This window comes from Paroedura picta, chromosome 1, assembly GCF_049243985.1.
Source record: "Paroedura picta isolate Pp20150507F chromosome 1, Ppicta_v3.0, whole genome shotgun sequence".
Taxonomy (NCBI): Eukaryota; Metazoa; Chordata; class Lepidosauria; order Squamata; family Gekkonidae; genus Paroedura; species Paroedura picta.
Genome location: NC_135369.1, coordinates 38,798,639 through 38,942,817, shown reverse-complemented (window position 1 = coordinate 38,942,817; position 144,179 = coordinate 38,798,639).

Genomic DNA, 144,179 nt, shown 5'->3' with positions numbered 1-144,179 from the left:
TAAATTTGCAGACAATACTAAACTGGGAGGGGTAGCAAAAACAACAGAAGACAGAATCAAAATACAGGATGATTTTGATAGGCTCGAGAATGGGTCTAAACTAAATAAAATGAAATTCAATAGGGACAAACGTAAAGTTCTGCATTTAGGTAGAAAAAACCATTTACACCAATATGGTATGGGAGAGACTTGTCTTGGCAGTAGTATGTGCAAAAAGGATCAAGGAGTCTTAGTAGACCATACATTGAACATGAGTCAGCAGTGTGACTAGGTGGCTAAAAAGGCAAATGGGATTTTGGGCTGTATCAAACGGAGAATCGTGTCGAGATCATGGGAGGTGATGGTACTGCTTTACTTTGCTCTGGTTTGGCCTCACTTGGAGTACTGTGTTCAGTTTTGGGCATCCCAATTGAAGAGGGATGTAGACAAACTGGACCATGTCCAGAGGAGGGCAACAAAGATGATGAGGGGTTTGGAGACCAAGAATTATGAAGAAAGATTGGGGGAGCTTGGTCTGTTTAGCCTGGAGAAGAGACAACTGAGAGGGGATCTGATAACCATCTTCAAGTATTTAAAAGGCTGCCATATAGAGGATGGAGCAAAGTTGTTCTCCATTGCCTTGGAGGGACAGATCAGAACCAATAGGAGGAAATTAATTCAAAAGAAATGCCGTCTAAACATCTGGAAGAAGTTCTTGACAGTTAGAGCAATTTCTCAGTGGAACAGGCTTTCTTGGGAGGTGGTGGGTTCTCCATCTTTGGAGATTTTTAAACAGAGGCTGGATAGTCATCTGATAGAGAGGCTGATTCTGTGAAGGCTTAAGGGGGTAGCAGGTTACAGTGGATGAGCGATAGGGTTATGAGTGTTCTGCATAGTGCAGGGAGTTGGACTAGATGATCCAGGAGGTACCTTCCAACTCTATTATTCGAGAAATTGAGAAATTATCTGATTGGATGAAATAGTGGCTTTCTAAGTCCACTACCAACCAGTCAGGTAGAGGTTATGTGGAGACACAACCAGTGATTTCCTTTGCAGGCAGAATAGTCTGTTGCATCTTTTCATAGAGGATAGCTGAATGATCCTATTATTGGATGCATAGAAATATACCCTTCCCCAACTGAAGCTAACTGGAATAAAGGGAAGTCAGACATTATACATAGTACACTCAGAGGGTGGGTAGTTTCTGGTCTTGGGAGTCTTCACATTCTTTTAACAGATCCTTTTCTCATGTTGCATGAACAGTTTTCTCACATTATACTGATGTTAACAAGGACAGTTTTAGAACAATAGTACAGAACTCACACATAAGCCCGTTGTAACATGCACCTTTTTGGGATAAAAAATTATAATCTTTTATCAGACAGGATGTAATTGTCATTGACTGCTTCTGATGTATAAACCATTCAAAGGGATGCATTAGAAGCATGCCAGGTGATGATTCCGTGTGACTACTTAGTCAGATGATCTACATTTTAATATGCTCCATAGAATGCAGTCCCTTCATTCATGATTCTTGAAAGGCACTTCCTTTCTGTGCTGTCATTGCCACCTTGTAAACAAGGCCTTTCAGTGTGACTCTCAGTGTTGCTCTTCAGTATCATTAATATTTCACTAGAACACATCAAATCTTAAAAGTGTGCTTGAAACGTCTCCTTGCAACACGAATAAACACAAAACTTCTATAGGGTACGATCGACATCAAAAATTTGGTCTGTTAATGACCTGTCATTTGGAATACATATATTCATTAATGTTAGAGCATTAAACATATGCAGCATCATAAACCTTGCAAACTTTCAACGTATCTACCAAAGTTGATTTTCTGTATGAAAGTGGATCAGTTCTGTTCTCCCAGACCCATTATGCACAGTGATGGCTGTGCTGGGCCACTGCCATGCCACTTCTTGTGTACCAACAGGGTAATATTTCCCCTGTCAGACATGGCCCACCCTGCATTTCGGCATGTACACACATCAGCTAGGGCAGAAAGGTTCTACCGTGTTTCTCTGTGATAATGGGGGGCATTGCAGGTGGTTACTTCCACAAGGGTGGGATTGCATGATGACACAATACCACCCTTGTGGAAAGTTTTTAAAAACTCCTTGTTTGGCTCTGTGGTGCTACAAGGCCAAACAGGGCATTTTCTATCTCTGCTGGGACACTGTGTGCATGGGCCTGGCCTAGCTTGGTCATTCTGGCCCGTGCATAATGGGTCTAGATAATCTTGGGCTGCTCACCCTCTCTCTCAGCTTCAGCTTCCTCTCTGTGTTATTGTGAAGATAAAAGAGAGGTGTGGAGAGCAATACATGCTGCCCTGAGCTCCTTGTGTCTGTGTGCAAAGTGCCATCAAGTCACAGAAAATTGTTGGTGACTTCAGCAAGGAGCTTTCTAGGCCAGTAAGAAGCGGAGGTGGTTTGCCATTGTCTTCCTTTGTAGAGTCTTCTGTGGTGGTCTCCCTTCCAAGTGCTGACCCTACTTAGCTTCCAAGTGCTGACCCTACTTAGCTTCCAGGATCTGGCAAGATTGGGCTATACCATGCCATTTTCTCTTCTCCTGAACTCCTTAGGATAAAGAAGTTTTAAAATAACAGAGGGCAACTTAGGTAAGGGTTTTAGGAATTCTCATCATCCAAATCTGTCCCCAGACTTTGAAGTTCTAAATTAACCTTGTGGTTTCCAGACTGGAATCAATACATGAGCAATTCTTCATTGTTCTCTTTCCTAGATTCATATTTTGTGTAGAGCTTTGTGTCTGCAGGTACTTTAGATGATTTTAAAAATCTTTGTCTCCATCTATGTTACCCATTCACTTGGATGCCTTGATAAAGCACTGCCAAGAGCAATCTTGATTTAACTGTGTGGGGGGTTGTGTGGGTTTGGAGTTTTACCAGTTTGCAGGTGCACACAAGCACATAAGTGCAGAACCACTTCAAAACAATCTAAATGCAATCATTTAATAGTGCGGCTTTTTGTGCCCTGCAACAGACAAGGCATGCAGCACCAATCTTATGGCCATTTTAGACTGAAATTAAATCTCCAGGTATGTCAAAAATTTGTACAGGATTGATACAAACTATGCTAGCTGCACGAGAAGTTACAGAAACTCCATGAACCATATTGAGAAATAAATCACTTACAATACAGAGATGTTTTCTGTTTAACAACACACTGCATTATAACTATTCGGGGTGAATCGGCTGCAAGTGCTCTAAAAGGCAACGTGAAATGCATTTTACAATCCTGTAATAAAATAACTATCTTGGTCCTGTATGAAGCTAACTGGTCGGACTGAAAAATGGAACCAATTATTCCAGTCTGTCCTGTAATCTTTATCTTGGCAGGGATATTCTTTACTTCAGCCTTGACTCTGGCTGGATACTTTATGTTTCAGATGCCCTTAAAATCACAACCAACAAGACATGGAATGACCTCAATCACAGAACCCACTTCAATTGCTAGGGGAGGGATTCATGAACGACCTTGCATGGACAGGCTGTTGCGTTCCATTTATGAGCTAACCAATTCATATTTGTTTGGGAGGAAGCCAAAAAGGTTGCATTACTATTACCTGTGTGTATGTGCATGTGAAACTTGAGGCTAATCTATAGTTAGCTTTTCTGTTTGCCAGTTATACTCTCTGCTCAAAAAAAGCCAAATATTGGTGTGTATTTGTATGTGATATTATCGGATTAGCAGGTTCATATTGGAGACCTTTACTGCAAGTCTTGCTATATGTTATTTTGAAATTTACTTTGAACAGAATGCCATGTGAGTTAATAAACCAAACAATCTGGCTGAGGGGGAAATATCCAGTCTCGGACCCCTTTTAATGGTACTTTCTTGCTTTCTCTCCCAATTTCTCTACCATACTTGAAATAACTAAAATAGAAGACACACAAAAAACGTGCCATTTTATCTACAGTAATTTAAAACCTATAGTACACTTAAGGCCAAAAATGTTGACAAGATAGGTAAGATTTAATTATTCCTTAAATAGTGTACAATAGAAGAACCACAGTTCAGCCAAAGGGAAAGCCTCTTGGATTTCGATGGGAATATTATGCAAGTGCGTTGGACAGCGGAAACTGTGAATTCTGTTTTTAATGTGCTTTGTCTCCTTGGGAAAGGATGGGAGATTCCACCCTGTTTGTAGTGTCCATTCTCTGCTTCCAGGGGACCTTAGGGTGTTATTTGTTTCAGCATTCATTTGAGTGCAAAAAGATACTGTTTAAAAAATTCTTTAACCAGTACCACCCTACTGATAAATGCAGCAAAAGAGAAGGTGATGTCAATGAAATTAATAGTATTATAAAATAACTGATCATGCATAGGGATGCTTGAACTTTTCTGGGTTCAGATAACCTGCTAATAACCTAGTAATCACCAGTGTGAGAAATAAATTCCATGAGTGTCAAGATACTTAGACATCATAGTCCTATTGCAAACTGCATTGGTCAGGCAACCACAGGAATACAACATGCAGTTCTGGAGGCCTCACTTCAAAATGGAAATGGACATAATGCAAATATATCACAGATTTATCAGTGATCAGAATGACTAATCATTAAGCCATTCTTCGGAGTCTGCTAAGTGAATGCACTTCAACAAGCATACATGCCTGGCTTTCATGCATATGCAACCTGATGATAAAATATTATCTGCAACAAAATTTAAACCTATCATTAATTAATTTCAAAATGAATTACTTTAGAAGTACAACCTACCTTTGGCTGTTTCCACTGATTATTTTTTGAATACAGTGGCCAATATATATAGCATGACATGGTTTTGCAAAGGAGCGCTTAAAATTATAATTCCCATAAAACAAGGAATGGGTCAAGACAAACGAAGTGACTGGGCCCAATATGATCTATGCAGAAAAAGGTTGCAGTCCTTGTTTCTGAGTGTAATATCACTGAAAAAAGGGATCCTACATCTAAGTGGACTTTCTTGAGGGTAGGCTGAGAGGCGAATACAAATCTGGTAGGTTTTAGCTCCCTTTTCCTGTCATGTTCCCTGATGGAGGAGGACTCCTTGGGTCTGGCAGTGGCCATTAATGACTCACTATTTATATAGATTGTCCAGGCCTGGTAGTGGTGGCCTTTGTAAGACTCATCTGGGCCATGCAGCAGCCACTGCTCTTCTTCTAAACCTTGCTAAACCACAAAAGGAACAAAACCCAACCTTAACAGGTAGGAACTTGTGAGTTCCTTCTTCTAAACCTGCCATCCTTCTAAAAGATGAGGTCAACCAACTAGTTGTTATGTCCCATGTCTTCAAACCCTTGTATCAATCACCCCATTCCTACTTATTGCTTTGGTAGGAAAACATTTACTGTGCTTTGTCAGTGTTTCAAAGGAGTTTGGACTGTCTGCCACAACAACAACAAATATCCTATGACTGGATCACCATATTTCTCACTCCAGTTTCTGAGTCTCACTTTTCTTTTTCTCATCAATTCTGGCTTGACACGTTGCCTGACCTACTCTAAACAAATATACATTGATTAGAGATACACACCCCTCTTTCTTTTAAATGTCTATTTTGTTTTCATATGTTGTTGGAAAGCTTATTGGTTTGATCATTTTGGTTGTTCATATTCCTAGTTCATTAACTTCTTTTTGTAGCATTTTTATGTCAAGCTCACACCTTGAATAAATCTGTGTTGGTCTTAAAGGTGCTAGGTAAAGGTAAAGGTATCCCCTGTGCAAGCACCGAGTCATGTCTGACCTTTGGGGTGACGCCCTCCAGCGTTTTCATGGCAGACTCAATACAGGGTGGTTTGCCAGTGCCTTCCCCAGTTATTACCATTTACCCCCCCCCCCCCCAGCAAGCTAGGTACTCATTTTACTGACCTCGGAAGGATGGAAGGCTGAGTCAACCTTGAGCCGGCTGCTGGGATTGAACTCCCAGCCTCATGGGCAGACAGCTTCAGAGGAGCATGTCTGCTGCCTTACCACTCTGCGCCACAAGAGGCTCATCTTAAAGGTGCTATTGGACTCTATTTTTGTTGTGCTACATCAGACCAACATGGCTACCACTTGAATCTAAGGTTTAGTGTGTTTCCCTTTCAATTGGGAAGGATGTTCTCTACCCAAAAAAGAGCACCTTCCTCCCCTCTTCCCAGTCACAGAGATGCCACAGTTCATTTCCATCACCAAAACTGTCATAGCATCTCTTGCCCCCCCTCCACTTCTCATTCATTACAGGAGGGGCAATATTTTTTTGATTCTTCTAACCCAATGTTGTCCAACCAAGCAAATCCTATTGGTTCACTGACTCTACAGGAACAGCATTTTGGAGACACTGTGAGCTAGAGAGGGAGTGCTTCCCTGGATGGACTGTCTTGTGGGATCAAACCCAATGAGATTTTCTTTTTGCTTTTCAAAGACAATGCAATCAATGGTGTAACACTCAGGGCACTGTCCTCACACTGAAAAATTTCATTTGCCTTCATTTGTATTCTCACCAGCACCATATTGTCATTACTAAGAAGCAATCCTATTGTTAAATTTAAAAACTGGAGCTGAAATTAAATCATTCAGCACTATAAACAGTTGAAAGGAAAAGGTTACACTTTTGAGAGTCTTTCAGGAAATATTTTGGGCTTCTTAAAAGCCCACTTTTCTTGCTGAAAATGTTTGCCCCCAAACCTTAGGCTCAGTAGTATTAAAAACACCCTATGAATAATTGCACTGTAAAATCCATGTTCATGTATTAAACACCACAATGTTTCAGCATATGAACACCTACGTCTAGCTAATTATAGATGTGTTAAACTATAGCTCTATGGTGTGTATTGGAATAATTGCAAGCAACATGCTCTCATCAGATTCTTCAGTGGATTCAGCATCATCCCATGGAGCTTTAAGGTGCCTAGAAATTCTGGCTGCCCTATATATTAACTCAGCATGAACATGGGGCAGGGAGGAGTCCATAAATTAAAACACGAGAAAATCCAGATGCTGGATGAGAACAGATATCTACTTTTTAAAACATGCAGTGGCAGCCCATCTCTTAGGAATGTATGCATCCCCAAAGAATACTTAGTCTTAAGAAGAATAACTGCACAAATCTTCCAGTAGCTGCTTTTCAGCAGTCAATGGCCTGCTGGTTTAATTAATATTTTCACTACCCCCAAGACAGTCTGCCGGCACAACAATAGATTAGAACAGCAGCAAAGCCCAGCCTCTGAATAATGAGATATACCCATGTGGCAGGGAAAGGGAAGGTAATGAAAATGTTAAAACTTCTTAATCCTCTGTGTGTGTGTGCTTTTTTTTTTTAAGATAATCATTTTTGAATACTCAGGCAGAGTAATTAATTGCTAGGATCACATGTGAAAAATCTAGGTGATGTTGGCATTTCTTCTCTTTTTTTCCTTTTATTTTTCAGTAATGGCTGTGGACATTTGACATTCATGTATGTGATCCATCCTTCTCCCTCTTTAATTGTGAACAAAGAGGAAGAAGGGGGCAAGAGAAGATGGTGTGCTCAAGTCCTTAAAGAACGGAGCTCTCAGAAAACCATCTCAGTTATCTGAAACCTCACACTGCGTCCCCTGACCATCAAAGGTGAAGAGGAATACCAGTCACACTGAGGATACGTTCTCTGAAGAGGTTCTTTTTCTAGGGAATAACTACCCACCTTGTACCAAATCTGATGATTCTTTGGTTTTAAGTTAAACATTCTATCATATTTTTCTGTTTATATTTTTCTGTACCAAAATTGGACTATTTTAACTGCAAGTTTCTGTTGCCATCTCAGTTAACTCACACTCACTCACTCACTCACTCACATGTTTATTTATTTGTATATTTATATACCACCGCTCTCAATTTGTCTCTTGGCAATTTATAATAAGACAATAAAAACACAATTAAAATATCCCTTAATATATTAGCAAGATGGCAATTGATAAAGATTCCAATCTTCCCCACCCCTTCAGCATTTGGATTAAATAAACTCTCTCACTGGGAGCAAGGATCCTAACATGTTATGTTAACACATTAACATCTAACAGCCCTATGGTTGGGCTGCAACCAAACTAAATGACCACAGATTGACTTAATGAAGGAAAGTGGTATTGCATCAGTAGAACCAATGAAATGACAACAGGGTAATCAAAATGGGGGCCTTTGAATTGAAGAAGCAAGCTTGCAAAATCCTCAGTCTACTGCTGAAGGCCACTGCCATGGTCCCAGTGTGATCTCAATCAGAGTTACACCCTTCTAAGCCCATTGAGTTCACTAGGAAGGGTGAAATGTAGAGCTGCCTTGCAACACATTGATCCATCAGAGAAGTTACCTTCTTAAATCTAAATTTCTAATCCTCTGAAACCAACGCACAAGAATTATTGATGGGGCAGGGGCAAGTTACAACTTTTTTTCTTATTTGTCATCTTTCATTGTGCTGTGAGTCACATTAAATTATTGAGAGTCAATGACATTATCATGCTCGCAATTGTGCTAGACCACCATCTGTTCAGTTTTACAGCCTTTGAAGAAAATGAAGCAGCATATCTCATCAGAATGGAGTGCAGTGGGTATTTGCTAGGCAGGGATTCATGGAAATATCTAATTTCTGAGTTAATAAAAGTATCATAATTTTCTTAACACTGAGGAGTCAGGTTCTGCTTTGCTTTTTATCATGCAAACCACATGCTTTTTAATAACTTTGTTGTAAGCCTGCATATGCATGAAAAGAGACAATCAACACCTTCTGTTGGAATCTCTGTGTGGGGAAGTTGTACCCCTTTTATAGAGAAACATGTTTTAAATTCCCCAAGAAAAACCATAAGAATCTTTCTGTTTTGAATTTTAGGAAATTATCAAACATCAGGCCTTTTGTTTGATACTTAAATCTCTGTGCTATTTTTAATGTGGTTTTATAATTCTATTTATATGAATGCAGAGCAAACAGCTGGGCAGGGAGAAGGAGAAAGTATAAGCTTGGGAGCTACTGGTGAGTGTTTCTTTCTTACAGTATATGAAGGCAGTGTGTGAAGGTATATAGGTTGCAGGAGAGTGCGGGCTGTTTGAGTGTTGTTATTTTTTCTGTTCCTTGCCTGAGTGGTGGGGGACTGCAGCTAATCGGAATAGCTGATTTGCATTAGTTGGCCATTTTGCCTAAGGCTGACTGCTAGCTCCACCCTCTGCTGGGTGGGCCCTTGTGCTATAAAAGGCTCTTGCTCTGAAGAGCTAAAGGGCTCTTGGTTTACGGATCAAGCCAGGGACTCTGTAAGTGTTACAGAGTTTTCAGAAGGGGTCTGGCTCTTCCTGCAATGGATTGAAGTGGTGCAGCTGGCTGTGACATGCACTGTCTGTGGCATGTTTGTATTTTTACCTCAGGGTAGCTTTAAATATACATGCACCAAGTGCCAGTTAGTAGCGCTCCTGGAGGAGAAGGTATGGAAGCTAGAAGAATGCCTGTCTGCACTTTATTCTATAAAGGAGGGTGAAGAGTTCTTGGAAGGAACTCATGGGGACATGGTAGAGCCATGTCCAAGAATAAGGACATGGTAGAGCCATTGCAGTGACAAGAGAGTGACATTGTAACTGGTGATTAAGAGAGGGTGGAACTGCTCAATTCCTACTTCTCCTCAGTCTTGTCTTCTGATGGGAATAATGTTCAGTATGGCAAAATCATTTCACCTGATGAGGAATGGAAGTTGTGGCCTAGGATCACTGTAGGGGTAGTCCATAAACACCTAGTTTCTTTAAATTAAACTAAATCCTGTGGCCCAGATGAATTGCATCCAAGGATACTAAAAGAACTTGCAGATGTAATCTCTGAGCCTCTTTCCATTATTATTATTTTTGACAATTCTTGGAGAACAGGTAATATGCCAGAAGATTGGAGGCAGGCAAATGTCCTCATCTTCAAGAATGGGAAAAAAGAGGATCCAGGTAACTAACGAACCATCAGTTTGATGTCTATAGCTGGCAAAATTTTAGAACAAATAATCAAACAGTCAATCCTTGAGCAGCTAGAGTGGATAGTTGTAATTACTAAGAGTCACCATGGCTTTCTCAAGAACAAGTCATGTCAGACTAACCTTAGATCTTTTTTTTCTTCTTTTTTGAGAAATTTACTACCTTGCTAGATCAGGGGAATGCTGTGAACATTGTTTACCTTGATCTCAGTAAGGCTTTTGATAAGGTTTCACATAATATTCTTATTGACAAGGTGGTAAAGTGTAGTACTGTTAGCTAGATTGAGAACTGGTTGACAGATCGCACCCAAAGAGTGATTGTAAATATTTTGGCATCGTCTTGGAGAGGAGTGACAAGTGGAGGGGATCTGCCCTGGGCCCTGTGTTTTTAAACATATTTATAAATGATTTGGATGAAAGAACAGAGGGGATACTTATTAAATTTGCAGATGACACTAAACTGGGAGGGGTAGCAAACACACCAAAAGACAGAGTCAGAATACAAGATGATCTTGAAAGGCTAGAAAACTGGGATAAAATGAATTTCAATAGTGATAAATGTAAAGTTCTTCATTTAGGTAGGGAAAGTCTCACTATAGGATGGGTGAGATTTGTCTTGGCAGTAGCATGTCTGAAAAGGATCTGCAGGCCTTAGTAGACCAGACATTGAACATGAGTCAGCAGTGTGACGAAAGCTAAAAAAGCAAATGGGATTTTAGGCTGTATTAGAAGAATTATAGTGTCCAGATCATGTGAAGAAATGTTACTTCTTTACTCCACTCTGGTAAGATCTCACTTGGAGTACAGTGTTCAATTTTGGGCACCACAACTGAAGAAAGATGTAGAGAAACTGGAGCATGTCCAAAGGAGGGCTACTAAAGTGGTGAGGGATTTGGAGACCAAGTCGTATGAGGAAAGTTTTAGGGAGCTTGGTCTGTTTAGCCTGGAGAGGAGACAGCTAAAAGGTGATATGATAACCATCTTCAAATACTTGAAGGATGATCATATAGAAGATAGAGCAGAGTTGTTTTATATTGACCCAGAGTGTTGGACCAGAACCAATGGGTATACATTAATTCAAAATAATTTTCGGCTAAATATCTGGAAGAAGTTCCTGACAGTTAGAGTGGTTCCTCAGTGGAACAGGCTTCCTCAGGAGGTAGTGGGCTTTTCTTCTTTGGAAGGTTTTAAGCAGAGGCTTGATAGTCATCTGACAGAAATGCTGATTTTATAAAAGGCAGATTGTGAGTGGGTGGGCAGGAAGGGATGTGCCAGTGTTTGTCTCTTGTGCCCCTTCCTTGCATATCCAAGGAAATGCTGATTGCTACTGTGGGATGTTTGGTGATTTCTCTCCAGGCCAGACTGGATTCTGGAGATTTTTTGAGGGGGAGGGAACCACTTGGGCATGAAATTGGTGTCACTGTGGGTGGGCATGTAGTTGTGAGTTCCTGCATTGAGCAGGGGGTTGGAATACATGACTCCGGAGATACTTTCCATGATTCTATGATTAGTGCAAAATGGTCCATCATGGTTTATGCCTCATTTTGGAACAGGAGAGGTTGCAGCATATGATCACAATTATTTTTTAAGATAACCAGTGAGGCATATTGGTATGTTGGACTATGGTTAATACATTTTTTTTAATTTAGATCTTTATTATTACACTTTTCCTCCTCATCACTGTGAGGAGGAGAAAATTTAGAAGACTTGCTCCTTGCCAAATGATCCCCTCTCTGGGAATTTAGATCAGGGGAGGTATTTGTAATAATTATAATGCTTTTATTTTTCAACTCTGTATGTTGCTTTGATTGTTGTCACCCACCCTCAGGGATATGAAAGGATGGGATATATATACATATTGGAGAGGGAACAGAAATTTTGGGTAAAAATCAGAATATGTGCAATTCTTGCTGTTCTCTCAAATCTAAACTTATGTTACTTCTTTAACAACATAAAACATGTCATTTTAACTTAGCATATACAATTGCAATATTTGACATATTTATGGAATTTAAAAGTTATAAGTGACAGCTTTGTACGAGCAAAATTGCAAATGTTCCCTATGCTTGAGAGAAAACTGCAAGATGGTGCACTACCTAGACATCTGTAACTTAATTTTTCCTATCTGCAAAGTAACAAATACCATAAAACGTATGTTATATGTGGTACATAAAAAAAATATGTTATTAAATCACAGTGACTGAACGATGAGTTCAGTTTTATGTTGATCTTCTCCATCCCCCTCCAACAAGGCAGGGTAAGAAGCTTCTTGATATCAATTTTGTGGAAATGTCAACCACATGGGAAAAATCAAGTCAAAAGGATAACTGAAGGCATACAACAGCTGAGAAGCAGTGAAAGCCCTGCATGCTCTCCTCATGAGGATTTGGTGTCTTTTGAGGTGTAGAAATGCATCTTGGATTTAAGAGTTGCATTGGTTACAGCATGCCCACCTTTAAAAACATTTCAATCATTATTTTTTTAAAAAGAATGATAATCCATAAGGGATGTGCCCAAATTCTCACTCAACTCTGAAACTCATCAGATAATGTGTGGCCAAGCACTTTCTATTTCAGTATTCCAGAGCCAGAAGACAACATGATGGGAAAAATCTCACTTCTATGGCCTGTTGTTGACATTCCATAGGAACTGGCTGGCCACTTTTTGATACAGGATGCTAGACTAGGGTGGACCATTAGTCTGATCCAGCAAGGCTCTTCTTATGTTCTTATGTATGAGTTGATAGGAGGAGAAAGTTCAAGAAGGGACTGAGTGGATGAATGCCACCTTGAGTTCCTTAGAAGAAGGGCCAGATAAAATGCAAAAATAGTTATTTAAGCATTTGGGCACATCATCTAAGTATAATATGTTTTTTTTCAGAAGAAGAAGAAGAGTTGGTTCTTATATGCCTCTTTTCTCTACCCGAAGGAGTCTCAAAGCGGCTTACAGTCGCCTTCCCTTTCCTCTCCCCACAACAGACACCCTGTGAGGTGGGTGAGGCTGAAAGAGACCTGATATCACTGCTTGGTCAGAACAGCTTTATCAGTGTTGTGGCGAGCCCAAGATCACCCACCTGGCTGCATGTGTGGGAGTGCAGAATCATACCTGACTCGCCACATTAGAAGTCAGCACTCTCTAACCACTACACCAAACTGGCTCTCACCAAACTGGATCTTCCCAAAACCAGTTATATTTTTCTTCCAATTGCTGCCCCTAGTCCCCATTTGCTTCTCCAGGTGGAAGCACTTGCAGTTAAAATATTACATTGTTATGACAGTGGACATATTACTGTTGGTCTATGGCACCACTAAGTTAAGAATGGACAGTTCTCATGGAAGGCGCCTTAAAAGAAGCCCAGCAGTTGTGTGTGGGGAGTATACCGTAGGATCTAAGCCATTGTATGTGGCAAGGCAGCCAAGTGCATGACATTTTTAGTCATCAGAGCTAGTAGCTACTGATAGACCTCTCCTCCTTGAACCAGTCTAATCCCCCCTGTACCTGTGGCCATTGCTAAATCTTCTAGCAGAAAATTTAAGCACTTGCTGTGTAAAGCAGCATTTCCTTTTCTTCTAGTTGGTAAGTTCCAGTAACCCCTGCATAGCCCTGACCTGGACAGCCAAGGCTAGCCTCACTGAATCTCAGAAGCTAAGCAGGGTTAGCCCTGGTTAGTATTAAGAAGGGAGAGCACCAAGGAAGTCCAGCGTCTCTATGCAGCGGCAGGCAATGGCAAGCCACCTCCAAATATCTCTTGCTTCAGGAACCCTAGGCAAAAAATAAAAACAATTCCTTTATATTCTTATCGATGAGCATCAGGGGTCTGAAACTTTATCAGCAGCTACCAATTCACCAGGGATCACATTATGGAAGGTAGCCAGTTGGGGGTCCACTTTATTCTTTAAAGTGAATAATTTTGGCTTCTCAGACTAAGAAAGTTGCCGTTCAGGTCTGGACAGACCTATTCAGCTGCAATTGTTTCCAGGTCCTAGAAAATGTGTCTAAGCGTTGTTGATTCCTGTAACTGTAAATAAAGTCTCTCTCTTCCCAGCACAGAAATGCCCCAAAGCCCAAGGAACTCTTCCATTTGGATTCCATTAGTTTCTGCAACAAAGGAGCCAGCAAATTTCTTGGCAGCAAAATTGACCAGAAGCGGTTAGACCTCCAACCACTAACAACTCCTGGGAAGCGTAAGTATAAGCTGTAGGCAAAGCTTTTGTGCATGGTGAGAAGGCAGTTAAAAATGCATGCTTGTGTTTCTGCCAAATGAGCACCACCCCTGTTTATGTGCAACATAACCCAAGGCACTAGAGTAGAAGATGGGTCATTCTGCCTCCCGATCACAGTCAGATTTCATTGCTAAACTTGTGGCTTAAAAGAATAAAATAATTTTATTGCAAGGAGAAACAACTTTGCATAGTAAGAAATACGAGCTGCACCATAGGAATACATCAGAGCAGCAACCGAAGGTTTCAGCCACAGTATCTTTCAGATAGATATTAGCGTATCCTTCCCACAAGGATCGTCGTTTTCATTGTATTGGTAAATGGAGTTCTTCTTTGTTCTCCCTGTACACAGGTAGAAAATGCACACAAATCAGAGGACGTTACTGAATGTAATTCTTACTTTGGGATGAGCCACCAAATCGATGGATTGTCTCCATTTCCTTCGAGTCCTTTTTGTTGTTGTTGCAAATATCTGTATACATCAGAATACATCTGCCAGAGGGGAAAAAACAAAAGTTATCATCCAGATTCTGTTGCTTAAGGCTTGGCAAGAAATAATGTGTTAAAGGTTTTCTTTATAATGAGCCGTTCAAATAATTTCTCTGCATTCATGTTGCATAACAGTGCAGGGAACTTCTACATTAAGAGGCAATAAACCTCTGAATCTCAGAGCCAGAAGGCAACATCAGGGGAAGGCCTCAGTCTCTATGCCCTGTTGTTGGACTTCCAAAGGAATTTGCTGTCTACTGTGTGGGACAGGATGCTGGACTAGATAGATCACTTGTCTGATCCAGCAGGACTTTTATCCAAGTTGGTATGTTGGTGTAGTGATTAAAAGCTGCAGCCTCTGGTCTGGTAAGTCAGGTTTGATTCCCCACTCCTCCACATGCAGCCAGCTGGGTGGCCTGGGCTAGTCATAGTCCCATGAGAGCTGTTTTCACAGGGTGGTTTTGTCAGAGCTCTTGTAGACCAGGGGTAGTCAAACTGCGACCCTCCAGATGTCCATGGACTACAATTCCCAGGAGCCCCTGCCAGCGAATGCTGGCAGGGGCTTCTGGGAATTGTAGTCCATGGACATCTGGAGGGCCGCAGTTTGACTACCCCTGTTGTAGACCATTTCTGAATTAACAATATTGCTCACATTTGCATTTTTAAAGAGCCAACCTTTCCATCAGTTTCCACATTAAAATCTGCCCTTCCAGGGGCAGACGAAAATTGTTCTCTCACTTACCATGTGGTTAAGAAATTCCCAGTTACAGCAATTTCATTTTTTTGAGGCTGAATCGAATTCAGAGCTGCCCGATAAATGCTTGCATTCAGTTTTTTTCCCCCATGACCGCCATTCTGAGTCATTTGTGCATGCCCCTTTCCTTGTCTCCATCTGCCTCCCCCTTCCCTCCCTCATCCCTAAAAGCTGTCTTTTTTTTAAAGGGGGGAGGGGGTGATCACATTATGACTCTGTTACTAACAATAAAAAAATAGCACCAGTCTTCCTTGTCACGCTGCTTCAGCAATGTGATATCCTTTTTTATGGGGGGGGGGGGAATTGGAAAAGAGGAAGGGAGCAAAGTATCATGGGAGACTGCCTTCTTCCAGCTCTCAATGCGGAAATCATATGACAAATTTCAGCCTGGGAAACGAGGGGGGAAAAGCCCAAATGTGGAAAGCCCAAATTATGCCTGTTCTCAGGCAACTGCATTGGCTCCAGGTTGAATTCTGGATCAGGTTCAAGGTTCTCGTTTTAACCTTTAGGACCATTTGTGGCTTGGGCTACATATATCTGAGGGACCGACTAGCTGACTATGCCCCCTCTGTAATGCTCTGCACTCCACCAATTCAAACCAGTTGGTGATCCCTGGCCCTTGAGATATATGTTTAGCCTCAACTAGGGCCAGGGCATTTTCAGTGCTGGCCCCAGCTTGGTGGAATGAGCTCCCAGAAGAGCTCCCTTCAGGAGCTTACACAGTTCCAAAGGTCTTGCAAAACAGAACTCTTCCACCAGGTATTTGGTTGGGGCTGGTGCCCTCCTACAAGAGTCCTTCCTCTGGAATATGAATAGTTCCACAAATAAACAGCCATACACCATCATATAAAGGAATCAAAATGCACTTTATGGTTTTAACTGTTTTAGTGGTTTGGGATATGATGTTTTATGATGGGAGGGGCAATCATATAAATTCAAACATAAATCACTAAATAAACAAACAAATCCAAAGTGAGGCTAAAACAAGGTATGTCTTAAATGCAGAATTGGTCTGAGCCTCAGTTAGCTCACAGGGTTTCTATTGTGAGGAGAGGAAGCAAAGGTAATAGTAAACCACTTTGAGACTCCTTTGGGTAGTGAAAACCTGGGTATAAAAATCAACTCTTCTTCTAAATTAAAGTCAACTATTTTCCATCTAAGAGGATCTCTTGCAGTTCACATACACAACATACATCAATGCAAAAAGCAGACACTGAATCAAGGCTGCTTTTTAATCCTCTTTTTAAAGAAGATCCACCTGTTGAATTTTTGCCTGTCAGAGTATTTTCTTGGGGGGGTGGCAATAATCTTACCCCCAAGCACCACTGCGGACAGGTGTTGGCACGGTGTTTCTGAATTTCTAGATGGGTTTGGATTTTTGGGGGAGGGAGAAGAGTCCTGCATGGAATTTCTTCCATACATCAACTGTAAGAATCCACTTATAAACCACATATTTGACTGACCTTGCACTTTTGTCCAAACCACTGATTGTTGAAAAGCTTTAAGGATAATTTGCTTAAATCAAGGCGCCCTTAATTATGGACCGTTGATTAATTGCCACATCGCTCTCTCTTCCTTGAAACATATTAATCCTAATAGAGATGCCCAAGTCTCTAAAGCCCTGACAAATATCCACCATTGGATACGTTGCAAATACCTTAGTAATGTCTCTGGCAATGTAACATTCTGAGATGCATTGTTTCCATCGGATCTTACTGCTTAATTTTGTGTAATTGTTCCTGACTGGGCTAACGGTATCTGTGACAAATGAAATGTAGCGCAGACAGATACTCAGGGATACATAGTGCATGGCTTGCAGAAACAGAGAGCATCAATACAAAATGAGCAAGATGGAGACCTGAGGTTGGAACTTAAGGGAATAATGCAGACCTGCTGTCCATGTTGTTGAAAAGCAATTGGAAAGTAAATAAAATGCTGGGAATCCTTTTCTCATACAGCAGGTTTCTTTCTTTGTACTGAGTGCATTTCAAACCAAGGAAGTCAATACCTTAGGAAGATGACTTTTCCCAATGTGGTGATGTTTTGTTTTCTAAACATATCTAGGGAATGTGTTTTCTCTCCCAAATATCCATCTAATATTCTATCACCGACCTTGAGTGATATCTGCTACTCCACAGGAAGTAAGCAGACTGTCAGAGGGGCAGCAAATGGAAGGTCATTTGCCATTTGCAGGCCAGCAGTATTAATGGTATGGCCAATGATGGATGTCTCAGAAAATTCATAACCAAGCTGGAGTACAAACTCATCTTTGGGCAACTGGTTTTAATGACATTTCAAGGTGGAGAGGAAGACTGGTTCAAGTGGATGCAAGAAACTGTGTAGTTCCTTATGATATCGCATTACAACTAAAAACAAACAAACACGTTTTACCAGATAGCCTGCATTATTACATTGCATTAGTGTATTTATATATTAGAAGACCCCAAGTAGTTGTAATGCATGTGTATGTGTGTGTGTGTGTGTTTGTCATTTATCCATGTGTCAATATGTTTTGGATTTGTACAACAGTGCATGACTAATGTTGATGTTTTAATATTTTATATGTGCTTGTGAATTATAATACATATTTGCATTTTAATGTATAATATATTCTTCTGCTGTGCTACAACCTGACATACAGCAATAAATGAGGTGATGAACCGTTGAAGTGATCCTCATTGAAATGATCCTCGTGGGGAAATTGGATTCTAGTTTATAACAGGTGAACAGAAATGGGCCATACCTACAAATAGCAGGCTTATGCAGTTGTTTACAGATTGTGGAAGTGAATCTACTTTGTTGTTTAAATGATCTCATGTATATGAGAGAAGCTGACAGTAAATCAGAGTTCCATACATTGGGGAGGTCATGTAGATATTAAAAAGTATACTAACTTATTTTTTTCTCTGTAACTGTATAGCACTATCTATATTCCCAGAAAGCAAAATGCTTGTTGTGGGCAATGTGCATTAGGAAGGAGAGATGAAGGAACTAATGTTCATCATTCTGGAAACTGAATTTCTGGTGAATAACAGTAAATTTAATTTTGAAGCATGATCTGAGTGGCCCTCTAACTTTTCACATGCCTGACAATGTGATTCAAGAGGCAGCTGTAATAAGCAAACTGGAATTTGCAATAAGTTGATGTTTTGCTTCACTATACCCAAGTGACCAATGGCATAAAGTGCCAAAAGATTCTGTGTCCTGGTTTGCTTAATTCCATAAGGGCAACACATATACCACATTTATGACAGCTGTAAGAATCAACATGAAACCCTTAGAGAAGGGGAGCCAAGGCACAATGGTAGAGCATCCATTTGGCATGTTGATGGTCCTAGGTTTAGTTATGGCATCTCAAGTCAAAAGGATCTGGCAGTAGGTGATGTGAAAGGCCACTGCCTGAGACTCTGGAGAGCAGCTGCCAGTCTAAAATGTTGAAAAGGCAAGGAAGAAGACCCTGAAGGAGGCAACAAGAAGACAATTAGGTAGGATAGTGAGGCCAGCACCTTCTCTGCCTGTTGTATCATTCCTTGTCTGTCTCCAGATGCTTAGGGCAATTTCACCCTTCTTCTTGGAAGAGCCACATTCAGTCTTCCTCTCTCTCTCAACTAGAGATGCAATTAGCAACCTATCTCTGATCACTTCCACACTAGAGGAAACCCCTGCATAGGTGCTCCTAAACTTCTGAATGCCAGAATTTCTGCACAAAAACCTGCCTCTCCAGGAGTAGATTTGATTTCCCTGCTCCCTTTCTTTGCATTTCCAGATTTCTACCTTACAACAAAGTTATTTTTAAGTCGGATTGTAACTGAGGAATTCCAGAAATCGGATTTGCTTTTCTGCTGTACCACCATTTTGTGTAATCATCTAAATATGTTGACCTACCTATTTCCCTCTCTCAAATTTCTCCCTGTGATATCCAGCATTTTTTTAAAAAGTATGTTGATTGTGTTACAATGCAATTTTAACCACTGTAGTGTTACAATGCAATTTTAACCACTGTAGTATTGTTCATGTGTGTTGAGAGAACAGGCTGTATAATCAACACAAATTTAAATACCTTTTGTATTTTTGGACTGCTTAGGAGGATCTGTAATGTTGATTCTTTAAAAAAACACGAAGATGTGGTTTTTTGATCCACTTGTGCATTTCTGGCGCATCTGATACATTGCTAAGCTGCTCACATACAAGTTCCCCCCTATTGATACAACTTGTTGTGTGGGGATGAATCTTCACAAGGGTGGAATCCCACAGCAGAAGCAGGCAGTGGAGTAGGGATGGCAAGTTGAAAAGCCTCCATGCTGTTTTGATCTGTGGGGAGAGACAGTGGCAGATCTCTCTGGTGCCTCCCATGCATTTCTGAGCAGCTTACCTGTGAGCTCCCCAAAGTTGAGGTGGTGAAGGTTGCTGGGCGAGCTGCTCAGAAATCCATCAGTTGCACCAGAGAGATGTGCTGCACCTCCTGCCATAGATCAAATCAAAAACTTTAGGGTCTTTAAAAGGTAGACATTGTCAAAAGCAGACAAAACTCACAACAAGGCTTCTATAGAAAGAAAGCTTTAATTGGAAGTAGATCTGAACACTTAAACATCTGAAGTCAAGACTGTTCGATATCGGGGAAGCAAGCAGTTATCAATACAATTCTCCCGCCGAAACCAGACCCGTTCCCAAGGATGTCATCCTCCACTCAGGTGCCATCCTGGGCTTCCTGCCAAAGTGTCTCTGTTGGCGTGGCCTTGGTCAGCTCGGCGCCTCAAACTGCAGATAAGATGTTTACAGGGGCACTGGTAACAAAGTATCACAGCAGGGAGAAACATGCAGTGTGAAAAGCGAGGGGGGAATCAAAGGAAGGAGAGAGGATCAAAGGAATACTACAGAGCCATAAGCATAATGGTTACATGGGTTACATGGGAACAGCAGCAGAAGGTACACACACACAAAGATGGAGTCTCTCAGGTTCAGTGGATTCAAACATGGCAGAGAGCAGGGGACTGATCCTGACAGACATTACATACCCCTCCCCCTTTAATAAGATGAACCATTTTTCCACTTTCAGGACTTGCAGATCTATGCTGCCTTTTCAGACAATCCTTTTTACCATTGATATAAAATTCTGTTACAATTGCCCACATTTCAACCATTTCAGGAACAGGGGGATAGTTAGTGGAGGCCCAGCTAAAAAAGTGACAGAAATGACAAAAATGGTAGTGTGGCACAGAGGGAATTGAAATGGCAGCAGTAGGGTAATTAAGACATTGTAAGTATTCAGGAATGCTAATATGCATGTGCCCGCTCAAGGAAAGCATGATGGGAGGCAGCACTCTTTTCCAAAGCAAATATGGAACTTGTGCTGCAGGTTACATCCTGTATTTTGGGCCCTACTGCAGAAAGCCTGGAGCTGAACTGAAGCATCCCATGGGAATTCAAAATGAAATGGAAAAGAGGTATGTCTGTACTGAGGAAATGGTCTCTGTCTCTCCTCTTTGCTATCAAGTTATGTTAGTGCCGAAATAAATCTTTACTACTCTTTATCTAGCCAGCTCCGTTTAGCATGTAGCCTGAGGGAGATCTCACAGTTCTCTCAGAGCTCTCTTACTAACCTCAAAGGTGTCTGTTGTGAGGAGAGGAGGGGGTGGCAATTGTAAAGCACTGTGAGACACGTTTGGGTAGTAAAAAGCAGAGTACCAAAAAACAGCTCCTAATCAGATTGTGTTAATCACTTTGCCAACAGAAAATACTAATCTTGATCATCCGATTCAGTATAAGGCAGTGTCCTGTGTTCACGAGAGATGTTCATATAAATTTCATGCACACAAGTTATCAGTCAAACCTTCATATCAGAGAGACTTCTTCCATGCCCCTGTTTGTCCAGTGTACTTCATGCTGTGGATCAGAAACATCTATAATAAGGCTAGACATGCATGGAATATACAGGATGAAACTTTAGTTTAAAATTCCCAGTCCATTGATATATTCTGCAGATATAGACTTCAAAAACATAGTTATGTTTCAATAAAAATCCCTTCAAGCCTTTGTCTAATGCAGCCTTTCTTGGCTTTTTAACCATTGAGAAACCACTGAAACATTCTTCAAGCTTCAAGAAACCCCAGAAGTGGCATGATTGTGCAGAATATGGTTGGGAAGCATAGCCCTCCAGGCCCATCATGGTCATATATGGTCATATCACCCAATAAGAGTTTAACGATTGTAAGAAATATATTAAAAAATAATTAACTCCCACTAATTTGGGAAACCCTTGCAGAGCTGTCAAGAAACCCCAGGGTTCCAGGAAATCACAGCCCTGACTTACTGGGGCTGCAGGTTGGCACTGTGGAGGAGCAGGTGGCAAAAAGGACATGCCTGGGTGATGCACGTGTGGGTGCATCCGAGCAGCACAACGTGAAAGCCTCATCCTGTCAGGGTGAGATGGAGAACTGTGGGCCTATTAAGAGCACCATGTGTGCTGCTCAGCCTCTTTTGCCTAGACTCACCACCAGGACAGCATCCCACCCAACCATCCCCCTTTTTGTTATGTCAGGGAGCACGTTTAATATATAAAGTTGCATTGTTTATTGCTAAATTTGTCATAGCTTGCAGGGGCTCAGAGGATGGAGCCTGTTTTGTGGGGAAGTCTGGTCTACATACACGACTTCCCAGGTATGGGGCCTCCTTAAACAGGCAGCAGGGTGAGGAGCTGATCCAGCTGGGGAGGCTTTGGGCTCGCACTGCCTGGTGGCCCAGGGAGGACTAAGGAAGGTATGTGCCTCCTCTTGGTACCCCAGGTGGACTCTCCCTGGTGGGAGAACCCAGTGGAGAAGGGGTCCTTGTTACCAGCTTGGAACAAGGGGAAACCCCTTGGGGCCACTGGGGATCAGGGTTATCAGGGACTTCTGACATATGGACTAGGCTCCTTCCTCTGCAGTGCCAACTTTTGCATTTGGTTAATAAAGCTGTGACCTATGGTTAAGCCTTACAACAGTTCTGTGAGTCATTTGTGGAGCCGATAATGCCCTCCTTCCAGTCACCCCTGGTGAGAAAGTCTGGTCTACTGCCTAATGTTTCTGCTGTTTTTCCAGCAACATAGTCATTATTTTTATCTGTAGTCTTAAAGAAGAAAAGAGAAAAAGGTCCAGACATGTCTGAGTTTGTGTTTTGCTCTTACTTTCAGTGCATCCTGAATTTTTAGTAGTCTTAAGATAAAATATCTATAAGCTCTTTTGCATTAGTGTTTGAATATTATTTTGGGAGGATTAGAAAAGAGGAAATGATGCAGGCCATGAATCAATGCTTATTATAGACCATTTCTGCATGAGGTATATGTTCCTGGACAGCCTTTGAATGCTGGTGGCTTTTAGAGCCCCCTCTTGTATCCTGTCACTTGATCCTGAGACTGTCCAGTAGCTGGGTCGAGATTTAGCCATTTAGCCAACCATAACTCATGATTTCGGGAATTGCCAATGCTGGATTTACCACACTAAATCCCATGTTCCATTGATGAGCAACCAGTGAGCAACCAGGGATAAGACTGTATGGATGGGAAACATACAATACTTTTGGCAGCCACCCTCCCCTCTCCATTTCCTGCTCTGAGTATTATTTTTTTTAATGGTGTGGTCCATGTTGCATCATGACTGCAAACCTACATTGTCAAAGGTGAAATAAAATCTTCTTTAAAGGGTCCATGGTCTTTTATGGATCTGGCAGACAAAACACAACCCCTTTTCTGTTTTCTGGAGATGGGAAATGCGCTGGGAAAGAGAGTGGGTGGGTGGGTGATCAGGCTGCCTTCTCCTGATCACACAGGGGTCTGAACACTCTGTTTTAAAGCAAACCAATAACACAAAATGACTTTTTGGGCTCCAGGGACCATGTTCAACATCTCAGAAATCCATCCAGACAGAAATAAACTGCAAAAGAACATGAATACCAATAAAAGGAGGGGGGATGCTGTATTGTTCTGGCGATCACCAGAGCAACAGGGCAGTGTTGATTTTTGTTAAAAATGCATCTTTATTGTGGCATTACCGCAGAGCAATTTGAAAGTGCCTTTAAAAAAAAATTAACTTCGGGCTAGGGGAGGGGGATTTTCAGTCCACAAGAGAACTTCTGTGCTTTGATTGGTGGCTTGCTGTGCTTGACAAGCCAAGGAGCGGAAAGAGAAATTTGTTTTGCTTTCCCTTGCAGCCTTTTCAAGAGGCAAAAAGTTGCAATGGGGCAGAGGGAAAACATGGGAGAGGTCTCCCCATGAGGAGGGCTTCAAACGCAAGATTAACCATCCTGCATTTGCAAGCAGGAAGCCACTTGCGTTTTATGCCTCTGTTTGGAAATGGTCTTACAGTTTACAGATCACACAATAAATGATCTGGCATGATGTGGCAAATTTTTCAAAACCATAGTTCACGTCACATTTTCAATAATTTGTCAATGGTCTAATCTCTTATTTTATTTTGAATCCCAAGACTTGTGAATTTCAGCAGTGTCTAATAAAGCTGTAGAGCCTCTTGTGGCGCAGAGTGGTAAGGCAGCAGACATGCAGCCTGAAAGCTCATCCCATGGGGTTGGGAGTTCGATCCTAGCAGTCGGCTCAAGGTTGACTCAGCCTTCCATCCTTCCGAGGTCGGTAAAATGAGTACCCAGCTTGCTGGGGGGTAAATGGTAATGACTGGGGAAGGCACTGGCAAACCTTGAGTCTGCCAAGAAAACGCTAGAGGGCGTCACCCCAAGGGTCAGACATGACTCAGTGCTTGCACAGGGGATACCTTTATCTTTTTTTAAAAATAAAACTGTACATTCTCTTTCCTTCTTTGAACACTTTTCTTCTTATTTCCCATTTGTTCTCAGCTTTTCTGTCACTTGAATTTCCTAGGCAATTTCCTTTAATTTACTTAGCACACTTTACTCCATCCTTCCTGCAAGGAATTCCAAGAACCATATGTGGTTCTCTGCTTCCTTCTATTTCATCTTCACAATAATTCCATGAGATCTGCTACACTGAAAGAGAGATTGACCCAAGGTCACCCAGCAAATTTCACAGAGAGATTTGAACGAGGTCTACCACATCCTACTCTAACACTCATAACTATAAAAGGTGCTATGTCCAAAGTAGGGATGGGCCCATACCGGAAAAATGTGATTTGCATTGATTTGTGGTTTGTAGCTGAGCCACATGACAAACTGAATTGAATCAGTAGGTTGATTTACGCCACTCAGCTTTTTCTCGGGCTGTGTTGTACACTCCATTTGAACTACCTTTATTCTTTAAAGGGATTGCACAAGACAGTCCCAGACAGTTGAGGGGCAGGTAGGAGGCTACTCCCCTTGGCTCAGATGATTTTTTGGCTTTTGAGGGGAACAGAAAGCAGGAGTTTAAAGAGACTCTATCCATGAACTGCCATGAATAACCACAAACTGCTTTAAAAGTTTGTGGAGGTTCATGATAGAAGACTCACCATGAACTTTGTCTCATAAATCATGGACAGGGCAAAATTCATGACAAATTTTGCTCCATGGTTCAGTTTGCATAATCTGAGTTTGCATAATTTCACTTTGAATCTTTCTAGATGTGTGCTTTCAAACATGCTTTGCAGAACCCAAAACACTATAATATGCAGTCCATATATTTTGTTGAAGCTGACCTTCCAACTAGGGCAGACATGAAGCTTCTTAACAGCCCTTAAATCATTTGCTAGCAAATTAAACAAAATATAAAATATATTCTGAAGGGGGTTGTCAGCCTCCAGGTGGGGCCTGGAAATTCCCCCTTTTACTGTTGGTCTCCAGATGACAAGAGCAAATGGATGCTTTGTAGGGTGAGCCCTATAGCATTGTACCTTGCTGATCTCCCTCTCCTCCTCAAACCTACCCCTTCCCAAAGTCCATGTCCCTAATTCTCCCTCTCCCCATTTCCCAGTCTAGAGCTCGCAACCCTAATTCAGGATGTAACAGCAAACATGCAAAATTTTCCCCATTGAACTGTTTATCTCCCAAATGATAACAATGAACCCAACTTTTACAACTATCAGCATCCTTGCTCAGTCATATTTATCAGGGTGTTGTAAGGGGAGGCTTCTAGATGTTCCATGCCACCTGGTCTCAACCAAATGCTCCGTCAGTGGAAGAGCTCCATCTTGCAGGCCCTGTGGAATGTTATGAGTTAAATGCCTATGTCTCTTCTGGGAAATCATTCCACCATATGGGGGCCAGGACTGCAAAGGCCTTGGTCCTGGTCAAGGCTAAGAGAGCTTGTATTGGCCCAGGGACCTGTTGGAACTGCCAGGGCATAGTGTTCTTTGGGGGATGTATTCAGAGAGGTGGTCCCTCAAGTACACCAGGTCAAGACCACAAATGGCCTTAAAGGTCAAAAACCTAATCTGGAACTCCACTAGAAGCCAATGCAGCTGCCTGAGCAGAGTGTGTATATGAGCCATCCGCAGTGTTATGGTGAGGACTCTGGCAGCTGAGTTTTGGACTAGCTGCAGCTTCTAGAGTAGGGATATCTAGTTTGGAGGTGATTGTTGCATGGATGACTGAGCCTAAGTGATCCAGGGACTGGTAGAGTGCTAATAGCTTAACCCGGCACAGTTGGAAAAAAACCTGCTGACCTACTCTAGTGACTTGAGCCTCCATGGAAAGGGAGACATCAAATATCACTCCCTGATTTCTGGCTGTCTATGCAGCAATAAGCTGCATGCAATTCAGGATGGGCAGGCTTGCTTCCTCAACTGGTCCAGCCATAGGACCTCCATCAGCTCCAGGCAACTCTGCTTTAACCATTCAGCCACAGCTTTCAAACATCTGGTGAGTTGTTGGGGGGAGGGGTGTTCAGCCGGTCACTCATCAGGAGGTAGTGCTGAGACTCATCAGCATATTGGTGATATCCAAGCCCATGCCTTCAGATCAGCTGGGCAAGAGGGCATATGAAGATGTTAAATAATGTCAGGGGAAGGACTGCCTATTGTGGGACTCCACATTGGAGCATCCAACAATGGGATTGGTCCTCCCTGACTGCAACCATCTGTCCTCATCCCTTGAGAAAGGAGACAAGCCATTGTAGTGCTGTCTCCCATATCCATTGTCAATGAGACGGTGAGCTAAAAGCATTAAACACTGCCATGAGTTCTAACATCACTAGCAATGCTGAGTGCCTCCAATCCAGCTGCCTCCAAAGATTAGAGCAACCAACACCATCTCCATCCCATGGTCAGTTCAGAAACCAGACTGAAATGGGTCCTGGATATGTATTTTTATTTGTCGTTGGTTCTGCAGTCCAAATCACAGGCAGCCATACAATGTAGCATTGAACCAGTGACTCACATGCTGTGCATGAAATTTATCCAGTTGCACACACAGGCACTGTTTTTGATCATTAATGCATCTTATTACAATGTTTTTGACTGTGCAACCTATTTGGGACAGCTCTCTGTCACAGTAGCTGCTCATGGTTCCTTAGACCTCTTTCAGTTTTGTAAGTATTAAATATATGATTTTTTTTGTGCTTCTGATTACTAAATCAGCATAATGTGCTGCATTTCCATTGGGCTGCCATGCAACTATTGTCATAGAATCATAGAGTTGGAAGGGGCCATACAGGCCATCTAGTCCAACCCCCTGCTCAACGCAGGATCAGCCCTAAGCATCCTAAAGCAAATGATGACTCTCCCCCACATAACATTCAGAAATGCCAGTTCTCATTATACATGCAAAGAACTAAATGCAGCCATGTCTTGGTATTGACAAAGGGCACTTGGCTGTTAAACTTTAAAGCTAGGTAGGACGAGCTATGGACTTTGTTTTTTGGTTTGCATTTCTGTGGTGGGCTGATGGGCTGAGATGATGAAAAGATGTCTTTAAACTATAGGATGCTTTAGGATGCTTAGGGCTGATCCTGCGTAGAGCAGGGGGTTGGACTAGATGGCCTGTATGGCCCCTTCCAACTCTATGATTCTATGATGATTCTATGATGATTCTATACTTTTGCTATCATTTTTGTGTGTAAAGACAGGTTTTAAAAAAACATACAAATCAAATAGATAACACATTCCACTTGAAGCTGGAAAGGCCTGGAACCATGGCCTAAGAGACCCTCCCACACTTTTAATTAATTAAATTTAATTTTCCTGGCAGCCCAGGGCGGATATCAACAAGATTTCATACAATATTAAGATATAAATAACATAGAAAAAGTACATTATAACATTTAAAATTTAAAAACAAGAAATCACAGTCCCCACTAGGCATGCACACAAAAATAAAATCCAGACCATTTCGGATTTGACCTGAACTAATTTGGGCCAAACCCAAAGAACATGAAGTACCCAAAGCACACGTCACTTTTCTGGATTTGGTGGGGTTATTGTAGTGCATATGCTCTCCTTTCCAGGCAGTGGAAGTATCTCCACTGCCTGAGAAGGAGGGAAGAGAACACCCACCAAACAGCAGACCTGTCATTGTCTGCTGTTTGGTGCAACATTCCATAAAAATGCCTCTCTATACCTTTGCAGGCAGCACTGGTTGCAAAGATATAGGGAATCATTTAAAGAGCACCCTGCATAATAGCTGATATTGACAGGCATGACACTCTTTAAATGCCTTCCAAAGACTTCACAGACAACCTTGTCTGCAAAGTCTTTGGAAAGCATATAAAGAGCACTTTGCCCGTTGCTATCAGCTGTTATGCAGGGTGTTCCTTAAATGATTTCCTAATGCCTTTGCAGGCAGCACTTCCTGCAAAGGCATAGAGACGTCATTTAAGGAGCTCCCCGCATAACAGCTGATAGTGGCAGGTTCACTGGCTACTTCCTTTAAGTTTAAACCATTCCCCGGTTTGGGAGGGATTTATTGGGAGTAAGCAGCACACCTGTCAATATCAGTTGTTCAGCATGCTGCTTTCACTTTAAATGCTCCCCCAACCTTTACAGGGTTGGAGGAGCATTTAAAGTTAGTGTGCCAAACAGTTGATGATGACAGGTGCACCACTCATTTGAAATCCCTCTCCAAGGTGTGTCTGTCATTATCAGCTGTTTGGCAGGCACTCTACCACTGCCTTCTTGGGTGCTGCCTGAGAAAGCAGGGAGAGCACTTAAGCAGACCGAATTGTGGCTGAGTCACCAAATCATGATTCTACCACTACTGTTTGGGACCATTTACATTCATGGGATGGACAGTTCGACTTGGATAGTTCTGAATATTGACAAAATCAGCATTCATTCAGGTACTTTTCAGCTTATCCAAACCAAATTGCCCATGCCTAGTTACCACCTCTTCACAAGGAGTTATCCTAACTAAGCTGAAGCGGTTGTATGACATTTTTGGAGATTCTGTCTGTCTATTTTTATTGATGGACAGGGAGGTCTGCATGTCTTAATGTTATTTCTCTACAACCGTAGGCCTGGCAGAATACCTCCTCCTCTGCAAACCGTAGGCCTGGCAGAATACCTCCTCCTCTGCAAACCGTAGGCCTGGCAGAATAGCTCCTCCTTTGCAAACCGTAGGCCTGGCAGAATAGCTCCTCCTCTGCAAACCGTAGGCCTGGCAGAATAGCTCCTCCTTTGCAAACCGTAGGCCTGGCAGAATACCTCCTCCTCTGCAAACCGTAGGCCTGGCAGAATACCTCCTCCTCTGCAAACCGTAGGCCTGGCAGAATAGCTCCTCCTTTGCAAACCGTAGGCCTGGCAGAATAGCTCCTCCTCTGCAAACCGTAGGCCTGGCAGAATAGCTCCTCCTCTGCAAATGTGATTAAGGTCCTGCAAGGCCCTGATATCATTAGGTAGAGTGTTCCACCAAGCCAGGGCTAAAAAGGGCTACAAAAGGCCCTGACCCTGGTTGAGGTCACTTTATAGATCCATGAACAAGAAGGGAAAACCTCAACTATAAGGTATAGCTGGTAAAAGTGATTCCTCCACGCTTTCCCTCTTTGCTCCATGCCTCCTTCTATTCTTCTCTGTCTATCCAACCGATCTGATAAAAAAAAATTCTGAGAGTTACCTTCTTTTGTTCTTTAAATCCTGTTTAATGAGGAAGAGCCATGTGGCTTGTCAATTCCCAAAGCTGAGTATTTTACTGTTAATTAAGTGTTCTAAATTGGACCTCAAATATTTTCTCTGTTTTCCTGATACCACCAGAGAATTGTAATGGAAGGCAATATGTTCTGAGCATATATCACTATGATGAATGTTCCTGATTGTTCAGGAAGAAAAAGTAGTACATTCCCATACAATGCAGCCAATTTTAAATAATGTGTGACCTATCCATGATGACATAATCCAAGGAAACTTCAAGAGTGTAAGAAGATGGCAATAGCAGGTGTCGGGCATGATGAGTGCCACCAACTCCATTGTTAAGCCACTGAAATGTGAACAGATCATCAGTGTGACTGTAGGATAAATTATACTTTCAAATGTTTCCATTCATTTATGGATTATGGCTTTAAAACAAATTTAAAATGATACATTTCTCTTGATTTCTTATTGACATGGAAAATGAGGTCCTTTCCCAATACATCTGGAGGCCCAGGCTATTATCAAGTCGTAGGATGCCCGATATATTAGTAAGGCTATTCAGAATCAAGAAAGAAAAAACACGGTATTGTGGGGAATTAAGCAAACATCACTTGGAAAGGAACCCCTAATTTATAGTAAACATCAGAGAAAAACACCCACTCTCATTCATTTTTAAAACTGTCTTAGCAGGAAGGGTTCTGAGGTAAAATGCAGTGAGTCAGTGAAGCAGCTGGGGATGTTGATCTGAGTGAAATGGCATATTGAAGCTAATGGACCTCATTTGAACTTTGCTTTGTTTCCTCATTAACACATTCCCCCGTGAACCTGTCCAACACAGAGAAAGTATCTTCTGAGGTGGAAAAAATGCATTCTTTCTTGGACAAAGAAATAAAAAGAAATTGTAGACCTGCTTGTAACTCAAATCAGTTTTTAGTTACTGCTTTGGATACCACTCTCAATTAATAACACACACAAGTCAGTGTGTTCACTATACAGATTCTGGCACACTAAAATAGCATCCAATTATTCATTTGCTGTGGTTAAGAATCAGACAGCTTTATGCTTTACAAAGCAAGGATGTTTACCATAGGTGATCAGTGATAGAAATCAGCTCAAAGTCAGAAATCACTAAGAATTAGGAACACTTCCAAAAATTCTTCTCATCTGAATTTCTCCCAAGTTTTGTCAGTGCCAAATTAGCAAGTCTATCTTCCAAAGTGGAACTTGTGTGTAAGGAATCTTCCATTATGCTGCTTTGCTTCTCAGATTTTGTACAAAACACTGTGCATGTGGATTTTGCCACAGCTTTCACTTGATTTGCATCTCCCCACCTCCAGCATGGTCCTCAGCATTATACAAAAATAATCTTGATTTAACCACAGTGCAATCACCTCAAGATTGCTTCTGGGCGGGTATTTCATGAAGGTGCATATGCACATTTAGCAGGGAACAAAGATGGAACGAACTGAAAGGTGCAGCAACTCAGGATTTAATTTTAGCCTTCTAGTTTCTTCTGATAAAAGTACAGTACTTACAGTGTGCAGTGCTCTGGCTTGGAAAATACCAGGAAATTTTTTTTAGGGGGGGGGGCTGGGGTGAGTGGGATTAGGGGAGAGGAGGGATCTCAGCAGAGTAAATGTCATTTTATAAAGTAGCCATTTTCTGCACAGGAAATAATCTCCAGACCCCATCTGGAGGTTGACCAATCTAATCTACACTGACATGATCTCGGCCCAAATACCAGAGAGGCCATGGCTCCATAGCAGAGCATCTGTTTGGTATGAAGAAGGTTCCAGATTCAATCCACAGCATCTACAGTTAGAACAGTGGAAGACCTCTGAAGTGGAAGATCTCTGCCTGAGATCCTGGAAAGCTGCTGCCAGTTTGAGTAGGTCATACTTACCTTGATGGACCAATGGTTTGATTATATATAAGGCAGCTTCATGAGTATTCATGTGTGTCCCTCTTGTGTGACTCCCCAGGTGTCTGAACTGCTCTGTTAAATTGGCAGGAGGACACACAAAGGTGGCCACCCAACAAATATGAAATTCAGTATGTGTGTGTGTGTTTAACATGTGATTGTTCATTTCAACCACATGATATCATCACACCCTGATGTTATGGCAATCTGGGCAAAAATTACTTCTATCGTAGAGTTGCTCAGAATATCACCTGGACATTGCCACATACCAGTGTATCACCTGGACATTGCATTTCCTGCATACACTAGGAATGACATCACCATGTCACTGTTGACCTAGTCAGAGCCTTCCTCTCTCTCCTGGTAAGTCTCCCACTGGCCAGCTTACTGGCACAAAGGGGATCCCCACCTCCAATGGGGGGCTGGGGGGTGGAAATCCTAGTATGCACATAAGTGGTATTATTCATGATCAACAAGTTTGAGATGCTTGGACAGAGGTTCAATAGCTAGTTGAACATTCAGCTCCTGTGACTGTGCTCTGTGATCACATCACAATCTAAACTGGTGAGTGCTGGAGTATCTCAGCTTTCAACTGCACTACTTCTAAATGTGAATTATGAAGAATATCTAAAGGTATGGTACCTTAAAATGCTAAAATATTTTGATCAACTGCAGTTTGTATGCTAGGAACATAGAGTGGACTGTATTACTACAAATCCACATGAGCCTAAAAAGGTGGGGAAATGATGGAAAGAATATGGGAGGATTGGATGTATTTCATCTTTACCCTCCTTCATTTACACGATTCTAGGAACTGAGGCTAATCTTCTAGAAATCAAAATACTATTCAGAGAGGAAGCATTTTTATTTTTTTTGCAGATAGAACACCTTCTTGTAGGCATTTATAGTTTTTCATATCTTGGATTTTTAATTTACTGACTAGTGGCTACTGACAAGAGAAGCCATCTCATTCTCCTTGTGATTACTTTAAAGAAAACATGAGAGCTTTCTGCCTCCCTACCCTCCACCTTGGTTGTTAAGACCGCATTCTGAAGATTCCAGACAATGAGTGATTATTGTTATAAATAGGAGTATATTAAAAGAGGAGGGCCATATTTTGATCAACTGTAGTTTGTATGCTAGGCAACATAGAGAGTGGACTATATCACTACAAATCCACATGAGCCTAAAAAGGTGGGAACACGCAGTAATGGGTTTAAACTACAAGTACAACGATACAGGCTAGATATCAGGAAAAAATTTTTCACAGTCAGAGTAGTTCAGCAGTGGAATAGGCTGCCTAAGGAGGTGGTGAGCTCCCCCTCACTGGCAGTCTTCAAGCAAAGGTTGGATACACACTTTTCTTGGATGCTTTAGGATGCTTAGGGCTGATCCTGCATTGAGCAGGGGGTTGGACTAGATGGCCTGTATGGCCCCTTCCAACTCTATGATTCTATGATTCTATGTTTACAGTCCCTTTCTTTTGCATCTCAGAGTGTTTCTCCCTTCCAATATTATTCAAAACATGTTCAGGAAGTATTTTCTGCAGATATGATTTGTTTTCACTTGGTGATTCCTGACTAGCTATCACCATTGCCCCCAGCTTTGTTTTCTTTCAGTGATAACAGCATGTAATTAAATCTGTCATGGTATGATCACATGGTCAGTAGCAGTATGCTGGACTAGATGGACCATTGGGTTCATCTAGCAGGAAACTTTTTATGTTGGTGATTGTTAGATTTCTTGATACATTGAGTGACAAGACAGTGATGACTTCTCACCAGATGTTTTCTCTGACTTCTCCTTTCCCTTCCCATCCATCCAGCATACCCCAGGTCCTGCTCAACAAAATGGGTGATGAGGTGATAACCAGGATGGAAAAGGAAAGTTTAGAAGCAGCCCTGAGTAACTTGAGCCTTCTTGCTCGGGAGCCTGAAAAAGTCTGTTTCTGTAGCCTAGAATACAAGGTGGCAATCCTGTACTTTACTATCACCGCAGTACACATTACTACAACTATTACAATTATGGTGACTACATTTACTAGGTAAACCCATATCTGAGTCTTAAGTGAGGAAATGGGAACATTTTAAGATACTTTTTTATTGGTAACAGTAATCACAGGAGAGACTCTAAAAATTTACTGACCTGCTCCTTCAGATGTAAAAGTTTAATCAACTTGCTAAGGTCTGGATTCCCAAATGCACAATAAAATGGCAAACTGTGGGGAATAGATCCTGGGAAGTCTAAACAGAAACAGCATTAGGGAGTTGAGCTTTTAGAAAGAGTCTTGTCAGAAATTTCCAGCGGTTACCTCATGGTAAATAATTTAAGCAGATGCTCTCAGCTAAAAGTGCATAGTGACAGATTAGGAGAAAAAAATGAATTTTTAACAATGTCACTAAACTATATAACAACAAACTTGAGAGTCATCCAGTTTTCCAATAGGAAATGCAAACAACATGCCATCTAAAAATATTAGGTGGAGACAGAAAAACATGAATTAATTAAGACACATCTTCTATTTCCCAGTGCTCAGACTCAGATGGTTCAAAGACTGAGTCACAGGAAAGGGAACAAACTGTTTCCATTTATTATTAGCCCTTCCTTATTGTCTGAGGGTTTGGAGTTGTTCCTAATTCTGGTCCTTTTTTACTTCTTGTTGTTTCTAGAGAAGTACAAATCACTACTAGGAAATGTTGCTAATCTTATTGGCAGTCTTGACTATCCACAAAGTTCTTCAGATATTTTTTACAAGCAGGCATCTCTAAATTAAGGATGCTTAAACTCATCCAGATTTGAAATACATCATAATCACTAGTGATGTTTGCCTGATTTATCAATTACTGGATCAAGTATTCACTGAAACATTCCCTGGGTGGCTATGCATATAGCACAACAGCATGTATGCACATATACAAGTATGGTTGGTTTTTGAAAATGTATGGAGTTTAACACAGGACTATGGGAGTCATGTTTTCCCATGCAACTAGAGGTAGAAATATCTTTCAATCCCTCATTCCATTACTCAGCATCTGCATCTTTCATAAAAACCCACAGCATAGTTTTTAAACTTGAAAATTTATATGGGTGAAGGATGAAGCTACTCTCTCCTCTGTGCTATGTTCCCAAACTGAATCAAGCTGCAGAGTACTTGGGAAAATTAGTTCCCCAATGTCACATCCATCTCTAAAATATGCCAGCCTTGTGATAGCTGCAAAATGTAGCTCTTCCACCAGGCTTTTCGATAAGATTGATGACGAGGACCCAGACCTGTCCCAACCACCAAGAAACTGCAACACCATTGTCCAAATGTCACATCTTTAAGACTGTTCTCTGTGATTTGTTTTGTTATATCAGTTATATTTCTTCTTTCAATTGTTTACAAATGTTTTTAATGTTGCAGTGTATTTTTCAAAGTCTGTGTTCTATGTGCCCCGCTCTGAGACACTAAATGAGGGACGGTATACAAATCAAATCAACAGGCAGGCAGACAGACAGACAGACAGACAGACTGACTGACTGACTGACTGACTGACTGACTAGCCAGTTTAGCCCTCTGGGTGCCCCATAGGAACAGGCCCAGGGAAACTTCTGCTATTAATGTGCAAATGAGCAGGGTTTTGGAATGTATCTGCAGTATGACCATGATGATACTTTCATCAATTCAACAATGAATGACTGGGGGAAAGAGTCACACACTCCATCCTACTGCCTTGCCAGGGCCACTGGATGAGCTGAAAACGGTTTCTCCTGCTTCTTGCTCAGTGATTCTCTAATTTCCATAGCCATGGTGCCCCAGGGCTGTGCCCCACATACTTTCCATCCTGGATCTGGAATGACTTGGTCCTCTAGGGCAGCGCTCCCCAACCCCCGGTCCGGGGACGGGTACCAGTCCATAGATCAGTCGATAGCAGGCCACGGCTCATCCTCCTCCCCGGCTGCTGCCTCGGGGGCTGCCCTGCCACTCTGCCACCGGCTCACCTTTGGTGCTCTCCAGCGGCCGCCATGGCTGGGGCTCCCCCTTGACATGGCACTGTACAGCTGCTGCTGGCAGTGCCCCCCAGTGGGCAGCGGGAAATCAGGGGTGTTGGCGGGAAAGCAAGTGGAGCAGGGGCTCAGGCAGCAGCGGTGATGTCTCTCGGCAAAAGATGCCCCCCCCCAGTAAAATTGTCAAGCGTTGACCGGTCCCTGGGGATAAAAAGGTTGGGGACCACTGCTCTAGGGCACTAGATATGTCTATTAAAAAGGCCTAGGGATAAACCATCTAGTATGTCTAAGTAGTGGGGAGAGGAAAGGGAAGGCTATTGTAAGCCGCTTTGAGACTACTTCTCATAGAGAAAAGCAGCATATAAGAATTAACTATTCTTCTCCCTCTAGTAAAAAAAGTTACTGCATGGCTACCAACCAGCTTATAAGGAGTTTGTGATATTTAGCGCACTAATGAAATAATGTATGATTGGCTCAGCAGAATGGCTGCCATTGAATGTTGTAAGTTCCTCTGGTAAACTCATTCATAATGAGGATTGCAGCTCCCTTATACAACTTAATTTTTTGAATTATTTAAAACCTGACAGAAACTTCAGTCACTTCCAAGATGTACAATATGTTTCCATGGTTATAATGGAAAGGAGGTTTGTACAAGGGTTTCCACATCCATGCACATTAATCTGCTTATACTCATAAACTGCTTTTCTCCCCAAGATGGGTAATAATTGCATTAAAATATAAATAATTTCTCATAAATATCACCTAGGTTTAGCCTTTTTTTCTCCATCTCCTTAATCTTTTCATTAGACATGTTCAGAATCATTATTGAATTCAGATAAAATTCCTATTGGTTTCAAATATATTTGTACTTTTTTTTGTCTTCCAAACAACTGGGATATTCTCAGAGATTGTGAATTCATTCAAGGGATTTCCCCTTTCAGCTTTCAGAGAGACGGATGAAAACCTGAAGGCAGGCAATCAAGCTTTTAGCATGACTGGTCTTTTCTCCCTCTCAGTTCTGATATGGGACAGTCTTCTTTATGATAGTCTCATCAGGCCATGTAAACAAATTTCTGGCCATGAGAAAAACAGAGTGAGCAGAATCATGCCTACTTTCATCTCACTTAGTCATGAAAATGGTTGTGCCAGAGAAAAGCTGAGTCTCTCCCACTACTTGGACATTGGACTATTAATGAACCACTCTCAGTTGATAAACTGGTATATTTTTAGCCAAAAAGGCTAAATTCTGGATTACCATTGTACTAAAAAAACAAACATACCCATATTACAGTTTTTCACAAGCAGTTAACACTGTCCTGATAATGTCAATCAGACAGTTTGAACTGCATGCCAAAGTTTAACACAGTAACTAAAATTAATCCCAGACACACCTTCTTCCCACCCCTCTGTATCCTTATTTGGAAATCTTCCAAGAGCTCTGGTTTACCCCACTCTTCTCTTCAGCAGATCAGGTGACATCCCATCTTGCCTTTTTTCTAAACCTGAAGATAAAATTATTTATTGTTTTTGACTACAGACTTTCCCTATAACTAAGGCTAGAATCTATCCCTAAATAGAGTTTGTGTATCTCCTGCAGGGATTGCCTCTGTCTTGTGCCCTGGAGAAAACTCAGTCAGACACATCACAAAATTTTATTCACCATTTGCAGATTCTCAGGGACATTCTGCACAACTAAGAACATAGCATTAAGCTATTAAAAATCATGTTCCCCACCATGGCACTCCGCATGGCTGATTTAAATGGTACAGGAGAGGGACTCGTTAAACCCACATGTCTCCCCCCACCTGTCAATCATGGCAGCCAGCCAGCCAATCACATTTCTCCCAGCTTAAAAGGGCAAGTAATCTTTTTTTTTAAAGTAAAACTTCTCAATTGCTATGTATATGCATATAATCATAGATGCATAGCGCATAGTTTAATGCCACCCTGGTTTGGAATTATGATACTTGAAGATCAACAGAAGTAATTATTTTCTATTTGGGGGGGGGGGGATTGAGAAGCATGTGTGGACTTGCCGTGCGTGCGCGTTTGCATGCCTGGTTGTGTTTTACATGCATCTGAGTTGGGATGAAATCATGGATTCATTGCTTTGAGTTGATTGTTAAGAAAGGTAATCTAATGGGAAGGGGCCATACAGGCCATCTAGACCAACGCCCTGCTCAATGTAGGATCAGCCTAAAGCATACAATATAAGTATCTGTCCAGCTGCTGCATGAAGACTGCCAGTGAGGAGGAGCTCACCACCTCCTTACACAGTTGATTCCACTGATGAACTAATCTGACTGTGATTTTTTTTCCCTTCTACCAAGCCAATAAAGGTAAAGGTATCCCCTGTGCAAGCACCAAGTCTTGTTTGACCCTTGGGGTGACGCCCTATAGCATTTTCTTGGCAGACTAAATACAGGGTGGATTGCCATTCCCTTCCCCAGTCATTACCCTTCTAGCCAATACTGTTCTCCAAATAGTTTAAGCCTATTACTGCAGGTCCTGTCCTCTGCTGCCAAAAGGAACCTTTCCCTGCCCTCCTCTAAGTGACAACCTTTCAAATACTTAAAGACAGGAATCATGTCCCCTCTCAACTATCTCTTCTCCAGGCTGAACATTCCCAAATCCAAATAGTGCTTGGTCCCCAGGACCCAGAGAGCCAGTTTGGTATAATGGTTAGGAGTGCGGACTTCTAATCTGGCGAGCCAGGTATGATTCTGCGCTCCCCCACCTGCAGCCAGCTGGGTGACCTTGCCACAGTGCTGATGAAGCAGTTCTGACTGAGCATTGATATCAGGGCTCTCTCAGGGTGTCTGTTGTGGGGAGAGGAAAGGGAAGGCGACTGTAAGCCGTTTTGAGCCTCCTTCGGGTAGAGAAAAGCGGCATATAAGAACCAACTCTTCTTCTCATCATTCTTGGTGCGCTCCTCTGAATACTCTCCATTTTGTCCACGTCCTTTTTTGTCATCATAGATGCTTGATGCTTTGATCACTATGAAGGAGTTGTGAGAAATGCCAGAAAACTGCTATCAGTGCAAGGTTATTTGCTGTGAATAGTATTAGTTTGCTATCTGCTTGAAGTGCATAGGATCATGACTGTTTCATATTGAAGATAATCAGCATTATCAGCTTCTGGCAAAGGACCACCATAAGTTTGCCATCAGTTGGTTAATTGGCTAATTAAATGCATTAAAACTGTAATCCTAGTGAAAAGCAAGTGCCAATGAAAAGAAGTCATATTGATATCATCTAAAATATGCTTTCTCTCATACAAGAAAATAACACATCTGGAATTTAATGCTGAAAAGATTTTTGTCAAAGTGGATGCATATTATTGGGCTCCCCCCTCCCCATGTGAGTTGATTGCTCATTATCACATAGTAAGACATTTGTGTGAGCAATGCAGCATAAAGGTACTGATAATTTCTTCTATCAAACATCGGATTTTATTCTAGAGTTACAAAAAAGCATAGCCTGTAGGAAAAAGAACAGGAGGAAAGAAAACAGAATGAAGAGCAAGCCTTGCTTTTTTAGATAGAACTTACCAGGACTCTTTGCCCAGCTAGCTGGAGAAAGTTATGAATCCCCTCCAGATGGCCCAGAAAAGGAAGCATTTGCAAACCAGAAGAAAGTTGATTCTTTTGGTTTTTCAGGCACTGATATTGGGAACCAAATCATATTGGCGACTGGATAAGATTCAAGATTTTGGTTCTCACCCGTAAAGCCCTAAATGGTCTAGGACTGTCATAGATATAGGATAGTGTGACCAGATCTAACACTTTTGGAGGGGCCGCCCCGACTTTGGGGCATTTGCGCCATGTCCCTTGACGTTCTCAAAATGTCCCGACTTTTTAAAATAAATATTTTTATACCCTGATTTTCACTAACTGAAGGAGTCTCGAAGCAGCCTTCCCTTCCCTTCTTCTCCCTACAACAGACACTCTGAGAAGTAGGTAAGGCTGAGAGAGCTCTAAGAACGGCAAATAGCCCAAGGTCACCCAGTTGGCTGCATGTGGAGGAGCAGGGAATCAAACCCAGTTCTCCAGATTAGAGGTTGCCACACTTTAGCAATACACCAAGCTGGCATTGGTGTTCCATATCTAAGTTGCTTATATATAAGGCTGCACTGATTTTTGAGTTTCCTGCTCAGGACTTGCAAGGGCCACCAAAAAAGTGCTATTACTCCATATTAGTGAGTAATGCAACAGATAGTCCTGTCTTTAGATAATTTTGAATGTTCTATCAAAACAAAAACCAAAATCAAACACCTCAAACATTTTTTGAATGTTCAAGAATGTTGCTCACAACCTGTGATGAAATTACAATCCAAACAGAGGAGTGATTGCTCATCGCCCCTTAGGGGGTATGATTTAGATCCAGAATATGGCACAGTATGAAAGGAGTACACAGCCCCTCCCTTAGCACCACTGAAACATCCTAACATTTCTTATGGAAGGTTGTCATCTCATGGTAACTGCCCAGAGATGATAGCCTGTGAAACAAGCTGTAACCAACCACACCAACACCACCCCCATTCATCCAAGCTTAAGGGGGAAAGTTTCCTGATCTGTCACATTGATTTTGGGACAGCCTTGAACCCATGCACCTTTTATTTTATAAAGCACGTCATAAGAAGCAAGGCTAGAAAGGGGGAAAAAATGGCCACAAAAGCCAGATTCTGGTTTCCTTGAAAGCCAGGCAATCCTGTGGAAAGCAACGAGGTTAATAGGGTACACGAGAAAGCTGTCCATGACTGATGTTTTATTCACTCTCTCTTCTGCCTTGTTTTAGTGAACAAAGACCTCATCTAAAAATTGTGCAGCGAGGCTGAATGATTTGGTTTTAAAGGGAGCCTTTACTTCCACCACTGCAGTTTATATGCCTATTCCCCTCTTCTAACCTTCGCAATAAGGTCTCTGCTGCTATCCCTGTTTAAGCATCATTGACTACTGCCGCTGCTGTCCTTACCCGCAGAGCCTCTTAACAAGTGGAAGCTGTTAGCTGAACTAATGAGCCTGCGAAGGCTCAATGAAATCTATAGTTCACTAAAAACTTCTGCTGCGATTCCGAGACCATTCAGTTCTCTGCAGGGAGACACACAACGAACAGCAAGATCAACCTTGGAAATTCAGCAAACAATGGGTACTTGCTGTTGGAAGACTAAGATCAGCTCCCATTTCAGAAAGCTAACACAGCAATTCAGGTTCCTCTGAGGTCCATAAAGCTTTTGTCAGGATTGAAAATGGAACATGCATCCATGCCTCATGCTCAGGTGCCCATTTTGGTGATCCACTTACAAAGGGGGGAAGGTATTTGGTCTTAGGTCCCAGCAATGTCTTCCCCCACCTGCCCATTCATTCAGTATCATTGAACTCATGAAACCTCCTTATAATGAATCAAACCACTGTTCCAAGGGTTGCCAGGTCCCCTCTGGCCAGAGATGGGAAGGTAGAGTTGTCAAATCCAGGTTGGGAAACTCCTAGAGGTTTTGGGATGGAGTTTGGGTAGGACAGGGACCTCAGTGGGGTACAATGTCATTGAGTCCACCCTCCAAAGTATCCATTTTCTCCAGGGGAACTGTGCAGGCTGGAGCTGTAATTCCAGAGGATCCCCAAGTCCATCCTAGAAGCTGGGATCTGTAAGTGATCTAATCAAGATCAGTATTGTCTGCCCTAATTGGTAGCAATTCTCCAGGGTTTCATGCAGTGGTCTTTTACTATTTGATCTTCTTAACCGGAGGTACCAGGGGCTGAACCTGGGACTATCTGCAGACATGACATGAACTTCCCAGAGGCAACGATGGCTTTTGGGTTGTTTTGTTCACCTTTCCTTTTTGTTGTAGGGTAGAACTGTACATAGCTAAATATGAAAACTGCAGATACACATAGGTAGGAGGTCCAACAATGTCATGGCATGTCACATATTTTACTACAAATTGTTGGGAGGAGGGAAAAATAAAGGTCTACTGTTTTCAGGGGCAGGCATGTAATTTATACAAATATGTATTATTTCAGAGGAACTGGAAGAAGCTAAATTGCCTGCCTATGAACAACCACCTGAATGAGATATAAAATGTGAAGTGGAGAGATGTTACTGCTTGGGAAGACTGCAATACATGAGGCAGATCTAGTGAATATATTGAAATGCAGTTTAATTCAAATGGGAAAGAAACCATCATGAAAAGGAGGGGGTACGTGGGGTTAAAATCCATTATCTCTTTGTAATCTTCATAGGTTTAGTACAATTTCATAATAGCACCAAGAGCCTGAAAATCAGCACCTCAAGCAACACAGAGAATACTGCAGCGTTGTTCTCCAAATATCCTTCCCTTACAGTGTCTTATAGGTTGTCTAGCACCTTTGCTAATAATAAGTTTAAAAGAGACTTCCCAGTGAGAAGATGTTAGAGGGTTTCCTATAGTGCTGACATATTACAAGACCCTCCACATACTTTATGCGCTACAAAACCAATACATGGGGAAATGAACAAGAGTTTCAGCCTCAATTCTCTATCACTCTAGACAATTTAAAGAACATACCGTTTTCTGATGGGATTCCACTCCACTTTTTGATGAAAACTTCACTAATTAGGATTGCCTGCAAAGCAAACATTGCCTTGAAGTGAGAATATTCTCGGTGCTGCGGTCATTTACATCCCCAGTACCTTGAATGTGTATTATTTCTTCTCTGCCATTCACTTAATGGGGATTTAATTCCCAATAACCACACAGTTTAAAAACCATGGAGAGAAATACCAAAAAATAGATTGTCTCTTTACTGTATGAGAATCAATGCAGTATGATGCAGGAAGGGGGGGCATTTTTATACCACTGGGGGGGCAATTAATAAAAAAAAATATATAGTATTATGAAACTGAAATCTGTGGCCCTACAGTAATGACTTCTGCTGCTCTAGCAATTAAGATGTTGTCCATTCTTGTTTTTTTTTGGGAGGGGTTCATAATTAGGTTTGCCAATCTCTGGGTGGAGCCTGGGGATCTCCGACAATTACAGCTGATCATTTCACCTGAAGAAAATGGCTGCTTGGGAGAGTTTCCTCTATGGAATTACACCCTGCTGAGGTGTCTCCCTCCCCTCACAGACCCCAACCTCCCAAAGTTCCATCCCTAAATCTCCAAGAATTTCCTAACTTGGAGCTCGCTACTCTGTTCAGAATTGGAGGAAAAGATACATGAGTGTGGAACTGAGGTCATGTTTGACTTCACCTGTCACGGAGGTCTGTTAAACATCTGGGGACTGAGCAGGGGAGGAGGGGAACTATGTACATATTTTGATCTGGCACACAAGATCTGGTTGCTTTTATGAACATGCCTAATGTTTAGCTAAACACGCTAGTCACCCCCTGTGGCCTGAAGTCATGCAGGATGAGATGATGTGTGCCATATGCTATTTCTAAACATGTAGTTCAGCCTTTAGAAATGAGATGAGGTAGAACCAGAACTCTGGGTACTCATTGTAGTGATGCTACTGAATCTTTTGAAGCAGCATGTTTTTAACCTGAAAAAAAGCAAAATAATAAAGAAATGTATACACCTTTCTCTACAACCCATAGACTCAGATAATATACTCTTTCAATACATTTATTCTAATTGTTGGAATATGCAGTTCTGAAGTGTGCATGATTCAAAGGCATGTGAAGAATATTCTACAGGGGTCATTGGAGATGTGTATTTATCTCTGGCTGGGTTGGTGTACAACCAATAGCTCTGGCAACTGTCAAGAGACTGGGAGTGAACCTGGATGCCTCCTTACCTAGAATCATAGAATTGGAAGGGGCCATACAGGCTTTCTAGTCCAACCCCTGCTCAATGCAGGATCAGCCGTAAGCATCCTAAAGCATCCAAGAAAAGTGTGTATCCACACTTTTACCTATAGAAATTCAGCTCAACGATGTTACTCACCAGCCATTTTGCCACCTTCACCAGAAGCAACAAATAGCATTTTACCTGTTGTCTAATTTAAACACTGTGATCCGTGCAACAGTCACCTCCAGGCTAGGTTGATGTAACTCACTGTATGCAGGACTGCCCTTGAAACTTCAGCTGAACTAGAATGCAGCAGTGGGACCCAATGGAGAGCACATATTCAACCTGTGTTCTCCCAGCTGCACTGGGGCCAGATTGAAGACCAGATCAAGTTCAAGGTTTTGGTTTTTGCCTTTAAAACTTTAAATTGATTAGGACCCTCATATTGCCTCTTCCACTATGTCCCCAAAGAGTAAGGAAATCTAGTAAGGTTAAATTGGCCTCAACCTTTCCTGCCCTGGCCTTGGCCTGGTGGAACACTCTATCTTAGGGCCTTGCGAGACCTGAAACAGTTGCACAGGGTTTGTAATACAAATCACTTCTGTTGGGTCTATGGTTGAGGCCTTGAAATAACACCAAGATCTTCTGGCTTTGCTGCCCAAAGTCTACATAAATAACTCTGACAATATGCCTCCCTTCCCGGGAGGAGGAGACAATATTGAGGGAATGAGTTGTATATATTTTAGAATTTAACATCTAGATTAAGTTCATTTACATTTCTAAAATGTATGTATACATTCTATTTTGTATGTATACATTCTATTACAGCTGATGTAAGCTGGCCTGAATCTGAGGGAAAGGGCGGCATATAAATACAAGTATAAATAAATAAATAAAATAGAATAGGAACTTCATGATGATTTTCAAATAATCTCCTCCAGTGTTCTACATGGCTCAACAGGAGTCTTCCTGCTCCTATAAACAAATTTCAGCCCTGATTCTCCAAACCAGAAGTGGCCAAACTGTGGTTGTCCAAATGTCCATGGACTACAATTGCCATGAGCCTCTGTCATCACCATGCTGACAGGGGCTCATGGTAATTGTAGTCCATGGACATCTGGACAGCCACACTTTGGCCACCCCTGCTCCAAACAAACTGAATGCAGAGCAACAATTAGACAGTTATTTAGGACTCTCTCTCCTCACTCTTTCTTTACAAAGTTGTTTCTCTTCATAATAAAGCTATGTTATTAATTTAAGCAGCTTGGTGCTTTGACCCTCTTTGCATAGTTAAATTCCACCAACACTAACATCCCCCTCCCATATCAAAAGAAAAGATTAAAAACTTGGAGGAAGTATATAAATATTATCTGATGGTAGGATATCTAGGAGCAATGGATTTCATTTCATTCACCTGGAAAAATATTGTGCGAAGTGTAGGATAAACTTCCAGTGTGCATGTGTGCTGCTCCAAAAAACACTCACCAGAACTTAAAAATAACAAGGCAATAAAACTCTTATGACAATGGGATTTCAATGATAATGGTAATAGCATTATTATAATTGTAGCATTCAATAGGATTAGTATAATAACAGCACATATACAGAGAATTTCAGCTGTGCAAAATGCTTTCTATTCACTATAATCAGTCCTTAGAGCAGGTCTGTAAGGTTGTCCAGTATTATAGCGGTCGTGATGGGGGGTGGGGGTGGGGTTTTTGGGAAGGGAAGGACTTAACCAAAGCTCCCCAGTGAATTCACGACTGAGGAAATGTTTCTGTTTATTGTTATTGTTGTAGTCATAGGCCATAACAACCCAACATATATACTAACAGATAACAGTGTGCCATAAAATAATAGTTAAGTAAAACCTTTTTTACATAACGGGATAAAACTTACAAAGTTTAAAACAAAGACAGTAAGAAATAAATGCAGGGACAAAAAGAAAAAATTCCATAGGATAACTTGTAGTTAGCTAGAAATCTTAGTTAGAAATCTTGCAGAATTAGCAAGATTACTCGACCATTATGAATGTTATTGACCCCTGTCTTATAGCAGAAAGTGATCTAATCAAGATTTCCTGTAACAAAATGCTGCCCTTGGCTTAGGGTTGCCTAGACAAGATACGAGGGGGGCGGGGGACTTACCAGAAGTGGTAGGGAGTACCAGGATATGTTGCTGATGCTATGACATCACTTCTGGCATGCATACGAAGTGATGCCACTTGGGATGTCCTAGTGATGCTCTAGCATTTGGGCAAAAACGTTATGGTAAAAATGGCTTCTATCACAGTTTTTATCCAAATACCAGAGTGTTTCTTGGACATCACCAACATGGTGAAGAGATGTCTCCATATTGTTGGTGATGTAGCCTGTGACTCCCTCCTGTTTCTGGTTAAGTACCCATGCTGGCCAGCTGATTAGCGGGGGGAGATGGGGTCAGGGGATCCCCCATCTCTGGCAGTGGACTGGGAACCCCACATTGGTTCAACTTCTGATGAATATTGTTGGTTATGTAAGGCATTTGCCCCCTAGAGGGTCAAATGTGTTTTCCCAAAGTCCCTCCTCATTAGGGATGCCTCTGAAATTCTCCCCACCTGAAGTTCTCCCCAGAGTCCAGAGTTTCAAATGATATGTTCTGGTTTCTGAAACTGAACTCATGCATTAGAAAACCTCCACTGTTCTATTTCCAGCTCTTGTGAGTTTTCAGTTTGCTGCAGCCTTTGGTTCCTTTGGATCCCTTTTTTAACTCAGAGGTACCAAGACGAGTGGCCTGTACAAAAGAAAACACTGGAAAGAGGCAATCAGGGTGACCGCATGTATGAGAAAGAGCTGCAGCCCAGGTAAGGCTAGTGGGTACACTGAAGCACATGGAGTACCAACTTACCCCATCTAAAAATTAGTTATGAAATAACTTTTAAAGGTTGTGCTGTTAAATTTGCATTTAAAGAATGTGAGCTTTTCTAAAATTAGTCTAGAAAGACTAGATAGGATTGTGCTCTTCAGAAATGATAACAATCCACTTAACTTGCTTGTCTTTGCCTATGCTACATCCACTCAGGCCCTTTCTGTAACGTTCATGTTATCATGAAATTTCATTGACAGAACTGTTGGTTATGAGGTGGGTGGAGGGTGGGATTGTTTTTTAGTTGTTTTTAGACTGCTGTATTATTAAGGTACTCTTGTTGTTAACCGCTGCAAAATGGCTGGTCCAGGACCGGTGGTCTATAAATGTGATAAACAAACAAATAAAAATAAAATAAAATTGAATTTCAGTTCATTTTTAAAGGCATCAAGGAGTATGCACTGGAAAGAAACTGGTAAAAAAATTGGATTCAGATTTTGCCTAGGATACTGATAATATAATCCAAAATTTTCAAGCCTCCTGGTACCAGTCTGGATTGTACTTCAGATTTCCTTATTGGTCCATTATTTCTTATGAAAAAAATAGGGAACCTTTATAGAGGTCTGGAGTGGGTGTATTTACAAGATATGATACAAATGTGCAGAGATTGAAGTCCAACCTTTCTCCTAAAGACCCCCTGTTTTGAAAGGGATTTGAGTTTATGACTCCTGACCATACTGCTCTCTGCTGTTTCTTAAAGGGAACAATATCAGGCTTCCTCCAGGGCAAAGAAGCATTTTTTTCATAATCCCTGAAAATTCCATAATTTCATTTTTCATTCCATAAATACACAGAATTATCCCAAAGGCATATTTGGTTCAGGCATTGTGTGGCAACCTCAGCAAGCAAAGGAGCCATAACATTAGAAGTTTTTTGTACTTTTATAAAGAAGAACGCAGAGTTGCACAAATTAATAGCAAATCATAAAAAGTCATCTGTTTATGACACAATAGTTGCATTGGGATTCTTTTAATGTTCTTTTTACTGGGCACACAGAGTCATTGATAGGATACGCCAACAGCATTCTTGTGTAGTCACATGTGCAAGTGCATCAAAAGAGCTCATTTTGCAATGTTGTATCAACGTGCACATGCACACTAGAAAAGGGAGGGGAAATGTCAACGAGCTGAAGCTTAAGCAAACTATGTATGCTCTAGTTCAGGGGTAGTCAAACTGTGGCCCTCCAGATGTCTGGCAAATGTTGGCAGGGGCTCCTGGGAATTGTAGTCCATGGACATCTGGAGGGCCGCAGTTTGACTCTAGAATTAATTTTAGAAATTAAGGAAGAATGGAAAGCAAGCTGGAACAAGCCCATGAAGTGATAATGAATTCAGGGGAATCTGCAAAGTCTCATGCCTCAGTTGTATATGCAGAAGGCAATAAGAAGTGTTGTACGCAGAAAAACAATTTACATTATTAAACCTAAGCTGAAGTGTGTTGCAAGGCTGCCAAGGGGAATTCAGGAAAAGTTACAATACCCAAGATTTGAAGAACAAAACTTTGGCACTGTGTCACTTACAGTCCATTATATTAGAATAGTCTATATGTGATTTTCAGTTTCCATCTTAGATTAATATTAATTGATTCCCCCCATTAACCACTTAATACTTCCTGCATATAAATATTTGATGGTCCCTCCATTGATTGTGCCTGTCTAATGTATAAGAACATCTTCGCTTGTCGAAATGATTTGCATGCTCAACACCCCAACATCCCACAATTTATGGCGTAGTTTGCGGCAGGCTTCATAGCAGACCTCCCCTCATTATTTCCATGAAATTTATGATAAGCAATGGCTCTAAAAAAGCAAGCCTGTTCCACCTCCAGCATTTCATTTCCCTCCCCCCTCACCAATTATATAGAGCAGGGGTAGTCAACCTGTGGTCCTTCAGATGTTCATGGACTACAATTCCCATGAGCCCCTGCCAGCAAATGCTACCCCTGTTATAGACTATTTCGACTTTAGCTGTTCTTTTTCTTTCTGTTTGTATCTGCTGATGGCTGCTCGTTCAATTGACTTTAAAGGGGAGCTGGACAAGTTCTTGGAGGAGAGTTCCATCTGTGGCTATTAGCAACAATAATAAATTGAAACTGCCATGTCTGAAGGCCAGTGATGGCTGTGGGTGCAACAACTAAGAGAGGCCAATAGCTGTATAGAGCATGTATATTACCCCCATTCTGCAGGCACTCCATTGGCTGCCCATTTGTTACCAGGCTCCATTTTGTTGACAGAGTTTAACTATACAAAGGGGTCAAGCACTGACTGCTTACAGATGGTTTTACTCAGATGAGAAACAACTGTGTAAAGAGAGAGGAGAAAGGTTTCTAACAGCCTAACTGATTAACTTTGTTCTACTTCATTCATTCTGTTCCCTCTGGAGGCAAGCAGGGAGAATGTGCGTGCCAAGGATCCAAAAGTCTCCAAATGAGTTAATCAGGACACTGGAGGAGAGTGGTTGTAAAATATCAGGAAATCGTGTATTTAGCAAATTTAGATTTATGTTATTTATATATATTTATATGTTATAAATGTGGTAAATACACTTCTCATCTGATGCCTCCTGCAGGATATTCTTCTCATGCTGTTAAATCATACACACTACAGATCTTGCATATTACAACAAATGTAAGGTATTGACTGTTACACAGGAAGCGGATCACCTCTCACCCTAAGCTCTGCCATTAGAGCTTTGTTCATCTGAGCAGGGCCTTCTGCAGATGCCACCCTGCAAATGGGCAAAATGAACAAAATGAACCCATACATATGGGTTCCCACCTTTGTGGCTTCCCACCTTCTGAGGTAGTCAGAAAGGCTATCGCTCTCCTTGCTTTCCATAAATGATGGAGGACTGAATTATTTAAGAAGGCTTTTTTTCAGAGGTCATAGGGTCACACTGTAGAAAATGGTTCACTTTTATAAATTAATAGGGACTGTGGTCTATCCTACTAGGTATATCTTGCTGTAAGTAGGCCCCTACTATGTAATTTCTACATCATCTAATATATTGTGTTAATACTTAAGCTTTGCTTCAGTTATCTTTTTTAGATTTCTGGTTGATTCCAGACTTCTACCATTCTAATCCTGATGAAGTGGTCATGGAATGTCCCATCCTGTTGACTGTATTGATTTACTGTGTGTAATTTGCCTTGAGTCACAGTGAAAAGGGCAAACTATAAGTAACATAAATGAATTTTTAAAGTTTGTATCAATCTTTGATTTTCCCATTGTTATATTGTTGTTACATATTAATTATGATATTTCTAACTTGCCAGTTATTCTGGTTTTAATGTTATGAGTTTTAGGTAGCTTTGTTTTATTATTTATCCTGATTTGTAAAAAAATAAACTTCGTAAGAAAGTTATCTCATGCTTGGAGACATAAATACATATATCCAGTCCTCAGTAAGAAATCTGGTGCTGTAGAATACCAGTGCAAGCTTCAGATTGAAATACATGGGAAACATTTGGTGTACAATAAATATGTCCACCTTAAGAGAATAATGGGTGACTAGATAATCAATTGCTGACAGCAGTTAGCTGAAACCTTGTCCTTCTGCCCCCTGCCTGTCTTCTCAAGCATGGAAGCATCTTGGGGCATCAACTTCTTTGAGGAAGAGCATTTGGCTGTCTCTGTTCACAGACCAGAAAAAAAGCATATGTATACTATTCCAAACTACATTGCATGATACTAGTCATAGTTACACTGCAATCTACTTTTTCAAAATGATTAATTTTTGGACAGAAGACATTTAGCCTTTCTGAGGGATTTCTGAGAATGTAGGTTAGCACAGTGGTCCCCAACCTTTTTATCACCAGGGACCGGTCAAAGCTTGACAATTTTACTGAGGCCTGGGGGGGGGGGATAGTCTTTTGCCGAGGGATGTGGCCGCCTGAGTACCTGCTCCACTTGCTTTCCCACCGGTACCCCTGACTTCCCGCTGCACACTGGGGGGCGCTGCCAGCAGCAGCTGCGCAGTGCCATGCCGACGGGGAGCCCCAGCCATAGCGGCTGCTGAAGAGCACCAAAGGTGAGCCAGCAGCAGAGTGGCAGGACGGCCCGGTAACAACTGATCTACGGACCGGTCCTGGTCCTTGGTCTTAACCTCACTACATGTGCTAGCCTACATTCTCAGTAATCCTTCAGAAAGGCAAATGTCCCCTGTATTTTAATTTATCTCTTAAATGGAACAATTGATTTGAGCAAGTAGATTGTAATGTAACTATGACTAGTATCATGCAATGTAGCCAAGTGCTCCTCTTCAAAGAAGATGATGCCCCAAGATGCTTCCATGCTTGAGAGGACAGGCAAGGGGCAGAAGGGCAAGGTCTCAGATAACTGCTGTCAGCACTTGATTATCTATTTGCCGAATATTGTCTTTATATGGACATATTTATTGTTCCAAATTTTTCCCATGCAAATCAATCTCAAATATATACAAAGAAATACAAATTGCTGTTTTTCCCCCTATTTATCTCTGCAATCTGTTAACCATTTTCATTAAGCAGAATGTTAATTTACTCTCACACTCTACATATCAGTTTGAACTGATTACTTCCATTCCATGACATTGTATCTGAAGAATTATGCATGGACATGAAAGCATGAATAAAACTTTGTTGGTCTTAAAGGTGCCACTCAACACTAAATTTATTGAGGTATAAAGTGCAAATGTTTTTTTTTAATTGATGTTTCTTTAGTGATCCTGCACAGAGTTTTGCTTGAAGATCATTGCATGTGGTAGATATCTGGAGAACAAGAAACATGTTGCAAAAGAAATTCCCTAATTAGTTTAGGGTAGAGATATGGGAGCAGAAGAGGTCTGAAGGTGAAACATTTCCAAGGAACTAAGAAATATTGGACAGGGGTGGGGGAAATATTATGATTCAGTTTTGACTATCTAAAATTATTCATCTCTCTTCCCCCTCCCCTTTCTGCCCCTGTATAACTGAACAGTTCAAGACATCAAAGATACTTAAGGCAGGAAAGGCCATCTCTTCTTGCCCAATTACCAAGAATTAATGAAAGAGGGAAAACCATCTAAGTCACCCTCACAGGAAAGGAAGGGGGGAATGTAATAGATAGTATCCGGATGGGAATTAGGCTACAAGGACACATGTTAAGTCATGCCGGGACTGTTTGCCTATTAGGCTTTTTTGAACCTGGCCCAAAGAAGGAGTATTCCACCACGTGTTATCTGTGGTGGTCAGCTGCTCCCCTGGCTCGCAGTGCAGGGTAGGTGGTCGGTTGTTTGCCGCAGCTGTCTGGTAGTTATATTTTAATTATTGGTTTTAGGGGGGTTATAGGGGTTTAGGGGATTGTATTGTTTTACTTTGTAACCCGCCGTGAGCTGGCTTGCCGAGAGTGGCAGGTAATAATTCTAAGTAGTACTAGTAGTAGTAGTAGTAGTAGTAGTAATAATAGTAGTAGTAACAACAACAACAACAACAACAACAACAAAATGAAAAAATGCCATTTTAAATAGTGGAATTCGTCGTTATGCATACCTGGCTTTGTAGTGGAATCCAGTTGCGTTTCTATTGTTTCCCACAGGTTTCCGGTCCCGGCAAAAATCGCTAGCCAGGAAGCGATTTTGCAAAGTTTTGTCCCGCCCCTGGCTGTCAAGCAGCCAATGGGCGGCCATTATCATGCTCCCCCAAAGCCCCTTTCCCTTTAAGGAAAGTTTTAAAAAACACACACACGTTGCAACGAATCTGCTTTGATTCGTTGCAATGGAGAGACCCATCTAGCTAGCAGGTGGTGTTTGAGCTGCCGTTTCATTGTTGCCACGCTCCCCCCGAGTGAAAAAAAATAACCCCCCCCCCCACAGGCGCGATTTTCGGCCGAAAATACAGTGAAAAATAAAGGGAAAATAAACCAGCAAACGGGGCTGTGTGTTGCTTCGTGCTTGGTGACTTTAAACAGCTCTGGGGAGGGACTGCAGCCAGGGAAGCCTCGCTGGGTAAATGAAGGCTTGCCGGTGCGTTGATCTCTGCTCACTCTGAGAAAAAAAAATGCCGATCGCTTCGCCGGAAGATCAGAGGAGAGAGCTAGGGGGAGGGACTTTGCAGAAACCGCAACAATGGTAACGCACAGAACTTTCCCGCTAGTGTTGCAGATTGGTTGCAAGAGTGTAGCGCTTTCCGGAGGGTGAATGCACTTTTGGGGATTTCCCTGAAAGCGCTACAACAAAGCGCTTTTTGCGGATCGGTTTCAGAAGCGTTCCAGATTGTCAACGACGTTGTGCATAACAGCAAAACAGTAGCAATTTCAATTTGTAACCATTGTGCTATTTTGAACAAGTGCGGAATGGACCCTTATGTTTGCAAGAGCGGGAAGGTAATACTGTTTAATCTATTTTGCTTCCTCAGATTGTGTTTGTGTATGTCAATAAAGGTTTTCTGAGTCTGAGTCTGAACTGATATGGATGGCATAAGAACTGGGGTAGAGCTATAGACATGTGGCTAGCTCCTGTGACATAGCAGTTTGATGCTATCACTGCTTTCTATCGTGGGTTGTACACATGGTAGATTTCTCAGAAACCTGAAGCCAACACACAATTATTGCACACAGCTCTCTGTACACAATTATATTTTCATGGCTGGGGGGTGGGATTTCATGTTATACTGTTCTAAAAGCTTTAAGCTCTTCAACCCCATGATGTATGACCAGTTCTGCTTCATTTGATGTGTATATAATTGTTCTGGTCAGTTATTGGACAATGGTCATGCCATCATTGCAATGATATAGCTCCTATCATCCTTTCCTGGCTAGTTATGAAATTTTAAGTATGGTAAAGAATGAATGTTGTAACTCACACAGATTGGATATTTTGGCTATAAATGCACAATAGGCTGCACAATTACTGATCTCAATCTTATATCAATATATTAAAAATGATGGAATAAAGATGCTATGTTGGGGGTTATCTAAGAATCCTGGTATGAATAAGTCTCCCTAGGTGAACCCTGTGGATTAGGATAGGATCAATGTGCTGTTCAGATAGCCTTTAGCTAGAATACTGAGAAGGCTCTGGGACAGAACAATTCATATGGTTTGCTTTCTGGCTTCTGAGGACCGAATTAGGAATGAACGAATGTGCCCTCTTTACAATGCAATCTTATGCAGAGTAAGAAACTGGTCTTCCTCTAGCAGTTTCTTGGTTTTTCAAAAGGTTGGTTCAGGTTTTTGGCCTAGTAAAATTATAGGTTGCTCCAAGACTTGCAAATTCACGGGAGATATGGCATGGGGTAGAGTCTGACACAGGCACAGATGAGATCATGGGTCCTTGGAGCTTCAAGGCCAAAAACTTTAGTCTAGTCAAGGCTATGGTCTTCCCAGTTATAATGTATGGCTGTGAAATTGGACCATAAGGAAGGCCGAGTGTCAAAGTGTCAAAGAATTGAGGCTTTTGAACTCTGGTGCTGGAGAAGACTCTTGCGAGTCCCTTGGACTGCAAGGCGAACAAACTGGTCAGTCCTAGAGGTGATCAGCCCTGCCTGCTCCTTAGAAAAGGTCTTAGTACAGTTAATCACTGCCAAACCCTGCTTGTTGGGGATGTATAACCTGATTTTCATTCACCCAGTCTTCCAGTTTATGTAGCAAAAATTTGCTATACAATTTTGCTGATAGGCTTATTGGTCTGTAATTTTGGGGATCCGTTCTGTCACCTTTCTTAAAAATAGGGACAATAATACTCAACTTCCATCTAGATGGCATTAGACTCGATTTATTTATTTGTGTAAAAACTTTGGCTAGCATAGGTGCCCACCATTCTGAAAAGGCTTTAAACAAGTCTGGGGGAATCAGATCTTCCCTGGGCGCTTTTCCAGAGGTCAGTGAGAAAATTAACCCCTAATTTCTACCTCTGTTACTGGGGGCCAAACTGGAAGGTCTAAGATGTCAAGGAAAGTATTTTGCATCTGTGACATGTTCGGTGTAGATGAATTAGCTCCAAAAACCTTGCTAAAATACTCAAACCAAACTTTCCTTGGGATTTGTGCTTCAAATTGACGCAATGAACTACTTAAACCATTAGAGACCAGTTCCCAGAACCGAGGATCATTCTTTTCATAGACTGCCAATTCCAACTCATTCCATAACTGTCTAGCATGATCCATTTTCTTTTGTTTAAGTAGGCGTTTACATTGAGATCTGAGTTGAAGAAGATGGGACATTAAAACACCAGAGTTACCACGTCTGAAGCAGTTGGTGCAAGTTTAAATGGACTCCGGGTAATGGTAGACGACAGGAAGGCCTGGAGGTTCATTGTCCATGGGGTTGCAATGGGTCAGACATGACTTCGCAACTAACTAACAACAACAACAACAACAATATACTAGATCATAGAATCATAGGGTTAGAAGGGACCTCCAGGCTCATCTAGTTTTACTTCCTACACAATGTAGGAACTCATAACTACCTGCCCACCCACAGTGATCCCAATTTCCTGCCCAAGTGATCCCTCCATCAAAAATCTCCAGATGCAGAAGTACACAGTCATGTGTCTTCACAATATATGACTAGTCAACCAGAATCAGGCCAGCAGCTGGTCACTTGCCATAAAGGATAATCCTTCATTCTAGTTTTTTTTTTTTTTTCATATCCTTCTGGACACCCATTCTTTGGGCCATCTTTTGGCTGGGCTGGGCCTTGAATGGACCAAAATACCTGCTCTTGGACTTCAAAACTTTACCTGAACTGTATTTCAGTCTAGTCAGAGGACCAGAAACCATGTCTAAGTGTTTTAGGTTAGCTATTCGCTTATTTTCTTCCTTGCTTTATACTACTTTTATATCTGTACACTTTTTGCACATTTCTTTTAATAAACCTTATTAATTATACACCTTTCATGCCATTTGGATTTGTGGCTTCAATCTAAGCATGATATCTTGGCCAGACATGGTTACAGCTAATCAAGTTCTTGTACTTGAAACTCAGCTTGCACATTTCCTACCTTGAAGGGCTGACTTTGTGATTCCTACCCAGTCCCTCACATGAAGGTTTGTCAGAGAGACTAGTTGTGGCTTGTTATCCTGTGCAATATAAATTCACTTCCCAGTTTAATGCTTTCTGTTACTGTAACCTGTCCCTATCACTTGGCACTAAACCCATTGTTTTCAATGGTCATAGACAAGCATAGCTTCATGGGATAGATTTGCTGGTATTGTATGCATATATTGATTCTCTATTAGTATACATCATTGATACATATAATTTATATCATATATATAATATGAATTTATTGATGCACAAATAATGCCATCAGTGGATATGTTTTATGAGTGGAGTATGGTACAAGGAAACAAAAACAATGTGCAATTTTTTTCACACCTGGGAGAAGCAAAATTGAAAGAGGGATTTTGAGACCTGAGAAGGCATGGATGAGAAATTCAAAACCATCCCTTGGTTCAATGTGCTCATGTAGTATGTCAGCCTCTCCACTTGAAGGCCAAGGAGGGCTTGCCTGTGTTCTCCTGCAATGTCCTGGAAACTCTGATTTATATTTTGTGCTTTTCTGTCTGAAAAACTACACAAAACCTTGCCTTTAGAAGGCAAACATTTCCCTAGCATTATATTTACTGTCCATCATATAGCCAAATTTCCCATTGCGATGCTATCACTCACAGCATTAAAAAACTGGCCAGCTCTCATATAGTTTTAAGTCAAATGTTCCCAAATTCTGTTGGGCAGTCCAGAACATTTTGGACATGCTTATTTTATGTGACCGTATTGTTTCTTGTTGGTTGGTTATATTCCTTTTTTTATCTGACCAACTCCTCTGTGTGTGTGTAATTGTGTGTGTTCTTTTCTCACCCAGCTGCTAGGTTATTTTGCAAGTGCTTTCATTTCCTGACAGTGAAACTGATCCGTGTGACCAAGAAAAAAAATCAGTTTAGCCACTGATTCTTACAAACAGTAAAGGGTGAAAATAAAAAGCCTTGATTTTCAATGGGGCTCTGTGTAAACCAAGATTAAAAACAATCAAAGAATAAAAATGCTCTCTGACTGGAGGGTATTTTGGAACACAGGGATATAAACAGTTCTTATAAACTGTACTCGACATGTTATTTATTTACTGTGGAGAAACTCAGTATAAATGAACTAAAGCACATACACAGGAGGAAAAGGAAATTTCATGCCTGTGAAATTTGTGTCCCAGAAAACCAATGTGTCCCTCAGTTGTCTGAGGACCTTAAAAACATTATACCCCACCCCTGCGACAGCTTCATGTTGGTGTTCACAATCAGGAAGGTATAAATGTTGGTCCTCAGCCAAGGCTTTGCCCTTCTGCTCAGTGTGAGCAGCGAAATGGGGTAGCTCAGACCCCCAAGTCCTCTAACAACTGAACCTTAGCATGGGAGAGAAGTACACATTCAGGAAAGTTTAGTCCCTCCACTACTCAACATGAGTAGAGTGATGAGGTGGCTCAGTGATCTCAGTGAAGATTGGAGATGAGCAAATGTTGTCCCCATCTTCAAGAAGGGGGAAAGGAGGACCTGGGTAACTACCAAGCCAGCAGCTTGACATTTATAGCTGGCAAAATTTTAGAACAAATAATCAAACACTTAGTCTTTGAGCAGCTAAAGCAAATGGCTGTGATTATGAAGAGTCACCATGGCTTTCTCAAGAACAAGTCATGTCAGACTAACCTTATCTCTCTCTCTCTTTCTTTTTATATATATATAAAGTTATCTTGCTGGATCAGAGGAATGTTGTGGGTATAATTTAGCTCCATTTCAGTAAAGCTTTTGATAAGGTTCCACATGATATTCATGTTGACAAGTTGGTAATACGTGGTATGGATCCTATTGCTGTCAGGTGGATCAATAACTGGTTGACAGATCACACCCAAAGGGTACTTGTAAATGGTTCACCATCTTTTTGGAGAGGAGTGGAATGCCTCAGGGATCTATCCTGTTGTTCAACATATTCATAAATTTAGTTGGATGAAGGATTAGAGGGGATACTTATTAAATTTGCAGATGATACTAAAGTGGGAGGGGTAGCAAATGCAGCAGAAGACAGAATCAGGATATAGTATACAGGACACACCTTCCTGCCATGCCTCCAGAAATCACATGTCACCAGAAGTGATAACACCCAGACATTCCCACTGGATGTGACATTAGCAGGCCCCTCCCGCAGCATAGTAAGTGACAGCACAGAAATATTTTCAAATTATTTGTGAGCAGAACCATACCTGCACTCTGGGCTATCAGTGTGCTCTTCTTCACCAAAGAGCCTGCAGAAACAGGGCCAGGGCAACATAGTATGCCACTCCATTGCCCCCCTCCCCCAGTTAAACTAAATGAGAGTACTTACCTCTCTGGACTCCAGTCACTACCACATGCAATAAGCCTTGGTCAGAAAGGATTTGTATGGTTGAGGTACCTCCCTTTCCCACGCTCTCCAGGTTCATCCCTGGTCATTTTAGGAGGGGGTCAGGACAGCATGTTATCCATGGCTACATGGTCATGGATGCCAATCGGCGAAACCCTTTCAGGGCTGTCACGTATCCCTTGTTGAGAAAGCCTGCTGTAATCACTGCTCTGTTTTGGGACTTCAGGAATGAATATGGAAGAAAGCACTTCCTAAGATACCCAGGTATCGCTCAGAAGCAGCCAGTGGGATATAGATCTGAATGATTAAACCAATAGTAAAAGTACTCCACGGAGACACTTTTAGAAATGTGTGCCTTAGTAATATCTTTGATGGTGATAATGCCAGTCTGATGGTCATTAAAAGCATTCATCCTGATCCACTGTTTTCATCCATGATGTGCACAAGAACTCCCCTGCCTCGTCGCTGGCCCCCATTCATTTCAGTGGATGAACTGGGCAGATCTGCATTAGAATCTGACATTTCTGAAACAGGGAAATACAATAGTCATAAAACTCAGTCAAGCACAGAGCTGTAATATGAGATTCGAGTCATATGTGTGCGTGAGGGGGGTGGAAGCAAGGAGATCAGCAAGAAAACTCTGCCCTTAAATAGCAAGCATTGTGACCTTCTGAATGACGTCAAAGCCTCTGATTGTGTAGTACAATTGAAGATAGGCAGGTCTGGACCTGACCAGTGGAGAGCCCTCAAAGCAATGTCTCCTGCATTCTTGGTCATGGCACTAAACGTCATTAACTCCCTCCTTAGGGAGATTCATCTGCCTCCCTTTATTGGGGTATTTTGCAAGCAGGTGAAGATTTTTTTTGTTTTGTTTAGCATACCTTCTATAAAGGTTATTGGTCTTCCTCTTGTATTGTTTAGTATGTGTTTTTCCTGGACTATTTTACCATTTTAGATGTTTTTAATTGGACAAATAATAATTTTTTATGTGCACAACACTGGGTATCCTGATTGAGTGGAAAGATTACATTAAAATGTTTTAAATAAAGAAATAAGGAAAGGACAGGACAGGAGGCTTATGGGCTGCCTAGCATTCTTCTGCCTCCATCAGTTTCATGACTTTTCCTGTGTCTTTTCCTTGCCCCCAATTTACTTGGGAGAGTGTGGAATCTGCAAGTCTGCCTCTCTGTTTGTTGGAACCTTAGCTAAGGTTGCTAATCTTTGGGCTGAGAAATTCCAGGAGATTTTGGGGTGGAGCTTGGGGAGGGCAGAATTGGGGACAGAGAGGGATCTCAGTGGAGTATAATTCTATACAGTCCACTTTCCAAAGCAGACATTTTCTGCAGGGGAACTTATCTGTGTGGCGATCAGCTGCCATTCCAGGAGATCTGCAGCATCCTTCTCCTATCCTGTCCTCCCCCAATCTCTATTCCACATGAAAACTGGTTAATAATGATAATAAAAATATCTATATCATCCCTCCCCATATGAGCTAGGAGTGGTTCACAACAATAAATATACAATAAAACAGTCACAATGACAAAATTCACAGTCAAATACAATAAAATATCATTTAATCCCCCCACCCCCTTTGCCCTCTCCACCAGCTACCCCATGCTGGAGATATCAAAATAAAGGAAGCAAAAGAGGGGAGGTGGAGGAAGACTGATAAAAACTTTGGACTGCTGTAGCTTCAAGTTCAACCATAGGCCTGGTGGAAGAGTGCCATCTTGCAGGCCCTGCAGAAGTTTGACAGCCAAGTCAGGTCTGGATCTCAATAGGTAACTCATTCCACCAGGTTGGAGCTAGGGCCAAAAAGGCCCTGAATTATAGAATAATAGAGTTGGAAGGTACCTCCAGAGTCATCTAGTCCAAACCCCTGAACAATGCAGGACAATCACAATTGCCTACCTACAGTTACCCTAATTTCATGCCCAAGTGATCCCTCCACCAGAATCTCCAGAATCCAGCTTGGCCTGGAGGAAATTCGCCTACCACCCCACAGTGGTGATCAGCAGTTATTATTATTATTTGATTTATTTCCCACCACTCCCTACAGGCTCGTGGCGGGTAGCAATAGTCTTAAAATCCCCCATTAAAACCCCCATTAAAAGACTATAAAAATACCCAACACAGCGGAAAATACCAGTCTCCCCTACCCGAACAAGGGCATTAGGGGATGGAGGGTGATGATGACTACTTCAAACCCCCCAGGGGGGCAATGTTCTTCCTTGCCAATCCCAGCCTCAACTATAGACCTGGTATCCAAGGAAGTGCCACAAGAGACAAACACTGAAACATTCCACCCACTTACAATCTTCCTAAGTTCATAAAATCAGCACTTCTGTCAGATGACTATCTAGCCTCTGCTTAAAAACATCCAAAGAAGGAGAACTCAACACCTCCCGAGGAAGCCTGTTCCACTGAGGAGCTGCTCTGTCAGGAACTTCTTCTGGATGTTTAGCTGAAAATTCTTTTGAATCAGTCCTGGTCCAGACCAGGTGCACATCCTAGGGATCACGAGCAAATTGGTGTTTGCTGAGCTTATTGCCTTCTGGGGAACATTGGGAGAGGCAGTCCTTCAGTTATGTAACGCCAAGACCACATAGTGTCAGGGGGAACTATACTTCCCTCTTGACACCAGGTAAATTGGATGAAAAGAATGGTGTCAGGGAAGTCTAGAAATTATGTTGAGATTTCATGTGGTATAGGGGTGGCAGGTTACAGTAGATGAGTGACAGGGATGTGAGTGTCCTGCATAGTGCAGGGGTTTGGACTAGATGACCCATGAGGTCCCTTCCAACTCTATTATTCTATGATTCATAGAACTCACAACTTCAGGTGATTTTTAAAATAATTCAGTGGAATTAATATTGTCTTACATCCTGCTCCATTCCCACATGGCTTTCCCCCAGTCTAATAAATAGTTATCTCTATGCAGTGTGATGAAGTAAGCACTTACTCAAGGAAGTTTCAGTTGGAACAAATGTTGTTATCTTTAAGCTGCAAGCCTGACCTGAGTAGCCCAGGCTAGCCTGATGTCATCAGATCTTGGAAGCTAACCAAGGTTGACCTTGACTACTATTCGGATGGGAGACACCCCCCTCCCAAGGAATACCAGGGTCATGTTGCAGAAGCAAGCAATGACAAACCACCTCTGAGCATCTCTTGCCTTGAAAACCCTTCAGGTTGACCATAAGGCATGACAGCACTTTCTACCACCAATCTGTCACTAGACTCCTGCTTTATTTTACAACTGCAGAATGACCTGGTAATCCAACCTGTAATTTTTACCCCCCCCCCCAAATGAAATCTATAAAAGGGCAGCAGAAGACACACCTTCATGCAGTGACCAGCCTTGAGGTAGGGCTTGCATTACAATAGATCTCCTGATGAAAGTTCCCCTCAAGAAAGTTACTGCTTTGGAGGGTGTGTCCTGTGGGATTATATCCATCTGAGGTCCTTCCCCACTCCAAGTTCCCCCCTCCGCAGTTTCCACTCCTAAATTTAAGAATGTTCCAGTCCAGAGTTGACAAGACTACACCAAAGTCCTTAGCAAACTGGAGAGTCAGTTTGGTGTAGTGGTTAGGAGTGGGATTTCTAATCTGGTGAGCTGGGTTCAATTCTGCACTCCCCCACATGCAGCCAGCTGGGTGACCTTGAGCTCACCACAGCACTGATAAAGCTGTTCTGACCGAGCAGTGATATCAGGGCTCTCTCAGCCTCACCCACCTCACAGGGTGCCTGTTGGGAGAGGAAAGGGAAGGTGACTGAAAGCCACTTTAAGACTCCTTTGGGTAAAAAAAGCGGCATATAAGAACCAACTCTTCTACTTCTTCTTCCTCCTTTTTCTTCTTCTTCCAATACTATTGCTTTCACTTTAAACTCAGAAGATTGTTTGGGTATGGAGAAGAAGGGAGGGAGTTTCAGAGCAAGGGAAATTCTTACCCAGAGCAGGGATCTTAAGAGGCAGGTTGGGTGAAGAACAAGACATCCTTCAGAAACCTTGGGAACCCTCAATGATTGAAGCCAGCAGTTTGAATCGGGCCCCATGGCCGCTGCCAGAAAACAGTCTTTCAGCTGTATTAGGAGCCAAGACTCAGGGATTTGCAAACTTCATTTTTTTCATCAGTAGTCCCCACTGCAGTAATCTAACCTACACATGGCCATGCATTGATAAATATATCCAGACCCTGCAGAAGATTGTATAAAACCCATGCAATGCCCAGATATGAACTGTGCAGAAATTGACCGGGTTGGGTCAAAATCTTGGTGAGAATAACAAATTCTTCTCAGGCCCAAAGCTGAGGCCACCATAAAGCATCCTATTGTTTTTATCCCTACATTTTCTTTAGCCTAACAAAGCAACAGCACTCCAAAGAACTATTAGAGACCTTATATGGGGAAGTGTAATTCACCAGCATTTCTTTTAAATGGCATGCTATAGGAGCCAATGTGTGTGATATATATATTGCTGTTTAAACGGCAAGTGCTTGAGTAAAACAAAAATGTGCGGGTCTTTATCCAAAGTGCCTTGTCATTTTTATTTTTAGTAAACTTCTTTGCAGCAACAGTTAGCTTTCCATGGTTCTTTAAAAAAATTACTGGGTAAATATGATAGCAAAACATTAAAAATGAGCATTTTTCTCCCCAGAGAGAGTAGTTAAGCTGCTATTTGGAAAAAGTTGACTAATAGAAAGTGAACAATTGTCACTTTTACAGATATCTTTATACAGTTTTTATTCCTCTGACTTGCTTTAAATGGCTTTTTAAAAATGACTTGCTTTGTTTTTATATTGATAATTTGGAGCAAATTGTCAGCTCTGCAGGAGTGGGAGAAAAGGGTTTTCATACCCCTAATGCTTGTGGATGGATCTAGATGGATTTCCAATGAACTAGGAAAGTTTCATGCTAGTAAGACTGGAGTTCCTGTTGAAGGCTTTGCAATTCAGTCCATGAGGTTGCTCTTAGTGCCCTCTTCCATCTAGCAGAACCTGTTCCACCCTTTGTTTTACTCAGGAGCTAGGGGCAGGGGAAAAATAGTGTATAAGAAGGGGAAAACCTGGAGCAAGTGCAACTCAACACAAAGAGGCACAAAGTGGAGTTTTTTCTCTTTTACTTCTCTGTTTTCAGTAAGCCATACAGACCGATTATGCATGGGCTGCAAGGCCCATGATGGCAGTGACAGTGCTTCAGGACAAATCCCCAATTATGCATGACGTCGCTGCCATCTGAGGCCTGGCCCAAAGAAGATTCTTTCGTGGGCTGGGATCTGCCATGGGCACAGGCGAGGGCTAGGTCAGGCTAGACCTGTGCATAATCGGAGGAGCTGGGCTTTTGGACTTTTGGCCAGCTCCTCCCCTAACCTACGGTGTCCTTGCAGGGATACCTCTTGCCCCTGCCAGCTCCTTGCCTCTATGGAGCTGACAGAGGCATCCCCCCACCCCCACCATGGTAGGAGAGCAGCATGCTGGTCCCCATCATCATGCAGTGGGGGCCCAATGCCCCGAATACCCTCCTCTGCCACAGCAGTGGAGCACCCCCGGTGCTTCTGGCCCCATGTTGTGTGTGTGGAGCTATTGCATCAGCACAGGCAGCATGCGCCGGGGGAGTCCCTCCCCCATGCATGCACAGGGAATTATGCTTTTTGCCACGCTGGAACGGAACAGCAGCAGCCTGGCATAGCTGCCGCTGTGGATTCTTTCTGCATTCCCTTCCATGCTGTAGGCGCCATTAGGGCCCCTGCCCCCCTCCCCCCCAGAAGCCCACTAAGACTCCTGGACCTGTCTGAATTACAATTGTTTGTGTTATACTGTTATACTGTTATGTTATACTGTTCCCCAGTTATACCAGTTAATAATATGAATGTTATAATTATTATATGTATGGTTCCATGTATAGTTTCAGTTACAGTTATATGTAAACCGCCCTGAGTCTTCGGGGAGGGTGGTATATAAATATGGATGAATGAATGAATGAATGAATGAATGAATGAATGAATGAATGAGCAGTCTATTCCCCTTTCTATAAAAAAAATCTTCAAAAACGCAAAAATGTACCTATGCTGTGATTTGGAAAATATTAACCTATTAATAAACTGAATTGGTTAATTGGTTCATTTGTTTAAGGGCCGATGAGAGCTAGTAGTTGCAGCAGTTGCAGTTCCAGCTGGAAGATAGGTTTCAGAAGGTAGTGTTGGCTAGAACTGCTTGCGTTGTTGGCCAACAGAATCCCACAGGATTCCATCTTGTTCCCCATTCCCTTTAAATCTACATGAAATGGTTGAATAAGGTCATCCAATATGCAGATAACATTTAGCTCTACCTCACACTTTCAACTAACCCCAGGGAAGCTGTAGAAATCTTGAACCAATCCCTGGAGGCAATTTTGGAGTGTATGTGGGGCTAATAAAATGATACTTAATCCCAACAGGTTGGAAATGCTCCTGGTAAGTGGTAGGACTGACCTGGGATTTAAGGTATCTCTGCTTCTGGATGAGGTTGCCTTCCTCTTAAAAGACTGTAGTTTGGGGGTACTCTTTGACCTGGGCCTATTGCTGGATAAGCAAATGACAGTCCTAGTCAGGAGTGATTTTTACCAGCTGCAAAGGGTTAGTCAGCTGTGGCCTTACAATATGTATTTGTGAGTCCTAATTGACCATTACTACCAAACAACCAAACTACCGCACCATTGCACTCATTTCTCATGCCAGCAAAGTTATGCTCAAAATTGTACAAGCTAGGCTCCAGCAATATGTGTACCAAGAACTTCCAGAAGTACAGGCAGGATTTCAAAAAGGCAGAGGAACTAGAGATCAAATTGCCAACATACGCTGCATCATGGAGAAAGCTAGGGAGTTCCAGAAGAACATCTACTGCTTCATTGACTATGCTAAAGCCTTTGATTGCGTGGAGCACAACAAATTGTGGCAAGTTCTTAAAGAGATGGGAATACCAGAGCATCTTATTTGTCTCTTGAGAAACTTATATGCAGGTCAAGAAGCAACAGTGAGAACTGAACATGGAATCACTGATTGGTTCAAAATTGAGAAAGGAGTTTGGCAAGGCTGTATACTGTCACCTTGCCTATTTAACTTGTATGCAGAGCACATCATGAGAAAGGCAGGATTAGAGGAGTCACAAATTGGGATCAAAATTGCAGGGAGAAATATCAACAACCTCAGATATGCAGATGATACCACTCTAAAGGCAGAAAGCGAAGAGGAACTAAAGAGCCTTTTGATGCGGATGAAGGACGAGAGTGCAAAGGTTGGCTTGAAATTCAACATCAAGAAAAGAAAGATCATGGCATCCGGCCCTCTCAATTCCTGGCAAATAGATGGGGAAGAAATGGAGATAATGATAGATCTTATTTTCCTGGGCTCCAAGATCACTGCAGATGGGGACTGCAGCAAAGAAAAGACGCTTGCTCCTGCGGAAGAAAGCTATGGCAAATCTAGACAGCATCCTAAAAAGCAGAGAACTCACCCTGCCAACAAAAGTGCATTTAGTCAAGGCTATGGTCTTCCCAGTTGCAATGTATGGCTGCGAAAGTTGGACCATAAGAAAGGCCGGGTGTCAAAGAATTGAGGCTTTTGAACTCTGGTGCTGGAGAAGACTCTTGCGAGTCCCTTGGACTGCAAGGCGAACAAACTGGTCAGTCCTAGAGGTGATCAGCCCTGCCTGCTCCTTAGAAGGCCAGATCCTGAAGATGAAACTCAAATACTTTGGTCACCTCATGAGAAGGAAGGACTCCCTGGAGAAGAGCCTAATGCTGGGAGTGATTGAGGGCAAAAGAAGAAGGGGATGACAGAGAATGAGGCGGCTGGATGGAGTCACTGAAGCAGTAGGTGCAAAATTAAATGGACTCCGGGGAATGGTAGAGGACAGGAAGGCCTGGAGGATTATTGTCCATGGGGTTGCGATGGGTCGGACACGACTTTGCACCTAACAACAACAAATTGACCATGGAAGAAGATATTCAAAACAGTAAGCATACTTGAGACTTCTGTTCATCTGCATTTGGTTGTAAATAATCTTTTGGATTGTTTCAGCAGTCAGTGATTGTGACTCCATGGAAAATTTTCACCAGACAAGAAACGATAACCTGCAAAGAAAGAACCTAGCAGGGGCTTTTCGTGTAGTGTGTGGACTAAAGATTTTAGGGGTTATTACTGATGGCTATAAATGTAATGTGATGTTATTTGTTAATACATGCTGTATATTTTGAATTAGAGTCCCCACTTTTTATATACTTTGTATACTTTGTATAAATGGTCACTCAGCAAATACGGTGTGGGAGATAAAAATACAATAGTGAATAAAGAAAAGTATAGTTTGCATCTTTTGTCTAAATGCAGAAAATGTTCAATGTCAAGAGCTAGCATGGTGTATACTTGGACCAGGATCTGGATGACACAGGTTTGAATTTCTATGGTTCTGCTCTGCCATGGAAGCTCCCTAGATAACCTTGCACAGTCATGCTGTCTGATGCTAAACCTGCCTCCAGGATTGTGGTGAGGTTAAAATGGAGACGTGGGAAATGAGGCATTAATAAATTTTTATCATCACTTTCTCAGAAATGAGAAAATTACAGAAGGGGAAAGAGAAATGCAGCCCACCACCCCATTTAAATTTTAAATATCAACATGAGAAGTGAAAGGAGTGCCAGCAGGACAGTAATAATGCATGCGGCCTTTGTTTGTTTTCGATGTGGTTGAGGAAAAGAAGCATACTTTAGAAATCAGCTACAGGACTGTAAAATTGATTTCTGGTATATCTGGTATAGTCTTGAGTCCCTTGCCCAGCTGGGAAATAATTGATTGCTTGAAGCCTTAAAGCAAGTGGTTAAAAATTGATAAATGCTAAAACAGGCGCAGTGCTTTATAGGTGCTCCAGAGTGATGGGGCCTCCATATTTCTTTCTCATCACTGGCTTGAGATCACGAGGCAGAATTTAAAATGTGCTTCATCTTAATCTCTGCAAATCGCATCCTGCAACTCCAAGTGTACTCCATATTGCTGCAGGCGGCAGAGGACCTTTTAAATCAGATAATAACTGATTAGTAATTTACAAGTCGGGGACATCTGTTTAATGTTTAGTACATTGTTTTCCTTTTATTAGCTACTCTAATTAAAACACAATAGGTGGTGTCCATAACCATAATATTTCTTCTTTTCTTCTTTTTTTTTTTTGTGCATTAAGCTATTTGTCTATGATGTTTAAAATTTAACCTAGCAAATTCCAGTAACAAGCATGTCCATAGGTACAGGATTTCATGCTACCTGACCTTCTGAAATGCAGCCTTGTGTTTGGCTGAGAACACTGATGCTCAGATCAGGACACTGACAAATATGAGGAGGAATACGTAATCCTGTCCCTGCCTGCCAGTTCTTTCCTATTGATGCCTCCTTGGAAGCTTTTAGCACTCCCTGGTCAACTATAATTTATAGTAATAACAATCTTAATTTTTCTAACCCGCCCTTCCAATACAGCTCAGGGTGGGTAAACAACATAATAAAACATCAATATGAACATACCAGAAAGGGATTTTGGCATTAAGCGGATGATCTACCCATCTCCGAGTGGTGACACGAGCACTTCTTAGTGGTTGTTTTATTTTGGGCCCTGGCCATATGCCAAGTAAAACAGCTCCATCTTACAGGCCCTGCAGAACTGTCTGCGGTCACTTAGAGCCTGATCTCCTTCGGGACAGTGTTCCAGCAAGCTGGGGGACAGTGTCAAAAAAGCCCTGGTCTTCGTCTAAGTCAATCTCACTTCCTTTGGGCTGGGAATCCTGAGCAGATGTTGTTCAACAGCTTGGTGTAGTGGTTAGGAGTATGGACTTCTAATCTGGTGAACCAGGTTTGACTTCCTTCTCTTCACACCAAGCCAGCTTAGTGTGAGAGCCAGTTTGGTGTAGTGGTCAAGAGTGTGGACTTCTAATCTGGTGAGCCAGGTTTGATTCCACGCTCCCCCACATGCAAAGAGCTGGGTGACCTTGGGATTGCCAGAGCACTGATAAAGCTGTTCTGACCGAGCAGTGATATCAGGGCTCTCTCAACCTCACCTACCTCATGGGGTGTCTGTTGTGGGGAATTGAAAGGGAAGATGACTGTAAGCTACTTTGAGACTCTTCGAGTAGAGAAAAGTGGCATATAAAAACCAACAATTCTTCTTCTTCTTCTTCTAGATGACCCTGAAGGACCTTCCAACTCTATGACCCTATGATTCTCACCCCCATTTCAGAAGGTGTTCCTGCACAGTCAAAGTTGGATTCTACCATTATTCTCAGCCTTTTACTGGGAGCCTCTTCTTCCAAAGGCTCAGTACTTAACAGAGCAAAGTAATACAATCCTGTTTAGTGTATTTTTCATTGGTCCTTCTTACCTGACAAGGCCTGGTCATGCTCTTCTCTTTTGCCAGATGTCCACAGAATTAGGAAGGATGGCTGGTTTTTCCTTTTCAAGGCTTCACACTGTTCCTACTTTCCTCTTTGTACTATATTTACTCGGCACCCACACATACACTTATATGTACTTTCATGTTAGTCTTATGATATGGATTATCTTCTCCCTTTACAACTTGGCTTGGTAGCATATTCTGTCTCTCTCGCACACACACAAACACGCACATACACACTTCTCTTCCTTAGCCAGTTACCAGTAAACTGTTTCAACTGTGTAAGTTAGTGGCAGGTCAACTGATGTTCTCTTCCGAACATTGTACGTTACAGTGGGCTTAAAGGTTTGCCAGAGGGAATAGGATGAAAATTCAAATAATTTGCACAGCTTTCCCACTAAGCATTTTTTAAAATCACCCATGCTGGATTCTTATCATTGTTATATACTCATGTCAACATATTTTCATGATGACTTCAAGCCTGGGGGTCCTGCCCTATGCTAAATACTAAGTGGCAGATCTGACACCCAGAAGATCACAGCTGTAGAGACACCATCAAAGCCAGGGATGGAGAATGTTTTAATGCTGTGTTGTATTTTATGGTGGCTTTACTGTTTTATTGTGAGCCACCTGGAGCCGACACATGTTGGGAGGGGTAAGATAGATAGATAGATAGATAGATAGATAGATAGATAGATAGATAGATAGATAGACAGACAGACAGACAGACAGACAGACAGACAGACAGACAGACAGACAGACAGACAGAGATACTGTGATGACTGTTGAAATATGGAAGATTTGTGGTGCGCATGATTCAAAAGGATACGAAGAATATCCTACAGGGAACATTGGAGGAGATGTGTATTTAGCATAGTTAGATTAGGAACTACATGGTATTTTTCAGATAGTGTCTTTCTGTGTAGAGGTGGGCACAGACCTGAAAAATGGAAGTTTGTGGGGTTCATGGTGGGTGGGGGGTATCACAAACCTAAGAGCCTGAACTTACACAAGTGTTGGATCCATTTTTTTTAAATGGTCCAGTCCACAGTCCTGGACCAGTCATCCTCTTCAGAGAGGGGAGGATCACCCCTTTGTAAAAACAGCCAGACACCACCAGGCAAAACCCTATAGCTGGAAACGTGGGGCTCATCCTCTTTTCCCCTCCACCAGACCCCAGGCCTGCAAGATCAAAAAAGACCTGTTTGGGCTCGTGTGCTTGTGGGGGGCATGGTTGAGCAAACGGCAGATTGTAAACGATAAACCTACAGTTTTGGTAGATTTTCAAAACTCGTGTTGAGGTTTGTGCCCATCTCTACTCCTGTGTCCTGATTGATTGGCTCACTGGGAGACTTCCTCCCTGCTTGCCTCCAGAACAGATTGAATTAATGCAGAACAGAACAGTTAGACTGCTCGGTCTCTCCCCCCTCTCTTTCTATACAAACTTGTTTCTCTTTTATTCTCTTTATTCTTTTAAGCAGCTGGTGCTGTCATCCTCTTTGTATATGTAAACTCTGTTAACAACAACAGCATTCATATCAGTATTCAGTTCCACTCTTTCCTCATTTCAATTACGTTCCCTAACAAGCACACACATGGGTCTTTGCCGTACCCTACAGCACAAGCTTTTTCTTTCCCGTCAACAAAATTGCAAACATCCCAAACTGCTCATAACTTTGTCTCCCAGGACAGCAAGATAAATAAGGTAGCTTTATATACACATAATCTCCTTAATCTTAGAAAAAACAAACATGTATGCTGAGGGTCTTTTAGAAAGATTGAGACGGCACAAACTGATTAATCACTGTTTGAAGAAAATCAAACTCCAAAACTTCAAACAGCCTCTTTAACATTTAGCTTCAAAGTAAGATTAGCCACCAAAGGTATTTCCAGTTGAACGATTAAGGCCCACAAGAGGTCCAGGCAATGGAATGCTTTAAGATATGCGCTCACACATCTAGCAGTTTTCAAACTATGTTTCCATGTAAACTCCATGTTACTCAGACTCATACCAGTGGTTCTTCACTGAGAAGAAAAGAAATGGCAAGGAAGCTGTCTGGAAGCAAGTAAGTTTGCCTGCCATTTCTTTAAAATGTAGGGTTGAAAAAGGCTATCCATCCTGGTTTTCCAATACAGTAGATAATTGTGGAGTGGGAGGAGGTCTCAGAAATTCAATCTTTAATGAAAAGTTTAGTAACAATTTATGAGCTTCCCTAAAAGACTTATCTGGCTTGCCATCTCATTCATTCATTTATTCATTCATTCATTCATTCATTCATTCATTCATTCATTCATTCATTCAATTTCTAGTCTGCCTTCCTCCTTGGACTCAAGGCAGATTACAAAATAATACCCCATAAAACCACCCATGTTTAAAAACCAAGAACCTCAAGAAGGCGGAAAACAAAGCCTCCAGTCCTCCCCACAGTCATCTGCAAAGGAGATCGTCTGATGATATTATATAGCCTGAGGGGGGCCAAGTGACCTTAAAAGGCCTGGCCTCAACCAAAGTCCTGGCAGGAGAGCTTTGCTTTACAGGATTTGTGGGGGGAGGAATGGGAAGGCGACTGTAAGCCGCTTTGAGCCTCCTTCGGGTAGGGAAAAGCGGCATATAAGAACCAACTCTTCTTCTTCTTCTTCTTCTTTGTGGAACTTTGATAGCTCTGTCAGGGCCCTAAGTTCTCCCGGGAGCTCATTCCACCAGGTTGGGGCCAGGATTGAAAAGGCCAGGTTGAGGACAGGTATACCTCTTTGGGGCCAGGGACAACTAGCAGATTAGTAGCTGCAGAGCGAAGAGCCCTGCAGGGGGCATAAGTAGACAAGAAGTCCTTCAGGTATGCAGGGCCCAAGCAATGGATGGCCATAAAGGTCAGAACCTTAAACTTGATCCGGGCCATGACTGGTAACCAATGCAACTGCCTAAGCACAGGACAGATATGGGTCCTCCAAAATGAACAAGTGAGCTGTTCTGTACTAACTGGAGTTTCCTGGTCAAAGATAAGGGTAGGCCAGCATAGAGTAAATTACAGAAGTCCAATCTAGAGGTAACCGTTGCATGGATCACTGTGGCCAAATAGTCTGGAGGCAGGTAGGGTGCTAGTAGCCTCACCTGGTGAAGATGGTAAAATGCTGTATGTGCTACCCCTGTGACCTGAGTCTCCATTGATAGGGAGTCATCCAGCATCACCACCAGATTCCTTGTAGTAGGCGAGATGTTAAGTTGAGCCCCTGAAAAGATGGGGAGATGTGCTTCCCATCCTGCGCCTTTTCTGCTCAACCACAGGACCTCCATCTTGGAGGGGTTCAGTTTCAGGCGGCTCTAACCATCCAGCTATGGCTTAAAAGCATCTGGCAAATGTATCCAGGGGGGAGTCCAGGTAGTCCATGAGGAGATAGAGCTAGGTGTCATCTGCATATTGATGGCAACTTAGCCCACAACTCTGGAACAGCTGTTCAAGAGGGTGCATGAAGATGTAAAATAATGTGGGATAGAATATTGCACCCAGTGAGACCTCACAAGAAAGTCTTTACAGATATAACAGAGTCTCCCCTTCTGCCACCCTCTGTGTCTGGTTACAGGAAAAGGAGCAAAGCCATTGAAGGCATTCTGCCTGAATCCTGGCCCCAGCGAGGTAGTGGACCAATAACTCATGATCGACCACGTCAAACACGGCCAACAGATCGAGCAATACCAGTATGGCTGATCTGCCCCAATACAGCTGGTGCTGGAGATCATCCACCAAGGTGTCCAACATCGACTCAACTCTGTGACTAGAAAAGAAGTTCAACTGTAAGCCAGGAGCTAGTCTGCTGTGGCCCTTTCAACTACCTCTCCAAGGTATGCAAGTGTTATGCCCACACAAGCTGCACTAGCCCTGCTGGCACCAAGGGGCGCTGGTCCAGAGGTGCTGCTCAACCCACTCCTGGAGAAGCCAGGAGACATGACCTCAGATGAGCCCGATGAAGAGCAGCTTAGACCCAGCCAGGTGGATACCTGGGTCTATTATGTCAAGCCCTTGGATAAATCAGCCACCAGTCCAGAAGAATCAATGGAGGGGAAGCACCAGCAGCTTCTGGGCAAGAATCCTGCAAGCCCTGAACGACAATGTCAGAGGAGGCGATCTACCCTGACAGCTGTCAGAAGATCATTATGCATGGTAGCTTGCTGTCAGGGTAGATGGGATCTAGCTGCAGACCCTTCCTCTGATGAGGAAGGCTCTCTGGCTGAGAGGTGCCCCATCTGGCTTCTGATTATTTCAGCAGAGCCTTGAGGTAAGGCTCTTTGTGGGGTCAATGCGTGCCTTAACTTGCCCAGTTCCTGAGACACCTGTTCCCATGTAGCAAAGCTCTGTTCCTGCGACCCTTGGCTACTTGACCCTGGCTTGACTGACATTCGTTTCTGGCTCTTTGACCCTAGCTTCACTGATGACCCTCTATCAGCTCTCTCTGACCTGACTTGCCTGCCTTCGAATCTGCCTCAAGTTTGTGTTTTAAACTTTGACTTCCCTGGCTCCCAACCTCCCAGACAGGACTCTGAACCTTGGCAAGCTCTTTGCTCCAACTTCACCACCCAGTTGTGTTGGTGCAGCCCGGCAGGGAGCACACTAAGATGTGAAACTGAGTGGTAGCAAGGGACTAATCACCACCTCCTTTAGCACCTCTGGGCACTCCCCAGGAGATAGGGAGAGGTTAACAATCTCTCCCAGAGGGCCTTCTATCAAATATAACCTGCCTTTGTGGCCAACAGACCTCTAGTTCCCTCTCTGTATTAATGGTGGCAGGAAGATCCTGGCAGAGTGACAAGACTATCTGTGAAAAAGCTTGCTAATACTTCACTGCTAAGAGCGAATTGACTACTATTTTAGCATCCTTCCTGTTAAATGTAGTGAAATGCTTACCTTATGCAGACACCATGTTTTCAGTGTTTTGCACAACTTTGCCAACATCCGGCATCCAAGCAGCAAACCAGTAGCTACATCCTCCATTTTAAAGTGCTTGCTGGGGAATCACATAAAGTGGATTCCCCAGCATAAAAAGCATAAGCTACAGGAGAGCAAGCAGCTAGCCACACACTAAGAAAATCTTATGGGACAAACTCTCCATAGGATAAAATGAGAGGGATGGGGGCATCTTCTTTGGGAGCCACTAGAAGTGGACCCCTTGGACCAATCATTATGGAATTTGTAGGCAAGTCAGGGAAGAGACTCCTGGAGCTATCTTGAAGACTCTACCTCAAACCTAACGCCCCCTCAGACCCCAAGAACTGTGAGAATGCTGAAATTTCCATTATAGAATATGGAGAAAGGGGATTGGCTGCCTGGCTTGATTGACAGGTGGAAGAGAGTTGCCTGAAAAGCATGATGTTCTCTTGTGCCACTTCAAGTAGGCATGCAGAGTGCAAGCAGAGGGGGAAAGAGGCAGACAAAAGCAAGAGAGCTAGAAGTTGAGAAATGGCCAGACGTGGGATTTTTTTTTCTTTTTTATGCTACACCATTACGCTGGTGTAACACTATTTTTAAATGTGCAGAGCTGCCTCTAGTTTTCCTGGAAAGGTTGAACTTATTATTGTCAGCTCTGGGTTGGGAAATACCTAGAGACTTTGGAGTTGGAGCTGAGAGTGGGTAAGATTTAGAGAGGGGAGGGACCACATTTTTTTTTAATGTTAGAGTCCACCCTCCAAAGCAGCCATTTGGTACAGTAGAACTGATCTCTTTAGTCTGGAGATGACCTGTAATTCTGGGGGATCCCCAGGTCCTACCTGGAGGCTGGAATTCCTAGTTGGACTCTCTGGCATTATACCCAGGTGAGGTCCCCTTCTTCCCCAAATCCCAGGACTCCACATTGAAATTTGCAGGACTTTTCCAACCTGATGTTAGCAATTCTACTACTCAACACTGCCATGTACAGACACTCTTGAAAAAATGTTTGTTGGTTACAAGGACACTCTATGGATTACAAAGCCAACTGCTTTGCAAATACATCCACAGAAGCTCTGCAGTATTTATGTAGTGAGCTGATTTTATTGACCATTATATATATAAAGTTCACAGCAAGACAGCCCAGCAAATAATTTTTTTTGTTTTGTTTTGGTGAAGTTCTTGATTATCCCCTTGCAGATATATAGATTATCCCCTATAAATATTTTCATTATAATTTTTATTTAAATCCTGCCTTTCTCCAATAAACTGTGGGTGACCCAGTTTTCCTCTTACACTTTTGCTGTGGAGTAAGTACTGCACAGATGAAATCCAACCTGGATTCCCAAGGGGTATACAATAATGAGCATGCATGTGGCCCCATCAGAATGAAAAGAGCAATAATATGTAGCCGAAGAAAGCATATTCTCAACAAGGCCGAACCTATGGATACTGAAATCCAGACAATGGAGACATTAATAGACAAGACAGATCTTTCTACAAGACTGAGAAAAACCCCAGATTTGTAAAAAAAAAATTGAAATCTTAAAAAAAACAAAAAACAAAGTTACGACAAAAGATACAAAATGGTGGGGTTTTTTTTGGGGGGGGGTTTACAATTCTTCAAAATAATACAATCGGTGCAAGTAGATTTAAGAAACAAATATCTGTTGTGGTTTTTGCTAGGCAGCCACAGCAATGTTGCCAGTGGAATCCTTGGTTTCTGTCAGGAAAGTGGGGGAGGAGGAACAGGGCCCTTTCTGGGACTGGTTTTATCTTTGAGGGAGGAATCAACAGGGTCAGGTGACGGCAACAATCACTGATCAATTTGCTACCATACAACCTGTATGACTAGCCAGCCCTAACTGTTCAAAGGCAGTCAGTCTATGAAAGCCTGTAAAGTGTTGTGGTTAGAGTTTTCAGACTATCATCTGGAAGGTTTTCTAATCACCACTCTGCCATCAAAGATCACTGGATTACTTTGGGATATTTGAACATTCTCTTCTTAACCTACCTGACCTTGTAGGTTTTCCACCATGCAGTTGACACACATCTCAAACCAATGTTTAATTAAATCAAGAAGAATCCATTCATCATCCATTTGAACTGGGGAGGGAATGGTACTGTTTGTAAAGATATGCAGCAGGATATTAAACAACAACAGCATGCTATTAAACAACAGGAGGAAATCTCCCCGAGGCCAATAATGGTGATTATCAAGTAAGAAAATGTTGTACAGTTCACCATTCATGGCTCTTGCATTGTCTAATGCCCTTCTTGCTACTCCATACCTTAGAACACACAAAGTCAGTCCTTTGGGTTTCCTATATAGTTTCAATTTCAGTTAAGGCATAATCCCAAAGGTAGACAGTAGGGCACAATAAAGTAGACAGGAAAGAACCAATAATTGCTAGATTACAGTTTGGCAAGTAAGCAAGGCTATGGCTGAAGCAGGAGTACTGCAATCCAGTCAGGCCAGATTCTGGGGATTTAAAGAAGAAGGCTAACTATACTTATTCTCCTCTGTTGCTTGACAAACCGCTGAAAGATCCTGAGTATTTAAAATAGTAATCTGTATGGCCTTTTTCTGGCATGCTATTTTGGTGGGGCCTAAGAGCAGCGGTTCAGAGACATCCCTGGCTACCACTTGAGCAGACTGCAACAGTGGTTCGAAGAGTGAAGACCCAGAGTGTTGCTTCTAGAGATCCCTAGTGCACAACCATGCATCCTTCCACTTGTTACAACTATATAGCAGAGTATAGTGACTAGCAACTTAACAGTGGCTTACTATAACTGTAGTTAGGAAAAGACAATTAACCTCAGTAGGTTGAGGGAAAAGAAAGATACTTGGCATGTAGATTTGCAAATGAAGAACCAACAAAAAAATGTTTCTGATTTCCCACATAATCATGATATGAATCCTCAAAAGTAGAAAACTGACAAAAGACATATATCAGACTTTGAAATGTGGCTACAAGTACAGGAAGACTTAAAGTGTCAAAACTATTATTTCTTTATCTTAAATTTCTTCAGGCTAGAAATCTTGTCTGATATGGTACACCTCAGATATTAGCTTCACTTCAATAACCCTAATGAAGTTTAAGTTAATGAAGTAATAAATTCAGGAATGTGTTTCTGCATGCATTTGTTTCATGGATTTATTATCAGCAAATCTACTGATAAAATGCATTAGGAGGAAAAGCCAAGACCCAGGAACGATCCTAAGTACTGGAGCGTGCACCATATGCAACATTACCAATAATTTACAGAAAGACAGAAAAATTTGGTAATGAGATTTAAGACACAGACTAATGGCTGTAAAACCTGTCAATGGGATTAGAGTCAATTGGAAAGGGAAGAACAGGATTCAAGTCCTCTAGCACCATAAAACCCAGAAAGATTTCCAGGGGATAAATGTTTGAGAGTCAAAACTCCCTTTGTTAGATACAAGGAAAGAGGGCACACATAGAAAAGCCAAATATAGGGCTGGGTCATTGCTGCAGCTACCAACACCTGTAGGAATAGCTCTCCCAGACCAGCCTGGGGACCGGAGGTGGGGAGGGGGAGGTGCCAGAAAAAGAGCCTGTTTCCGCTTTCCTCTTTGGAGATAGATGATGACCAGATTGCTTGATGGTCTCTTGTTTAGCTTTGTTCTAGTGACAGTAATTGTGCTTGGGAATCATGAGTTTAGTCTCATGATTAAATTTTAAAAAAATACAAATAGACATAAAACAATCCATGCAGGATTAGACCAAAAGGCAATCCAGTTCAGCTTTCTGTTCACAAAGTGACCAACCAGTAAGCTTACAGACAGGAAGACTGCAACAGCAGTATACTGCCTGTGGACCCAGCAAATCATTTAAAGAGGCATACTACAGAATCATAGAGTTGGAAGGGACCATCTAGTCCAACCCCCTGCTCAACACAGGATCAGCCCAAAGCAACCTAAAGCATCCAAGAAAAGTGTGTATCCAATCTTTTCTTGAAGACTGCCAGTGAGGGGGAGCTCACCACCTCCTTAGGCAGCCTATTCCACTGCTGAACTATTCTGACTGTGAAAAATGTCCCCCTGATATCTAGCCTATATCGTTGTAGTTTAAACCCATTACTGCGTGTCCTTTGCAGCCAACGAGAACAGCATCCTGCCCTCCTGCAAGTGACAACCTTTCGAATACTTACAGAGGGCTATCATGTTCCATCTCAACCTCCTTTTCTCCAGGCTGAACATACCCAAGTCCCTCAACCTATCTTCATAGGGCTTGGTCCCTTGGCCCCAGATCATCCTCGTTGCTCTCCTCTGTACCTTTTCAATTTTATCTACGTCCTTCTTGAAGTGAGGCCTCCAGAACTGCACACACCTCTGGTAGAACCTCTTCTCTCTGGAGAAGAGCCTAATGCTGGGAGCGATTGAGGGCAAAAGAAGAAAGGGATGACAGAGGATGAGGTGGCTGGATGGTATCACTGAAGCAGTCGGTGCGAGCTTAAATAGATTCCAGGTAACGGTACAGTACAGGAAATCCTGGAGGATCATTGTTCATGAAGTTGTGATGGGTCGGACACAACTTTGCAACTAACAACAACAACAACAACCTCTGGTTACTTAACATAGATTCATTCAATCTACCATATTTCAAATAGCCACTTATGGGTATGAAAGCTGGATGGTGAAGAAATTGATCACAAGGAAGGTTGATTCATTTGAAACCTGGTATTGTAGAAGCCTTCTGTGGATTCCATGGACAGCAAAAGTCACAACAAGGAAATACTACAGTGCATAAAGCCTCATATATCACTGGAAGGCAAAATCACAAAACTCTGGCTGACTTATTTTGGCCATATTCTGTTCAAATTAATGGAGAGTACAATTATGCTAGGATTGGTCATTGGAAAAAGGAAACCAGGGTGACAAAGAACATGGTGGTTAGACACGATCAAAATGGACGCTGGCCAGAGCATTACACAACTAAAAGAAGCGGTGTAAGATCAAAAGAAGGGAAGACAGCTGAGCCATAGAATCACCAAGAGTCGGACATGACTGAATTGCTAACATCATCATTATCATCATTATCTCTGGTACTGGAGGGGGTAGATAACCATCATGATTAGTAGGCATTGATAGCCCAATCCTTCATGAGTGAGTCTATTACTCTTTTAAAGCCTCCCAAGATGGAGCAATGACCACAAGTTCTATGCATTAATTACTTTTGTCTGTCCTGAATCTCTCACCCTTCAGCTTCAGTGGATGACCCCAGGTCAGGGATGATTTACCCATGTAGCACATTTAGTGCGTCCTTCATACCCCATGCTTCCAGAAGCCCCACTAGTTCCCTTCCCCCCTGGATCAGGGTCATAGACTCTCTCGTCCCCCCTTTTCCCTCTTTACGAGAACTTGGAGGGACTCCCCTTTCCACTGTTGGGGACCCTTCCACCCCTAGTCTAGCTGCTCCTGCCGCAATTGTACTCTGCTAGGGGTCCGCAAATCCTCAAACCACTTCTTCTCCAGGTTCTAATATTATGGGAGAGGGAGGAAATTTTTCCCCCTGTCCACACTCTCCATGGCCCATTATGCACGGCCGCCGAAATGGCGATTTCGGGTCACATGGAAAACGCGGAGGGGGAAGACGCGACGCATACCGGTTATGTACGGGGCGGGGCGCGACGGCGGCAAAATCTAGAGTAACCGATTATGCACGCGGCGATCCGGGCGCCGCTTCTGGTTGCGCCCCGGTCACCCGGAAGCTGCGCTTTCTTCCGCGTTTCACTGACGCGGCTTTTTCGGCGGCATGCACCGAAGCTGCGGCCGGTTGCAGCCGGCTCCGTGCGTTATCGGTGATTTTAGTCGCCGCCATTCCACCCCGAATGTGCGCTAAAACCCCCGTGCATAATGGGTCCATGTCAAGCATAATTTTATAAACTTTTATCATATCTCCCCTTTGTTGTTCTTGGGTCCTGTCAAGTTGTTTCTGACCTGTTTTGACTTTATTAACTCTGCAGCTATTTCTCTCTGTACTTGCCTGAACTGAAGTGTTTTAACTAAGCCTCATAGGGCACCTGCTCCACACCTCTGATCATTTTAGTTGCTCTTGTCTGTACTGTTCCAAGCTCTACAATATCTTTTTTTTTTTTTAGGTACTGTGGTCAGACCTCCCTTATCATTGCTGTATGCCTAAACTCCACATCCTCCCACCCATAAAACTTCCATTCAGGAGCAGATATTTGCCTGATAACCTCAGCAATGAAGACAGATGAGAAGAATTTGTTTAGCTTCTCAGCAATTGCCTTGTCCTCTTTTTGCCATCAATTCACAACTGACTTACGGCAACTATGTTCATTGAGATGTAATTAATCAAAGCACAAACTGAAAACAAATCCTCTAAGTTCATTTTCAGGGCAAGAGAAGTTCAGAGAAGGTTTGTCATTGCCTGACTCTGTATAGTCATCAGTATTCCTTGCTGGTCTCCCATCCAAATATTAACCAGAGATAACCCTCCTTAGCTTCCTGACGAGATCAGGCTGTCCTAAGCTATCCAGGGTCGAATCTGCACAGGGCTTTTTATCTACTCCCAGCCCGAATAAATCCCTCCCATGTACACTGAATTCAATTCCATTTTGATTTTGTGCAGTTTAAATTTTCCCTCTGCAACATGCATGATTGATCTGGAGTGACCCTACCATTCCCCCACAATATCCAGGAGTGGATAAAAGCTGCGATATTTGACAAATCACCATCAGTAAGTGTGTAGATTTTTGCTTGTTCTTTGAGAGGCGGCAGCTGGCTTGGGAGTCAAAAGAGAAGGAACAAAGCACTAGTGCTGGCTGGACTTCAACTGAGAGGAAGGAACTCAAAAGTTGAGCTGAACAATAAAAATAATGTAAAACTTGTTGGTTGTTTATTATGGTATACAATTAAAAACAGAATAAAAACCTCTTAAAAACTATACCGAACTAACAGCACATAGAACCAAGGACCAAACGCGTTTCGACCCTTCCGGGTCTTCCTCAGTGGTCAAGATTATAATAATACACTCTATATGGAAATATAGAACTCTCTATAATGTATAGCTCAATGGTTGAGTGGGATCCTGAAAGATAAATATTGGAAAATATCAGAATGAGAATAACTGACTTCAACTGACCCACCCCCCTGCCAGTTCAGGAAAGGTAGTTCAGCTTCATGACCACCACTCCCCTCCCCACCCTGAAATTCCCCAATCAAGTGCAGAAGGCATTCTGTTTCAGTTGTGGAGGGGGGGGGGAAGACCCAGGTCCATATTGATCTGCATTCAGCAGGATTGACAATGGGGAAAAAAAGGTAAGGCAGAATCAGCCCTGATCTGGTATTCTTTTAATTCCATTATTATCCAGTACTTCCCTTGCCGGTTTTCTACTTCTAATGTATTTAAATAATTATTCATTGTTGCTCTTTATTCCTTTTGTGACATTTTGCTTAAAATCCTTCTATGAATCCCTAATTATCTGCTTATATTTCCTTTGTGAAAATTTGTGTTGGTTATAGTTTGCTCTTCTGAGTAATCCTTCTAGTTTCTAAAAGGAAGCCTCTTTCATTCTGAGGGCTTCTCTTACCCTGATAGTTATCCATGCTGGCAGCCTCTTAGACTTTGTAGTACCTTTCCTGGCCTGTGACATGCAATCTAACTGAGCCTATACTATTCAGGTTTTGAGTAATGCCCAAGCCTTTTCAAGAGATTTGTCTTTCTTGATAAGTTTCCTTTATAGCCTGTATGCACACTATTGCTGGTTATCCCTTAATATGTATGGTTGAAGGATAGTAATGGCTGTTTTCCAGGGCACCCTTGCAGTCAATGAAACCCAATAGGTCTGGCTAGTGCCTTGCATAAACCGAATATGTTCATTCAGCTGTAATTAATCAAAACATAAATTGAAAACAAGGCCTCTAAATTTATTGCAATATAATTACTATAAAAATACAAATTGAAAAATGTAAAATGGGAATATTTCAAAATCATCAGATTTGGCTATTATTCCAGCTCCTGTCTCTCTGTCTAAAATAGTAAGGAGGACAAATGATGGGGGATAGTATGTAGATAGTGTCTCTGCAGATATGTCACTGATAAATACATTCTCCAATCAGCAGTTACACACACCACTAAAGAGAACTGCATTGATTAGTTTGTCTTTCAGAAGTATCTTCTGTTATGATTATTATTGTTATCATTGTTATATTCTAGTTTATTGGCAAAACTGTGTTCTTTACGTTCCATGTGAACCGCCCTGAGCCTAAGGGAAGGTTGTTATATAAATATAACTCAGTAAATAAATAAATAACATTTGCACCAATCATATTATGGTTTCACTGGCTTGACAAAGACTAGGGGGCTTTCTGCACAAGGACCAATTTTACTGAATATTTGCAGTATGCAGAAACGCTATATTTAATAGTGAAATTTCATCATCCTGCATACCTTTAATTCTAGTGGAATATTGAAGTCCCTGTAGCGTTGTATTCATTCCCCACAGGTTTCCGGTCTCGCTGGAAACGCAACAAATGCAGCGACATTTTTCTGTACTTCTTCCTGCCCCTGGCCATCAATCAAACAGAGCAGCCAATGAACTGTTGTGTTCGTGCTCCCGAAAAGCCCCTTTCCCTTTAAAAAACTATTTTTTTAAAACCCAAACACACCAGTAGCAAGAAATATGTGTTCATTCATTGTCTCAGAAAGACCTTTTTTGCTGGCGTAGGAGTTGGCACTTAATTGTTTTACACGCTCTTCAAGTAAAAAAAAAAATCCCCCCCATGGGCACGATTTGTGGCCGAAATGACGGGCAGTGTTGAACAGGGGGCTGTATTGTGCTTGGGGACCTTAAAGACACTTGCAGTAGAGAGCTTTGTTTTACTCTTAAGCACTTCTGTGGACGGACTTTAGCCGGAGAAGCCTCGCTTGTTTGTTGCTTTCCCTGGTCTAAGGGGGAAAAAATGGTGATCACTTCTCCGAAAGTTCGAGGGTGAGAGTGGGGGAGGGACATTCTTTCTACCGCTACATTGAGAACGCATATGTCTTTCACTGATGTGTTGCAGCTTGTGCTCAGAAGTATAGCGTTTTTTTTCAGGGGGAATCCACTTTTTCCAATTTCCCAAAAAGCGCTACAACAAAATGATTTTTGCGGGAGTGCTGCGGGAGTGTTGCAGATTGTGTGCCACATCATGCGGAACATTGAATTAGTAACATTTACCAAAGGTAAGACTTCTGCTACATTTAAGTCATGCAGAATGGCCCTAGGATCATGTTTAAGCAGTAGCCCCTATTTACTTTCAATCCTGTTTTCAACTCTTGTGCTACACCTGCTAGTCACAAGGGCAAACAATTTGCTTGCACAGTCTTGTATGTTGCAAATGTTGCACAGCATGGAAGGCAATAGAAGTAAACCCTATCTTTTACTGTCTGGTGTTGGCAGTACAATTGTTGAGGTAAATAAAAGAAGGCATCTGGCATGCCCTTCTGTGACTAAAACTACACTGGGGATTGAGAGGAAATCCTGAGCAATATGTGCTATCTTCTCTCAATAACATGTACCTATAACAATCACAGAATATAGCTCCAAAAGTTGTGTCTCAATGCAGGAAAAAATGCCCATCAGTTAAAATGGGAAAGGGGGAAGGGGACCTGGGACAGGCATAAAGATGATATGGTCATTCTGAACGCCGAGCCCTCAACTGATCCTACATGTTGCTCCTCTGGATCAGAAACTGTTCTGCTTCCATGCTCTATGTGGAGCCTTCCCAGTGGGAGTATCAATCAATTAATCAATTGACCAAAGAACTTTATTGGCACAGGCTATGAAAAAATACATGAATAAGTATCAGGATAAAATTCAAATTTAATTCAATAAAAATACTTGTAAAGGATAAAAGACCTGTTCCATGCCAATCTTCATAAGGAACCCTCTCATATCTGCCTCTGGACCAAGCCCATGGAAAGGAGTTTAGGTGTGCAAGCATAAAGCAACACTTTGACTGGGCATTTAACAGCATAGAAAAATAGGAAGGGAGGAACTGATGAGGGGGTTGAATGCCAAAGGCTAAAGGTGAAGATGGTCTTTGGGTGTTGGCAAACATTTCTTGTTGGCCATTGTCCCGAATCCATGTCTTAATCTGGCCAAGCACTGATTTTTCATCTGAGTCTTGAAATCCTTCCAGAGATAGTCCAGTGGGTCTTAAATAGTTGGTAACTTTCTTGTACCAGGAGGAAGTATAGCAATCAGCTAACATGCAGGAAATGAAGCTGTCAGCATGTGCTCTGAAATGAAAGTGAATCCAAAGCTTTATAGTGTCTAGCCATGCAATGCAGAGTAGACTGGATTCGAGACAAAGCGTCACATATGTCACACATCTAGGTACTCCAAGCAGATGGCGAAGGAAGGTGGACTGGAGTGACTTGGAAGAGCTTTCAAAGTCCCAAATGGAGATGCCATAGCAAAGAGATGTAAGGAGTTTGGCAAAGTATAATCAGTGGGAGTATATATACATGCCTTCTTTGCCAGGGAGTATCTTAATTGCCTATAAAAATGAGGATGTTTTCTCTTTTGTGTCTGGAACCTGACAGGGAGGAGTCATAATCAAAATAGTACACGCCTCTAGGATTAGATTGTAAAACTCAACAGGAAAAGAAGATAAAATGGAAATATGTTTACTATTGAAACCTATAGAAAGAATGAGGAAAACGATGCATTATGTTATGCTTTCAGTTATTATTCCATCTACACTGACCGATGCCCGGAATAGGGGAGATAGTTGTATTAGGTTGCTGCCATTTGCTATTTGCTATATGTTGTAATCACTGCAGATGGGGACTGCAGCAAAGAAATTAAAAGACGCTTGCTCCTGGGGAGGAAAGCTATGGCAAATCTAGACAGCATCCTAAAAAGCAAAGACATCACCCTGCCAACAAAAGTGCGTTTAGTCAAGGCTATGGTCTTCCCAGTTGCAATGTATGGCTGCGAAAGTTGGACCATAAGGAAGGCCGAGCGTCAAAGAATTGAGGCTTTTGAACTCTGGTGCTGGAGAAGACTCTTGCGAGTCCCTTGGACTGCAAGGCGGACAAACCAGTCAGTCCTAGAGGAGATCAGCCCTGACTGCTCTTTAGAAGGCCAGATCCTGAAGATGAAACTCAAATATTTTGGCCACCTCATGAGAAGGAAGGACTCCCTGGAGAAGAGCCTAATGCTGGGAGAGATCGAGGGCAAAAGAAGAAGGGGACGACAGAGAATGAGGTGGATGGATGGAGTCACTGAAGCAGTAGGTGCAAACTTAAATGGACTCCGGGGAATGGTAGAGGACAGGAAGGCCTGGAGGATCATTGTCCATGGGGTCGCAATGGGTCGGACACGACTTCGCACATAACAACAACAATATGTTGTAAATTGTCTTAACTTTTTAATGGGGATTTTAAATAGTCTGGATTTTGCTATTTGTTAACTGCCGTGAACCAGTTAAAGGGAGATACAGTATAAAAATCAAATAAATAATAATATGTCCAGATGCCCAGGGTCTAGGACTCGGGAGTGGAGGCAGCCTTGCACCTGGGGAGCTCAACTGCAGTCAGAGCATAGTAGCAGCATCCTCTAAATCAGGAGAGATGGGTTGGGGATGAACTACCCTGGGCAGGCAAGAGGGTGATGTTAAGAACCAGGTTTTGGCTCAAGAGGGCTGGAGGGGAAATGCAGGAATGGGAGGAGCTTGGATAGGAGAGGGGAATAAAAGGAGAGTCTGTGAGGCCAGCAGGCCAGAAATCTGATTGGGGGGTTCTGCCTTGTTTATGGAAGCACAAGTGAATTGGAGCCAGAGGAGATTACAGAGCACTATGAGGATAGCCACAGAGAGCTTTGATACTGTATTATGTTAAACTAGAATTAAAGCCCATTGTACCTAAAATACAATGGGCGCTAGCAGGCGGTCCCCCTCCCTGGGGGGGGGGTGGGCAGTGGTCCCTGGAGACGGCCGTGTAGGCTGCAGGCGCATTGGGAGCTGGGCGCAGCATGGCAGGGGTCCCTGAGCCTTTGGAGAGGTGGGCGGCGTGTGGATAGTGGGGAGTAAGTAGTGAGTCTGGGGCAGAGAGAGAAAGAGGCAAGGGCAGCATGAGGCAGGGAAGCAAACCTTTTGGAGCTGGAGAAGCTGGCATGTCGGCATGGCTCGGCGGCGGGCTCTCCATGTCAGCGGCCAGGAGGAGGACGTCAGAAGGCAGGGGCGTGGATGTTGTAGCGGCTGGGTGATGGCGTCCTCATGTCGGCGGCCATTTTGGACGGCGGGCTGCAGCTCAGAGGCGGGATCGTGGTGTCAGCGGGCAGGAGGAGGACCCCTGAAGGTTGGGGCTGGGCCGTGGGAGCGGCTTGCAAGCCAGCGGCAGTGGGGGAGCCGCGGGAGGGAGCGGAACCGGCGGCATAAGGGCGGCGGCAGCAGCAGGCGAGGCCCGGTTGGCATGGGCAACGTGCTTGCAAGAGCGGCAAGGCTGGGGGAGGCGTGTGTGGGAGTGGGAACGGGTGGGAAGCAGCGGCGGCGTTGGCGACGGCCAAGCTCCGGGGATCAGCGGCGAGGTGCGGCGAAGGGCGATGGCGGAGAAGGGGCGCGTTGTCCGAGGGGCTTTCACGGGAAGTTGGTAGTGCGGCTGGAAAGGAGCAGGGCTGCCGCGTCTTCGACACGGTGTCCCTGCTCCTTTCCCCGCATCGAACCATACTGTATGGCGGCCAAGGAGGCAATGGGGAGGCACGCTTTGCGTGCCTCCCCATTGCCTCCTTGGTCCAGGATTGACACTCGGAGGGGCCCTCTGAGTTTTTATCCCGGACAGAGCCCACCCTAACTCCTCCCAACTTGCCCTTACTCTTTTATTTAATAACCACGGAGCGGTTTACAGACTAGTGACTAAGCCCATTGCATTCAGGAGTACAATGGCCACTAGATTGGGGGTGGGGGTGGAAGAACTCTGTGGATGGCTTCACCTTCCCCCCAGGACCTGGAAAGACTGCAGGCTGGAGACCCCCAGGAAGGGAACTCTCTAGCAGGGGCAGCTCTTGCACAGCGGGGATCTGCAGCCTCTGAGTCTCAGGGGGAAATGGAAGGAGGAGGGAGTGTTCAGGGGTGAGGGACAGAAAGTGATTCACTGGCTGTTGAACAGACAGGCAAGCCAGTTGGAGGAGGAGGCACTCAGGAGCAGGACAGCCACCCTGAGTGGGTGTTAAGCACTGAGTGATACTTAAGCCATGAGACACGCTCCTCCTCCAAGGCCTTACCAGAAATATATAGTGATACAGATGAAACCATGTATTTTTTTAAACAATAAAATGACTAGAATTGTAGAATCATTGGACTAATCACAGTTCTCTTAGAACTTTTTCTATGTACCTCACAGGGTCTCTGTTATGGGGAAAGAAAGGGTAAGTGATTGTAAGTTGCTTTAAGACTCCCCTGGATAGTAAAAAGTGGGCTGCAAAAACCAACTCAAAGAAAAACCACGAAAGCAAAGGCCAGCAAATGATATTGTGTAATGTGCTTATAAGAAGTCAACCAGGAACTAAAAAACAGGTGTGGAAATGCCCCCATTATGTATGTGCAGAAACAAAGAAGGTTCCTTAGGAATAGGTCCTTGAAAACTCTGAAAAAACAGTGCTCCTGACCTCTTCTTTACTACTTCTTTTTTGGGGTTGCGTGGGGGGGGGGGTGGAACTGGCCATTTATCTTAATAAATAAATTTTCTAGTCACAAAAATGAGAAGCATGCCTACTGGATGGGAAATACACTTCTGGGAAGCCGCGTGTATGCATGAGATCTAGGGATACTTGTGGACTATAAGCTGGATATTGACAGTGTGATGCAGGGGCAAAGAAAGTAAATGGAGTCTTGGGCTGTATCAAAAGAGGCATCACATCAAAATCAAAATATGTCATAGTTCCACATTATAACACATTGGTCAGACTGCACTTGGAGTACTGTGTGCAGTTCTGGAAGCCCTCACTTGGAAAAGGCAAAATTGATAAGGTTCAGAGGAAAATGAGGAGGCTGAGCCCTCTGAGGAAAGGACCTGGGATTGTTCAGCCTGGAGAAGAGGAGGTTGAGAGGGGACATGATTGCTGTCTTTTGGTATTTGAAAGGTTGTCACTTAGAGGAGTTCCTGTTGGCAGCAGAGGATAGGACCCACAGTAATGGATTTAGACTATTTGTAGAATGGTTCTTGCTAGATATTGGGGAGGGGGTGGAATTCACAGTCAGAGTAGTTCAGCAATGAATCGACTGCCTAAGGAGGTGGTGAGCTCCCCCTCACTGGCAGTCTTCAAGCAGTGGCTGGACAGATACTTATCCTGGATGCTTAGGCTGATCCTGCATTGAGCAGGGAGTTGGACTACATGGACTGTATGGCCCCTTCCAACTCCATGATTCTATTCAAGATTTTTTTCTGTGTATGCTGTTATACAATGACATTCAGCACAGGTATCTTTTTAGAAATGTAGAGCATTGCAGGGTAAATATTAAATGCTCAGCTTTCTGTGAATGCTCAAAGGATATGCTAAAATTGCCTTTTCCGGTAGTCAAATTAAGAACTAGTGTTTTTTTTTGGTCTAAATGTCTTCCAAATACCACTTTGCAAAGGTAGTCATATGTAAAAAGATGTCGTCCAGAAAACAAAAGACCTGGTTTTGGAGAACTGGAAATGGATCACTTTGCTGGTCATATCCCAATACACAAAAGGAAAGTATATATATAGCAATATTTCCAGTCTATTCAGAAACTCAGTCAAACACCGACCTGGGCCATAAAAGGTGTTGAAGGTTATAACTTGCATCTTGAATGGAATTTGGAAGTGTTGAGGTTTAGCGGCATGGGACCAGGGTAGCTAAGTCAATTCCACATTCCATCTGCTAGAATGAGCTACCTGCAGGGCTTGTTTTACCAAATATGTGTGCCTAAGTATGCCGGCACATTCATGGAAATGGGGACAACAAAAGGGAATACTCAAGTATTTCACACACAAGTCTAAATCAGATTTCTTTTTCTACTAACTTCTTACTCTCTCACACGGCACAGCGGGGAGGGGGGAGAAATGAAGGCAATTGCATTCTGAAGGGGATGGTTTTAGTCTGAATGCTAAGTTATGGGTTTACTATTGCGGTAATGGCTCCCCTGCCTCCTCATCTTGGAGTACTTTGAATTCTGATGGCAGCTCAGTGGGATGATTTACAGCTGTGTTTCAGGCTCATTGTTCACGGCAAGCCCACAGGGAGGAGGAGACACGTTAAGTCCGGCATTTTGTTGCAGGCGCCACTGGTATGACTTGCCAACGAATGGTCTGATTTAGCTATACACCGAAATCTCTAATATCAACTGCTGCTGAGCTGGGGAGGGGGCGGGAAATGAAGAGAATACAGCCATTCCTCACTAAGGCTCTAATCTGGCTGCCTTGTCTTTTATAGATTGTAAAGTCTTCAGGGAGAGATGATGTTGCTATTATATACGTGTCTGCCGTGCCTCACCAAACGGGATTCTGTTTGCCAAAGGGAGTCTCTAGGCATTCCTGTAACAGCCACAGTCAATTGGAATGTCACTGTTGTGCTCAGAGAAGACAGACAGGAAGAGAAAAAAAATCCCCAAACAAACAGAGTGAGGCAGTTTTGTTTGCTACGATTCTCATCAAATAAATATAGCTGTTTTATTTTGGAAAACTGGGGGGGGGTACCCTGTGAAACAAAAAAGCTGCCCCAAGAATTCCCAAAGCATATTGTGAAGTACCCTGCAGAGCCTCGTAAACTTTAGCAAATGTTCTTGTTTGTGTCCTCTATGCCCCACTTGCTCTCATGCGCACCTGTTTTTTCACACACATATGTGTTCATTCAAAGGGCTGGCTTGTTCTTTCCCCCTCTGTTTAGGAGTGGCTATTGTGTTATAATTTATTGATCTAGTTATAGTTTTAATTATATAGTAAACACATTCTTTGTATTCAATTTTGTATTTTTTTTTTTTTGCTTTACAAACTAGCTAGACAGCCGTAATCAGTAAATTTGACTTTGGTAGCTATGATGAAACTGAAATACTTTGGCCACCTCATGAGAAGGAAGGAGTCCCTGGAGAAGAGCCTAATGCTGGGAGCGATTGAGGGCAAAAGAAGAAGGGGACGACAGAAAATGAGGTGGCTGGATGGAGTCACTGAAGCAGTCGGTGCGAACTTAAATGGACTCCGGGGAATGGTAGAGGACAGGAAGGCCTGGAGGATCATTGTCCATGGGGTCGCGATGGGTCGGACATGACTTCGCACCTAACAACAAAGCTATGTTGGTCTCCAGAACAGTTAGAGCCAGTTCCTGCCGCACCTTAGAAACCTGCAAGATGTTTAGGGTGGGAGCTTTTTAGAGTCAAAGCTCCCTTGTGTTTTGGAGTGGCTATTTTTACTTCATTTCTACCTTGCTTACCCTCCCCCCATGGGAGTCCAAATCAGCTTATATCATTCTCTTCATTTTATCCTCACAATGACCTGTGAGGTAGGTTAGGATGAGACAGCGTGACTAGCCCAAGGGAGTTCCTGTGGCAGAGTAGAGATTCAAACCCGGGTCCCCCAGATCCTAGTTTATCATTCTGACCACTATCTATATCTGGAATCTGTTAACCATTTTAATTATGCTGTGTTACATTTTGCCTATAAGTATGAACTGATTACTTCCATTTCATTGTATCTGAGGAAGTGTGTGTTCACATTAAAGCTCATACCTTGAATAAAACTTTGTTGGTTTCAAAGGTGTCACTGGGCTCTGAATTTGATCTACTCTAACAACCATTCTGTCTGCACTGGCTGTTTAGCATCTTTTGTATTCTAACATGTTATTTCTGTATTGACTAACAGGTGGTGACTATCCCAGTAACAACGCGAACCCAGTTCTGGCAACAAATTGGCCGCAGCCGTTTATTATCTTGGACCCCTCTGAACAGAGGGTTGGCCCAAATGTCGGTAAGGGAGCCTACCCTCATCAGCCGTCGAGCTGACCACCGAAACTGCGGCGCTCCGGCTCCACACCTTGCTCCCAGCCGGGAGGATGGGACGCCTTCCACCGTGGGATCCCTGGGAAGCGACATTGGAGGACCCAACGGGCGTCCGCCTCCATTAGGTCCTCTATCCGCTCGGCCCTGGGCCCCTGGCCTCCCAGCCGGGTAGGCCGTGCCCGGTTAACGGCCGGTCTCATTAGTGAGACCCCTACTCTGGGGAGTCCCGTGTACAGATGGGCTCCCCGCCAACAGGCTCCCTACCTGGCATAACCGCGACTGTGATGAAATTTTAGCAAAATAAAACGAGTGAGGGGGGGGATGGGAGGGTCGCTGTCCGGGCTGCGTCGCTGGAGTGAAAGGGGCCGGCTGCCTGACCCAGGCCTATTTAAGGCTGGCAGCCCCGTCCCTCATCCGCCGCGCTCCGGCGCGGCCAGATGACGCGGCTGGGTTCATGCTGCCCCCAGGCGCCCCCACCGTGTCAACGGCGGCCGCGCTTATTCGCGGCCGCTATTTATTGCTAGCTACTTCAAGAAATGTATACAAATAAAAGACTACTCACATGCTTCACTCATGTGCCTCCCTATCTCCTCCTCCTCCCGCTCCTCCTCTTGTTCAGACAGAGACACATTATACTTTTTTCCACTCAGAAACCCCAGAAACATTCTTCAGACTTCAAGAAACCCCAGAAGTAGCACAATCATGCAGAACATGGTTGGGAAGCAGAGCTGTATACATGCTTGCCCCCCCCCTTCCCACCTCCTCCAGGCCCATCATTGGCCATCCTGGGAGAGGGGGAGGAAACAGGTTGACATGAACATATATTGTCATATCACCTGGTAAATGTTTAATAAAGTATATGTGTGTGTGTGTGTATATATATATATATATATATATACACATACATACATACACACACACACACACACACACACACACACACACAATTAATTCCCACCCATTCAGGAAACCCTTTCAGGGCCATCAAGAAACCCTGGGGTTTTGTAAAACCCTGGTTAAGAAAGCCTGCTATATGGTCTAACCCTCAACTATCACTCCTGCCATAGCTGCTGCCTCCTCTTGCTCAGCCTCCCACACTTTCTTGCTCCTTCCTTCAACCTCCATCTTCTTCCCCCATCACTACAGTCCCCTCCTTCCAGCCTTCTGACTTTCCCTACCACCGGTCAAGTGATTAAAGTGTGGTTTGAGAACTGTAAATCTAAACAGCATTGGGGCCAGTTGGTCAGACCTGCCTCCACAGATCTTCTCTATTGCCCTGGATCTGGCACATTAAAACACTTTGCTAATTATAAATGGGGATGGTTTCTTGGGTGAGTAGCCTCATTGCAGGTCCTGACTTCCATCCTCATGGACTTGGTCGGTTTGCTTTGGGTAAGGTGCCTTCTAAGAGAAATCAAACCTAATTCGTTTCCCAGCTGTAGGGGGAGATGGGACTCGTTGCGGTCTGTTTTTCCTTTACTTTATTCTTTGTCACACAATGCATCTGCATTGCTAATCTAGCTTGCTGTAGCTTTAGAATATCTTTTGATACACCTTTTTATAACCAACTAGCTTCAGTGTGTTTATTGGTGGGATTTGGTGGGACCCATGGTGGGGCAGCCTTAGTCCGGCTCACTCCAAGGGAGGGAGTTGAGGGAAACCCCCAAATCTCCCTTACAGGGAGTCACACTGTTTTCCGGATAAAGAGATTGAGTATTACGGTACTGAAGGAAAGGAGATGTTTAACCAATTTGTTGCTCGTGAATTTGCAATGTGATGTGGATGAGTGAAATAGTGGCATACGTTTGCAAAGCATCATCAGCTGACACACATAAGAAGACAATATCCAACTTCTAAATCTTCTGGAAGGTATAACTATCCATCTCAATAGGGAAGGGTTTTTAGTTCACTATATTTTATGCTGTAGTAAGAGCCGAGTTGATTTGTTATTTTACTCTTGGAAACTGGTGATGTTAAACTTTTAGACATGTATTATTCAAGGTTAGCATTGTAGTAAGGTTTATTAATGTTACAGCGGTGTGCTTGTTTTTTGTTGTTGTTGTTGTCAGACTGTGTGGTTCAATGACAGGTGAATGATTGAATAAGCCTTGATGTCTTCAGTGTTTATGCATCATACAGGATCTGTTAATCATTTTATGCATCTTAATAATGGAGTTAAGCTGTTAAAAACATCTAGCAGTTGTGTCTGATTCATTTCCAAGAGAGTTTTCTGTCTCACCACAAGAACTGAAAGATTCCCTGGAGTTCATCCAAGTCTATGAGCTGGGAATAAAACATAATATTGTTAATACAAGGATCATCAGAATGCTACCAATGCTAAACTCAAATCCTAATCTTAGCACCAATATTCACAACAATTTTTGGTACTGTTGTTCCACTGGTTCATTTTCAGCACCCTGCAGAGGGAATGCTACATTCATGGCTGAGGTTAGGAGTGAATAATGGATCCAATCCCTGCACCTTTGAATGTGTACTTTTTTACCAGTTGAGGAGTCTGGTAGATAAAACTGTGTCAGACATAACTGAAACTAAGGGACAAGATTTAGATATTCTCATGAACAATGATCTGCATTATCCTTGTGAAAATTTAAATATATTTAAAGATCCAACATATTTTAAAAAGTCATTTCAACCAAGTGGCCGTACTTCTGGAGCATAACCCAGATGTACAATTCTTTTAACTTCTTTACGACAGAAAAACTGTCAACAATGTATACCTTATGAAACAGTATTGATCTACACCTTGTGTGTCAGTACTTGCTAGATCCCAATTAGTGTTGACATAAATGATTGCCTGAAGTGAAATTTCAAGATGAATGTGGAGGTTCCTCTCAAGTGAAATTAAATGCAACCAGGACTTACCCAAATTGGCTGCACAGATGATGGGGAGATCTGCAGGAGGCTCTCCTGTTGTTGGCCAGCAAGTCGACAAATGGCCTCAGGTCATTCTGCTTGTTGGCTCCACAACACCAAGGGGCAAGCCCTGGAGAGCCAGTTCTATTTAAACCATGCTGCTTGATGGGTTCATCAGTGTGGTTTTTCAAGATCCAACCTCTCCCTTTTTTCTGTGGTTTGTATATATGTGTCACAGCTTTGGTGTTTTTTAATTATTCTTTTCATAAGATTTATAAAGTACAGAAAAGATGGAGATTAAATATAGTATATATAAACATCCCCCAAAGAAGAATAGTTTTGGTTCCCTGACCCCATAGTTTACTTCATTTTGTTCAAGAAATCTATGTAATAATGCCATTGATCTTAGAATTTTTGTGTTGTTCTCCCATTAAGTCAGCTGGTTAATTTAGCCATTTTTGAGAGTTCTGCCTGTGTATCAAACTAAGTTGATAATGATGAGGATTTCTGTCAAACTCATTCTCACTGACGTTGTAACATAGAAAAAGAATGACGTGGTAGGTTCTCTGGGCAGACACTTAACAGCATGTTCTCTGGTTTCATAAGAAATTTAAAGTTTAACACTGCCTCTAATAAAGAGTGAAGTTTTGCCCAAAATTTACAGACTTTATTACACCTCCACCACATATGAAAGAAAGAACCAGTTTTCACATTGCATTTCCAGCATATATCATTGTGATCATTTGCAATTTTACTTATAACCTTAGGTGTAAAATACCAACAGTAAAATATTTAATACCAGTTTTTTCTTAGAGACTGACATTTGATAAGTTTGATAAACCATAATCTTTCCCATTCTTCCATTCAGTTACTGCATTGTAAATTTTGCATGCATTTAATCATACATTGTTTAACATGCTCCCAGTAATGGGTTTAAACTACAAGTACAACAATATAGGCTACATATCAAGAAAATCTTTTTCACAGTCAGAGTAGTTCAGCAGTGGAATAGGCTGCCTAAGGAGGTGGTGAGCTCCCCCTCACTGGCAGTCTTCAAGCAAGGGTTGGATACACACTTTTCTTGGATGCTTTAGGATGCTTAGGGCTGATCCTGCATTGAGCAGGGGTCTGGACTAGATGGCCTGTATGGCCCCTTCCCACTTTATGATTCTATGATTCTATGCTCGGCTTCTGTATCAAATTTCAATAAAAGCTTATATAATTAACATTACAAATGTGATTTACATTGCAATAATATATTTTCAAACTCTGAGAGTTCTGATGTAAGATCTTTCTGTTTCATTAATTCTATTTTAAATCTTGATGCTAATCTTTAACCACTCCTAGAGGAGTGGATAAAATAATATGTTAAGGACACCAAAGGTGGGCCCTGTCAGTGATGAGGAAGGGTGCCCATAGGCCCCTTCCCCTGGACTGACAATCGGAGGGCCCTCCGATTGTCAGTCCGGCGGCAAGGGACCAATTGCGAGCCGCACATAGTGCAGCTCACAATTGGTCCCTTGCCGCTGGACCGACTAATTGGGAGGCGCGAAGCCTGTGCAAGGCTCAGTCGCCGCCTCGCCACGACGCCGCGGCCTTGCCTCCTTGCCGCCTCCCCAACGCTCACCATGGCCCCAGGTTACCCATGCCGCGGGGGGGGGGGCACGAGCTGCAACGCAACACGCTGCACAGCGCAATGCCCGCCTCGCCTTGCCTCGCCCCGCCCTGCCCCATGGCCGCACCGGCCCCGCTGCTTCTGAAGCCTTGCTAGCGCCCGCTGCATTAAGACTGCAGCGGGCTTATTTACTAGTTGATTATATTCCAACTATTGTATATCAGTTCCTTCTTTGTTCAGGACTGTTAGACTTTTCAGTGATCCAGTATTTGTTAAGTATTTTTACTATAAATATCCAAGCTTTTTTTTTTGTAATTTTATTATTTATTATTATTTATTATCATTTACAGAAAAGTAAAAGAGGAAAAAAGCGACCAGCTGATATGGTTTGCCATCCTCTTTTAACATATTCAGTTCCCATCACATATTAATCCTAATCTAGAAGTTTTTACCATCTTTCTTAACGAAATGATTGTTAATACATATGAGAGTATAATCTGTTACAAGAATATATTCTATTATTATCTTAAATGATATAAAGTCGGTCCCCTTCATATATTGGCCCTGACCTAAGAGTTACTGCTGCTGTCTTGTTAATACATATGAAGTATAGTTTGCCATCCTCTTTTAGCATACATATTAGCATACATATTCAGTTCCCATCACATATTGATCCTGATCTAGAAGTTATTACCATCTTTCTTAGCAGAGTAATATGAGAGTATAATCTATTATAAGAATATATTCTATTATTGTCTTAGATAATATAAAGTCAGTTCCCTTCATATATTGGCCCTGACCTAAAAGTTACTGCTGCTGTCTTTCCCACAGGAGACCAGGAGAATGCTCCACTGTTCATCACATCCTTCAGGTGGTCGCAGAAAATGTAATTGTATTTTTTCCCATAGTGACACCTGATGATTCCTGCATAGAGTATTTCTGGTTGTCCTTCTGTCAGGGCCAAAGAAGTCTCTTGCTTTATTCTTGCTTGCAGTCGCCTTTAAGTAGGCTCTGTATATTTTGTCAATCCGGATCTCTTCCTCTGGTCGCACAGAGATATCTCCTGATAGTTTCCTTCGTGCTGTCACCTTTGAATAGACTCTATTTATTTTGTTGATCCAAATCATTTCCTGCTCTAAATAGACTTCCAGGTTTTCGGTGCTTTCCTTCCTTAAATCTGTTTTCCCAAGTTCTTCCAAGGTGCTTTTGATTTTTATGTCCCTAGCTCTCTCCCCCTCCTGTTGATTAACTTCCAGACATTGAATTCTCATTTGAAGTATTGTTGGCTGAGTTGTGTTTTCATCAGCTGTTTTTTTCCAAACCGTTGGTTCTGTCTAAAAGCCCTTTCTTAGTCTTTTGGATTTCCTTTTCCACCTTGTTGACTGCTTTCAGTATCTTTGAATTCCCTTCGCATAACAAATGGAAAAGCTGTGCCTTAGTTAATTTTTCCATAGTTCTAGGCAGTCACAAACTATAAACAGAAAGTCTCGTGAGGTCTTGCGGGAGTACGAGCGATCCAAAATTATCAGTTTGTCGATCTCCGTATCAAGTTAGCATCCCCCACTGAACTCTCTCCAACAAAACTTTAAAGTCTCTCTTTTCTTTAAGCTCTCTCTTTGTTTGATTAGTGAGTGTAATTAGCTGGGAGCCTCCCACTCAATGAAAGAATTCACTTGTAAATTGGTTGAGGAGGGGGGGAAGAGCTTGTGGGGAAAAAAAGGAAAAACCAGAACACTCACGGTCTTTACTGTTGCAGACTTCGGCTCCTGTCAGTCTGGTAAAAGATGATCTGGGAAGAATATAGGGTCAGCTGGTCATTTCAGGCTTAGAAAGTTATTTACGGCAAGGGCGCCATCATGACCTTGAGCACATGCCGCGGCGATCCGGAGAACTCAGTCTCCACGGATCTGTAGGACCCTCAGGATGCCGTTCCCGGTTCCTGGGGTGACCGGCGAGCAAGATTTGCATATCTGCTCAGGTCTGCCAGGTGCGGTTGCTCCTGACCCTCAGCATGGCTTAAGAGCCGGGCAGAAGCCTAGCTAGTACGGCGCCATCTTCAGTCGTTCTCCCAATATCCAAGCTTTTTCTGATGAAATTTGGAGAAGTACACCTCTATCGGAAATGTCAGCAAAAATTGGTTATTAGAGAGTCTTTGTTTATATTTGTTCCATGTATAAATTATATTTGTTGCCCAGAAATTCATATTTGTTTTTTTTTCCATTCCAGGCAGTGGCCAAAGAACACTGTGAAAGCCTTCTTGCCAGGCCACTTTTTCAAAAACTAAGTCTCTTGATGAAGGATCTTGTATCCATTCCGATAATACAGCTGCATGTAAACACAGTTTTAAGATTAGAACTCATAGAATCATAGAATCATAGAGTTGGAAGGAGCCATACAGGCCATCTAGTCCAACCCCCTGCTCTACGCAGGATCAGCCCTAAGCATCCAAAAGCAACTCCTTGGCTTCCTCTTTCTTTCTTTTTTTCATCTTGTAAGATTTTGAAAGCAATTCTAGGTCTCTTATTATCACAAATGAATTTATTTATTTCACTCTGCCATTTATGAATAATGGTATCTTTGACTTCCAAAGACAGAACTTGAATTACAAAATAAAACTTAGGCAAAATATTCATTTTAACAGTGACTAACTGCACTGACCATGATAGTTTCAGCTTAGACCATCCTGAGATTTCCAACTGAATCTCTTTCCACAACTTAAGATAATTGTTGCCAAATAGTTTTTAAAAATATCTTTATCGATATTTTACCTTAGCAGGATTAGCTTCACACCTAGTATTGATTTGAATGTCTTTTATGATTTGGTCAGGAACCCCTAAAATAAACATTTTCATTTTGTTTTTCTTAATTTTATACCCAGAATAGACCTCAAACTCTTATAACATATCAAATGACATAAGAATAGACATTTCAGGTATGGTTTTTACACATACAACATCATCAGTATAACTTCTTAGCTTAAATTCCTCTCCATCGACCTTCAATCCTGGAGGTTTTTTTATTGCTCTGATCTTATTTCCCAACATTTCTAATACCAAATTAAACAATAAAGGAGAGAGGGGGCAACCTTGTCTCATACCTTTATTAATTTGAATATTCTCAGCAGTGAGCATTCTGTTAACCAAAATTTTGAATTTTGGGCAGAATAGATTTGTTAAATCAATGACTGGAATCTTTCATTACAGTGTTTGTAATGTTACTCATAAAAAGTTCCATGAAACATTGTCAAATGCCTTTTCAGTATCTAGGAACAAAAATGCCAAATTTTGTTGTATTCTGTGTGCATAGTCCAAAGCATTTATCACAAAGCATATATTAGTTTTCATGAACCTCCTTGGCATGAAGCCTGTTTGATCAGTGTGTATCACCTCCCCTATACATTTCTTTAACATTTCCGCTAAACATTTAGCAGGAATTTTATAATCTACATTAAGAAGAGATAGAATCATAGAATCATAGAGTTGGAAAGGACCTCATGGGTCATCTAGTCCAACCCCCTGCCCTATGCAGCACACTCACAACCCTATTGCTCATCCACTGTAACCTGCCACTTCCTTGAGCCTTCACAAAATCAGCCTCTCCATCAGATGGCTATCCAGCCCCTGTTTAAAAATGTTCAAAGATGGAGAAACCACCACCTCCCAAGGAAACCTGTTCCACTGAGAAACTGCTCTAACTGTCAGGAACTTGTTCCTAATGTTTAGACAGAATTTCCTTTGGATTAATTTCATCTCATTGGTTCTGGTCCATCGCTCCGGGGCAAGAGAGAACAACTCTGCTCCATCCTCTATATGTCACCCTTTTAAGTACTTGAAGATGATTATCAGATCTCCTCTCTAGGCTAAACAGACCAAGCTCCCCCAGCCTTTCTTCATAGCCCCTTTCTCCAAACCCCTCACCATCTTTGTTGCCCTCCTCTGGACATGCTCCAGTTTGTCTACATCCCTCTTCAACAGGAGTGCCCAAAACTGAACACAGTATTCCAAGTGAGGCCAAACCAGAGGAGAATAAAATGGTACCATCACCTCCTGTGATCTGGACACAATACTCCATTTGATACAGCCCAAAATCCTATTTGCCTTTTTAGCAACTGAGTCACATTGCTGACATGTTCAATGTATGGTCTACTAAGACTCCTAAATCATTTTCGCACATCCTACTGCCAAGACCAGGCTCCTCTATCCTATATTGATGTATTTGGTTTTTCCTACCTAAATGCAGAACTTTACATTTGTCCTTATTGAACTTCATGTTATTCAGTTTAGCCCATTTCTCGAGCCCATCAAGATCATCCTGTATTCTGATTCTGTCTTCTGCTGTGTTTGCTACCCCTCCCAGTTTAGTATCATCTGCAAATTTTATAAGTATCCCCTCTAAACCCTCATCCAAATCATTATGAATATGTTGAACAACACAGGCCTTTGGACAGATCCTTGGGGTACTCCACTTGTCACACTTTTCCAAGAGGATGCTGAATCATTAACAAATACCCTTTGGGTACGATCAGTCAACCAGTTATTGATCCACCTGACATAATTAGGATCCATACCGCATTTTACCAACTTGTCAAAAAGAATATCATGTGGAACCTTATCAAAAGCTTTACTGAAATCCAGATAAACTATGTCCACAACATTCCCCTGATCCAGCAAGGTAGTCACTTATAGGTCTATAAGTCTGTGGGGAGTGTGGGTCATAACTGTCCTTTCATATAAGGCTTATTGATGCCTGTTGTCACGCATCTGGTAGTTTGTTATGAAAATTATCTAATTCGCTGTTTAGCAACTAGAACATAATATGAGAAATGGTTTGTGAAAGTTTTTAATAATTAATAGCTGAAAGACCATGAGGTCCTGGAGCCTTCAATAACTTCATTGGTGCAATAGCTTTGGAAATTTCTTGAGTTGAAACTTTTTGATTCAAGATTCTACAATGGTCTTCTGAAAATGTCTTAATTGGGATATTCTTTAAGTATTTCAATTCGTCTTCAATATCCTGATATTTACCTTTGACTTGATAAATATTCGGGGGGAAAATCAGTGGGGCATTTTTGAATCTCCTTTTCTGATATATATTCAAAATATTAAGTTTTAGCCATAAGATGGCCTGCTTTTGGCAATTTTTTAAAATTTTGTGAGCCTGCCAACTACCAGGTTTGAATGCTCAGAGTATTTTTGTTTAAGATAATCTAATTTACTTCTAATTTCTTCCATTTCAATATGATCTCTCTTTATTCTTAATAGCTTAATTTGATTCCCAATTTGTTTGGACTGATGAAGCTGAAGCTGTTGTTCCAGTAGAGTGAGGGATGCTATGATTTGATTTAATTCTTGTTCTTTTTTCTTCTAATCATAGCATTCATACATATTAGATTACTTCTCTTAAAAGCTTTACTCGCATACCGAACCATTAATAATTTGACATCAGAGGTTAGGTTAATTTGGAAAAATTCTTAGAAATCAGCCTCACATTTCAATACTTTTTTTTCCTTCTAATATATAGTTATTCATTCTCCATTGTTTCATACCCACTCTTTGGTTATTCAGTTCAAGTAACAAAGGGTTATGATCTGTAATAGTGTTGGGTAAAATTTCAGTTTTAGCTGCCTTTGTTAGCCATGCCTTTGATAACCAGCACTGATCTATTCTCGAATAAGAGAAAAGTAAGTATACTTATGGACTTTAGGATTAGTTTCCCTCCATATATCCACCAAGCAGGATTGGTGTAAATTTGCTAGTGCTGATTTCAGAAATATTGTCTAATCTTTTTAATGTGATTTATCGATGAGAGGATCCAAGAAAGCATTAAAGTCACTGATTATTAAAAACTCAGAATCTATTACTTCCTGATATTTCTTTTTAAAAAAAATGTTTTAAAAATTGTTCCTTAGCATTGTTTGGTTCATAGAAGTTAGTAAGAATAAATTTCTGTCCATCTGGCAAAATGATTTTAAGAGTGACAAACTGGCCCTCAGGGTCTTGTAATAATAACTCAGCCTTGATGTTTGGGTTTGTGATGTAGATAAGTACCCCCTCTTCTTGACTGTCATTGAAGCTTCCAAATTACATCCCAGTTTCTTAACCTCCAAAACATGTTGATGGTTTAGTTTGATATGAGTTTCTTGTAAGCAAATAACATCCATTCAGGATGTTTTGAGTTAGTTAAAAAAATAGATTTTTGAAGAGGCATTCAAACCATTAAGGTTTACAGAGAATATATTTAATGTCTCCATAGCATGTTGCAGCACCTGTAGCTCCTTGCAGAGTGTATGGTGCTAGGGGGTTACAACACTGGTAATGAGCTCAAGACTGATGCTCCTTGCAGTTTTGGGTGAGTTGTAGGCTGCTGAGTAATTTATACAATACAAATCATCTTCCTGCGGTATTGAGTCCTGGGTTAGGTGGTCAGCTAGATCTTGTGCTAGTTGTACTGTCTTAATGATCTTCCTTCCAACAGGCAGAATAACTTCTAAGGCAAAAAGAATCTTTCAAAAGTATGATATCCTTGTGAATCAATATTTGGCATAAAAACGAAACTGTGCCCTCTTTGGTGTCCTCTATCTTCTGGTAGTTCTTGAAAGATTTTGACTTCCTGTCCAGCAAGTAGAAGAGGAACAGTGCGGTTCTTTTGGAGAATTATATCTCTTACGAGTTTATTATTATTATTATTATTATTATTATTATTATTATTATTATTCGATTTATTACTGTCAAAGCTTATCAGAATGTCTCTAGATTGCTTCTTACAGACCACTGCCCTCTGGAGTATACTCTGTAAAGGTAAAGGTATCCCCTGTGCAAGCACTGGGTCATGTCTGACCCTTGGGGTGATGCCCTCTAGGGTTTTCATGGCAGACTCAATATGAGGTGGTTTGCCAGTGCCTTCCCCAGTCATTACTGTTTACCCCCCAGCAAGCTGGGTACTCATTTTACCGACCTCAGAAGGATGGAAGGCTGAGTCAACCTTGAGCCGGCTGCTGGGATCGAACTCCCAGCCTCGTGGGCAGAGCTTTCAGACTGCATGTCTGCTGCCTTATCACTCTGTGCCACAAGAGGCTCAGTATACTCTGTAGGCCTTATCAATTCAAATGTCTTCTTCAGAAATATGTTTTTCCAAGGAGGATGTTATTTTTTGTCGTAAAACTGTTTCACCAAATTCATCCAAGGCACCTTTGATTCTAAGTTTCCTTATTCTTGTTTGTGATTCCAGGACCTCAAACTTCTCTTCTGCAAGGGCCTTCCACTCTTGAAGATCTGGATCCACCTTAACCATCTTGTTAAGATTTTCTTCTACATGCTTCATATTGGAATCTACAAAGGTTTTAAACCATCAGTCCTCTCAGAAAGCTCTTTTTTGAAGTCCTTTATGTCTTTAATTTGCTGTTTATGTACACCTTCTACTACTGCTCTCAGATCTTTATTTTGGTTCTCGATAATGCATAACACTTCGGCAGTATCCAAGGTTTCTTTTTTACTATTGGAATCATCACCTTTTTTTAGTGGTTCTATGGGATGCAACCATATCCTTTTCTTCCCTCCAACTGGAAAGTAGATCAGTCAAGCTCTTCTATTAGAAAACCATTTGAATATAAACACTGCTTGAAGAACTGCTTGAAGAAAGAAGACAGAGGGAAAAAAAATAAAGATCAGGACCTGTAGCTTTGGATGATTTGGTTCTTTACAGAGTAACAAAAGGAAAAACAAAAGAAGGAGATAGGAAGAAGAAGAAAAAAGAAAAAAAATATTATTTATATTCCTGGCCCTTGCAAAGCAGTCAAAAACAAAATAAGACAAATTATAATCTGGGCTGTAACCAGGCCATATTGTAGACAGCTGAGAGGGGGGCTCCCATTGGCTCAGCAGGATGTCACAGCCAAGTGACATAGTAATCAAGCAGGATCCTACCTAAAGCCTAGATCACAGAGATTCTTGCAATGTGATGAGCTTGTCAGGCAGGCAATGTTTAGGAAATAAACATTGTGAGTAAACCTCCCCCAATCTGTTTTACAGGGTTCTTTTTCTATAAATTGATTCCTCTAAAATTAAAGCAGAGCAAGGGAGCCTTTCTGCGAAGTGGGTGGCTTCACTCCCATGCTGGAAATAGGGATAGATTGGGGGAGGGAGGGTGGGTATAGCCAAAAATCTCACTGATCCAGGTAGAGTTATTAGAGTATTCCATAGGCAGTCAGCAATCAGTGTAGAAAGTAAGGTCCAGCTGGGGTTCAAGTAACAGAAGCTGGGTCAGGGAATGATCTGTTCCAAGAAGGAAGAAAGTTCAGAGAAGAGAAATATGGTGGTAGTAGCTCCTTGGCACCAAGTTCAGGTGGCTGAGGATCTGGAAATCAGGTCTCCATGGATTTGATAGGGGTCCCTAGGACTCGAAAGAGCACCTAGCAGGGGAGATTAGGCAGGGATAGTGCACCCCACTTGCTTCTGCTGGTCGCACCTACGAACGCCCCCTGTCTGGTTCAGGAGCTCACTGTAAAGTGAGCTTATTAAGTCACCATCTTCTCTGTCCCGCTCCTCCCCAGCCTCAGTAATTTTTTTTACATCAAAGAGGATCCTTTTGGAGGAGATTTGCCTGTGTGACCACATCCACCACCTTGGAGACTCCCTTGAGGTTTCGTGGTAGCTTAAACCACCATGTGTTATACCCAGCTCACAGGATGTTCACTGGCTGATCCCAAGTGACAATTGGTACCACTCAGCTGAACTCGCCTTTGTGCTGCCATTACATATTTGCCACTCCCTAGTTTTCACCAGCAGGGGGACTGTAGGATGTCTTATCAAGCAGCAGATGGATCACTCGATTCCTCAATCTGGCCCTATGCTTTGTCAGTGCTCTTTGTACTAGAATCAATAAAAGCTGTGATCTGTGTTATATATTTTATTGCTCAATGGGTAGTCCCCATTTCTGCTTGGTGGTGGGTGACCACCAGATGGCAGGATCCTTTCCCCATGTTATGTCATAGGTGTTGAATAAAAGCTGTAGCCAAGTTTATGACAAAGTGTTGCCTGAGTCCTTACTGAGGTGCTACAATATCCCCTGATAAGCAAAATGTTCACTCTTCCCCCCCATGTCACTGTCAGATCTTATTGGCTTTACTTAGCCCTGGAAATTTTGGATAGTTGTAAGAGCACTCTTTTCTTTAACCTTTGTTAGAAATTGCACTGAGACATTAATAACAAACAAACAGAAGATTTTTATTTTATATTTAGGAATAGGGTAGTTGAAACGAGGAATCAAGCTTTTCTATATAAATCCTATATTCCATTATAAGTTCTTAGTTACAGTCTTTAAATTAGTTCATAGGCTTATTCTTAATGAGTTTTCTCTTAAATCGAGAGGTTTAGTTACTGTGTTTATCCTAAAGAGAGCCAGTTTGGTGTAGTGGTTAGGAGTGCAGACTTCTAATCTGGCATGCCGGGTTCGATTCTGCGCTCCCCCACATGCAGCCAGATGGGTGACCTTTGGCTCGCCACAGCACTGATAAAACTGTTCTGACCGGGCAGTGATATCAGTGCTCTCTCAGCCTCACCCACCCCACAGAGTGTCTGTTGTGGGGAGAGGAATGGGAAGGCGACTGTAAGCCGCTTTGAGCCTCCTTTGGGTAGGGAAAAGCGTCATATAAGAATCAACTCTTCTTCTTCTAAAACATGTCTGTTTGGTCTTTATGAATCCCAATGAAGTACTCTGACTTGTACAGTTATAATATATTGGTTTTATTGTTTTAAGGGTTTTTAATGGGTATTTTGTGACTTTGAACTTACATTGTTTGCCATCATGAGATTGCAGTGTTGAGAGTGGCAGGATATAAATTGAAGTATAAAAAGACAGACAGACAGACAGACAGACAGACAGACAGACAGAAAGATGGAAGGCGCGGACCAGAAGAAGAAGAGTTGGTTTTTATATGCCACTTTTCTCTACCAGAAGTAGTCTCAAAGCAGTTTACAATTGCCTTTCCTTCCTCTCCTCACAACAGGCCCCCTGTGAGGTAGGTGAGGTTGAGAGACCTTGGATAGGACTGCTCATTCAGAACAATGCTTTTAGGGCTGTGATGATCCCAAGGTCACCCAGATGGCTGCATGGGAGATGCGGGGAATCAAAACCAGCTTGCAATTCCTAACCACTACACCAAACTGCTCAAGTACTACCCCTCCTAGAAGAACCATTATCCAACTGTCTACTATGTAATCTGAAGCACTTTCTCATATGAGTCTAAGGAAAACTGGACAGGGATCCTCATTCTCTGCTTAGAAGAATTTTCCTTCTAATTTGACCTGAATTGGACCCTTACTGCTCAAATTCCCATTGCAGAATATCTGCCAGACATTGTGTGGATTAGCTGTCAATAAAAACTCAGTGCCCTAACTATATTTTTTCTTCAGAGCGAATGGTCATCTAAAGATCTGTCAGAATGCTCTCTGAACCAGCACCCAAATTAGATTCAGACTCCATATGGACTGCTTTCTCCAACACACAGGGCATTTCTGCACATTGAAAAAAATAGTGTTACCCCAAGGCCATGGTTTAACACTATTAAATTATGTGCCTCAGGCTATTCCTCACTTCCTGGCTCTATCTCTTCCCTCTGCTGCATTCTTGTATTTCGGGGCACTCTGTATGCCTGCTTGAAATGGCAGAAGAGAGGAATGCACTATAGTTGTGACTCATCTCTGCCTGTCAATCAAGCCAGGCAGCCAATCACCTTTCTCTCTGTTTTAAAGGGCCCATGATGCAAGCTAATTTTTTTTTAAGTAAAACTTCTCCGTTGAGATAGTGCTTTTTTAATGCCGCCCCTTTTGGAATCATTAGCCGTGACGCAATCTTGTTCCTGATTTTGGAGGGTGGTGGTGGTTAGAGAGGCATGCTTAGTGTGTTAACTGGTGGGGATTTTTTTTTTTTTGCTTTGCCTGCATGATTTAACATGCATTCATTGCTCCAGGAAGTTGACTTTAAAAATAAGGAAAATCCCCATCCCTGGGAGAAGGGAGAGGGAGGCGGGTACAAAGGTGGGTGCTGGAGGCAGAGATAGCACTACTTCAGCTCTGCACGTTTCCTTGGTGGGTGTTCCTTGCTGGGTGTTCTCCTCTTGCTTGCACTACATAGTTGGGGGAATTCACTTTTTGGGATTCCACAACTATTACTTTAAAATGGAGAATGTAACTGCTGGTTTGCTGCTTGGACACTGGATGTTGGCGATGTCGTGGAAAACGCCAAAAATATGGCATCTGCAAAAGGTTAGACCTTTATTTTCCAGGTGCAGAAAGAGCCACAGTACATTATCTCCCTCTCAGATATTGCTGGTCAATCAGAATGCTCAGAGCAGCCTGTCACCCTGGCTGTCTCTGCCTAGTGAAGATTCTTAACTCTTCACTTACTGTTACGGCTATTTCAGCACTTGAAATCTGGCTTTCAAAATGTCTGTCTGTCAATGTAGGCCAGAAACAGATAGCAATGTGTCACTTTAGGATTAAAGTTTGACTGACAGAAAGATAAGCCTATCTGCATGACTGGCAAAATGTAGATGCCAGGGAATAATAACCAGACTCCCAAGACTTGTTAAAATCTATGCATATAAAACATCAAAAGAATCTAATTATAACACCTTTTCCCACTACTGATGACCACTTATAAAAAATTTCACCTTGTTTATCCCTCATCCTCTGCTTGCACTTTGACATAATATTTAAAAAAATTCTCACAATTTACTGGTGTTCATTACCTGATGTTTTGGGGATTTGTTCATTATAGTTGCTTTGGCACCATTCCTAATCTTCTGGCCAGTTGGAACCACTTTCTACTGATATTCCATTTGCAGGCTAACTCAGGCTAAGTCTCAGAACACATCCTCAGTCTGCAGTCTTTGTCATATGTAATGTCTTCTTTCTACCTCTTTCATGTTTATATCCCCCCTCCTGATTTCCCTGTAATTCTATATCAGTGTGATGCTTAGTGGTAAGCAGTCTGCTTGATCTAGCCTTAATTTAGCATTTAGTCTCCTCATTTCCCCATCTTTGTTCTTCTCACTTGCTCCAATTTCCCAGTGTGCTTTTTACTCAGCGGTGTGCATTTTCTCTTTCAACACCAGTGTACCTGGGAGAAAAGAAGTATCTTCTATGTCCTTCTGTTGCTAGGACACTTTGCATTCATTTGCAGAAATAGAAATGTACATAAACACACAGCTTTGCCATTTAATTTAGGGGGTATGGGGGGACAGCAAATGTAGATAGAAAAATATCCTTGAAAAGAGAACCACCACTCATGCTGGATTATGCAAACAATGAATCCTGTTTCATCCCAACTCCTGTATCTTTCTGCTCTGCAGAGTTAATGGCAGTCCACATTCTGTGCAGGATATCTGTGCTCATGGGGATTTGAGATGCAGAGGAGCTGTATTTCAGTTTTTCTTTATAAAGTAAATATTTGATTTTTCCTAGAAGCCTAGAATTCTAACTCAAAGAATTTCTCAAATCTGAAGAAGTGTGTATGCATATGAAAACGGATTCCTTGAATAAAACTTTGTTGATCTTAAAGGTGCTACGGGACTCAACCCTTGTTCTGCTGTTTCAACCAACATGGCTATCTACCTGAATCAAATTTATTCCAGTTTTCGGTGTCTTCAGTTGTTTATCATCATCATCATCATAATTACCCACTGCTATCAGCAATCAAAATCTAAGAAAAAAGAATAAATTCAGGGGATGGAATTTTCCTCTACTCCTAATCGAGTTTCAGTTAACTCTTTGCTATCCATTTTACTAATTTATAGACACAGGCAAAAAGTGCAACAGGAGAAAAAGGAAGGGAATGCTTTGGCAGCAGTATGACCGTTTATGCACTGGAGGTTTCATGCCAGGCTGCAGGCTGGAGTTTTAGTTGTGGCAGGTTGCTCTACCTCTTCTTGCACCCACACGGGGGAGCATTTGGCCTGGTGCACCTCATCTGGCCCCGATTTGTGCTCCTGCATGGGAGCTGGGGCAGTAAAGTTCCCAGTGCATAATCGATCTATGTGCTGCATTTGATGGTCTCCACTGCAGCTTGACAAGTGAGAAGGCAACTCACCCCCAAAGAAACAGACTCCCTTGCATGAAAACATTTGAAGGGAATGCCAGAGCTCTCCGATCCCCAAAATCTGGAATAGCCACTGAAGGGCAAAATTGAAGGCGGGTGGGGCTGGGGGTGGGAGGGCTGTGTGCAGCTTGGAGCTTCTGATGTCAGCTGAGGCAGAACTGCAGTGGGGAGCTGGCACATTTAAAAGGATCCCTGGGAGAGACATTAATTGTCTGGAACTGGAATTACAGCTCACAAAGAGGATGACAGTTCCTAAGTGTACTTACATTTTTTTTAAATTGTTGTTTGATTTTTTTTATGCTAAGGAAGTTTCGAGTTCAGGAAAATACTAGTAAATTGTTTCAGGAAAGTGAAGGTATCAGTTGTTTCCAAGGTTCCAAACTATCCCTGGGACGAGGAAGATGAGGAAGAAGAAAAGGTAGAGGAGGACAAAGAGGAAGAGGAGGAAGAAGAAGAGTTGATTCTTATATGCCGCTTTTCTCTACCCAAAGGAGTCTCAAAGTGGCTTCCATTCGCCTTCCCTTCCCTCTCCCCACAACAGACACCCTGTGAGGCAGGGAGAGTCCTAATATCACAGCTCGGTCAGAACAGTTTTATCAGTGCCGTGGCGAGTCCAAGGTCACCCAGCTGGCTGCGTGTGTGTGGGGGGGGGTGCAGAATCAAACCTGGCTCATCAGATTAGAAGTCTGCACTCCTAACCACTATACCAAACTGGTGCCTTGATGTTACTATGCTTCATTTGCCCAGGAATATAGTGAAGTTACTTTGTATAAATGAAGTCTGGTTTTATTCTATTCTGACCAAGGTAACTTGTACAAAGAAGAGGAGCAAGGGTAGCAACCCCCTCAAAGAACGCAATTAGATTTAAGATAATTTACTAAAAAAAAATTCCCCAACCTATTGCAACTAGGCTCTGGGGCCTGCAGGGCAGCCCATACAGAGAAGCCTTACAGCGTTTATACAAAGTGTTTAGGTTTGGACTTCACCAACTTTGTTGTTGGAGGGAATTCTATAATTTGGAGGCAGGGCAGACATGAGGCCCTTTGACTGAAGTCTAGCCCTTAGATGTTATCATTAAAATGGTGTTCTCAACAGAACAGGAGATCGAATAGGGTCGAGATATTAAAAAAAGAAGTTTGGGCAATTCTGAGAGTAGTCTAATAAACCCAGAAGTGACACTACTCATAGCTAGAAATCAATGAAAACTGTATGGTTTTACCATGGCATTCCTGGAGATTCCTGGAGAGGTGTGACATTGCTTCTCAGTTTTCCCATGGCCACTGACACCAATTGTTGTGGTCCCAGAACTCTTCTGTTGATGCTGAAGTCTTCAAGTAATGTCTTCAAGCAAAGGTTGGATACACACTTTTCTTGGATGCTTTAGGATGCTTAGGGCTGATCCTGCGTTGAGCAGGGGGTTGGACTAGATGGCCTGTATGGCCCTTCCAACTCTATGATTCTATGAATCTATGATTCTAATGTGATATGTGATATGTGAATCCTAGGACTGTCAAAAGTTAAACCTATTATGTCTGGCAGTCTGTGTTCATCACGTTTCCAGTGTCATGAGTACATATGAAGAACAAAGAGAGAGAAACTGCTTAGCAGGTGCTCTTGGTTGTGTTTTTCTATGCACGTTTACCAAAAATTGCCTGTCATGTTTTCAGTGCGATACATTTAGGAAAAGGTAAAGTGTATTTTTTCTCTATTAATCTCTAAAGGCTTTTTCTGCAGTATTATGAGACACCCCATTGCTAATGTAATCATTTAGATTTAATTGGCTTTTTAAAACCTACACCTGTGTAAAGCCACTAATATCAGTGGCACTCCTTGACTTTAACAAAATGGAATCAAAGACTGTAATCCAGCAATGCTCTGCTTAACTTCAAAGATGTAAAGAGAATGATTAAATTGTTCACAAACCCTTATTAGTAGAGCCCATTGTACATAATTGCAGGTTTAAATATCTGCAAAAGCCCTTAAAATGAAAGAGGGGAGATCAACTGTTTTGCAAAAAGAGACTGGATGGCAGAATTTCAAACAGCATCCTGTTGGGTTTTTTTTTATCCCCAAACACTATAAATGGAAATTTCATGCCTAGGAGAGTTGTAGAAACAAAAGAACTACTCTGATTTCAAAACAGAGTTGCATAGATTAATGGAGGATAGTTTTTAGAGGATTCCCTTTTTTTTCTGTAGAAAGGGAAAGAAAGGTCCTTTATTTCCCTGTGAAGTTTTTGGGTTTCCCTCCCATTTGTTTGGGGCACTTGGGGCTGCCACACAGTATAAGACAGCATAAGACAAAGGCTGCAATCCTATGCACATGATGAACATGGGAGATGCAGGCAGGAAGCTAGAGTGGTTTGGAAAGGTTTTCCAGCAACCTATTTTCTTCTCTCCAGCCCTTCCATTGCAAGAGATGGTGAACGGGTTTTCCACATTGCCAGTGAGATGCTAAGGTAGAGAGAAGGTGTTTTTCTCAAACACAGGAAGATCCCTTTTACTGAATCAGACCTATAATGGTTAGTATAGTCTACTGAAACAGGCAACAGCCATTGAATATTTCATAGTAGCTAACTGGGTATGTCAGGGACTGAACCTGGGACCTTCAGCACATGAAGCAGATGCAATAACACTAAGCCACAGCCCCCTCTATGACAGGTAGTTAAACAATTAGATCAGATAGATGAAGCATCATAGGATCTTTAAGATTAACCTAGACTGATTCTGCACGAGGAATTTCCCCCCTGGACAGCCTCTCTTTGCTCGTGGATTTTAGCCTTGACTGACAAGCCAAGGAGCGGTGAGAGAAGTTCAGTTTGTTCTCTCTTCTGGCTTCTCTGCCACCTCATTGGGAGGCAAAAAGCCACAATTGTCAGGAACCAGGCTGAGCCTAGTCCGTGATAAAGGCACATCCAAGATCCAACAGGCAGTTGTAAATCCAAAGAGAGCTTTGCCTTGCAGGGTTTCACTTTCGCACCTTAATAAAACGCTAACACCGTTTTCTTTGGCAGGAAAAATGGCCACAGCCTTTATTCATTGAGAGAGGCTCAGTCCGGAAGCGGATATGCCTACTTGTAGTCGTCCGACCACAAGTAAGGCCCCCTTTTACGCAGGCATACCTCGACGGGTGAGGCAGGCTCGCATGCCTGCTCCTTCCCCGGAACCCAGCCTGCAACACATGGGAGGTGGCACCGCAGCAAGCCCGTCGGGCGTTTTTGCCTCTGATGGGTTTTGCCGGCCACCCGGAAATGCGAGCCCATGAAAGGCTCCGCATCCGCACAGCCCCTTAAGGGGACCCCCTAACTACTAGGGATGCCAGCGCGCAAGCTTGGCACCCTAGACAACTCCGCTTCCGGCTACCATCCGCCACAGAGCTCAGGAAACAATTTCCTGCGCTCCCGCCACCTCTCAATGGAGTAGCCATTGTAGTATGGCATGGCGCATATCATGCAGCCAAATGTCCATACCCCACTCGGACAGATGTACCCCATCATCTCGGTACAATGCCCACTGCCTGTACGAAATATCAGGGTGATTTATCACCACTCCCATGCCTACGCTCCGTGATATAAACTTTGTAACCGCCCTCACTACTCTTCTTCTGGCTAAGTCGACTTTCTCAGAAGAAGATGCTCCCCGCCAATTGCGTCGTTCCAGGAGAGCTGACCACATAATTGTTACTGTCGGAATCCAACGTTGAATGACCGATAAGTCAGATATAGTTGCCATGGACAGCTGCCTGCCGGACCTCTCAGGTAAGTCGTTCTCGCCCAGTTGCAAGATCAAGACGCTCGGATATCCCTCTCGACGAATCATCTGTGAAAGTGTACTCAGCAGGGCTGACCATCGCATTCCACGCCGTCCATTCCAACGCAAACGAGCGCGTCCTTCCAGCCCGAGGCATGTTCCCCAGCCCGAGTTTGCAGCATAACGTGCCGCCCAAAAAACGATACTGTGACCGAGAATCCAAACAATCGGCACAGCCGGCACCAGTTCTGTAAGGCAAAATTAAGAAAGAAGAAGTTCCGGTCTTACATAACCCCGAAAAGCCCTAGAACGCCATCGACCAAGCGACTTGATCTGATCTTCGCTAGAACCTCCCGCTGCCGCCTGAGTTGCAGCCCCAATTCGGAAGGAGTGTGTGCCAAACTGTCCGGATGGGAGTCCCAATGCCTCCAGGGCCGTTCGCAACACTGCCATGAATTGAAAACGGGACAGGCATTTTCCATCATTGTGTATCAAGAGAGGACCCTGAACCGTGGGGCGCAACTTGAGGTAAGCCTTAAGACTTCTAACTGGGCAAGGCAAACCCGCACCTGCCTCAGGGAGGACTATGTGATTCCCACGTCCCAACTGATCAGTTTTGCAACGGCGCAGACAAATATGTAATTCGCCATCGCATATGCTAATATTGCCCAAGTCCAATGCTCTCCTGCCTTTATCATCCTTCGTGGCTGACACTACTTCACCGCAGCGAAAAGCTCCATAAAACATAATGGTAAAGGCAACGGTGAAAAGGCAGGACTCGTATTCCGAATCACAAATTCCCGAAAGCTTACTTAACAAGCCTTGGAGGACGTGGAGCGATATTGGCCTCCTACAATCCCGCCTGATGGGAGCTGACCGCCTCCATCCTGCCACTGCCTTCTTGGCCAGGAAGGATAATGCCGGATCCCACCAGTTTTGGGTCTTACAAAAGAAAGACAAACCAGCCAGGTGGACGGACAAAGTCCTTGGCGCCACCCCTTGGGAATGTAAGTATACTAAATAACGCAGAACCAGCTCTTCCTGCGGAGGGAAGGGGGCGCTGCATCCCCAAGACTTGGAAAATTCGACATATCCCGCGACTGCACTCGAATATGCCCTTTGCGTGGCTGGCGCCAAGGAACTCTTCACCGCCCGCTGGATGGCTCGCCACCAAGGCTCCACAGCTCCTCCGGGAAAGGATCTGGCGCCAAATTCGCTGACGGGGCCAACTCCCGAAACCGATGTTCCTGGAATCGAGATAATACATCCGCAACATCGTTATTCACCCCTGGTATATGCCGTGTGCTAAAAGTGATATTAAATATCAAACATGTCTAGACCAGATACCTAACCAAGCGCATTACCCTCTCAGAACGGCATGACTGTCTGTTAATGATGCGGATGACCGCCTGATTGTCACACCAAAATAGGACCTAATGGTCCCTAAAAACATCCCTCCAAAGGACGACAGCCACCACAATGGGGAAAAATTCTAGAAATGTGAGGTCCCTCAAAATACCTGTCTCGGACCATTTCCCAGGCCATCGGGCTGAACACCAACGATTCTGGTAAACCACCCCAAAGCCCAGGCTCCCTGCTGCATCCGAGTGCACTTGCAAGGAATTTTCCGGTGTGATGGGAGTCTGCCAGATAGCCACTCCATTAAAATTTTGCAAAAATTCCTGCCACACTCTCATATCCTCTTTTATGACCCTGGACAATCGAATATGATGATGGGCCGATGAAATCCCTGCTGTTGCTCTGGCAAGCCTTGCGCAAAATGCTCTGCCAGGGGACACTGCCTTACAGGCAAAATTAAGGTGCCCCAGTATCACCTGCATCTCTTTTAACGTGCATTTTTTCTTTGCCAACATGGCATCCAACAACTCTCCCAGAACAACCAGCTTTTCTTCAGGGAGTCGTGACAGACCAGCTGCGGAATCCAGCGTAATTCCCAAATATACCAACCTGGTAGTTGGGCCTTCTGTTTTTTCCTCAGCTAAAGGCACCCCTAGCTCTCCTGCCATCACTTGGAATGCAAGTAATCGATCTTTGCACACTGGTGACTCTGGGGGGCCCACTATCAAAAAATCATCTAAATAGTGGGTGATGTGCGGACTTTGGGTTCTCTCCTTCGCTGCCCACTCTAAGAAGGTACTGAACGTTTCAAAAGCCGCACATGAGATGGAACAACCCATGGGCATTGCCTTGTCCACGTACCAGAAACCATTAAAGTGGCATCCCAGAAGGCAGAAATCATCGGGGTGAACTGGGAGCAGGCGGAAAGCCGACTTTATGTCACACTTAGCCAAAAGAGAACCCCTGCCACATGAACGAATGATCGCCACTGCATGGTCCAAAGATGCATATTTTACTGAACAAAGTTCAGGAGAAATGGCATCATTGACTGATGACCCTTTGGGGTAAGATAAATGCTGTATCATTCGAAATTGGCCAGGAGTCTTCTTTGGCACTATCCCCAAAGGTGATACCCGAAGATTGGGAATTGGGGGGCTCGTATAAGGGCCGACCATTCGCCCTGCCGCACATTCCTTACCGATCTTCTCCGCCAGGATCTCCGGTAACTGAAGTGCCGATTTTAAATTAGGACTCATCGTCGATATCCGAATCCCCGTAAATGGAATTCTAAAACCTTTTGAAAAACCGGCGGTGAGATAAGATGCCGCCTGCCTATTTGGATAACGGCTTAACCAGGACAATAGTGCTGATAACAAAATGGGCGTAGGGGCCAACGTTAACAGCTCCGAAGGTATCTCAATTGCTTTTTGCTGTTTGATTATTTCCCGACCCACCTCCTTTCTTGGAAGAGGGCCGGACCCCTCAAAAGGGCGCTTGACCGCCTGAAGACCTGTCACAATCTTGTTTTGAGTGACCTCCCCCGCAGGCTTCACAACAATGATCGTACCGGCATTTTCGCCTTTGGCACGAGCCCCTATTAAATTCCCAACATACCCCTCGACCATCTCTTCTCCCATATTGCCTCCTCCTCTCCTGGTCAAATCTCCTGACAAACGGACCCACTTTCACGATCCATGCATCGTGGTCCTTCCTGTCCCATCTGACCTGGTCATTAATCGATGCTCGTTCCCTCACTAACTTGTCATAAGCAATGGCAGCCGCATCACCCGAAAGTGCCTTTGCCTCCATTACATTATTCATGTGGTTGACCATGTGCCAGCCCCTCTCCGGGTAAGCACCTATCACAACCCCCATGTATTGACCGTAACCTCTCATCCAGTTTGTAAATGAGTGGTCCCCTTTATCCAATTCCTTGCGCTTCCTATCTCTACTAGACCCTGTATTAGGGGCCTCTTCATCAGGGGGTACCATCTTAAATACATTCACATAACACCCATCCAGGGCCCGCTCCCTAGCCTTTTGAGTAAGATGAGTTCCTGGTGGGTGGTCCCCAGCAGCCAGTCCAATAGGAGGACCCGCAGATGATCCCCCTTTTTCTTTATAGTAATCCCTGGTGGCCTCCCTTCGAGTTGCCCACCACGAAGGGATGCCCGGGACCAATGCCCCATGTAGCCAGTAGTCCCGATCCCTTTTTGACTCATTAGTCTCATCCTCAGAAGAGGAAGACTCACCCGACGTGCTGGACCCATGATGTGTCCTTACACGTTTTGCCCCTCCTCTCCTGGTACGCTTTTTCTTCCGGGCATCATGCTGCTCAGATGCCGTTCCCTGCTCTGCTACTCCCTGCGATGCCTCAGGAGCCGCTGGAACACTGACGATTACCTCCGGAGCTTGCTGAGGTCGCATGGGCACCGGTTCCCTTTGACCTTGATACCCGGCTTCTGCTGAGTTTGAATTCCCGCCAGCTGGCCAAAACTGTCTGCAGTCCCCTACTACCTGGGTACCACCCCCCAAGGGTGGCACCTGAGAATTTTCAGCCGAAGGTGCAGTTGGAGGGGCATTACTGCCTACTGACATCCCATGTCCCTGCCCCCATTGCACGCCCAATGCTGGGAACACGGTCTGCCCCCAGGCGGCAGGCCCTCCCTGCTGACCTAGACCTGAGCCAGGTAAGCTCTGATGTTGCCAGTGACCCTGACTGGGGAGGCTCCAGACCTGCATGACTGAAGGCTGTTGCCACCCCTGGGACCCAACAGTCTGCCCGCCTCCCTGCTCTTGGCTGACTGGGCCCTGCCCCATTGGGCCACCTTGACATTGTTGCCCATTCGATGACCACTGGGCCAGCCCTTGGGGCCCCACAGCATTCTGAAAATGCTGGCCACTCTGAGCCCCCCCTGAAATTTGCCCCAAGACTTGCGGCCCCGCAGGCCCATATGGGTGCTGCCAGCTTGCCGTAGGCCAGCCTTGAAAACCCTGGCCCCTGGTAAAAGAAGGGCTGCCAAGACCTGGGGGTGTTGCCATCCATGATGACTGTGCCCCTTGCTGCCCATAGAGGCTCCATGATGGGCCTTGTAAGCTACCCATGGATGCCCCTGGCATGGACCATGGAAGAGGGGGTGGTGCCCCTGTGCAACTCTGTCCTCCCCAAATCTGCCTCCCCGGCCCCATCGTGCCTTCAGAGGCAGAGTTTGCAGTGTTCAGATCTTGCCCAGAGGCCTGCGACATTGCTGCCGCATCTTGCACCCCCACTGCCGCTAGATGGGACGCTTGCTCTGATGCGTCTCCCTCAACTAATAAGTCTGCCGAAGCCGCAGCTGCAGCAGCCGCTGCTTGCCGCCTAGCAGACCTTGTACCATAAGGTCCCACCCCTTCACAAGGCAGCATCGCGTCTACCCTCTGAGGGGTTCCTCCCATTCCCGCGGCTAACGCTCCAGGCCCTGGGCCTGCCCCTCTGGCTGCCGCGTTATCTGGCAGACCCCCCATGGAGCCCTGCACCACCCCCCGCCCCCCTTTCTGAGAATTACCATGGCGTCTTGGAGCCATACTCGTCTCCACCCCCCTTTCCCACAGAAAGAACCAGCGTCCACGCCCCTTTAACAGAATAACCCGGGCGGGGGTAAAAACGACGACGCTGGCCTTCCAAGCCCCCGCTGCCGCCTTTTCGATCGTTCGACTAGGCCGCAGCCGTCAACAGGGCCCTCGCTCTTGGCGCGTGAAGCGTTTCGCTCCGCGCCAAAAGGGGAAAGAGGCAGGGCTCGTCGGAGCGGCTCAATATAAAGAGCCACTCACAGCCCCTCCCCTCTCCCCGGTCGCGCTGGCGCCCAGCCGCTGGGGGTTCTGGGAATTGTAGTTCCCATTCCCCAAGCCGCGTTTTCCGGCGCTCCTGCACCCGCCTCAGCAAAGGCCCCTTTGCTGAGGGCTCAGGTGCTCTTATTAGTCCACAGAACGCTAAAGCAAGCCAAGATCTTCCTAAGCAAAGAACAATAGGAAACCCAGGGCAGATAAAAAGCCTATCACATAAGGGAGGGGGTACATAGGCATTTTGGCAGGAGAGTGAGAGGGCAGCAAAGGTGAGCTCATTCCCAGGTGACCAGATGGCCCGGAATTTTATCTAGGCAGTTGGCAATTTGTTGAGACTTGAATTGTCTCCGCAAGGACACTTATAGTGAGATGGATACATCAGCAATGGAACCACTCCCACTGGGAAATGGAAGGGAGGCTAGAAGCTAGCGGACAGATTTATTGTTTTATGGCCTTGGCTTGGCCAAGCTGGTGAGAGACAAAAAGGCTTGTGAGAAAACGAAACTTAGTTGGCATGAATCGGGGTTCATGATAACAATGAGGTGGCAGGAAAACATGGGAGGGGTCTCCCGTCAGGAAGTTTGCAAACATATAGCTTCCAAACATGCATGTGCAAGCAGGAGGTGGAGCACATTTTATGCCTCTGTATTGGTCCTACGCACTTTGGCATTTCTTGTCAGTTCAAACACGAACTTGCAGCTCTTTGGCTTATCACATTTTCCTCTATGTAATACCCTTTGCATTCTTAAAATTCTTACAATTATGGCAAAGTAGATGATTTAAATCACCTTGTCTTCTTTACTCCTGTTAAGTGGATATTATTAATATATAATAGGCAAGTGTAAAGTAGGGCAGAGCTGAAATGGAGGTGAGAGTAAATGTGTATGAAGAGGTTCATATTCTGAAAAATGAATCCCCCGTCCTTCAGCCATCCCCCCCCCATTCCTTTGAGTAAAACTGTGTGCAGGAATTATCATTTAGGGGGAAAGGGGATACATTCCTAGCCAATGTTTCCATGCTTTGGTAAATACTACCAAAGATGCATCCTATTGAAAGCAATGAAGGTCAGAGGAAAAACATCTGTAAATAGATATGCATTTGGTTTCACTTCTGAAAAGGAATGTCTTTCCATTGTGTTGCATGATTTTCAAGAGGTCCTTCATGAGAGTATACATCATAAGGCACTAGGAAGTTATGCTGCCATCTCTCCTTCCCATTAGCAGCCATTGAGAGTTATCATGAACCTTGTATCCCTATCTCTCAGCTCACTCTTTTATGCCTGTCATCACTGGCTTGGCAACTGAGCTACATCAGCATGGGAAATTGGCTTCATGGGGAAAACTTTATCCAGTTTGGGTTCCTTCCATCCACATTGGATGAGGACCAGGTAGTGGCCACCACCACGTTCACCACCTCCACTACAGAAGTTCCATTTATTATAATCTTCCCTGTTCTGGAAGATATTGTCTCTAGTCTCATTAGCATACCTAGCCTAGTTGGTATCTGGGGTGAATAATTTTTCTTATTTATTTTTATTTATGTATTATATAAGTTGACCACCACTCCCAGTCCAGCCGGCTCATGGCAGTTTACACCAGGTTTAAAATACAAGCCCTGAGTACCCCACCTATCCCACCCAATCCTCTGTCCTCCTGTCCACTCAATGGCCCTTCTCCAGGGTACCAGGACACAAGAAGGGGGGGTACTCAGAGGGAGGTACTCAGTTTGTCATTGTCTGCCTCTGTGTTAGCCCTGCTTAGCTTTTGAGATCTGATTAGATAAGTCTAGGATTGGGCTATCCAGGTTAGGTCCCCTCCTCTATATGACAAAATGATTTTCAAGAATAATCATTAAGTAAAACAAATAATAATAATGGTCAGAACAGGTCGGTAGCTCTATTGGTCTGAAGCAAGACTGGCTGAGTAAGGAAAGGAAGAGAGAAAGGCTGGATTATTGGAGAAAATGACCTTCAGTTTGGAAGTTAGCTGTTGTTAAGCAAGATTGCTTCCATTTTGGAGAAAGGGAAGCGTAGCCAATCACAGAGCTTTTCATTCAGATGTCTCTGCACCCTTAGTGTCTTCATACAGAACTGCTTTTTAAAAATAAATCAAAGACATACACTTGGATGCAGCATAGAATCATAGAATCATAGAGTTGGAAGGGGCCATACAGGCCATCTAGTCCAACCCCCTGCTCAACGCAGGATCAGCCCAAAGCAGCCTATAGAATCCAAGAAAAGTGTGTATCCAACCTTTGCTTGAAGACTGCCAGTGAGCATGATACTGGCTTCAGGGATCTTCCATCAGAGGAGAAGTTACAGTTAGACAATGCTTTACTCCAGTATCCTATTCATTCATCACTCTAAAAGGAACACTGCTCTTTCAGTATGCCTGGACATCTGATTATTCATTCCAGCAACTCAGCATGTATTATTTTAGTATCAGACCAACCACATTTCATAACAGGGGGAATAATGAATGTAGACAGAAAAATACACTGAAGCGTTGATGAGTTGTTGTTTTGCACCTCCCCCCCAACACATACAATTTGTCACCAAAATTAGGGACTAGATATTAAAATAATGCATAGTCAAACAGAGAAAAGCAAAAGTATTTTCCTTTCCATAAACATTTTAAACAAATGACTAAGAACTAATGTACAAAGCATACCTGTAGTACATACCATACCCAAGTATGAAGAAATCTTATTTGAACAGGTCCTAAGATAGAAACCCTTCTTGATGGCCAGTGGCCAAATTGTTATCCTTACAGTAACACACTTCACAAATTGGTCTTTCTTAAGAGTCAGAGAGAGCGAGAGAAGACCTTGTTTTTGGTACCCTGCTTTTTTTTTTGCCTAAGGAGTCTCAGATTGGGTTAGAATTGCTTTCTCTTCCTCTCCCCACAACAGATACCCTGTGAGGTAGGTGGGGCTGAGAAAGCTCTGAGAGAATGTGACTGGCCCAATGTCACCCAGCTGACTGCATGTGGAGGAGAGGGGAATAAAACCTGGTTCTCCAGATTATAGGCCACCACTCTTAACCAATACACCAAGTTGGCATCATGTTCTGCTATAAGTCTCATATACTGCATCATGCCATGCACAATATTACTGCCATCACTTGTCATCCAACACTACAGTACTCCTTGATGAGGCTTATATTAAATCTCTTGAAAGCAAAAAGTCTAAGTAGACATGCCCAGAACCACCATGACAACTTATTATCAGAAAGAGCAACTAGTCCAGCACTGACAGAACCAATGGCCCAGAGAGTTGTTCCAGTAATACCCCTTCTATGCCTCCAACAAGGAGGATTCATACTGAGCAGGATTCAAAAGTGCCATTCAAGCATCGTAAGGGGGAGCATTGATACTGGCAAATCCCCCCCTCACAATGCTACTGATGGTCTCACGAGGGGCAAAACCGAAGGGAGAGCTGCAGGAGGATGTAGGAGGTGCTTCTCTGTCTCTCCCCACCCCACACGCCCCACCCAACTGCTATTATTATGATTATGATTATGATCATAATCATAATCATAATCATAATAATGATCATGATCATGATCATGATCATGATTATTATTATTATTATTATTATTATTATTATTATTATTATTATTATTATTATTATTATTATTATTATATTTATTTCCCGCCACTCCCTTGCAGCTCGTGGCGGGTAACAGCATCCCAGAATCCCCATTAAAACCCCATTAAAACAATAATAACGTTACCAATATTACCAGCATGGCAAAGAATGGCAGCTCAACTCCCCCCCCCCCACTACTAGCAGGTGGAGAGGAGGTCCTGATGATGTTTTACTTCGGGTCCGAATCCCGAGTCCCCGGGGGGGGGGGTGCTTTGTATCCAATGGTGCTTTGTATCCAGTCTTTTGCCTTGCTGTTAAATCTCAGGCATCCCTGATGCAAGCTCCGTCTCTGCATCTGTTTATGCCAGGGACATGGTTGAATGAGAAGCCCTGATGATAAGAACAATTGCTATGGAATGGTAATTTCCTTTACAAGGAGGTAATATATGCAGGGCATACAGTATTGATTGCTTAATGTGGGGACAGGCATTTAAGTATGCAAAACCCGTTATTTCATCCAGTGCTAATCACTGTTTAATAGGAAGATTTTGCATTTCTGTAAATTACCTAGTGTGTGTGTGTTTTCCCTGTAAGTTACTGAAGCAACTCATTAGCATTTTTCATGAAACAATGCTGATGAGAGAGAATAGAAAATTCAACCGCTTTTATTTTCTTTTAAAAAAAAAACTCTTCCCTTGTTGCTGTTGTTGTTGTTGTTTTTTGGCATCTCCTTACATAAGAATAAGAATTCTGTGAAATACGCACAGAAGAGAAAATGGGGGAATAGGAGCCCCTAGACAACACAGCATCAACCATGCTGGTGCCAGCTGCCTGTTAGCTTGAGAGATACTCTTTTTCTTCCCCTGATAAGAGCACCAAAATCTGTCAACTTGTATTCCATTACCCAGTTTTAATTAAAGATAACAAAAATGGCATGTTACGTTACTCATTCTGTAACTGAGCCTTATTAGTGCAGATAGTTTAGGGCTGTGGAATGGGAAACAGAGAGCTAAAAAGAGAGACTCCACGCTCTGAGACACCACAACAGGTTTTTTGTTTTGACTTCATATGGCCCAGTTAACTCGCACTTTTCCTTGGATTTACTTGAACCTACAGGGGCTAAAACAGCTATAGAAAAGTGTTCCAGGAGAGAGAGAGAGAAAGAGAGAGAAAACAACAGTGGAATAAATTATTGATTTATGTCCAGCAGCTAGTAAGAGAGCCACTTCAGTGTATCGGTTATAGAGAGCTGGACTAGAATTGAGGGAGCTTGGGTTCGTGTTACCATCAGCCATAAAACTCATGGGGTGACGCTGAGCTAGACATTCTAGCTGTCTAAAAGTAAATGGAGTCACTGTAACAATAAAATAGAGGATAGCATTATTATGGAGAAAGAATGGAATAAAAAATGGTACAGCTTCTTATGCAAATAGGGTTGCTAGCCGATGGCTGACAATTGGTGGGAACTTGTGGAGTGGGGACAATGGGCACACAAAGTGTCACATGCACCATGATATCCAGTCTGAGCAATACCAATGCCATTCTAGGAATCACCAGAAATTCTTTGGTAAAACCATAGTTTCCTGAGATAGTTTCCTGAGCAGGCAGTGTGATGCAGCAGTAAAAAAGGCGAATGCCATTTTGGGCTGTATCAACAGGGGCATCACATCAAAATCACAAGATGTCATAGTCCCATTGTATACGGCACTGGTCAGAGCGCACCTGGAGTACTGTGTGCAGTTCTGGAGGCCTCACTTCAAGAAGGACGTCGATAAAATTGAAAGGATACAGAAGAGAGTGACGAGGATGATCTGGGGCCAAGGGACCAAGCCCTAGGAAGATAGGTTGAGGGACTTGGGAATATTCAGCCTGGAGAAAAGGAGGTTGAGAGGGGACAAGATAGCCCTCTTTAAGTATTTATTATTATTATTATTATTATTATTATTATTATTATTATTATTATTATTTAGATTTATTTCTCGCCACTCCCCGTAGGCTCGTGGCAGGTCACAATAGTCCTATCCCCATTAAAATACCCATTAAAAGACTTTTAAAACAATCACAACATGGCGGAAGCTCTCATTATTCCTATCCCCTGCTATCAGAGCGGCAGGGAGGGGGTGGAGGAGATCTAACTTATTAGGTCCGGGGAGGGGGGGGAATGCTGGCACTCATTCGCTGACCTCAGCCTCAGCCAAAAACCTGGTGGAAGAGCTCCGTCTTGCAGGCCCTGCGGAAAACTGGTAAGTCCTGCAGGGCCCGCAGCTCACCCGGGAGCTCATTCCACCAGGTAGGGGCCAGGACCGAAAAGGCCTTGGCCGTGGTCAAGGCCAGGCACACTTCTCTAGGGCCAGGAACGATCAGGAGATTCTCCCCCGCTGAGCGTAAAGCTCTGCAGGGGACATAGGGCGATAGGCGGTCCCTCAGGAATGTGGGTCCCAACCCGCATATAGCCTTAAAGGTCAAAACCAGAACCTTGAACCTGATCCGGGCAGCAATTGGCAACCAATGCAGCTGCCTCAGCACAGGCTGGATATGGGCCCTCCAAGGTGTACCAGTGAGGACCCGAGCAGCTGCGTTTTGCACTAGCTGGAGTTTCCGGATCAGAGACAAGGGTAGGCCAGCGTCGAGCGAGTTACAGAAATCTATTCTGTAACTGGAGGTGACTGTCGCATGGATCACTGTAGCCAAGTGGTCAGGGGACAGGTAGGGTGCTAGTAGTCGGGCCTGGTGAAGATAGAAAAAAACCTGACCCGCTACTCTCTTGACCTGAGCCTCCATAGTCAGGGAGGTATCGATGGTCACCCCCAGATTCCTGGCCTGGGGCGCGATGGTAAGTTGCACTCCTGCCAGGGTGGGTATGCGTGCTGCCTGGTCCTGCCCTCTGCCTCCTAGCCACAGGACCTCTGTCTTGGAGGGGTTGAGTTTCAGGCAACTCTGCTCGAACCCTTCAGACACTGCTTCCAAACATCTGGCAAATGGTTCCGGGGGGGAGTCTGGGCGGCCGTCCATGAGGAGATAGAGCTGGGTGGCATCAGCGTACTGGTGGCAACCCAGCCTAAAACTCCGTACCAGTTGGGCCAGAGGGCGCATAAAGATGTTGAATAATGTGGGGGAGAGGACTGTGCCCTGCGGTACCCCACAAGGGAGTCTGTAGGGATGCGAGAACTCTTCCCCCACCACAACCCTCTGGGTCCGGTTCTGGAGAAAGGAGCGTATCCAGCGCAAGGCTGTGCTCCGTATCCCTGTGCCGGCAAGGCGATGGATCAGAAGGTCATGAGCCACGATGTCAAAGGCCGCCAATAGGTCCAAAAGGACCAACACGGCCAACCCACCTCTGTCCAGCTGGCGACGGAGATCATCCAAAAGGGCGACCAACACCGTCTCCACCCCATGGCCAGGATGGAAACCCGACTGATATGGATCGAGTGCCGAAGTTTGAAATTTGAAAGGTTGTCACTTGGAGGAGGGCTGGATGCTGTTTCTATTGGCTGCAGAGGAGAGGACACGCAGTAATGGGTTTAAACTACAAGTACAACAATATAGGCTAGATATCAGGAAAAAATATTTCACAGTCAGAGTAGTTCAGCAGTGGAATAGGCTGCCTAAGGAGGTGGTGAGCTTCCCCTCACTGGCAGTCTTCAAACAAAGGTTGGATATTCACTTTTCTTGGATGCTTTAGGATGCTTTGTGCTGATCCTGCGTTAAGCAGGGGGTTGAACTAGATGGCCCCTTCCAACTCTATGATTCTATGATTTTGAATATATGAGAGGAATATGTGTCCTTTTAAAACAATTTCTGAGGCATCATTATATTTAAGTATTGCTTGATGAAGAATTGTTTTATGTCCCCCTTCTTATTGCCCAAAGAAGTCTCAAATTGGCTTATAATCATCTTCCCATCCTCTCACCACAACAGATACCATGTGAGGTAGGTGGGGTTGAGAGAGCTCTGACAGGACAGGACAGCTCGGTTAGAACAGTACTTTCAGAGCTTTGATGAGCCCAAGATCACACAGCTGGCTACAGGTAAAGGAGCAGGAAATCAAACCTGGCTTGCCTGATTATAAACTGTCACTCTTAACCACTATACCACACTGGCTTAAAAGCATGCTATACACAGCATAAGAGAAACCCAAAAGCCAATATCTATTTTTATCACAGCAGTATACCTCAGTAAGCTTGAAAAACAAGGGCCATTCCGCACAACTTAAATGTAGCAGAAGTCTTACCTTTGGTAAACTCTATTAATTCAATGTTCTGCATGATGTCGTACACAATCTGCAACACTCCTGCAACACTCCCACAAAAATCACTTCGTTGTAACGCTTTTCGGGAAATCCAGAAAAGTGGATTCCCCCTAAAAAACCCGTTAGACTCTTGAGAACAACCTGCAACACATCCGAAAAAGACATGTGTGTTTTCAATGTAGTGGTAGAAAGAATGTCCCTCCCTCGCTCTCGCCCCCGAGCTTCCAGAGATGCGATCACAATTTTTTCCCCTTAGACCAGGGAAAGCAACAAACGAGCGAGGCTTCTCCGGGTAAAGTCCCTCCACAGAAGTGCTTAACAGTAAAACAAAGCTCCCTACTGCTAGTGTCTTTAAAGTTCCCAAGCACAATACAGCCCCCTGTTCCACACTGGCTGTAATTTTGGCCACAAATCGCGCAAATGGGGGGGGGGTATTTGAAGAGCATGTAAACGATTAAGCACCAGCTCCTAAGCCAGCAAAAAAGGTATTGATGTTAATTGGGGTTTTTATGGGGATTTTATTGTGTTTTAACTATTTATGTTGTAAACCGCCCTGAGACCTATTTGGAGAAGGGCGGTCTAAAAATTAAATAATAATAATAATAATAATAATAATAATAATAATAATAATAATAATAATAATAATAATAATAATAATAATAATAATAATAATAATAATAATAATAATATTTCTGAGACAATGAGTGAACAAATATTCGTTGCGACTGGTGTGTTTGGTTTTTTTTTTAAGTTTTTAAAGGGAAAGGGGCTTTTTGGGAGCACGAACACAACAGTTCATTGGCTGTTCTGTTGGATTGACGGCCAGGGGCAGGAAGAAGCGTGGAAAAATATTGCTTCCTTTTTTGCAATTCCAGCGAGATCGGAAACCTGTGGGGAATGAATACAACGCTACTGGGACTTCAGTATTCCACTAAAATTAAAGGTATGTGGAATGACGAAATTCCACTATTTAATATAGTGCTTCTGCATACTGAAAACATTCAGCAAAATTGGTCCTTGTGTTTTGTTTAAGTAGTTACTATTAATTGTTTCTATGTGTTTAGTGCAGCCAGGAGAGCTTTCTATTGTCTGGCTGCCATCTTTTAAACTTTAAATAACTGTTATTTCCAGTATGTGGTAGACTTGGAATCCATAGGCCAGCTCTACTTCCCTATGACACAGTGGCACATTTAATGTGCCACTACGCTGCAAATCAGTTGGGTGCCAGGGCATGCTTCATCTCTCTTCCCTCTCCCTCCCTCCCCAATCCCACTGCCTCAGAGTGGGGGGAGGCACGTCAAAATCATTGCTCTAATTTCCTCCTGTATGTTAAGAAGTGGCATGATAATTGTTTTCACTTAACTGGTATTGTTCCAACATTTATGAAGATGGAATTTCCCCCCCTGTCCTGTGTTTCTGGAACAATGACAATATTGCCGATATTTAAATGAAAACAGTAATCAAGCCTTTCCTGACTAAAATAATCATTTTTGTAGTGCACACCTCCGGTGTGGACTGGGAGAAACAAATAACCAAAGCTTAGAATCAAAGTGTCATTTGCATTTGACGCTCTGGGGAGTGGGGCTGGGATTGCCAGCTCTCCAGGTCTGAATAAAATTTAAGTGTTGGGCTTCTTTTGCAGGTTGTTGCAAGGAGTTACATCTCAAGGTGAAGAGCCAGAGAACAAAGCTTCATAATGAACCTGTCCAGCAGGCAAACACTATTTTTGACAGTCGTGATCACCTCCCCTTACCCCAGTTTGAATCATGCAGCTGTTGAAGAGTTTTGCAGCTGTGCAGGATCCAGGCTAGTGGAGTTTCATTTCCTTTTACCTCATGGCTGCGTTTCCATCTGTGCAATAATCAATTCTTGCTCAGAATCATGGAAATTAAATGAAAGGAAGGAGGGAGACTATGACTTATATTGTTGTAGTTGCAAAAAATAGCATCAATAACACTAACTTAAATAAATCCCAAACAGTAAACTTAAAAAAAAAAAAACAGTTCATTCATAATCACTGACTAATTTTCTCACTGGTTAGTCAAACATCTGGATACCAAGTGATGTGCAATGATAACAGGATGCAGTCTGTAAAGGTGCAGCAACCAGGACTTTCACTAGTTGTATGAGAACACGCAATTATGTGCTAACTGCATTCTATTGTACCGTTTGTACACACAAACAATAACCTGGCTCAGCTTTTTAATTCACCCAGTCTGCCCTTTGTCCCTGCAGCTCTGTTCCTGAGCACATGAGCTCTTTCACATAACTCCATAGAGCACTAGCCCCATCCTGAACCACGCTCCAAACAGATCCATGCCTTCCAAGAGTTAACCAATCCAATTTCAAGAGTATGCCATCTGTTACTGCAGACCATGTCCCTGAGTTCTTGTTTTTGGCTCTCTGAGTCACAGCTTCAGGCAACTTCTATGACATCAGGTAGAATACAAATTGGAGACAAAACACTGGCCATTATTAAAGTTAAGAATAAGAATGATAATAATAAGAATGATAATAATAAGAATGATAATAATAATAATAATAATAATAATAATAAGAAGAAGAAGAAGAAGAAGAAGAAGAAGAAGAAGATTAGAGTTTTTCTTTACTTTCATTTTTCTTTACTGAGGAATCTCAAAGTAGCTTTCAACCACCTTTCCCTTCCTGTATCCCCAACAGGCACCTTGTGAGGTAGGTGGGATTGAGAGAGTCCTGAGAGAACAGTTTGGCCCAAGGTCATCCAACAGCCTTAACATAGAACAATTCAAACTTGGTTCTCCAGATTAGAGTCTGCTACTCTTAACCACTACACCACAGTGCTTGTAAGAACAGAAGAGAAGCCATATAGGATCAGGCCATCCAGTCCAGCACTCTGTGTCACACAGTGGCCAAAACCCAGGTGCCAACTGGAGGTCCACCAGTGGAGCCAGAAGGCCTCCCGCTGTTGCCCCCCCCCCCAAGCACCAAGAATACAGAGCATTACTGCCCCAGGCATGGTGTTCCACCTATATATTGTATCTAATAGCCACTCATGTACCTCTGTTCCATATTTTTATCCAGTTATCTCTTGAAGCTGTCGATGCTTCTGGCCACCACCACTTCCTGCAGCAGTGAATGTCATGTTACTCAGGTGAAGAAGTATTTTAAATCTGTTCTAAGCCTCAATTTCATTGAGTCCCCACAAGTTTTTGAATTGTGAGAAAGGGAGAGAAGTACTCATTTCTTTACCTTCTGCATCACATGCATAATTTTGTCAACCTCTGTCATGTCACCCCAAAGTCATTACTTCTCCAAGCTAAAGAGCCCTAACCTCTTTAACCTTTCTTCACAGAGAAGGTATTCCATTCCCCCTAATCATTTTAGTTGCCCTTTTCTGCAGCTTTTCCAATACTATAATCTTTTCTGAGATACGGTGACCATAACTGCATACAGTATTCCAAATAAGGCCACACCATTTATTTATACAGGGTCCTTATGATACCAGCTGATTTGTTTTCAATCCCCCTTCCTAATAATTCCCAGCCTAGCATTTGCCTTAAAAAATGCAGTTATACACTGTGTTGATATCTTCAGAGAGTTATCTACTATGACTCCAAGATTTTTCTCCTGGTCAGTTAGCGTCAGTTTGGACCCTATGAGTGTATATTTATAGTTAGGATTTTTTTGTTCTTTTTTTTAAGTTTTATTATTTATTGTTATATAAAGCATTTACAAAAAGGTAAAAAAGAAAAAGGCGACCAGCTAATAAGTAATTATTAATACATATTATAGTATATAATATTATCTCAGGAAATATGTAGTCAATTCCCATTGCATATTAACCCTAACCTAACAGTTACTGCTGTCTTTCTTAAGAAAGTCCAGGTAATTGCTCCACGGTTCATCATATTCTTTCGGTGGTTTCTTATTAACCATGTTAGTGAGTCTTGCCATTTTTGCTAAGTCCGCTAATTTGTCTAGCCATGTAGAAATGGTTGGGGTCTCAGTCACCTTCCAGTCGCCAGATTTTTTTGTTCAATTTGATTGACTTTGCATGTGCCCACATTGAACCTTATTTGCCATGCTGATGCCCACTCACTCAGCCTCAACAGATCCCCCTGGAGTGCCTCACAGTCCTCCCTTCTTCTTATCACACAAACTTAACGACTTCACTGCTTATTCCCAACTCCAAATCATGAATTAATAAGCTAAAAAGCAGCAGGCTTGAGCTCACTTCCTCAAAAAACTCTAACAGGTTAGTGGGACAAGTTCTTCCCTGACAGAATCTATGCTGATTCTTCCTCAACAGCTTTTGTTCAGCAATGTGTCCATTAATTCTAACTTTAATAATAGGTTCCACCAACTTACTCAGTATTGACATTAGATTTACCAGCCTGTAATTTCCACAATGAAATTAACATAGTGAACACAATGAAGTTAACCTAGCATGTTATTTTCATGTAGAATGAATTTATTTGAGTTTTGCTCTGTTGCTTTATCTGGAGGCTGTCATCCACTATGAAACTTTGGGGTAGAGTTGGGATTTACAAAATACACTTAATAACAAATAAGTATCCAGCACATAGCATTTGGGCATCTTAAGATGAAGGAAAGAAACACATGCCAAGTATTATGAGTGATTATCTCTGCTGTGCGAGTAATTACCTTTAAAAAAAAAAGCACAGTCACTGAATGAATCAAGTCTTGCTTACAGAAAGGATTCACAGAGCATAATCAAATTAGGGAGCTGTATAAAGCAGGTCATGAGCTGGATATAGAAGGGAGGAGAAGAGGTTAAAGATGCAACACAATAAGCAAAGCCAGCAAATCAGTTTTGACCTCAAGGTGTTCCTCACGAGTCACATGAAGAGGAAAAGATAATTAGTAATAAACATGATTAGCAATTATGTGTGCAACTAAGCAGATGTTTATCTTCACAGCTTGCTCCCACTGAACGCCTTGTGGGCCTGACATCACTGGTGCCTCTATTTTCAGTGTATGTTTTAGCGAGAACTCTCTTAGCCTGTGTTATTCAGGTGTCACAGCCATTAAGCCACAATGACTAATGACTTTATAATTCCTGCCTTCATAAAACTAGCAGCTAGAATGACAGCCAAGCTTGCAGAAGGTTTGCTGAGAACAGCCCTCCTCGACTGGTAAATTAGAGAGGATTTTGTTTAAGTTAAAATGGCAGCATAAGCACTAGTCAGCTTGCCTTGACCTCAGAGACCCGCCTTCAGAAGCATGTTGGGAGACTGGGATGGACACCGGCACCATCTTCCAAGCATAGGGTGCAGGTCTTCCCCCAGTGACAGGGAGGGTTGGATTAATAGCTTGGCTAATGCATATAAGGGATGGAGGGCTAACTGGAGACCACTGTGGAGGCAGTCAAGGACTTCATAGTAGAAAGAGGACAGAGATTAGTCTGAAAACCCTCAGTACAGCTGATTTTTGTGAAATATACGCAACGGTCACTTTGCCTCCTCCCCTAGGCCTAGGCCCTGGGAACTAGTGGTCTCCACCATGGAAAACCCCAGTAAGCCCATCCATGTACCACCTTGTTTGTGATGTGTCACTGACATTTACACCTGTCATGTGATGTCACTACTGGGCTGGACCAAAAGGCTATTTAGTATGTGGCTTGTTTTGAAAATGTGTCTTCATCAATCTGTTTCACTTTGTTTTTAATATCAAGCCAGGAATCATAGTTATAACCATGCTCAAGATGGGTCAGCAGTTGTTTCCGGCACCCTCAAATAATAACAAAGTTTAGCATTTGAATTGTGCCTCAGAGGGTTCAAAAGCCTTTATATGCATTACCTCAGTCATTCTTAATAATAACTCTGTACAGTGTGGCAGGATTGTCAACCTTATACTGCTGAGGAGCAGGGGTCATGCTGACATGGTGACATGCTTAAAAATACCATTGTAACCTTCATGTGTATGTGCTACCACCTCCATGTATGGCTAATAACTACTTCACTTTTGTGGCAAATAGGATGGATGAGGGCTAACAAGATGAAACTTCACACACACACACACACACAAATGGAGGTCCAAGTGGTGGGTAGAAGGTTTGAGCCAATTCTAGATAAGATTGTGCTCTCCTTAAATGACCATGTCATCTGGTCATTTTTTCCTCTTTCCTAGAAAATGTCAATAAAAAGTTTCCAACATATCATAAAGGAAGTTATTATCTTTTCTCTAACTGATACTATAAGGTTAGCCATTTGGCTAATTCTAATAATTATAAGTTCCAGTCTTCTGTTGTAGATATATTTATAATTTTCCAGTTCTGAGAATATAAGAGTCTTGCAGGCGTTCCATATTTATTTATTTATTTATTTATTTATTTATTTATTTATTTATTTATTTATTTATTTATTTATTTATTTATTTATATCACCCACCTCGAAGGCTCAGGGCGGTTTACATAGAACTGAAAACTATACATGGAACCATACATATAATAACTATAACATTAATATTATTAACTGATAATAACAGGGTAACAGTATTACATTAAACAATAGTAATACAAACAGGTCCAAGAGTGTTGGTGGATTTCTATGGGGGGGTAGGGGCGCTGCAGATATTGTTGATTGTGCCTGGCCTCAGCCAAATGCCTGGTGGAAGAGCTCCCTTTTGTAGGCCCTGTGGAACTGTTTTAATTAAAATAATTGTAACATAATTTGCAATCATTATTTAATAAGAATATTAGTCTGTAATTTTTTGTCACACTAGGATCTCCCATTGGCACTGTAATTGACCAAGAGTGCCCTTTAATACTGCTATCAATACACTGAATTCCTGCAGAAAGTGGTTATGTTGAAGCCTCAGAAGGTCTGACAAAGCCTCAGAGGGCATATATTCTAGAGGTAATGAAAGACCTTCATTCAGTAACACAGAGAATAGTGGAAAATGTAAAATTTAAAGGCAAGCGATAAAAGTATGTGCGTAAAGCTTTCTAAACAATAACAATTTCTGGTTTTCTAGAAAGAATCTTTCACACATCTTCATAGGGGATCCTGCAGAATACAGCAGCATGCAAATATTAATATCTAAATCTAGCATTATCTGGACTGATGTGTGGCTAATATACCGTATAAAAATACTTTCCTATCTGGTTTAACATCCAGTATAAAGGCTAGAACCAAATTTGTCACTTGTGAGTCTCAGTGAGAAAGGCAGTATTGATAGACAGAGAGATGAATGGATAGACAGATGTGGATGGATATTTGTTCCAAGCCGGACTATACAAAAATGTCCCAATGTCAATAGGAGTCTCAAAAGTCATTAAAAAAATAAAAAAAAAACACACAGCCCTACCTACAAATTTTAAGCAACGAGCTGGAGTCTGTGTAGGGCCAGTAGAAGGAAGTGGCAGATGCAGATTTTTCACTTGGTATCAAACTATAAATGTTTCAAATTTGGGTCCCATGTGGGTGATTTCCCTTTAAAATTAAATCATAAATTAATCATATCCTGAGTGACAAGAGAGGCCAAGGAACACAACAAGTGTTGCCATACCCCAGGTGGTACCTAATCTCCCACAATTATAGTTGATTTCCAAATAACAAAGATGAATTCCCCTGGAGAAAATGCCTACCTTAAAGGGTAGTGGGGTATATATGGCATTATACCCCACTGATGTCCTCCCCTTCCTAGGCTTCACCTCCAAAATCTCAAGGACTTTTCCAAACCAAAGTTTACAATGTTAGTATTATCCACACTCTGTGCAAAAAGGTCAAGGCTGTGCTCCTGGGTTTATTATGCATGGCAGGAAACCTCACAAAATGTCTGCCCCAAAAAAGGTTGTTGTTTATATTTCTGCACATGGCACCGTTTTTGCTGTGCAAAAAACCACCATAGTATTTTCAATTCTGTATGGCATCCCCTCATACCATTGACTGTGTTTTTTTTTCAGCACAGTATCTAAAACTAGCTTTGCAATGGCTTTTCTTTTATTATGATATTGAGGATGCCCTTTTTCATGCCTAAATGTTAATATGGTTTGGATCTCCTCCTCTAACTCCCCGTAACATGTCCTTTTCTGCTCACAGTCCCTCATCCACCAATGGGAGATCAAGGTACCCGCTCCTGATTGTCTAGCTCCTCAGTGAACATGCCATTTGCTTATGGGTCTCCCTGGCAACCGAGCCAACTGTATTTCCATGTAAATGAGAATTACTGTATGCATAACATTTCCTGCTACAACCTTCTGTATATGCTCCTGAGACTTCTCTGTAGAATTGTAGCACACAAGTCATTACATGCATGGCAGTCTACCTCTAATCAGTGACCATGGGGGGGGGGGTATTGTTTGTCAGTTTATCAGGCTAGCAAAATGAAGGGGTCTTCCCTGTGCCACCTTGTGCGGGCTCAACATCTGTCTGAAATGCTGCTTCCATCTTGCTGGAGAATGAGAAAGCAGAGGTGCTTTAGGCTATGGGTGGAGGCTCCCGTTTTGGGTTCACCAGTGATTAAAAAAAAATCATGGGGAGGGGATGGTATGGTGGGTGGTTTAAATTTGCATGGGAACTATCTTGTGTTACATCTTGACCATTCTCTATGAGGAACAGTATGCCTCAAAGAGGAAAATGTGGTAGTTTGGGAATTCAAAAGTCTGTATGTCCCCATGGAAATTTCTTGTTGAAGTCTCCATGTCCATGATCTACAATTCCCATGAAGTCCTTCTGGCAGTGTGTGCCAGAGTGGCATTCAGGTGACAATGCAGCACAATGGAGGAAGTTCCAATTCCCAGAGTTCCCATTCAAATGTATAATTGTTGCAAAAAAGAAAAAGAAATAAGGCAGTATCAGAGCAAATAAATAAATGGGAATGTTTTTAAAATGTTCTTTTTAAAAGGACGATTTAAAAGGGTTGGCAGACTGATTGCGGTGAAAACTGGTACATACACAATAGCCCCTAGTTTCAAATTCACCCTCTTTCATGGTCCCATTGTGAGGGCTTAGGTGAGTCCTTGCATCACCATCTATACAATGGGGTTATTAGAAGAGAAGAGAACAAGAGTTGGTTCTTATATGCCGCTTTTCTCTACCCGAAGGAGGCTCAAAGAGGCTTAGAGTCGCCTTCCCTTTCCTCTCCCCACAATAGACACCCTGTGAGGTGGGTGAGGCTGAGAGAGCCCTGATATCACTGCTCGGTCAGAACAGTTTTATCAATGCCATGGCAAGTCCAAGGTCACCCAGCTGGCTGCATGTGGGGGGGGCGCGCAGAATCGAACCTGGCATGCCAGATTAGAAGTCTGCACTCCTAACCACTACACCAAACTGGGATAAGTGAAGAATACTTATCCCACAAAGATACTCAATCCCAAAGCAGTAAACTGTTGGGCCATACTTTAAGATAGCTCCACAAAGGCCAATCCCATTACTTCAAAAAAGCTGGATATTGTATATAGTGGCTGGTACACAGCATTATAACACAGGAAGAGAATCTCTTGTGTGATGATCATAAAACTAATACTCTTTCATTCACGAGGATTAAGTTGAGGAAGTGCTCTATTTTGTTTGCATGCAGTTTTTGCCCACTGGGCCATATTCCTCATTTTTATTACTGTGGTTTATCTGTTTAAGGAATTACTGGCCTGCTATATATTTTTTTAAAAAAAATCAAACGATATGGGAATATTACTGTGTACCGAGGAATGCACTTTAAAGTGGCAGCTATTGTAGTTATTGCTTGCTGGGTTCCCAGCGGCTTCCAGGCCCAATTCATTGTTTAGAAAGCAAGCCATAAAGCCCTAAATGGCACAAATCTACATATATTAGGTTCCATGGGGGCTATGGCTCAGCAGTTGACTATCTGTTTTGCACATAGAAGGTCCCCAATCAAATCCCTGGCATGTCCAGTTAAAAGCATCAGGTAATAGGGGACATGAAGGATCTCTACCTACCTGAGAGCCTGAAGTGCTATTGCCAGTCAAAAGAGAATATTGACCTTGATTGTCCAATTGGTTGGTGCAATGTAAAACAGCTTCCTGAGCACAATTTCTTTTATAAGTTCCAGCACATCTCAAATCTCCTAGCAGGGCCATTTCTGATAAGAAAAAGAATTCTTAGAGAAAAAACACCACATTGAGTCTCCTCTTAGAGACAGGTTAAAATTAAGAAATTGCCTTGGGAGACCAATGTATTGTAAGAATGCTAGGTTAGGGTCTGAGAGGCCCAGATTCAAATCCTTACTGGGCAGTGAGGCTCATTATCTCTAAATCTAATTTATGTTGTATGGTTGTTGTGAGGACACTATGGGGAAGTGGTGCTATTTGGATAAAGGGTCAGGTAAAATGATCCAGTTTGGTGTAGTGGTTAGGAGTGCGGACTTTTAATCTGGTGAACCGGGTTTGATTCTGCACTCCCCCACATGCAGCCAGCTGGGTGACCTTGGGCTCGCCACGGCACTGATAAAGCTGTTCTGACCGAGCAACAATATCAGGGCTCTCTCAGCCTTACCCACCTCACAGGGTGTCTGTTGTGGGGAGAGGAAAGGGAAGGTGACTGTAAGCCGCTTTGACCCTCCTTCGTGTAGAGAAAAGTGGCATATAAGAACCAACTCTTCTTCTTCTTCTTCTTAACCATTACAGTCAACTAAACTTTCCCAAACTAATTCATAATTTAAAACGGGGTCTAGAAGAAAGCTCAGTTCATGCAGGCAAGGAGGCAGGGTCCCTTGAATGTTATGTCATTTGACTAGTTGACCAAGGAGGGTTGGATATCATGGGAGCTTGATGCTCATGCAACCAACCATCCAGGAATTCCCAGGATCTCTTTAGCACCTGTACCTCTGGGTGACAGTCAGCTTGGTATGCGGTTATGTACAGTTGCCTCTAATATGGAGAACTAGGTTTGATTCCGTACTCCCCCCCCCCCCGATACACAAACATATACATACATGCAACTGTCTCAGCCTCACATATCTCACAGGGTGTCTGTTGTGGGGAGAGGAAGGGCAGGTGAGTGTAAGCTGCTTTGAGATTTTTTCAGGTAGTAAAAAACAGCATACAAAAAAACAGCTCTTCTTCCTTCTTCTCTCCTGGCACAAAATAGACCCTTAGTGGCTCCAGTTCATTGTAGGAAGTTGGGTTGAATGGCAGAATGGACACACTTAGAAGAATACACTACCCATGGCACATGGTGAATGTGTTCCCACACCTGAAACAAAGGCAACAACATGCTAAATAGTTGGGTGAGCAGAGAAGATGCTAAGTAGACTGGATATTAAGCTTATTCCAGACTGAAAATCCATATTTCTTATGAATATCTGAACATTTTATTTTGAATGGTTCAGTTCCTACAGAGTACTATAGAAGTCTTGAATGTAATTAGTGATGTCGCCAGTAGTGAGGAGCAATTTAGGCACCCCAAAGGTTTTCTCTGATAGTGTTATTTGGCACAGCGTATAAATTACTGTCTCTTAAGGTAAGTGAGTGACTGTCATTCATTCCTCTGGGTAAAAATAAAATTTTATAGCAACTATAAAAGGAGGGACCTGTCTATTATGCCAGATGTGGAATGGCCTGGCATGTGTTGATGATAATACACTGAGACCCCAAGGAATCCCTACTGACCCTCCCATCAAATATGCCTGCTCCGCATAGAGACAGAGTTGCTAATTCAAATGAAGAAAGTAAGAAATGCTGTCATAATCTGATTGTGATCCAGCTCCTGTTGTATCTGAAACACATGGAAATACATGGTGCTAAGAGGTAGGAACCATGTTGTATGGAGATACATCTCCAACCATGTCCTCTGATGAACACGGAATGAATGAAGGATCTCCTGGTGGTATACATGGCCATCTCCTCATATGTTGTATCTTTACAAGAAACCTAGTGAGGCTGAGAAAGAGAATGACTGACTCACATTGGGTTGCCAACTCTGGCTTGGAAATTCTTGGATATTTTTGGGAGAATAGACTGGGAGGAGTGGGAAGGGAGAGGACCATAGTAGGGTATAATTCCACAGAATTCATTCTCCAGAGCAACCTTTTCTCCAGGCAAACCTGGAGATCAGTTGGAATTCTGAAAGTTCTCCAGGCCTCACAGAAGTTGACAGTCCTATTACCTAGTGACTTTCATGTCTGATGCTAGCTCAAAAGAAACCATGAACTGAGACATCCTGGTTCATTTTGGGGTTGGGGGGAAGGGGGACTGACTGAGAAGTCCTAGTAGCTTATTCATCTCAGCCCTGGTCACAGAATAGCTGCCATCTGCTTTTCTAGGTTTCCTAAGTAGCACAGTCCGTTTGCTTTAGAGTCAGGATTTTCCCTCTTTGATAATTATTGTTGAACTTCCTCACAAATTGTGTGGTGCCAATCCTTTCTTTGCTAAAGAGGCCTCCTGACAGTTTCACACTCAGATCTCTTTGTAGATTTCTGAGGAGGGAAGAAAAAGTCGAGGGAATGAAGGCCTCAGCAACGTGAATGGTGCTAAATTTTTAAATTGGCTGAGATGTCTCTGAATAATGCTTCAGATTGTGCTAAGAGGTTTATAATTTATAGTCCTGATTTGTTCCATTTATAATTCCAAAGGGTTCTATACTTAGTTTTTATTCCGCAGAGGAGTTTTACGAACATCACTAAATCCTATTTTTGCAACATCCATAATACACAGTGCCTCTTGGCAGACAGCTTTGAATGGGTGCTTTGTCTCTGCAGCACTTTTCATTTCCCATGAAGAATGCAAAAAAGACAAACAGAGGGATCCCAACACCTCATCATCAGTTTTGTCACAGAGTTCCTTGGCAAACAGATAAGAAGTCTTCTGGGGAAATGTAACAGGTAAAGTGTTAGGAAGAATAAGAGAAATACAAGCAGGCATTTGCTGGAATGAGTACAACATGAGGGCATTTAAAGGAAGCATATATCCATGAGACCTATTGAAGCATTGAGTATGCTATAAATTGATTTTATTTGACCTGTTCTTAGGCTTACTTCCTTGAGTAATATGACTTGCACAGATCTGGAATTCTTTGCCAGTGATTTCATTTTGGACTGGAGATTCTCAGCCTCACTATTCTCTGTCATTAAAATAAGAAAATGCTTTCTAGGAGACCTTCTAAGGCTTGACTGTATCAATGTGATGTACATCTAGATATTATACATCTGGCTTGATGAGCAATCTATGGTTTGGCACACACGCTTGACTTATTTGTTTATCATTTTAGAAGCATCAGTACACTCTTTTCTTGAGGCTCAAGCTTATTTGTACTTCTCTGCTACATGCTCACAACATAGAGAGAATGTGGATTCTGTCTGGCTGACAGCTTTGCTGTCATGTATTATACGTTTTGTTTATTTGTAAAAAAAATATCATGAAATCATTTCACCTTCTTCCTGGTAGCCCTACATTGTACCCTTACGAGAAACCTGAGAGGCTGAGAAAGAGTCTAGGGTTAGCCAGTGAGCTTCATGGCTGGTGCTGGCTGGTGCTGGCTAAAAAGGAATTGTAAACTCAGAAATCTTTGAACAAGCTCTGACTGGGAAGTCCCCGTGGTTTATTCATCTCAGCTACAATCACAGAATAGCTGACATCTACATAGCACAAAAGCAAACCAGGAGCCTAGCAAGGACATAAAAATAGTATTAAACAGTGATAGACAATATCTGCAAAACAACCCTCAGACAAGAAGCACACCATAAAAACCAGGTACAAAAATCATACCCTATTTAAAAGCCTGGATAAAGAGTATTATTTTGACCTACCACTTGCAGGACAGTAAATTAGACACCAGGCAAGCTTCAGACATGAAGGAATTCCAAAGTGAGGTGCCACCACTGAAAAAGCCATGTCTTGGGTTGCCAGAGAGCACATAATTGGAAGAGGATCTGAATTACTGGACTAGACCGTATGCATAGATGTATTAGGGAATTCGTAAGTGCATGAAGTAGCTGTAAGCCTTAGGTGAGCAGTGTACTTTTATGGGCTTTATTTCTTTACCTTTGGGAGGTCATGGAGAAAAGGGAGAACAGAAATACTGAATTCAACATTTTAAAAACTCACCTACCCACCCATTTGGTACAATTTGTTTTCCTTGCAATGAAATCATCCAAGTATCTTTGTGAGATTTTTTTACATTGTGAATTCTGGATTTATACAACATGACTTCAGGGGTTCAAACTGAATTTACAGGTAGTTTAGCCAAAAGACTCTCAATTCCTTCTACATTCCAAGCTTCAGAATTTGGTGGCTGTAAATCCAGAATACAACCCAAAATGACAATGGAGAGAGAGGATGCTACCCTGTTTGCAAAAGCAATACTGGCCAATGGAAAAGGGACCATTCTTGAAGAAGCATTCAGGAGGAAGACATGCATGGACAAACAGAAGTGCTTTAAAGCAGTGGTCCCCAACCTTCAACGCTTGACAATTTTCCTGAGGCCTGGGGGGGGGGGGGTAATCTTTTGCCGAGTGACATCGCCACCATCACCTGAGCCCTTGCTCCACTTGCTTTCCCGCTGGCACCCCAACTTTCTGCCACCCACTGGGGAGCACTCCCAGCAGCAGCTGCGCAGTACCATGTCGAGGGGGAGCCCCAGCCATGGGGGCCGCTGGAGAGCACCAAAGGTTAGCTGACAGCAGAGTGGCAAAGCAGCAGCTGGGGAAGAGGACGAGGAGGAGCTGCGGCCTGGTACCAACTGATCCATAGACCGGTACTGGTCCCCGGACCAGAGGTTGAGGACCACTGCTTTAAAGGATCTTAGTGAAGACATACAAGAGAAGAACAAAAATAGAGTCCAACAACACCTTTAAGACTATCAAAGATCTGGAAAAAAAAGACAAGATGTATGTGGGGGGAAGATAAAGAATAATCAGAACCTGAACAACACGCCATGAACGAGTAAGAAATTTCTGCCTGAATTTTTAACACTACAGAAATAATTTAGTGAAAGTGATTTGTATGCTTGCACTGTGAGGTTTTTCTTTGTTCAGATGCTGTAGTCTTTTGTTGTTCAATTGTATTTGCTCATGTAGCCATTGTTTGAATATATTCTTTAAGATACATTTTTTCTCTTTCTAAAATTGGAGCTTTTTAGCTCTTTTCAGCTACATAAAAGGCTCATGTTGGCTCAGGCTTACCAAAGTATAAGATGGAAGCAGAGAACACCTGCTTAGTTGATGAGATTTCTAACAAGAGGTTTCCAAGGTTGTTCCTATGTTCATGACAGCTGAATTGAGGAGGGGATTCTTATTTCTTGGAGACTGAGGGTTGGCTGTCAGGCTGCAATTCTATTGTTTGGTGGCTGGTGACAGCAAAAGCTCTACTTGGTTCAAGGGAATGAATAGATAAACTGGGGAAGATCAACTTTTCATTGGGGCCTAGCATCTTGAAACCTAGGCCAGCCAAGTAAATTAAGGGCTCAGTGGTAGCACATCAGCTTTGCATGCAGAAGGTCCGAAGTTCAGTTCTTGGCATCTCTTGGTAATACTATCAGATAGTAGATGATGTGATGGTCCTCCACATGAGACCCTGGAAAGCCAGGGTTCAGCAGCATAAACACCACTGTTTTTGATAGAGCAGTAGTGTGATTCAATATAGGGTGGCTGCAGGTGTTCAGATAGAGCAGGAAAAGAGACTATTTCTCTCCTGAACTAGGAGTAAACCTGAAAAATAGTCCATTCGCACGCCGCCTTCTGCTTCTCTCAAACAGTCGATTTTGGAAAGCTACATTAGCAGAAGGGCTGATCCATAAGGAGAAACTTGATGGTATCTTTGTCTTTTTCTTTGAACCACAAATTTGTCACCAGAGGCAGGTTATACATTCAGAGGCAAAACTTAAGATCAGCACTTTCCTGTAATGTATCTATTGTTAATGCAATTTTAAAATATTAACAGACTAAAAATGTGTATAGTTCTTGGCTAATACTCCCTGCGCTAGCTATACGGCTGACATTAGTGTTAACTAAGGCACTTCCAAAATTTGCTCCACACAATTCCCACACTGAACATCTTGGAATAGCAAATGATAGGGTTTTGTTTCAAAAGGAGAAATGATTAGTCAGGAATTCTCCTTTGTTAAGTTTTTTTATTATTATTTAGTAATGAGCAATGCACATGCACATTGCATCAGTTTTCAGTTCACTGAGTTTCTTCATATCATTTTCCTTCTTCTACTATAGCAAAGTGACTGTTTGCATTAATCAAATGGGCCAAAAGAAGCAAACTTGATGTGATTGTACATAGGACTTTATTGAGATTAGTTCTGTGTATTCTTTACCAATGCACAGCTGTGCCTATGTCTATCAGTGGAAACAGGGTACAAAAAAACTTAGTGCAACCTTCTGAATGGCTGTTAAAGAGGACAATAAGACAATGGTAGCTCTATCCTGGAATGAATTTTATAGATTCTGCTAGTTACTGAAATAAAGGAGTAGAATCCAGTACATAATGAACTTCTAAAACAACGGAGGGATGGTAATGGAGAAAAACACCAGCTTTTATCAGAAAAGGACGCTGGATGCAGTTCAGGGGATAAAATAAACAACTGTCTTCTCATTTTTGCACCAGTCATACAATTCACCTCACTATTCTCATCTGTATATTTGAGAGGCCCAGAATGATACCCTATTTCTACAGCTGATCTGGGTGTGCAGTCATGCAAATAAGCAAATGTGGCCTATAGACCTTCCTTGTTAAAACATCTGGCACCAGTGTAATTATTTGATGAAACAAGCTTTATTTAATTGGTTTTACTATATTTAGCAATTGGGAATAGGGACATTTAATGAACAGCAGCATAAAAGTAATCCTGCTCTATCAGTCACTCTCACACATACATACATACATACATACATACATACATACATACATTCTTTCTTTCTTTCTTTCTTTCTTTCTTTCTTTCTTTCTTTCTTTCTTTCTTTCTTTCTTTCTTTCTTTCTTTCTTTCTTTCTTTCTTTCTTTCTTTCTTTCTTTCTTTCTTTCTTTCTTTCTTTCTTTCTTTCTTTCTTTCTTTCTTTCTTTCTTTCTTGTAACATATACTTCACATACAATTAACAATTCAAGTGTTAGTCCAGAAATGTTTTGTGGTAACATTTATTGAAGTAAATGTCTTTACATTCACACTTGCTAGTTCATTTATATAGCATTTACTTTACAATAGTACTATGTGTGTCTGTTTTGTGGGACAAAGTGCCACAAAGCTGAGTGGGGCATTTTCTGTCACCTCCAGGCCTCCATAGGATGGGGAGGATTTGGGCCTTCCACACAGACCTCTGCCAGGCTAGGCCCCATTGGCCCCCACAGAAAAAAAGGGAAGATGAATATTTCCACATTCTGGTTGCATGGGGCATTGGAGGGTCCGATCCATGCCAGGTCTGAGCTGGGGCCAGGATGGCAAAGATGTCATGTGGCTGTGGGGATTAACCCTGCAGCCATATGGGCTCTGACTCAGCCTTTTCTGCTCGTGCAGAATCAACCTCTGCATATTATACATCAAAAGGATATGCATTGTGTATATCAATACTGCAAATATTACATCTAAAAACTATACAATGTTCAGAGTGCAAATCTATCTACAATTCCAACTATGAAAAGGTGGAGAACCAAAACTGTTGAGAAAATATCTAAACAAATACAAAAAGCAACAAAGTAGGGAACCTTGGCTCGTCCCTCATTGTTTGCCCCCAGCAGCCACAATTCAGATGTTCCAGTTTGGAACAAAACCTTCTCTTGAAAATAATGCCAGCACAATCTAAAACAGTTACTCCAAACCTTGTTGGAAGGGAGTGCAATTACAACAAACCAGCTTTTGTACCCCATTTGTGAGACAAATATAGTTTTGGGTGGTTAATGATAAAAATGCAGTCTATTTTGATGCCAATAAACTGAGTGCTTGGCTGATTCTCTGCAAATCTGTTTGTCAAGGACATTTTTGAGTGGATGAGAGTCAAACTGGCCAATTAAAATAGGAGCTTTATGATCATATACTAAGGGAACCAGGCCATTCTGCTTTTTCTCTTGCCCCCCCCGCCCCTGAAAAAATTAATTAAATAAATATGCATTTGATTTTCCGACTCTATGTCCTCCCCCTTTTTACTTCCTCTTGCCAGCCTGAAAAATAACAGCCCTGGCTCCAACACAGGATTAAAAAGATCAAATAATTAACCCGCTGCTTGGCCAACAGGAACACAACCCAGAAGTGCCAGATGTTATGTAAGCTGAAAGACTAAATGGGCCAACAAGCACTATTTGAGGGTAATTTGAGAGAGCTGCTAAATGATGAGAAATGAAATCCCTCCTGTTCTTCCTGAACAGGAAGAAAGCACATTAAAGTACCTTTCCGGCAATTTGGGAGCCATTTCTAACTTTTGCTCATAAGTATCCATGGGGTCATTAAATTCCTGATACGCAGAGCGTGCTAATGGTGACAGCAGTAGTCTATGGTTTGGATTTTTACTGGAAGTCTGTTTAGCATCTGGGTTTTTCCCCCTTGCAAGCACATCACAGCATTAATCTTGTACCAGTTCCTGAGTTCTTAATTATGTGACAGAGGCCAGCCTACAGTTAGAAGCTTCATTCCCTTCAGAATACTTAACAATTCTATACGAGCCTGAACTAGAACAACTTTAGCTTGTACTGCCATAATCTGTGCCTTGTGCATGCTTTGGGAAGTTTTCTTTCTAGGATGTATGGGTTGTAGGAGTTCACTGTTCAGTCTGCTTTCTACAGGCTGGATACATAAACCAGAGCTCTTTTAGCCATGCTCCCATGTTCCCACATCATTATATTACCTAATTAAGATGGCACTCTTATTAGAATCTTCTTTCTCAATAAACAGGCAGTCCCATTTCTGCTTATTGGAGACTTCCTTGCTTATCATCAGTCTTCATGCCACACAAGCCAGTTTGAAAAGAGGCTGAGAGCCAAGTAGTGATCATTTGAGATGACCCAGGATGAACAAGAGATTTGAAATCAAGAAGAAGAATAAATCCGCATCGCAACAAATGCCAATAGCCTCGCCATTCCATGAATTAAAAACAATGTTGTTCCTTGAACATCCAGAATTAACTGGCTTTTCCATTCATGACCCTTGAAACACTGAAAAGAAGTCCCATCAGTTTGCAAAGGTATCATTTTTCATATCTTTGTTTGCCTGGCACTCAACTATTGCTTGCTTCCTTACAGCCACATTTTTCTCTGGGGATCTCATTATTACTGCAATTACAGAGGTATTTATAGTGACAACCGAGTCTCCACATAATGGTTTTCCTCACACCTTGTTTCATTCAGTGCTCTGTGGCCACCACTCCCTCTGCTTGCACCATTGGAGGAGGTTTTGTTCCCTGCCCCTCACCACCACCTAGTGACTGATTCTGAACTATAGAGATAGCTCAATTACATTTGGAAATCAAAAAATTATGTCCCTTAAAACTGGCAACTAATATATAACTAAGGTTTATTATTATAGTTTTGGCAAATACTGATTTTTAAGAAAAATCCCTCCATCAATATGTATGGTGAATGGGGATGGCCATGGGACAAGAATCAAGAAAGTCCAGGGAAAACTGTTTCATGGATGCTCTGTCACCACTGAGAATGTTCTGCATGGGTGGCAGATCTATTAATTGATCCATTCTTAGAGACAGCTGGATTCCAGAAACCTCTTGGTCAGAAGGTAGAAGGGCTTAACTACTAACGTTGAGGGTTTTCTTCTTTCCTGTCTTCTTTGGCTGCTGGAATCAGGAACAGAAACTGACCCCATATTGCTTTTAAGGGTTACTCAGGGTTGAGTTTACACCTCATTTTGGTTTTAAAAGAGGTTGCATTCCATGTAGCTGCTAGGGAGAGAAGAAGAAGAAGAAGAAGAAGAGTTGATTCTTATATGCCACTTTTCTCTACCTGAAGGAATCTCAAAGCAGCTTACATTTGCCTTCCCTTTCCTCTCCCTACAACAGATACCCTGAGGTAAGTAAGGCTTGGAGAGCCCTGATATTACTGCTTGGTCAGAACAGCTTTATCAGTGTTGTGGTGAACCCAAGGTCAACCAGCTGGTTGTATGTGGGGGAGCGTGGAATCAAACCCGGCTCGCCAAATTAGAAGCCACCACACTTAACCACTACACCAAGCTGGCTCTCTGTAGGGAGTACAACACCAATCCAACAGAAATTGATCTTATGTATGGCAGCCAGTTCCAGGTTGAGAAATACATGAAGATTTTGGGGTAGAGCCTGAAGAGGGCAGGATTTCTTTGTCTATGAAT